General features: G+C 41.7%; 2 protein-coding genes, 1 long non-coding RNA gene and 1 other non-coding gene across 7 annotated transcripts; 2 read left to right on the top strand and 2 right to left on the bottom strand.

Annotated features, from left to right (window-relative positions):
* Positions 1-5,417: 5,417 nt before the first annotated feature.
* Positions 5,418-75,159, bottom strand: Arid4a (AT-rich interaction domain 4A). The gene is made up of 23 exons (XM_032907901.1): positions 75,113-75,159; positions 74,835-74,892; positions 72,429-72,539; positions 69,707-69,772; positions 68,356-68,446; positions 53,755-53,834; positions 53,579-53,673; positions 50,975-51,107; positions 45,307-45,386; positions 44,458-44,534; positions 43,288-43,454; positions 31,498-31,570; positions 30,106-30,200; positions 29,867-29,964; positions 28,634-28,865; positions 24,558-24,811; positions 22,140-22,337; positions 19,370-19,454; positions 18,530-18,671; positions 15,203-16,438; positions 9,278-9,484; positions 8,424-8,570; positions 5,418-7,172 (listed from the first exon to the last, which is right to left on the bottom strand). Exons 1-23 carry the CDS (start codon positions 75,115-75,117, stop codon positions 7,069-7,071), a joined length of 3,834 nt encoding a protein of 1,277 aa, XP_032763792.1. The 5' UTR covers positions 75,118-75,159; the 3' UTR covers positions 5,418-7,068.
* Positions 75,160-75,408: 249 nt separating this feature from the next.
* Positions 75,409-86,956, top strand: LOC116905139. 3 transcript variants are annotated; one of them, XR_004388490.1, is made up of 4 exons: positions 75,412-76,564; positions 77,462-77,509; positions 81,031-81,148; positions 86,153-86,956. It is a non-coding gene; the product is annotated as an uncharacterized LOC116905139 (long non-coding RNA). The 3 variants fall into 3 exon arrangements; XR_004388489.1 differs by lacking the exon at positions 86,153-86,956 and having other exon boundaries at positions 75,409-76,564; positions 81,031-81,687; XR_004388491.1 differs by lacking the exon at positions 86,153-86,956 and having other exon boundaries at positions 75,410-76,475; positions 81,031-81,687.
* Positions 86,957-93,172: 6,216 nt separating this feature from the next.
* Psma3 (proteasome 20S subunit alpha 3) lies at positions 93,173-113,426 on the bottom strand. 2 transcript variants are annotated; one of them, XM_032907899.1, is made up of 11 exons: positions 113,293-113,426; positions 111,888-111,970; positions 107,211-107,334; positions 105,596-105,697; positions 105,449-105,522; positions 103,004-103,076; positions 101,863-101,928; positions 99,599-99,645; positions 97,028-97,095; positions 96,639-96,703; positions 93,173-95,522 (listed from the first exon to the last, which is right to left on the bottom strand). In XM_032907899.1, exons 1-11 carry the CDS (start codon positions 113,311-113,313, stop codon positions 95,478-95,480), a joined length of 768 nt encoding a protein of 255 aa, XP_032763790.1. In that variant the 5' UTR covers positions 113,314-113,426; the 3' UTR covers positions 93,173-95,477. The 2 variants fall into 2 exon arrangements, with proteins under 2 accessions (XP_032763790.1, XP_032763791.1); XM_032907900.1 differs by lacking the exon at positions 113,293-113,426 and having other exon boundaries at positions 107,211-107,329.
* A 4,806-nt stretch (positions 113,427-118,232) lies between these two features.
* Trnak-cuu lies at positions 118,233-118,305 on the top strand. The gene has a single exon. It is a non-coding gene; the product is annotated as a tRNA-Lys (tRNA).
* The last annotated feature ends 3,591 nt before the right edge of the window (positions 118,306-121,896 follow it).

The following is a 121,896-nucleotide window of genomic DNA, read 5'->3' as shown; positions in this document are numbered from 1 at the left end:
CATAGCACCCAGTTTAAATTTGTTTCTGTTTTTAACTTACATGTACGGGTGTTTGCCTGTATGTACATATGTGTGCCATGGACATGCTCAATGCCTGCAGAGGTCAGGAGGGTGTCTGACTCTCTAGAACTGGAGTTACTGACAACTGTGAACCACCATGCGGACACTGGTAAATCCTTGTCCTCTACAAGAGTAACGAACGCACTGAACTACTGAGCTATCTCTTCCAGGCCTTTTCATTTTCAACGGTGTCCATGTAGCTCATGGTGGGTGGCCTGAAAGTCTCCACACTCCTGCCTCCATTCAAAAGTCCTTAAATAATTTTTGCTGTGGATTATTCAACTGTACTCACTGTTAACTACCATTATTGTCACAGCAAGGCACCTTATCTGCTCTGGGCACCAGTTAAGATTGAAAGGCAGCCCCGGCCCTTGGTCTTAGACTAGACGCAGTGAAAGTTACACACTGCTTTCATGAGTACTGGGTGTTCTTCCTATGATAACTTAAGTCTTCCAGGTGCAAAGTTTATTATAAAAAAAAAAAGTGGCTGTAAATACAGGACAATATCATGGTCTGATATATCTGGGACCGTTGGGTGACAACATTTTTCCTGAGGAGACAACACAACACATTTCTTCACCTCGGGTAGAAATCCTTCAACCGACCAAAGTACGGACACCACCAAAATCCAACTTGGTGAACCAATGAGTTTTAATGGAGTTACAAGGAGTAGGGGTGAAGGGTTAAAGGAGCAGGAATGACCCAGAGACATCTGTATCACCAAGGCCCACCTCAGCATGGGTGACAGCTCACAGTGCACGGACTGCAGGCAGCTCAGCAGGTGGGAGCAGCCCTGCCAGGTGACTCAGTTGGTCTGAACTTTCAGGCATGAGGCCTGGTCTCAGAGTCTTCCTTGCAGCTCAGCTTCCTTCCGTCTGTGGGCGTCTCAGCTCTTGTTGATTACGGTGGCACGGAGGGGCCTAGTGAACCTGGTGGTTCCAGACGTTTGCACAGCAAAGCCCTTTACCTTACCCAGCCACTTCCCCAGCCCCTGGGGAATGGCTTCTGACTGAGTGCTGTAGCTAGCTCCAAACGGTGCTTGCGTTAAGGCTGACTGGAAATTCCGCCACCAAAAGCCTGCCTACAGTATACTGTGGTTCTTCACTTTCACTGACCTACAGGGTGAGCCTCTAGTGTGAGAGAGAGGACTGGGGCCAGAGATAATGTTCAAGTGGAAAGGGAACAGTGGCAGAAAAGTGAGGGACAACTACCAAAGAAACGAGATATAAACAGCGCCAATCAAGTCAAAACTATCACAGATCATGAAGAAAATAGTCAAAAAAAAAATTCAGGCAAGTCTCTGTGGTAGACATGGAGATTTATCTCAGATGTAGACACCACTGCTGGTGAGCATAATCCCTATGCAGCTCTGGACCTTTTCAAAGTAAGATTGTATCAGTTCTCCTAATGCTGCAAGCCTTTAATACCCCCAACCGTAAAATTATTTTCATTGTTACATTGTAATTGTAATTTTGTGACTGTCACCACTCAACCAAAGCATGGTTCTCCACTGAGTAACTGATCCTTAAACAGTTCTAAGAAGGTGGCTGATACACAATAAATTGCATATATTTAAAGTATACAACCAGATAAGCTCTGACATCATACACAACCTGAAATGACTACTGAAGCCGAGATCAGTGATAATACCCACCATGCACAGCGTGCCGCCTCCTCCCATCCTGATAGGTAATTTGCGTCTTCCTCTAGTTCAGTGGTCCTCAGCCTGTGGGTAGCATTGGAAAATACAAAATATTTACATTATGATTGGGGTTGGGGATTTAGCTCAGTGGTAGAGCACTTGCCTAGGAAGTGCAAGGTCCTGGGTTCGGTCCCCAGCTCCGAAAAAAAGAACCAAAAAAGAAAAAAAAAAACAAAACAAAACAAAAAAAAATACATTATGATTGATGGCAGTAACAAAATTAATTATGAAGTAACAATGGACATAATTTTGTGGTTGGAGGTCACCAGGATGTGAGGAACTGTACTAAAGGGTTAAAGCATCAGGAAGGTTGGGAAACGCTACTCTAGTTCTCAAGTCATCTGACTACAAGTTTATCGTGTTCATTTACATTCCCAAAGATCTAGGCAGTGATTTTTAATTTGTTTAAATGATTCTTTGTGAATGTCACATCATGCACCTCAAGCTCAGTCTTTTCCTCCATATTTGCCCTTACAACCTCCCCCCTCAAAGGAAAACAAAATATAAAAAATCAAAAGAAAATTTAAAAAATGATAAAAAATAATCTTGCAGTAGAAGCTGCAGTGTGTCCCACGGTGTCCCCTTTTTGCCCGAACAGATTTACTTGAAAGTGTCTATCGCAATGAGCTATTGGTCTGGTACGAGGCCTCTGGCTTCTGCTACACTAGCAGTACAGGATCCTCACTGGGACTCCTCTGGGACATCCTGTTGTAGCCCTGTGTCACAGAGATCCTGCAGCTTCAGATCTGCAGGACTGGCCCCTCTACATGCTCCAGCAGTGCACAGACGGAGTAGATCTGGATCTGGGCCTGGGTGGGAGATGAACTGGTCAGCCTGCCAGCTTCCCCACACCTGGGGTGGGCAGCCTGTGAGGGGGGATCCAGTTCTCCCCAACCCTAGGACATCAACATGGCCCCATGCGGGAGCCAAGACCACAGACTCCAGCCCCATCCACCACCAGCACGCAAGCTCCAGGGCAACTGATCTAGACATATTTGTGTGTGTGTGTGTGTGTGTGTGTGTGTGTGTGTGTGTGTGTGTGTTATACATACATACATACATTCATTTATTATATACATAAAGGTCCTTAAGCTTCACAACAAAGCTTTTCAAAATGAATTTTGTAAGACACAAAGTACAAAATGAGCATAGCTTCATAATTCTGTCAACTATAAATATCAAAATTACAAATACTGTTCTTAATTGTTTTAAAAGATGCATAGTGGTTCTCTGTGGGTAAGATGCTTGTCATCATTGAAAATATTATTAAAATTTGAAGAGAAAAACGGCTAAAGGACAGAGCAGAGGGTATATACTTGGGAGTCCCCAAGCTCAAGAGGATTATTTTGAATTTAAGGCCAGCCTGGAACTACACAGAAGGCCCTGCCTCGGGAGCTAAACGTCAGAACAAACTGTACTGTGCTAAAGCACAAAGCATGTATCTGTTGGGAATTTCTTACCAGCGGGTACTCCATCCGAGCTGTTCAACCCTGAGACACAGGGGATTATGTGTTGTCCTCCTGGAATGGAGTAAACCTTGTTACACAGCCACATGGAAATGACAGGGGAAGGAAGGACAACCAGGGAGAGACTCACAGGGGACATGTTAATTGGCTATTAGGTAATGAAGCAAGACTAGTTTCATCCATGCCACAGAGTTGATATCTCAACACTATCATGTTAAAAAAGAGCCCTCAAGATCTTACATGTCTGGGTAACTGTATAAAAATCAATAATTATTTTACTGTAAATGAGTAAATTTGTTTTCTTCGACTTGACTTAATTAGCAACTTGGACTATTCTGTGTTAGAGGCTGGGCTAGGACTGAGAGGTACACTTATGACCAAGGAACACTGAAGGAAGCAACTCCTTTACATACATACATATGCATATAATTATACACAGTGAGCTGTGAGGGGAAACAGAAGAGACTACAAAGCTATCAGATGTGCAAGAGGGTGATGTTTTGTGGGCTCGAAAGTCAGCAAAAGCTTCCTTGCAAAGTGTTAGGGCAGCCAGCCAGTACATCAGGGACAAGAAGCAAGGTGAGAAGCACGAGGCAAGAGCAGCTCGTGAGAGCCTGACCCAGCTCTCCTCATGCCTCCCCCCCTCTCACCTGCTCACAACACCACGATATCTGCATCACTTTCCCAAGTCCCCAGCCTACCTGCCTCACTGGAACCAGTTTAACCCTCATTTTCTATTCAACGCCTTCCCAGGCTATGCCAGTCTCACTAGTGCTGTGCACAGTAGGCTGTCTTGGCAGCTATGACGTCATATACTTACCTTATCTGTAGACCTAGCATGTAGTGGGATGGGTGGGGTCTGGAGGCCATCCTGGGCTATGTAGTAAGTTCTAGACTAGCTTAGGCTAGAGGGAGACCCCATCTCAAAACCCAAAATTTAGGGGGTTGGGGATTTAGCTCAGTGGTAGAGCGCTTGCCTAGGAAGCGCAAGACCCTGGGTTCGGTTCCCGGCTCCGAAAAAAAAGGAAAAAAAAATAACAAACCCAAAATTTAAAAAAAAAAAAAAGGAAGAAAGGGGGGGAGATATTAAGTGGGCTTAGCCATGTGCATATTTATCATAACAGCATTTGAGAGGTAGGAGCAAGAGAATCAGAAATTCAGAGCTGGCCTCAGCTACAGACATTTTAAAATCAGACTGGCCTCCATGAGATCTTGCCTCAAGAAGCTGAGGAAAAACATTATTTTAATTAGAAGGGGTAATTGTTTCCTGTCTACCCTACTTGGTCTCACATAGTCCATGAAGACGGGAACCTTTTTGTCTTGGTTGCTCATGTGGCTGAGTCTTGGCATCACGATGTAGTGTCTGATACATAGAAGATATTCCATAAATTGCTAAGGAATCAGTTCTGCTAAGAGTTTTTGCATGATGTTATATATAGCACTGAATGTTTGAGAAGTATGTTAAATCACAAGACCTACAAGAAAAAGGACAGAAGCAAATTCATATAGATTTCCAAGACTTAACCCAATTTTATAGATGTCATAATAGTCTTTTAAAATGTGCTCTCTTTCTAGGCGAAAGACTGGAAGTTTGACAAAATGGATAAACAGTAAAAGAACACAAATGAATACCAATACAAAAAGCTATATAATGTTTGAATACCTTGACTCTATAGATAGTACATTCCTTTTTTATATAATATCTTTATACTTTTACTTTCTTAGTCACATGCAATATGTAATCATTTACTCAGAGTTTAGGTAAACTCAAAATAAGCCCAACATTTGAACTGTGATGCTTAATCAATACTCAATTTCACATTTTTTCCTAGCATCTTAATAAAGTGGTACCTAATTTCTACCAGCTAAGAGGGAGAGTATTCAAATTAGTAAGTTATCTCAGATTTACCAAATTGCTACTGAAGAAAATTACTAACATATCTAATGTTGCTTCCTAGTTTTGAGTGACAATTTTCTCATTTTTCTAATTAAGTACTACAAGTATTTTGAAAATTGAAGAATGTACTGAAATGCTTAGTTTTGTAGAATCTGGTTTTCCAACCAAAAGTTACTAGCATTTGGAAAAAAGTCACATAAAAGAAACTCAAGTTGTAAGCCGGTCCCGCCCACTGGGTTCCTTTGTATTTCACATTGCGATACTACTGCTTGGCAAAGAAAAGACAGGAAAGTTTATATTACAAGAGTACTTGTTTGTTTTAATTCTCTGAGAAAATGGAAGAAATCTGAATCACAGGTTCACAATGTGGCAAGATGACGCTGAGAAACATGATATCGGTAATGCTCTGCTGTAGCGTGTGCTGTGCCTCTGTCCGCCCTCAGGGTCTGCAGCCCCCGGGCTACCACATCACAGCATATAAACACAGAAAAGGAGGCTTTAAAACAACCCCTTTAATGTACAAACATGAGTTTAAAAATTGTTTTAAAAAAATCACCTTTTTTACATAATGTATATGCAAAACTGCTTTAAATACATGATTTTGGAAGAATTATTTACAAATGTATCAGTCTGTGGAACAATTCACAGACAAGGCATACATAGCGGCTTTACGTAACTGTTGCATCTCGACTTTGGGAGATATAAATTTATTCGGCAGTACAGCGAACATAAAAACTGTGACAAAGCGTCTTTAGGGCAACCAAAAATGTGATCCTCAAAACGGTTTAAATAAGAGGACTGCCAACGTCTCTAAACCAGGACAGACTTGAGTGACCCACATGCCCACTTTCAGCTGCTCTGTTGGGAAGGCAGAGACAGAACCCCTCCAGCACCCCGGCTGCACACGCAGCCCCTGCAAAAGGGACAGCTGACAACTATTGCCATCCAAAGAGTGAATTAACCTAGAATGTTCTTTTTTTCAATTTTATTAATATTTTAAAAAATACATAAAAATACAACCATCCAATGTCTGAATAAATATATTTAACAAGTTGCAAGATAATACCTTATTTTACACAAAATTTTCAGCTTTAGAAATCTTGTTAAATAACTTCATTGTTGTTATATATTTCATTTTTGTATTTTTTGTAACAAAATAAAAACTCTGAAATTACATAGAAAAAAGACAAAATATTTTTGTCAAGGGATAAGATAGTCCACTGAAAACTTATTCACAATTCCACTGTAAACATTAATAAACATTAAAATATTTGCATAATTGTGTGCTCAAAAGTCCTATAAAAAGTGGAAGACTTATTACAACTGCAGTTTTCAGTCAACTACACTTCCTTTCACAATTTATTTTGTCCCATTTACTCTTTTAAACCTGGGCACACTGCTGAACATATACTCTGGCAGTTCTACATAGCAAGTGCTTCCACAAAAATTGAAATAAAAAAAAATCAACATTAATAATAATTATTATAATAATTATAATAATAAAAGAACAACACAGAATAAACTCCCTACTCAGCAAGTGTTCAATGCAGCTCAGGGAAAGTGCAGCAGTAACTACTCAGCCAGATAATGTTCTCATGTTTACCATGTGCACTTGCTTGTCTATGATTCCTAGAACACTTGAAAGCTTTATTATACAAATTCAATTTTGCTAAGTGCCCTTTTTTCTCTATCACACAAAAAAAAATTAAGGAAAAAAAATACAGAGGAAAAATTATGACCATTGTGGCAGGCTGCCTAACCTTCAATTATTAATAAGCTTATGTTTTGCAACAATGAAAAGAAGGAAGGAGGGTGTAGATCCAGTCCTGGACACTGTACAGGAAGGGGATACTTAGCCAGCTGAGTGCTCTCTGTGGTTGGAGTTCAGGGTTTGGGGACTGACGTCTATGGCAGCAGACTGCTGGGAGGATGAGAACTGTTCATCACCTGCACTCTACAGCAAGTACATTTTGGGGGGGAGACGAGGACGAGGGACTCATTCCAGTGTCGGATGAAGCCGATGACATAGAAGCGCCTGCATGAGACACTGTGGAACCAACACGACCGGGTTAGATCAAGAAATGACTACTCACAGATGCCTAGAACTAGGTGCTAAATTCTAAGGAAGACTGGTTGTTTCTGAGACAGCCTCACATTGCTATGTCGCCAAGGGTGACCTTGCATTCTGATTTTCGTCCCCTACTCCTCGACAAGCACTGGGATTACAGGCATGCCCCACCCCACCAGGCTGCAACTACATTTCTAACATCACTCACTTCAGTCGGGCGAGTCGATGCTGCACAGGGGTAACAAGTTGTCAGCAGGTATTCTGCTGGGCTCACCTGGGTGAGGTCAGCTTTTGGCCAGTTAAGGGAATCAACAGGAAGACCACCAGGCTGGGAGGCAGAGGCCAGTGCAGGAGCCAGGGTGCTAAGCACAGGCCCTGCGTCCCAGCCCCAGCACCACAACCAAAATGAAAAACTAAACAGAGTCAGACGTCACAAACTGTAAGGATTAGAGAGAGATGACGATGACCGGTACTGGAGCAATCACAGTTTGTTCTGCTCCAACAATATGTAAATCCTCCTCCTATTTTTCCTAGTGACTGGAATTATCATCTTGGACACTCTTTCTCCCTACAGTCACACTGAGTGATCATCTCTCCTTGTCGTCATCTGATTACTAATGAGGTCAGGGAACTTATTTCCCTTACTGTTACTTTGGCAGACCTTGGATAGACACCATGTCCAATGTCTGACTGGCTGTGACCTCTGCCTGCTTACGGTATGGCACAGATACTACTTTAAGATTATGTCAAAGTAGACTGGTTAGTGTCACACAAGGCACACATTGTCCAGCAGATGTTAAGATACTGGAGACAAAGTCTGTGTTTAATCCATCTTCCTCCTCCTCCCCTGCGGAGCCCCTGGCATGTGATGCGCACTCATAAATGCTGTTCAGCTGCATGAGAGTTGCCCTGTGGTTGTTTATGAATGATCCACGGTTCCAAATAGTAATGCTCAAGATTCCTAGGCCTGTTCATTTGGTGAACCACAGAATAACAAACATAGGGGCAGCCAGTAAATATTTGTTGAGCAGAGTATATTCTCCTGGAGAACCCGAGATGCTTAGTAAATCACAAATTGTTTCAAGGGTGTCATTCTGGTTAATTCAGCTGTAGGCACACCCACTTCCAGCAACAGGAGAAAACACTAACTCTAAAAGCAACATCTATTACCCATGAACTAAGAAGAGATACACGCTTACAATCAAACGACAGGAATGAATCTTATCTTACCTTCTCGGTCTTTCTTTTTTAATCTTTTCCTCCTTCTGTCGATGGTTGCAACTTCAGACTTCAAAGACATGTAGTATTTTCTGATTTCCTGTAGTTTTTCTTGGAGAAAAGAGATTCTCTCTGTACTGTTCATATTATCTAATTCATCTAAAAGAAAAGATAAAGTTAATCTGAATTTTAAAACACAACAATTTTATGAAAGCAAAGGCAATTCTATCAAAAGTCAAACTTGCAAAGCAACAGAAGCTTCAGTTTATTTTGATCTACATAAGCTCTTTACACAAGATGCAATTACATTAAATGTATGATAAAAATTTCTTTACTCAAGTATTCTATATTAAACATTCATCGTTGATCAAGAAACATAAGAAAACATAAAATAAAGCAATCTGACTGATATGTAATTAGTATTTTTAAGTGTCAGCAAAGAGAAGGCACTTCCATTTCACTGATTTATATAAGTCATACCTCATACAAAGTCTGTGTAGCCCAGGTTACCCTCAAACTTAAGATTCTCCTGCTTACCCTCCTGAGTGCTGGCTTACAGGATGAAACACATACCTAGCCCATGTTTTGTTTCTTTTTTCTTTTTTTTTTTTTGAGCTGAGGACAGAAAGCTAGGCAAGCGCTCTACCACTGAGCTAAATCCCCAACCTCTTGTTTCTTAAGTGAAGATCTTGTCATACCAAGTTATCCAAATTAAAAGAGAACATATACACACAGAGGTTTACATACAAATGATGATTATTGATTTGGAATGGCTACATAATTTGTTAGATTACTAACATTATTTCAAAGGGATATCTTAAGACACTTGACACTGTTTACATTCAGGCTACTTGGCAGACCCTTACTGAGTTGGAAGCTCCACTTGTATGTCCTAGGGGATGAATTTGGATGCTTTTCTCGGTGCTTCTCTTTCTCTCCATCTTTGATATGAGGCGAGATTCTTGCGGGAGAGCGTGGCAGCTTCTGTGGCTTGGGCAGGCTAAGGCGCTTCACCGGTGTGCAGTTACTGGAACTGTCCATGGCAGGAAGGTCCTCGCTGTCACTGCTCTGTCCTGTAATGGTAAGTTTAACCCAACTGTAAACCACATAAGCCTCAAATACCAAAATGCACCAGAGGAAGCCAATTACACTTCTTGGTAACACACAGGTAAACCTAATACATACATACATATATACATACATACAGACACACACACAGACACACACACATACATACATATACACACACATACATACATACATACATACATACATACATACATATATAGATGAAGGATTACAACAAAAAAAGTGGAAATAGAGATCTAAGGAAAAAAAACAAAAATTGCTTTAAAGTGGTATATTACTAAATTGCTACAGTTTTCCCCCATTGTTTGATTTTGACTTTTTAAACTTTTTAAACTTATTCTTATGAGCAACAGGGGCGGTGAGGTGGCTTAGCAGGTAAAGGCACATGCTGCCAGGACTGATGATCTTAGATACAGGTTGAAAGGAAAGAACTGACTCCCATAAGGTGTGCTCTGAGACACACACCACACACACACACACACACCATACACACACACACACCATACACACACACACACACCATACACACACACACACACACACACACACTCTCACATACACATGCATACACACACACACACACACACACACACACACACACACACACACACACACACATAAAACATAATACATACACACATACACACACACACCACACACATACCCTACACACACACATACACACACATACACTCACATGCATACACACACACACACACACACACACACACACACTCACACACACAGGATACACACCCACACAGTGCATATGGACACTCCTTCCAAAATTAAAAGAAAAAAGAATGAGTTATAGTTCACAACGATTAAAGATCTACTATGTACGGGGCTGGGGACTTAGCTCAGTGGTAGAGCGCTTACCTAGGAAGCGCAAGGCCCTGGGTTCGGTCCCCAGCTCCGAAAAAAAGAACCCAAAAAAAAAAAAAAAAAAAAAAAAAAAAAGATCTACTATGTTACTAAATGGAAAATCAGGGTTTTAAAACAAACAATATATCGTAGTTTCATGTGCACTGAAATAAAACATACAAGCAATTCAACCCAAACATCAGCCAACCTGAATATGTATATGAAGCACACAAGTAGACCTTGTTGTAAGCTCGCCCAACATTTTTTTCTTTTCTTCACTAACATTTATTTTTGAAAAATGTCCTAAATATACAGCCCAGATTGGCCTAACATTCAGTATCTAGCTCAGAAGTTCCTGATCCTCCTGCCTCAGTGGTGTGCTATGATTAAAGGTGTATGCTCAACTTCATGTATATATTAACAAGAGAATCATTTTCTCTCTCTCTCTCTCTCTCTCTCTCTCTCTCTCTCTCTCTCTCTCTCTCTCTCTTCCTCTCTTCCTCTCCTGGCTTGACACGATAAAAAAAAAAAAAAAAAAAAAAAAAAAAAGAAGAGAATCATTCGTACCTCTGCCTCTCCCCTCATCAATTTATGATGGTTTTCCCATAAAAGCAAACTGGAATTTTATTTTACCATTTTTTCAAGGCATATACTTTACCCTTACCCTATCTTTACTCTCGAAGGGCAACGATCACACACTCAGTTTCCCAACCTGTTTCCTGTGTCTGACTTTACTATCCTTAAGAAAAAAACTTATTCTTGTGTGTAGGATGTAGAGGAGGGGTCACAGGCACAAGCTGTGGAGGACATGTGGAAATCCTAGCTTTGTATCTGTTCTGGGGACAGAACTCAACTGTCAGGATTGCACTGCAAATGCTTTACCTCTGAGCCACCTCACTGGCCTCTTATTGGGCCTCAATTATAATGGTTACATTTTGATTATTATTTGTCCTCAAAAGGAGAGTTTGCTGTGTAATGTTCTACTCCCAGGTCCCCTGGGATAAAGACCCTATGTCAAATATCCATGTTCTTCAATTGCCAGGGCCTCTGTTTCCAGAGTCTAGTTCTGCCTCACCCTTGGGTACGGGAGGGAGGGGTGAGTTCCCTTTGGGAGGAACCTCTTTCCATCTCTTCAGGGTTAAATTTCTTGAAAAAGAAACGCTACACTGTCACTCTGACCTTTCCTTATGACTGTACCTGAAGTTCATTATGGACTAACTCAGCAACATCTTAATCTCTCTCTGTGTGTGGAGATATGTGTGGATGTGCATATGTGCCAGGCCAGCTCAGACACTATTCCTCAGAAACTATCCACCTCGTTTTCTGAAACTGAATCTCTCACTAGGATCTGGGGCTCACTGATCTGGAACAGCTGACTAGCCAGTGAACCCCACGAACCTGCCTGTCTCACTTCCCAACCTTGGGATTAAAGTTGTGCAAAAACCCACCTGCTATCTTATGTCTTTGGAACAAATGACAGTTTTCATGCTTGCACCACAAGAACTGAACAGGCTAAGCAAAGTCCCCACTTACCCCAAGCAGTGGACAGGCTGAGCCAAGTCTCCAGTTAGCACAAGTACTAGACAGGCTAAGCCACAAGCACTGGGCGCCTACAATTCAATATCCCCCCACATTCTTTTAACACTTTGGTGTTAGTTTGAAGCCTATGTTCCATAGCTAGGTTAACTAAGCCCAGAGACCACACTAATCACACCAAATCCTATTACTTTCACTGACTACATCTCTCACTCCATCCTTTGTCACAGCCTTTAGTAAGACCTATTCTATACGTAAAAGCCATCCATGCCCTTTGTTTAACTTTTAAAAATTAAAAAAAATTATATAGGCCCGTGGGTGGGTGTTAAGTGTGGGATGCATGTGTCATGGCACAGCTGTCCAGGGTGGAGGACGCTGTTCAGGTGTTGTCTCCGGACCCGGTTTGCAGGCAATCTTCCTCCATGTTTGTTATATACTGCAGGAGAGTTGCCAGAGCTTCTGAGAGCTCCTCCTGTCTGTCTCCACTCCCACTGCACGGTAGGAGTGCTGAGATCATGGATGTGCGGCTGTCAGGCAGCTCTTCTCACGGGTTCTAGGGCTTGAACATGGGACACTAGGCCGGTTCAGCTGGTGTAGCTACCTTCTGAGACATCCGTTTAGATGCTTCCATTTTTTTTAATCTTTACACTTTTACTTGAAATAATTTATAAACACATAAAAACTTGCGCAATACCATTAGCTTTTTTCCAACCCACTTGAGGGTTGCTGCCTCCTCACATCCAAATACTCTGGCGTAAGACATATCCTAAAATCAAAACCGTGTTTCAGATTTGTCATCTGCCACCGCACTACTAGCTCTAGTCCTGATTCTACTGGTTTGAAACTACAAACACTTAGTAACTCACACGGTTTCTGACGGTTAAAATCTTGGAGCAGCCTGACTGGAGAGTCTGCCTCAGGAATACTGGGAGAGTGCACTTAAACTTGCAGCCAGGCCTTTGTCTCTGAAGACTTGACTCACTAGCATGGCAACATGGTTTCAGGTTTTTCCTGGCCAATGGCAGAATGCCTATGGCTCCTCACTGCACAGAATTAATCCTCCACCAACACTTAAATAGCCTTACGACATGGCAGTGACTTTCTACCAGGGTGTGAAGGAATCTGCAGGGCCTTTTGTGCTCTTGTCTCCAAAGTCACTGTCTCAGTTACTTTTCCCATTGTTGTGATAAAATAAACAAAAACGCTGATATAGGTAGCGTGAGGAAGAGCGCAGTCCATGCTGGCAGGAGGTCACAGCAGAAGAGCTTAGGGGAGCTGGTCACCGTATGATTGTCAAGAAGCAGAGAGAAATGAAATGCTTGATCTCAGCTCCCTTTTACCTTTTTATACACTCCAGGATCCCAGCCCAGGGAATGGTGCTGCCCAGAGTGGTGCGTCTTCCAACTCCAATTAACCATATCAAAGTAATGCGCTAGAGGCAAGTCCAGAGACTAAATCTAGATAATCTAGATTTAATTATCTAGATTCAATCTAGATAATCTCTCACAGCTGCACCCCATGGACTGTTTCCTGTGGTTCTAGATCTCATCAAGTTGACAGTCAACATCAGCCATTAAAGTCACAAACCGTCACTATGCTTTGTTAGACATAAATCACTGAGTGCATCTCGGTCAAGGGGATGAAAGTTAGGTTTCCGCTTCTTAAAGGGAAAGATCAATGAATTGGTAGACTTTATGTTTAAGTCAGAGTATAGCTTTCAACATCCAAAACTCACACAGATTACAATTTTCAGACTTCCACTGGATGAGCCACAGATCCTTAAGAGCACAGAGACTCAGGTGAGAAGAGTGCATGCACTTAGTGACCCCGCCCCTGGTGTCTCTCTCAATCCAGAACATTTCCTTTTCTCCTGGCATTCATGACCTTGTAGGTCTGAGTGCTAAAGCCTATTACTGTGCAGAATATCCGCCAGGCTGAGTTTGCGGGTGGTCCGAGGGGTGGATTAGATTCACATGACGTTCATGTATCTTTGATGGGGCTAGCTCTGATGTTTTTTTAACTTTTTTTCTTGCTGTATTCTGTCCAGTTGTTCCTGGTTTTAATTTGTTCGGCTGCAGTGTAGCCCAAGCTGGCCTTAAGCTTGCACTCTTCCTGCTTAGGCCTCCCAAATGCTGGCCTTAACACACATGCCACCATGCCCAGCCATGAGAGGATTTGCTTTGACCACGCTAAGGTGGAATCCTCCAGCTTCATAAACTATAAAACTATGCGTGTACCCTTTGTAATTTCTAATCTAGTCACAGACGCTGGCACCCTCTTTTGCTTAGTTCCAAATCTGTAGCTGCGAACCATTCTAACTACTGAAACCTGAAACACAGTTTCTAGTCCATTGAGGTGTCTTTGTTCCTGTATGAACTCCACGGTCCTGGTCCTTTTGTTAGGATAAGAGCTATTTTACTTAATAAACTTGTCAAAAATCAATCAGTCTTATTTCTCCTATTTAATTTTATTCACACGGAAGTTTGCTTTTCCTGTAATTTAATCTATTCATCAGTTTACTGTTTCTTTTGATGAGAATTGACCTTACTTTTTCAGGATGAGCTGGCTCAATGGTTAAGAGCACTGGTTGCTCTTGCAGAAGATCCAGGTTCAAATCCCAGCACCCACATGACAGCTTACAACCATCTGTAACTCTATTTCCAGATTGGATGCTCTCTTCTGAACATTGTGGGTACCAGGCAGGTGTGTGGTACATTAATATACATGTAGTCAAAACATCCACATAAAATGTGAATACATAAAATAAAGATTCCTATAGTGTTTATAAATCAGCTTTTCTGATTAATGGAAAACATTCCCAGAATAAATGCAAGTTTTGCATACTTTTAATACCACAACAAACATTTTCTTTTCTCGAAGATTCTGAAATGCCTTATACTCAATTGCTTTCCATTAAATAAGAATCTTAGCTGTTGCAGTTCTAAGTAACAGGCATCTTAAGATTAAAATGAAGCGAGGGGGATGGTGAGGTTGGGTAGAGCTCTTGCTGTGCAAGTCTGAACCTCTGAGTTTAAGCCCTGGAGACCACATGAACATGGAGGGAGAAGTGACTGCACAGGTTGCGCTGTGACCTCCACATACACTGGCTGGCATGTGCATGCATGTAGACACTAAGAATAATAAAATCAGTTTCAGAACATAATAAACCCCACTCATTTTTGGACTGGCTCAAATGATCAAGGCCCAAGTCTGTGCTGGGCAAGCACCAGCACTGGCAAGCCGGACAAGGTCAGACCAGCACCGGTAGCCAATCGGCAGTGAACAAGCCGGCGAGCACCCACCTGCTCCGTTCTTCTCACTCTTGGCTGCAGCACTCGTCCGCTTTGGGGTTCGCTTTTGCTTTTTTGCCATTAGCCCACTGTTTGCATCGCTTGGCCTTTTCTGACCCTTCTCTCTGCTCTCTCTCTCGTGGACGATCATGCCACAGGCGCCAGAGGTGACGCTGGCTTCAAATCCGTTTGCTGATTCCCTCTCACACAGGCCTTCCTGCGATTCTTCAGCAATGCTGTCAACTTCAATCGTAATGTCACTCTCGCTCTTTATACTTCTGGACTCGTCTTGGCTGAGAGTCAGCGGGGAAGCTACGGAGAAGTTCTGCTGTGCTACGGGAGGTAGGGCAGACGGGACGGAGCCCAGAGAGTTAGACTCAGAGCCTTCTATTACCACGTCCTCAATACTGGGCTTTTCCTTCTCATCCAAGTCATCCAAGTCTACCTCGTGGCAAACCAAGGTTTCAGGCCCGATCAGAGGCATCGAGTCCTCCTCCTCTTTGAGCGGCGTGTGCACAGGCTCCTCAGGGGGACTGTCTGGCTTCACACCCGTCAGCTCCTGGATGCCCTGGTCTGGCTCCGCGATCAGCGATGGCATCCCTTCACCTTCTGTTTCAAAGCGCTGCTCCACGTGCACGCCTTTCACGCCCTCGGCTACGGCGCTGTCGTCAGACCTTTCTTGGGACACGCCAGTTGTCATTTCCACGCCGTTCTCAAGTCTTAGTTTCTTCTCTGGGGAGTGTTGTCCCAGGATTTTCCGTTTTAACTTTTTTTCTTTCTCATATTGGTCGACATCATCTTCAGTAGAAGAAAAGTTTTTACATTCGAGTGAAGAAAACTCCAGGCTATGAGTGTCCCCACGAGCTTCGCTGCCTGCTTCCTCCTGGCTGAAAGGGGAAATCTTGATAAGTTCTAAAGAAAGGTCTTTTGTCTTGTTGCGCCTTCCCTTTCCTTTAGGAGACTTCTCCACCTGTTTCTTAAGTTCTTCTGCTTGTTCCACTTTGTCTCCAAAAATATGCACGATTTGATCGCTGTCTCCCGCCTCCACTGTCAGGGGTTCTGAGGGCTGTGCCTGAGTCCTGTCGTTTTCGTTCGATATATGTACAGTCTTTGGGTTTTCTTCGGCTAGTTTATCATCATGGACATTTTCACTCTTTTCTAATTCTTCTTTAATATCAGGAGAAAGTTCTTCACTTACTGAGCTCTTCTCTAGCTGGTCTTCTGCCTCACTATCAGATGAGCACGAGTCTGTAAGAAACAGTACACGGTACAGGCGGTTATATGAAATACAGTGGAATAAGTAAACTCCTACTAAGTGTAAGCAAGATCCTTTCATGTACTTCCGAATCTCTACAGAGATCTTTTTATATCAAGTAAATCATAGACTTGTGCTAAAATGTGAGGAGAAGGACTGAAATAAAAGTGTGAGGATAAACGATGTGGTGACACACGCCTTTAATTCTCCCACTCAGAAGGCAGAGGCACGGGCAGGTGGATCTCAGCCATCCTGGACTACAGAGTGAGTTCCAGTACAGCCAGAGCTACACAGAGAAACCCTGTCTCAAAAAAACAAACAAAAAATGAAACAAAGACACAAAGCTATTATGTTAAATGACGTGACCTGACTCACTACAAAGATTAACTACTTTGTTTCCTAGAGGAATGTGACATTCTACCTAAAATTAGTCTGGATTAAAATGAGCAATATCAATTCTCCATACTTTAAATGGCTTTAGAACAGGCAAGACACCTGCTGGCAAAACAAAGTATTCACTTTCTGTCAGAGAATTTTTCAACAAAACTATAAATGTAAAATGTAAAAACTATCCATATATTGTCTATGCCCTCCCTCGAGAATTTTAGAAAGGTAAACACTGAAGGTGTTCGTTATTTTTTTTTTTTCTTTTCTTTTTTTTCGGAGCTGGGGACTGAACCCAGGGCCTTGCGCTTGCTAGGCAAGCGCTCTACCACTGAGCTAAATCCCCAACCCTGGTGTTCGTTATTTTAAAGACAGCATGGGTTTCTTAGTGTGTAGGCTGGCTAGTCTAGGCATCCCTGAAACCCAGATATCCCCCTGCCTCTGTCCCTTAAGTATTGGGTTAAAAGTGTGCGCCTCCACTGTACTTGGCAAAGGTTTATGTTTTCTGCTTGTTGGTTCTCTGTCTTTTAGAATTTCTAGTTGATGAACAGGAGCATCTGCATGTATATAGTGTATTATATCTACGCCTGGTGCCCATGGAGGCTAAGAGAGGAGGCAGATACCGTGGAGCTGGAGGTACGAACTTTAGAAAAGCGTGTGGTGTTCAGTACTGAAGCCCAGGCTTCTGCCAGAGCTGCAAGACCCAGCCGTCTTCTCAGTGCCCTGAATGAGTACATCAGAAAGTATACAAGTTTTGTGGTTTTAGTAAAACTGTAATGTAGATTTCCATTTTCTCACATTCAAACATTCTTCAGTTACGCATTTCTGTGACCCTGATGTGGATGGCTGTGTAGGCTAACACTGCACCAGCACATGCCTCCTGAGGATTAGCACACACTTCCAAGAAACCTTGCATCTGTATGCGTCCTGTATGTATGGTAACCTGCCAGCAGGGGGCAGGAGGAGGAAAGACGCCCTTTCATGGCATAGGCACGGTAGCTGATGGTAAACCTTCCTTTAGTATCCAAGGAGAGTAATTTTATAATACGACCACTTAAGATCTCTTAAATTACATAGGAAAAAGATGGGAAGGTGAGGAGGACGATTAAAGCACTCCTCTACCCATTAGCCTGCGCTCTCGTGTTAACAGGCTGTAGGTGCCAAACTTACAAGAGACACTGGTACATCACGTGGTTCGAAGCAGAGCCCAGCACAGTTGGACTCAAGGACTATTTCATTACCCTACAGCACACCAGCTGTATCTAAAACCCTATGACATACAGCATCCTGGGTTAATATCACTCGAGTTTAAACTAAAATATACCACAAAGTAAGTATTAGCTGCCAATTAAATTCTGTAGTTTCAATCACTTAGGTTACAAATCAAGACAACCTACTATGAATCTCACCAAGTGACCATCATGGGCCACACAGTTATATGTTGGTCAAAGATGGTTGCATATAACTGTGGCCCTATTGTATTTAAGCTCTTGTCACCTAGGGACTCTAGCCCCTAAGTTCAGTAAGCACCCTCTATGACATTTGTGCAATGATGAGGCCCTTTTAGAATATGTCCCATTGTTCAGATGCATATGTGTGTGCACACATATATAAGCATCTTATATACATGCAGAACCAGGCCCCTGCTTCACTGGACAGAGGCATGCTGCCTGTCATGCTACCATGGGCACTTCTGGTACCTGATTTTCCTTCACTGTTTGATGTCTTAGATAAACTGTATGGCATGTTTGACGAAAAAGTAGATTTTAAAGGCGGTCTTCCCCGTTTGGACTTCTGCCTCTCTTCATCCCTCTTTTCGTCCTTTTCGCTATCTTCTTTATTCTGGTCAACGACAATAAAATGCATGAGAAAGGCCAAGGCCTTTCAGAAATGAACATTCCATTTTTTTCTAAGAAAATCTATTAGCTCCAGAACAAAAAGGTCAGTTAATTTAAATGCAAAATACTAGAATGTGCTTATAGAAAAATCTAGAACAGTTTTCTAACTTATTCATTTGAATAAAATCACTCCCCCTGGCTCCTCATTGCCTGCAGAGGGAATGAAAGGCATCAGAAACAGACAAAACAGCAGGCAGACCTCTACAGCAGGAAGCGGACAGAAGGCGTGGGCAAGTGTACAGTGGGCCATCAGACAGGGCTGACACTGTGAAGGTGGAGGGAGAGAACAGTGGGTTTCCAGAGTGAAGAGGTCCTCTGTGTGGCTCTAAGGATGGATAATGGCATTACACATCTGCCCAAACATACTCAAGGCACAGAGACCCAGCGATGTCCTACACCTCTGTGTCCACCTTCCCCAGTGTAAACTATGGGCGTTACCACTATAACAAGTGGACCCCTCTTGTGAGGGTAAGGGGCCGGCAGTACATAACCCATGCCCACTTAGGGCAAAGGGCACATCGGTAATTCCTGTACCTTCTTATTTTGCTATGAAGGCAAAACTACTAAAAAACAGAACCTAACAGAAAAGATACAGTGTGAATAATTCCCACACCTACAAGTGTTATGAATATATGGACATACCTTAACTTTCTTCTTTTGTTTTTTCTTTGGTCCACCTTTGTCCAAGGGCCAGATTATCCTGTCAGCTTTTACCCATTCATCATATCTTAAAGAAAAAAAGTTCACCTTTCACAATGATACCCTAGGTGAAATATATTCACACTCACACACACGCACACGCACACGCACATGCACTCCGGCAGTGAGATAAACTCTGTTCCTGCTGGGCAGTGCTGGCACACGCCTTTGACCCCAGCACTGGGAGGCAGAAGCAGGCAGATTTCTGAGTTCAAGCCAGTCTGGTCTACAGAGAGTTTCAGGGCAGGCAGGGCTACAAAGAGAAATTCCAACCCTCAAAATAACAACGAAGAGTAGAAAAGAACTTCGAGGTTCGGTGAGAGGACCAGGTGGGTAAAGTCCCGATTCTAAACTATTTGAACTACTTTGTTTTCAGTTCTCACAATCTGAACTTAGAAGCAGATTTCATTCTAGAATTCATCCTACTGATAATACAAAGATGTCAATTGGCAAATAATCAGCTCCCAACCACTTATCAAGTCCTCTTTTCTTGTCCTCCCCGGAGCTCTCGCATTGATTATTCCTTTTTTTTTTTTTTTCTTTTTTTGGAGCTGGGCTGGGACCGAACCCAGGGCCTTGCGCTTCCTAGGCAAGCGCTCTCTCTACCACTGAGCTAAATCCCCAACCCGCATTGATTATTCCTAATAAAGCTTAATTATGAAATATGTCACCATTAAGACTGAAGTGTAGAGATATTTGTATTAAGTTTAATTTTCTTTATCTACATGTATTTTCTTTAGCCCAAGCTGAAGACTCATTTCTCTTGTACCTTTCTTTTTTTTTTTTTTTTTTTTTTTTTTTTTTCGGAGCTGGGGACCGAACCCAGGCCTTAAGCTTCCTAGGCAAGCGCTCTACCACTGAGCTAAATCCCCAACCCTCTCTTGTACCTTTCTGTAAAACATTTCAACACTTTGAACTTCAACACAATTCTTCCCATTCCTAACAGAGACAAAAAGATTAAACTATCCAGAACTAAATAACCCTTCTTGCATTATACAAGTGCACGACAGTCATAATAGTCAATAACACTGTAAACTCGTTGCCATGGAGAAGTGCAAAGCACATGTCTCAAGTATGTACAGGTTTTAGCTGCCCTGATACCATGACGTTTATAGTACATCTTAAAAGTCATTTTCTCACAGATTACCCAAGATAAATTATTATCTTTGGAACAGAGGTGACTAATAATACCTTATATATCAATATTTTTTTAATCTGAACATTTATTGAGGGCCTACTAATATACCAGGCACTATTATACACACACACACATACACAGACACACACACTATATAATTAAATAATTAAATACAATCTTCTATGTGCAATAAGAAAGATATATACTTGATTTAGGGCTAAAAAGGAAGAAAACATCGTGCTCCTGAATTTCCCGACACTTCAGACCAAACAAAGGACAGTCTATCTGGAGGTCCTCAGCATGGTCCTCCCTGGCCTGGTCTAAGTGATAGGTCAGGCAGGTGTTTACAGCCTCATTGGGGCTCCTCTCACACAGATGTTCCCATTTTAGAAATAGGACTAAATTATCCAGGAATTATGAGGGTTCTTTGAATGCCAGAATATACTAACATACGACAAAGGACTACGAGGTAGAGTCATAAAGGAAAGCCCAAGAGGCACAGCAGGAATGCACGACAGAGGAGATGGCTGCAAACAGACCTGGGTCTGAGGGAAACGGACACACAGGCTGCAGCTGCCCGAGCGGGGAAGTGGTCCCTCTCCCAAATTTATCAGGACTCCAACTCATTTATAAAGAACTCAAACCCCAATACCATTCGCACACACCTAGAACGTCGGAAAGGTGTGCGTGGTACGGCTGCACGTTAGCTCAGAGCAGCCCACAGGATCACACACACCTTCAAAAGGCTGAAGAGAAAGCAGAGCTTAACCCTGAGCCTCAGCGCTGCTCTAAGCTGCTCTGACTCTCACAGCCAGACTGAGTTGTCCTTCCCTTGAACATAAGCAATTTCACAGACAAGTCTGCTCCGTGCTCACGGAGGATCAAAACAGAAAGAAGACAACTCCAACCATGTCTAAACACCGAAAAAACAGAGGACACTGTCCAAGCCACAAAAATGGCAGAATATCCTTTTCCCCTTGCTTCTTTACCAATTAGAGGATTAACTTTGATCTAACCATCTCTCCTTCTAGGTAAGATTTATTAAGAAAGCCAATCCTAGAATTACATCGGCTTCCTGACTGTGTCGGCACAGAACAGACTTTCTTAAACCTCCCACCAACAGAAGCTCAAACCCACGCCCTACCCAGCACAGACTTTAACACTCAGCCAACTGCAAACCGCTGCAGTGCCTGACACTGACTTCTGAGGAAGGAAACGAGGCACGCGCAGCCTAGAGCTGTGTCCTCGCTCCTTCACAGGGCTGCAAGGTTTTCAGAGTCCTGCACATCCCTCTTTCCTCAGATGGGGCCCTGAGCTTTCACAGGCCCCGCCATTGCCCTGACAGTATGCCCATGGCTTCCCCTCGTCTGCTCCCTATAAAAGAGTAATAAACTCAGTTGCTTCGAGGGCAGAGCCTGCTGGTTTCTGGTGGGAAGCACTGAGTTTATAAAGCAGTGCAGAAGTCAAAGACCTTGGATAATTCGAACCAAGGTGAGCCTTGTAAACACACAAGGGCTCCGTGCAACATTGCTCTTTTTTTAACCCCCTAACAGAAGAAAGAGCTTTACTGCTTACCTGACATTCCAACCATAATAATGCACCAGGTACAAAACCTCCCCGTCATCCATCTCGGTGCTTTTGATGCTGGCTTCATAAATCTTCTGAGTTTTTCCTCGTCCATACTTGACCTTCACTTTGGTTCCTGTCAGGCAGGGCTCCGTGTCGTCCTCGTCGTCCTCCCCTTCCGAGTCACACCTGCTTTCAGTTTCTTCCCTGCAGTGAATTACAACATTGATTAATGCTACCAATAGCTCAACGGAGGGCAAAATAGGAACTGAGAAGAGATCCAGCGTGTCGCGTCCTTACAACCTAAGTTTACCTTGGTGACATGTCAGTGCAGGAGGAGGAGGAGGAGAAGGAGAAGACTTCACGGACTATTTACTGAGGAGTTTATTATGTAAAGGTTGCACAAGGGTAAACCTATACTTCTTAAAGGCCAATCAATAATCACAGTTAATGATGATGCAGAGTCAATAAACAAATCACTTGGAAACCAAGAAAGTAAAAGCCATGTGCCCTAGAATGGTCGTTGGGATGCATTCACATGACACCTTATGGGTGAGAGTGCTCTAAAGCTATCTTATAAATCCTTGCAGCTAACTATCGCACGTCTCGTTCAGCGCTACTGTCTCCTCACTTTACAAGGGTTCCTAGCAAGACACTGTTTGGTGGGTTAACGTAAGGAACAAAGGCACCTCCCTTAGTAACCCTCTCTGACTGGATTCTGCTTTACGTGAAGCTACTGCTGAAATTATAGGAGAGCGATGGTAGAGCAGAGCTTTCTAAGCCTGTGTTGGTGCAACTTTTGTTTCGATAATCAAATGCAAAGAGGATTCATATGAAAAGCCCAGCACTATCTGGAACTGTATCCATAAAGTGTATTGTCTCAGCGGCCACTGAGGTGTTCTGCGCAGGCCACAGCCTCAGGAGAGGTCTTAAGGAGCCATGAGGGTCTACAGTACACACGGGCATCTTTCAGTGGGCCCTGGTACATGACTGAAGCTTTCACGGCTAATCTGCTTCGGGAATATTTGCTCTTCAGGGACACTTCTCATAGATGTCTTGAAGAAATCATTGTCAACACTGGAGAAAACCTACGTAGAACAGAAATCTCCATGAGCCTTGACACAGACTGGGACTATATGCTGGCTGTAGTTTGTACACTCAACTTTTATTTAATAAAACAGAATTATTATCCTTTGCTTGGAAGCCTGAATTCTTAGCTCTAAAATATTTGCTGCATTTATGTATCAAGTATGAAGCATGTTAGCTATACTTAGTTATAGACTCATAATTAGAACTTTTAAAGTAGCTGACCTTTGCTTAACACACCGTTTAAATATTTAAAACTGTGCTCATCACTTGCAGCTGCTACTTTTTAAACCCTGTATTCTACTTCGTGACACAACTTGTAAAAACTAGACTAGTGCACATACAACTACGAGAGCTCACTCTGGAGTCCCCGTCAAGCACCGGATGCCTCCGCTGCTCATCAGTGTCTACTTCTCTAACCACTAACTCTCCCAATGGGTTATTGACAAAGAATGTCAGCTCTCGTCTGGACACAGCAGGCCACGTTCTCCAAATGTAACACAAAGATCTCAAACTTCTAGAAAACATACCCCTACGTGAGGAAAAAAAAAAATCATGAAAAAATAACAGGAGAAAAGCGTCTACTTTCAAGTAAGAGTATTATGATGTTTTAAAATTTGATTTTTAGTAACACCTAAACACTAGTCAATTCACGGACCACATGTGCAGGATGGCCCACTGTGGAGCATGGTGAGACCTCACCTTATCTAGCTCATCTGCCTGATCTGGGCTATGTTTAAGTCACTTCACTCCAAGTCTACTACATGGAAAAAAAGATACAGTTTTCACTCAACAGCAAATAAAATGGACATTAAAAAGCTGGATTTGATTGATGAGATGTGGGGCAAGGATGTATTTTCCAAACTAGACTCAGGGATGCATGCCACATTCGCTAATACAGTAACTTGAAAAAGAAAAGTGTCTTAAATCAACTGACACAGAAGCGTCTCTCGTCCTGTGCACCCATGTGCTTGTTAGCTTTCCCACATTGTACCTTTTTTAAAATGGAATTTTTGCTGTCGCTGTTTCCTCTTGTCCACTTCCTCCATTTTCTCCAGCTCCCTTCCCTGCTGTCAACTGCAGGACCTTTCTTTTGACTGGTGGCGCAGCCTTCTTTGAGGCCACTGTTTAGGGCACAAGTGCTATTAAAATGGTGCGACCAGTATATTCTCCAATTCCGAAAGGCGATACACATCATCTTCACAATGTGTCTCACCTTCATCAGACAAGAGGAACGGAAGTCCCAATAAGAAGACAGCCCCTCACACCTGAATCTCTAAACAGGAACAAAGTGCGGCTGGGCCCCTAAGGCGCCTCTGGAGAACAGACAAGACAATGTACCTCTCTTGGCTTTTCTCTTCCTCCTCCTCTGAGTCTCTCTCGGAATCCTCCTGCTGTTTGATCTTCTTCTCTTTGTGCTTTGGTGTGGTTTTCCTCCCAAGAAGCAGCTCAGTTTCCTTCTTCTCCGCTATGTCATAGTCGTCGTCATCAGCATCCTTGTTGTCTATATCATCTCTGATCAATTTGTCTTCAATTTTCTCTTCTTCTAGTTCTTTTTTAATACAATTTGCCTCTCGAACAATTTTCCTTCTCCCCTAGTAGAGGAGATAAAAGCTTTAAGAGAGGGAACGCTACAAGAGAGAAAGATACCTTTGCAGCTTTCAGTGACACCCCACGGCCGTGACTGTGCCGCGTCCTGGCTTGAGATCAGAATCTGAACACTAATTAACTCACAGGACTATTCTCTTCCATTTGCAAGTAAAAGAATAATCAATATAAATCTCTTAATTATGTTCAACGCTACCACAATCCCTGGACACATGATACACATGGAGACTCTTTGCCCCTGTACAGCTCAGTGGAAAAGGAAGGAGCCCCTGCAAAGCTGTCTTCGGCATCTAGCACCCCGATACCCCCACACAGTGCTTACAACATTGTTTTACTCCATTTTGTCTGCAGTGCTGGGGTTTTGCACATGCTTAGCAAGTGTCCTTGTCCAGGGCTCCATCCCTAACCCTATACTTGTTAAGATAAAAGAGTTTAAATGAATCATTTATATGCCAGCGGTAGAATTTCCCACTAATAATGTTAGGCTGGCAAGCTGGCTCAGGGAGAAGGTGTGCACTTGCCAGCAAACCTGATGACCTGAGCTCATGAGCTGGACTCATGGTCATGGAAGGAGGAAGTGACTCCCACAAATCATTCTGACCTTCACATGTGTGTACGTACACAATACACACACACACACACACACACACACACACACACACACACAGAGTAAATGTTTAAAAAAAAGTTCAAGTTACTAATAATAATCTTCATAAACCTACCCCCCAATTTATGACCTCTTTGAAAGTTCTGTGATCTCTAGTCATGTTGTATATTAAAACAAAAGTTAAATATTTTATTACAATAAAAATCAAGTGTCAGGAGCTAAAAAGATGACTAAATGGTTAAGAGCACTGACTACTCTTCCAGAGGTCCTGAGTTCAATTCCCAGCAACCACATGGTGGCTCACAACCATCTGTAATGGGATTCGATGCCCTCTTCTGTGTGTCTGAAGATAGCTACAGTATGTTCATATACATTAAATAAATAAATCTATCTTTTTAAAGAAATCACTATCAGTGTATTTACATGTTCTACTTTAAGGACCTAATGGCATCAGTGTCTAGAATGTGAGAGGTAACGCAGTGGTTGAGAGCTCGCTCGGGATGCTCTTCTACAAGGCCCAAATCTGGTTCCCAGCATGCCTTATCAAGGGGCTCACAACCGCTTGTAAGTCCAGCTCCCGGAGACCTAACATCCTCTTCTGGGTATCCACGCACAACTGAAACATATACATACACATAAAACTAAACTAACTGAGATTTCTTTGAATAAGTACTGAGATCTCTCGTGGGGTTACAGGAGCCACCAGTCCTGCCTCCGGAAGCCTGTACCAAGCATCTTGCTTGTCAGTGTGAAACTGGTAAGCCGTTTCAAGACATCCTAAACGTTCCCTCAGGTCAATCTAAGACTTCCCTCCTCTACCTGGAATTGAAGGGGATTTAAAAGAAAAGGAGGAGGAGCCGAGGAGGTGACTCAGCATCTAGGGGTGCTTGGTGTGCAGAGTCCTGCATCTGCCTTTAAACAACCCACACATGCACCCATAACCAGTGCTGGGGCTTAGGGGAAGGAGCAGGGAAAAACGGCAGGGCCACTGGGAACTGCTGGCCACAGCCTGCCTCTAGGTAGCAAGAGGCCAGGTTTCAAAGGACTAAGGCAGTAAGAGAGAGAGCAAGAGACCTGATATCCTTCCATTTGCAGAGATACACACATGCAACACACACACACACACACACACACACACACACACACACCCACACCCCTAACAGGTCAACAGGGCATGCTAGAGTTTACCCTTATAATTCCAACACTTAGAAAACGGAGCCTGGAAGGTCAAAAGTGCACAGTTATCCATAGGTACATAGTGAGTTGAGTCTAGCCTGGGCTGTTTGAATCCCTCTCTTAAACTAAAATAAACTAAATAACAACACTTTAAAAAGACTTCACTTATTAGATGATAGAACAGTCAGTTTAAAAACAGGATTTCTGGGGGCTGGAGAGATGCCTCAATGTCTTGGTGGTTAAGAGTACTTGAGGCTCTTGCAAAAGACCTGAATTCAATTTTCTGCACCCATAAGACAGTTTAAAACCATCTATAACCCCGGTTGCAGGCGATCTGGTGACCTTTGCTGGCCTCTCCGGGCTCTAGATAAGCATTTGATGCACAGATATACACGTTGGCAATCACTGGTACATGTAATATAAACATAAAGAACTCTAGGCTTTGGAGAGAGCGCATTGACTGCTCTTCCAGAGGTCCTGAGTTCAATTCCCAGCAACCACATGGCAGTTCACAAACCATCTGTAATGGGATCCGATGCCCTCTTCTGGTGTGTCTGAAGACATCCACAGTGTACTTATATATAATAAATAATTTTTTTTTTAATTAAGCAATTCTTTTTTTTAAAAGAGGGAAGGGGTTGGGGATTTAACGCAGGGGGAGAGCGCTTGCCTAGAAAGAAAAAGGCCCTGGGTTCGACCCCCAGCTCCAAAAAAAAAAAAAAAAAAGAAAAAAAAGAAAAAAAAAGAGGGAAAAACCCAACAGGATGTTTGGACAACTTTAAGAAAAGGTATCTTCACCTTTCCCTTCCATTAAACATGGCTTCACCAACTAATAAGATACATTAGGAACTGAGAGCCAGGCGTGGTAAGCCATACCTTTAATCCCCGCACTCGGGAAGCAGAAGCAAACAAATATCTGTGACTTCGAGGACAGAATGGTATAGGACAACTAAAGATACACAATATACCATGTCTCAAAAATTAAAAATTTTTTTAAAAAAAGGAAATTCTGGGGTTGGGGATTTAGCTCAGTGATAGAGCACTTGCCTAGCAAACGCAAGGCCCTGGGTTCGGTCCCCAGCTCCAAAAAAAAGAAAAAGAAAAAAAAAAAGGAAATTCTTTGATAGTGTGGCAACCCATAAAAGGATAAATCACGCTATGCAGCGATCACTGGGCATGGATCAGAATAGTGAACAGCAAACCTTCACAAGACTTTCATCAATGGAGAGGATCACAGGGGACCGGGTGAGTCATGGGAAAATAAAAATCAATGTGAGCACAAATAAAGCCATGCAGTACACACACAGATTTATAGGAAGCACAGTAGTTTGGGAGCACAGGGTTACACAGAGGTAATTCATTCAACTACTTAATGAGCACTTTCTATGTGCTGTGCGTCTTTATTCTAGAAGCCTAGGATCTCATCAATGAGCAAAATCAACACTCATCCTTGCCTTCATGAGATGCAATGTTAGTGCAGAGGGAAGAAAAAAGATCAAATCAATTCAGACTGAGCAAGTACATCCCAGATAAGAGGAGCGAGAAAGGCGGTAGGAAACAATTGTAAACACAGCAACCAGCGCAACCAGTGAGGGCTTCACCGAGGTGACATTTGAGCAAGAAACTGGAAGAAGAAGAAGAAGGAGAAGGAGGAGGAGGAGGAGGAAGGGGAAGAGGAGGAGGAAGAGGAAGAAGAAGAGGAGGAGGAGGACGTGGGACTGAGCCAGACAACCAAGATTCAGGCTGGCCTGAACCATGCTGTTCGCCCACGCTGACCTCACGGCCTCTGCCTTGGGATCCTGAGTGTGTGATTACAAGCGTGAACTATCATGCAGGGAGAGGACGCAGGCAGAGGGAGTCATACGCACTGCCCATAGAGAAAGGCCGCTATAACAACGTCGCTGCAACATTACTAAACACTGGAACATAAACCAGGTTTTCATAACAAATATTTTGTGCATATATGAACATGCCCACAATAAAACGTTTAAACTAATGCTTGAGCAGATAAAATGTAAGAACTCACTCTTGGCGACTTTAGTTCTGTGTCTTCTCTGTCGCTTTCACTGTTTGAGTCAATGTTCTCCTCGGGTTCACTCTTCACATCCATTAAAGGCATTTCCTGGGCCACTTTTAGAGCCTCGTCCATTGATTCTTCAAAGTCTTTTTTTTCCTCTTTTACTTTTGGTTCATGGTGGTGAATAGTTCTAAACTGAATATTTGCGGAACGGCAGTACTCCTCAAAACCATAGAGATATCTAAACACACAATGTTTCATCTTAAGAAATCTTAGTCTTTACACTTAACATGAATACTAGGTAAATATGTAGTAAATTTAAAAGCATTCTTTGTATGTTAGTAAATGCTCTAGAACAGCAGTTCTCAACCTATGGGTCACATCCCTCTGGAGGCCGAACCACCCTTTCATAGGGGTCGTGCATCAGAGATCCTTCATATCAGATATTTAATTATGATTCATAATAGCAGAGAATGACAGTTATGAAGTAGCAAGGAAAATAACTTCATGGTTGGGGGTCATCACAGCACGTGAACTCTATTCAAGGGTCAGAGAGTTAGGAAGGTTGAGAGCCATGGCTTAGAACACGTATGACTAGAAACTACAGAGGATGAGCTGGATCTGCAGATGATGTGCCCTCCTGCATCTCGGACTTGAGGAAATCGGCATCACAAGGGAAGTGGAGCACAGTAGGCTGTAACTCAGGATAGCGTTCACTCCCACATGTCTGCTAGCCCAAACGTTTAACATTTATATGCTGTCCCAAACTTTTAACATTTATGGCCCTCGTTTGCAGTGTTACTGCAATAAACGAGGTCTGTTCCCTGTAAATGATTATGTTGGGGTGGGGAGGTGCTGTTCAAGACAGTGTTTCTCCATGTAGCCCTGTAACTCACTCTGGTAAGCCACGTTGGCCTTAAACTCAGAGATCCTTCTGCCTCTGCTTCTCTGAGTGCTGGGATTAAAGGCCCATGCCATTACTGCCTGGCTTAACTTTTTATTGATTCTTTGTGAATAGGACATCATACATCCCAATCCCAGTCCTCTCCCCATCCCTTCATATCTACCCTTGCAACCTTCCCCCAAAAGAGAAAAAGAATAAAACTAAAACCAAAAACCTACCGAACAAAAAAGATTTTGCCATGGAAGCTATGTTGCGTGAGGTGTCTGACACAATACAACCTTTGGGCTAAACAGCTTTTCCTGCTAATATTTATTCTGTAATAAAGCTGGACTACTTACTTTCTATAAGCAGTTTTTACATTGTAGGAAGCAGCTGAATTCAAAATTGGAATGCCAAGGTCCATATAAATTTGCTTCCATACAGCACCACTGTCAATCTGGAAAATAAAGAGTTTTGTTAGTAACTGCCATTACACTAGCATTCTGTGTTCTTTAAGAAAATGCTATGGCAGTGAAGCATCAGGCACCCAGACTTCTCGATGTGCAAGCACACATTTCTAAAGCAATGGCGTACTTACACTGTCACATCCCCCCTGATGATAGACCAGTCTGAAGAGTTTGAAGAGATTGAGATCTTTATAGCCCAACACAGGTGCTTTGTTGATTGGAGTACCTGTTTTTATGTCAGAAGGAAAAATAAAAGTATGCAGTCCAATGAAAAATACTAATTTGATATAGTAAAGATATTGCCTTTTTTTTTTTTGGTCCACTTTTCCCCCCCATCTTTATTAAATTGGGTATTTCTTATTTACATTTCAAATGTTATTCCCTTTCCCGGTTTCCAGGCCAACATCCCCCTATCCCCACCCTCTCCCCTTCTCTATGGGTGTTCCCCTCCCCATGCTCCCAAGATACTGACTTCTAATTCAACAAATTTCACTCCATGGAGGTATACATTTAAAGGTCCTTAAACCACTTAAGACATAAAGCCTTTCTCCCCTGTGTTCTGTGTGCAGTTTTGTGGGCTCTCTGAAATTTAGGAGTTGCTCACTTCTACAGTCAATCAAGCTGCCTCTATGCCAAGGAAATGGCTAACATTAAATTACAAACTGAGACTGCTGGCTGTGGCCCACTGAGGCGTGAGCAAATGAAGCGCGAAGCCTCCTTCCTTTCTGTGGCTCTGCAAGATTGTTCAAAGCACAGAACGTCTAGAGCCAAGTTACTCACACTTTCTAGGACTAAAACCTGTCAGTGTGATGATTTATAACCGTTCTCTCTCTTCTACTTCTACTGGGAATCCTATCCCACTCAAAAAGAGGCTGATGTCTGTTATCTTCAGCTCAAGAAGATCAAGGATCAAGTGATTTTATTCTCTGTGAATGCTTTACCACTGTGATAAATTACTATGCATCTGAGGTTCTGAGTTCAATTCCCATGTGGCTCACAACCATCTACAATGACCTCTCCTGATGTATCTGAAGATAGTATATGAGTGTACTCATATACATAAAATAAATAAAATACTATGCAGAGTAATGTTATGATTGATCACTTTTTAACTTTTTTTTACTTATTTAGTATTTAGTATTCTACATGTATCTATGCCTGCACACCAGAAGAGTGTATCAGATCCCATTATAGATGGTTTTGATCCTTCATGTGGTTGCTGGGAATTGAACTCAGGACTTATGGAAGAGCAGCCAGTGGTCTTAACCTCTGAGCTCTCTCTCCAGCCCAACTGGTCACTTTTTATCTCTGACTAGTTCAATCTTTCTACAAATACAAGGAAGACCAAGTGTAACTATGTAAATAATTATTTCTATGGATTCTACTTAAAATAGCTTGTTTTTATTCATCTAACTGGCATCAGGAATAACTGATTCATAGGCCTTCATTGGAATATAACACACTCCTAATACAGCAAAATCAATGCACATACCTCAAACGTAAGGCCATTAAAAACAACATACCTCTGTCTTCCATAAACTTATAAAGCTGTTGGAGGAAGTTGTCCCTCTCTTCAGGATCAAGTTCTTCCTCAGGCTGTAAAGGCAAGCACAGTGAACGGAGAGAGATACAGTGTTACCACTGTTGGTGTGAATGCTTGTTGGTCACAAAGAGAGATACAGTGTTATCATTGTTGATGTGAATCCCTGGTATCACATTTTAATGCTTTGGTTTTTTTTTTTTTTTTTTGTTTGTTTTTTTTTTTTTTTTTTTTTTTTTTTTTTTTTTGCTGTTCTGGGATTCAAACTCTAGTGCTCCACCATTGAGTGCATCCCTAGACCTTAGTTCACATCTCATAGCATAGACCTGCTGTAACTGTAGGCCAGTCTCTACCCTTCCGCCTACCTTTCACTGTGGCCCTGCCTTGAGTCCAACCAAAGACTAACATGAGTCAGGAGAAAAAGATTCCAGGATGGAGCAAGAGGACTGTTTTCATTTCATTTGACTTTATTTGGGGAAAAACAAAACTGTCATATGGCCCATTCAAATATATTGGGAGATAAGCATGATAATGACAAAAATATTTTTATATAAAACATTATCACTGAATGAATATAAGCAAAGGCCATAAAGGTTTTTTGTTTAGATGAGACTCTTTTTTTTATTACTCTTAAGTCATTTAAGTAAGTTGTATAAATTGTACTTTGCTGCAGACTTCTCCCCCAACCTGCTTTTCTCTACTGCATTTGCCACTCTAACCCTTTAAAGCATTTATAGACAATATCATGTCACAATGTCAAAAGGATGGATACTTCTTACCTCTGCTTCAAAGTAAGTTTATTAGCAAAGAAAGTTGATACATTAATTAGTTTTGGGGGGGGATACACACATGTACTTCTGTAAAAAGTAAATCTCTAAAACCCACCAATTAAGTGTTCCTGTACTAATTATACAAATCTCGTTGTGTTTTCATATACTATTATTATAGATTAAAATAAACTATCCTCGGGTTGGCAGGATGTCTGAGTGGGTAGGGCACCACCAATATGCTTAACAGCCTGAGTTCAATCTCTGGGTCCCATGTGATGGAAAAAGAGAATTGAGTCCCACAAGTTATCCTTGTATCATCACATACATGCCAATCCACACATGTACATGCACATACATGTTATAAAAATATAGTAACTGTTGGTACATTACCTATAAATACTTATTATTTTTCTGTTTTGGTTTTGAAACAGGGTCACAAGCAGGACAGGCTAACCTCAACTGTGTAGGTGAGGACGACCTTGAACTACTGACCATCCTGCTGTCATGGGCTACGTGCTGAGACTGAAGACATACATCACACCTGACTCAGAGAAATTATTTAAAATTCAGCAGTACTATGGAAAAATTAATAAAACATGAATATTTCTTCCATATAAAGGATCATGTCTTTAGAAGATATCTTTCCTCTGGTTGTAAGAGAATAATTCAAACTTTTGCCTTTTAAGAACCATGTTCAGATGAAAAGCAATATTCAGGCAATAAATATTGATTATTCAGGGCCTAGAAGGCAACCGGCACTTTAAGATCATGTTATCCTTTAAGAAGTTTAATAGCTAATAGTATAGCCAGAATCAATAGACATGCAGTGAATTTAAATACATGATAAAATCAGGAGGCAGGTAGATCTCTGTGAGTTCGAGGCCAACCTGGATTACATAGCAAGTGCTACCACAGCTAGAGCCACATATCTCAATAAAACCAAAAATAAATAAAAGTTGTTCCCCAATGCAAGCAAACAAAAATCAACCCACTAACCGCAAGCGTGACACAAATAAAGTATCAGGCTATGCTAAACTCTTTGAGGCTGAGTGTGTACTCTCACGGGTTAAAACTGACGGTTTATGGCATTAAGTTAATGGATACTAAGGAGCATTTCAGGCTCTGTGAGGAACTATTCCACAGCATTTTAAGTTCAGGTAGTTCTAAGATAATTTACATATACCTACTTTCTTGAAAGGAAATTTCTACCAAAAATAAATAAATAAGCTATAAACAAGGTTTTAAATTTATCTGATGGCTTCTGCACAAGTTAAAATTCTCAAGTTGGATAGGGAATTCCTCACCCTAGTTTCACTAGCTGTGTTACACGCACTAGAACCTGCCTCCCATCAGGCATCCGGAGCTGATGCTGCTGTTTGCCGTCACTGCTGGGCCTTCCCACACCTCTAGCCTCTCAAGGACTTAAGTGTGGGCAAGGGCAAGAAGAAAGGTGGAGGAGGCTCTGAGCTGTGAGACGTCTTCCCTTAGGTAATCAAGAGTAACTAGATATTCAGTAAAGCTGCAGGGCAAGGAAGAGGATCTTAGGGATCTAGAACAGTCATCCAGGAGAAAGAGCACTGCTATCTGTATTCTACGTACTATTACAAGTGTCAGGCTCTATGACATGAGGCACTATGTCTTCAAATTAAGTCCAAGTATTTATTAATAGTTCTACCATCCCTCAGGAGTCATGCAAGCGCACTGTGGATGGGAATGAGAATATATGGCAGCTTCTGGTTTGCTGCTTTGATTCTGCCTAGTGATGTGGACAGACACAAGAGGCCAGTACCATATAATGTCATAAGTGTACAATGCGGGAATTCGAGGTGGCATGACCAGTTCTGCTCGGGAGGGGTTGCCTCTGTAAAATTAAAGAAAGCCTTTCCATGTGACTGACAGGCTCCGAACAGCAAGCAGGAGCAGATGGGATTGACAGAGAAAAAGCCGTGCTCAGGAAAGGGCTTTGTCACAATGTGGTAAAGAGCCACAACTTGGTACCATATAGCTATGATGTTTTGTAAAGAATTAGATTCATGTTTTTAAAGCTTTCAGTCATGAATATAATCATGAATGAAATGAAGGAATAGGAAGAAGAGGATGCCATGCCATCCACGAGAGGGGGTGAGGGTGGGGGGGTGCTGTTCATCTTGCTTTTTTGGTGTTGGAAAGATCAGCCCTGCCCTGACGGAGAGGGAGAGGATGAGAGCAGGAGAGAAGTTCCAGAGAGGTTTCTGCTGCTTGGCTTTTTCTTCCATGCCTATCCATGCTGACAGTACTCTGCAGGGATATGAGTTTGAGACAAGGTTACTTTATGCACAGCTTTAATCTCTGATGAGTAGCATGTAGTTAGATAATCATTGTGTGATGAAAAGACATTTTGCAACTGAGTTGAGAAGATTTTCTCCATATTTCACACTGGCCGGTAAAAAGGAATGCTCCACAATAAAGCCATGACAAGCAGGGGAAGGAGAGGATGCTCAGGCTGTTCTGACGACACGGGGTGACTGGTGAAGCCGCTCATCTTCACCCTCTCCACACACATCTGGAAACAAATGCTCATGCGGAAACAGCATCCAGTGACAAATGGGCTACACGTCATTGGGGAGATACTACAATGTTACTCTTTTGAGACAGGGTCTCCTAGAATCTAGGCCTCCAGTTAGTGGCGCTCCCCCTTGCCAAGTTCCCAGATTACAGGCACGTGCCACAAATGAGGCAACACACACCTCACTTCTGCTGTTAAGTTTCCTAGCTAGGAAGTCTACTTTCCAGAGTGCAAATCTGGAAGGTATCCAAATTGTCAAAACTGGAGGCTGGCCTGAAATCTGTAGCTATCCTCCTGTCTCTGCATCCCCAGTGCTGCGATTACAGATGAGCATCACTACAGCTTAGCTCTCGTTGTATCCATCCTGTGCTACCTAACAGTGAGAAGACAAACCTGACCACGTGCACTCAACAAGGAGCTCCCAGCAGTGTAAGTGGTGGCTGGGAGCTCTGAGACACGTGGATATGAGAAGAGAAGGTGAACAGAGGTCAATTCATGAAAGCCCAGACTTCAAAGGCCAGGATGAAAAGAAATATATAAAATAACAACAAAACCCAGTACCAAAATCAGTGTTCATCTGATATGGGTTGAAAGCGATTGGAGGGTTTAAACAAGAAATCTTTGGCAAGGGAAAACTATCCTAAGTTGGTTGAAGGAAAAAGTATTTAAAACTGCAAGAGAAAGACAGACACAGACAGACAGAGAGAGAACCTAGAGTACGTTGTGTATGAAATGAGGCATTTTGAAGAAAAGAGAAGTTGTGTCACTGTTCTAATTAACTTCAAACAACAATCCAACAACCTGTTTCACAGAGCAATTTCCCAAGATTTTACATAATCCACATTTATTCCTTCTTCACAAACTAGGTGATGAGGGTTTAATATGGGCCATGCACCCCAGTGCTAGCTGCAAGGGTACCCTGGGGAGAAAGGAGGAAAAATGAAATCCCTGGCGCACCTTGTGTTCATTTACAACATAGACAAGAGGAAACAAAGCCTGAAGTGCTTGTGAAACCTGGGCGTTTCTCAGAACAAAAAATTAGAAAAGAGAGAAAGTACTGGATAGTTGACTGAGTGCTGGGGAGTCTGCTTTGAAGGAACTATGGAGTAGTGTGTCTAACTTCCACCCACAGTAACACACACACACACACACACACACACACACACACACACACACACACACACTCTTAAATATACATATTTATGTTGATAAGAGGACAGGCAGTTTGCATTTTAAAGCCAACAAGTCTGTAAAAACCAGCAGAAAATTATTTAGATTAGTCATCTTCATTTGTTTAAACCCTAACAGAAGTATTCATTTTAGTAGTGATAAGAAAAGGTATAGTTTACTGGTGGTAAATGTTCTAATACAACAGATACATCACAGTACCTATGTGGAATAGTTAATAATGACTTCAATTTTAAAAGAAAAATCCTTTAATAATATATTTTTAAATGTATTTATTACTTTTTAAATGTGCATTGATGTTTTGCCTGCATCTATGTCTGCGAGGGTGTCCATCCCCTGGATAAATAAAATAAAATAAATCTTAAAAAATTAAAAAGAAAAGGCTTGGTCCAATAATATGTACCTGTAGTCTCAGCTCCCCAGGAGGCAGAACCAAGAGAAATGAATGAACACAGGAATTCAAGGTCAGCCTAGACAGCACAGCAACACCACATCCCATAAAAGGAGAGGGAGAGAGAAGGGGAGGGAGGGAAGAGTTGAAAAATGACCTTTAATGAACAATCTACAAAGTAAAAAACTATCTACAAAGTTTCAAATACAAAAACAGATAGCTGAGCAGGAAATGGTAGGATACAGTTGCCATTCCAGAGCTTGGGAAGTAAATGTAGGAGGAACTCAAGGTCGTCTTCAGCTGCATAGCAAGTTTGAGGACAGAACGCTTCCGCTCCTCCCTTAGATAAATAAACAGGGACGGTGAGACGGCTTGGTGGGTAATTTGGTGGCGGGTTGCTACCAAGCCTCACATGCAGGAGTTCAAGCCCCAGCACTCACATGGAGAACCTTGTGACATACTCTATGACTACCTGCCTCCTCTACCCAAATAAAAGACATAAGTAACTATAAAACAAAAGAAAAATAAGTTTAAAAAATTAAGTTGGCAATATCTGTGTAAGGCCCTGAAAGCAGTGGATTTCCTGAATAAATAAACCTGGAATAAATGTGACATTAAGTAATGCCCAGTACACTGCTTTGAAAAAGAGATGGTATTACATAACATGCTTTAGAAATGTTTCAAGTAAAAGTTTAAAAAAAAAAAAAAACCACCTCTTTTGTGCCCTAAAATTATTTATTCCCAAAGGGATCACATGTAGCTTCTGGTTTGAAAAAACCTAACTTCAGATCTAGCGCAGAGAACAGACTGGAGGAGGGTGAGGGGGACAAACCAGCAGTTATGTGCTAATGCACTAGTCTAGGTAAAGACAGGGGTTGCCGGGCCCAAGGGTGGCAGAGAATAAATTAAAGAAGTGGGCAAATTAAGGAGCTATTCAAGTAGGTAGAAGACAAAGGTTTGCGTCAGAATGGATTCAGTGGGAAGGACCAAGAAAAGAATCAAGGTGCCTTCTGTGTATCTGGCTTAGGCAACTGGGTGTGGTGTTTTTATTAAAATAAGTTAGGAATGGCTAGGAAGGGAGGAAGGGAGGTACGTGAAGCTGTGGACATACTGAGTTTGAATTCTTATAAACAACAACAACAATAACAAAAATCCCAGACGGCTTTATATAAATGCCTGTAGCTAAGAGACATCGGAGATGGACACAGAGATTCAGGGTCACTCTATCATTTAGTTGGGAAGTAAACCAGAAAACAAATGTAATGTCATGTCATCTGAAAGCTAGGTGTCAGGTGAGAGAAGACACACTGTTGTTTGGCTAAAGGTCTCTGGTGACTGTCTGCAGTTGTTCTGGTGGTGACAAGACACACCACAGTGACAGAATGACAAGTCAGGGACAACGCATGCAGCTCAGCAGCCTGGACAAAAAGAGTAAGCACAGACAGAAAGACAGACAGACAGACAAGTAGAGGAAATTCGAGGGCAGAAGAGGTGGGAACAGAATGGAATGGGTTCCAGGAGGAAGAGAAGGAGCTGATAGGCTAAGACTACTGATCCAGAGCAGAACCCCAGGGACCCGGCTCGCAGAGGCGACACGCTGTCAAGTGTGCCTGGGGAAGGAGAGCAGGCTGTTGGGTCTAACGTCTACTCTCATGCAGTTTATAATCTGTTCCCACCTAAAACGTAGGGGTCTCTTTCAAAAGCTGGAGTGGAGACAAGGTGACATTCAAAGAAGATGATCTGACTGCAAACACTGAATTACCCAGCAATAGTAGGAGAACCAGTTAACTCTGATCCTAACATTTACAGAATGCAATTCCTCAGGGTCACACACATGTAAAGTACTTCCAGGAGCACAAAGGATGTGATTATATTTACCGCAAGATGCTCCTTTACAACCTAACCATCGCATTTAAAAATAATTACATGACTCGTAAATTTCAACAGTCAACTAAACCTAATAACTTATTTTTCCACCTGAAATGGTACATACACTGTAATCATCAAGATATGACAGCACTCTCATCGAGACCATTTATTTACTTGTTTCTTTGTTTATATTTTCCAAGACAGGGGCTCTTTGTGTACCCCTGACTAACTTGAAACTAGATCTGTAGACTAGGCTAGCCTCAAATTCACAGAAATCCTCCTGCCTCTGCCTCCCAGGTGCTCTGATTAAAGGTGTACACTGCCACCAGCTGGTCATCATGAAGTTTTTAACGTCACGAAAACTTCTTACATGACCACAAATATAAAGTGTGATTACATAAAAGATTTTTTTTTAATATATAGCTGTATTAGAGGGCTGGAGAAATGGCACCATGGTTAAGAGCACTGGCTGCTCTTTCACAGGACCTGGATTTGATTCCCAGCATCCATATTGTGGCTCCCAGCCATCTGTAACTCCAGTTCCAGGGGATCTGACACCCTCCTTCTGGCCTCCATAGACACCAGGCATGTAAGTAGTGCAGAGACACTCATACAGCTAGAACGCCTATGCATAATAACTATTTCTAAAATGTAGCTATGTTTATGTGAATAAATGTATAAATCATTTTAGTCTCATGTGAACTTAGTGTTGTTTACATTTTATGCTAAAATGGTGAAAACTTTTCAAATCTCATTAGGACTTCCTAAATAGAGATTTCAGGCCCGGAAAGATGGCTCAGCAGTTAAGAGCACTGACTGCTCTTCCAGGGGTCCTGAGGTCAATTCCCAGCAACCACATGGTGGCTCACAACCATCTGTAAAGAGATCAGATTTCCTCTTATGGTGTGTCTGAAGACAGCTACAGTGAACTCATATTAAAAAAAAAAAAAAAAAAAAAAAGAGGAGGAGTAAGAATAAAGAGATTTTTCTGTTTTAATGTGTATGTATGTTTTTGCCTGCATACACAGGTGCTCCACATGCATGCAGTGCCCGAGGAGACCAGAAGAGGGCACTGGATCCCCTGGAGCTGGAGTTAGAGATGTTTGTAAAGTGCCCTGTGGGTGCCAAGACCAAACCCACCAGACCAAGGTGTTAGCATGACCAGCCCCTGAACCATCTCTCCAGCCCACTGTTAATTTTTTATTTCCTTATTTAATAGTCTCAATTTAAACAAGATGTTGTATTTGTATGTATTTGTATCTATGGGATTCATTAGAGGCTGGTGTGTCAGATCTGCTTAAAGGTTATTTTTATTGGTAATTGAAGTTATTAAAATGAGCTATTTAAAAATGATTTAATTATTACAGCTACACTGTAGCTGTCTTCAGAAGAGGGCATAAGATCTGACTACAGATGGTTGTGAGCCACCATGTGGTTGCTGGGATTTGAACTCAGGACCTCTAGAAGAACAGTCAGTTCTCTTAACCACTTAGCCATCTCTCCAGCCCAAAATTAGCTTTAATATCTATATTACATTTAAAATCTTCAGCTTTTACTGACATTATAGTTTTCCTGAGTTATGAGGCATTTACTGTGGTTCTATACACAAAGTAATCTCGAATAATCATCAGAAAATGGTCATAGATTGACACAGATGGCACTTGATTTAAATGCCAAAAAATTAATATTCATATTTCTAGGAATTAAAAACTCAAGCACTTATGACTTTTACAATAATGGAAAATTATCTTGGGTACTAAATATGGTAATTCCCTACAAAAGTTTCACGATTAGAAAAATGAGTATGTCAATACATTGGACTAAAAAGAGCAGTTCGTATAAAAAAACTCACTAATTTTAATTTTCATTGTTAAACATGAAATCTGATATGCAAAGCCTACTGATAAAGTCATGATGATTTAACCTAAAACTGGTTAATTTCCCCTTGATAACTAATCTTCTAACATCTCACCCTTAGAAAACTCCCCTACATTTACCCAATATAAACCTAAGTCAAGAGAAATACATAATTCCTATCATAATTTATATTCATCTGGACTTTCCAATAAATTTCCAGGCTAAAAAGAATTTAGTAATGTCTTTTCTAATATGAAAATTTCTTAAGAAAGACATTTAAATAAGACCACGAAAATAACCTCTAAGCTTTTTTCAGCCTAATTATCTGTGTGTTGCAATTAACGATACAGACAGGAAGTATTCCTGCCCCATCCTCAAGTCTTCCCAAGCACAGCATGAGGCATCCTGCTTACACTCAGTCTAACGTATCCTCTGAGTAGGAAATAAAATACTAAATAGGAAAGCTACTGCTCCAAGAAAGCCTTAGAATCTCAAACCCGGCTGCTCCAGCTCAAGCCTCAATCCCGAAGCACAGTGTATAAACAGAGGTTCCTGCTCCTTCACACTGCAGAAACACTAACACTTGTATGATTCTGCTGCATATGCTTGCTAGCCTGCACTGGGTGTCGATATACAGTGCTGCTTAATGGCTTACAGAATGTTCCAAAGGATCTTTAGATCCTTGTAAAGCAGCATTCCGTCCTCATAAGCAGCCCAGCATCCCTCCATCTGAGGGAGAGTTATGGTGTGCAATGTAATACAACAGTTAGCCTCACTGGTGTGGGAAAGGCCCATAATGACTAAGCCAGGTAGGCCCTAGCTCCTCAGATTAGTCAGTGCCTATCACACTTAGGTTTCTCCTCTTGCTACGTGTGGTTTAAAGCATCTCTTGGTTGATCGGCATGTTAAATTGTTTTAGAAATTATTCTTCAAGACAAGTTAGAATGATTCAGCAACTAAATCTCAAATCCAAGAGCAAGAAATGCAGCTGATTTTTTTCCTCTGAAACAAAATCCCACTAAAGAAAGCCCACTAAGGTGGCCAGAGAACTACTTTACAACAAGCATGTGTCAATCGCCTATACAGTGTGAAAATGAGCATCTGAAAAATAATTTAGAACAAACTGTATAAGGCATGCCTACAGTGTGTGATTTTTGCTGCTATTTTTTAGGTAGGAATAAAGCAACCATGTTCACTAAATTTTAGCAAGTTCATAATTAACACATTGTAAGACGACGTGATTTTTCTAAGTGTCCTTATCCTTTGATTTTTCTTTGCTATTCCCTGCAAATTTTAGCCTCTGCTCTGTGCACTTTTCCTAGCATTTATCACTAGCAACTTGGATGAAACCTTACAATATTTCAGAATTAATCAGTGGGAGATGAGCACAATTCACTGTCTCAGAGGCACCTCTGCAACTTCTTCCAGAGCTCTTTTTAGCCTTTGTTTAAAATTTCAGGGTATTTTTTGAGGGACAGGGAAAATGCACTCTGGAAGGGACACCAATTAAAAGTATTAGCAAAAATAAAGAGATTAACCTCTTTTCAGCAGTTGGCAATATAAGATCCTAATTAATGTTCAATAAAAATTCCAAAAGCTAAACCACAGATTGCTAGCAGTTCACACCCTGAAAATGTGGCCTATTTACCCGGAAACACACAACCTAAAACTAAATACAGATGAAATTCAGACATCACATCTAATATTCGAATTTTAAATCCCGATCTTTGCAAAATTGTCTCATCACAGTCATTCCAAAAGCTACCTTATGTTGGAGAAAAAATTCCCTTTACCCTCTAATCTTCTAAAAATAGATTCCTACTGTCTTTTACAAGAAACAATTACGTTTGCTTATGAGCTCTACCCTATCACCCATATAATCAACACCTAAAAATTTACTTCATCCCATTTTTAATCAACCAAAACAATAACTAAATATTAAAGGAAAAGTCTTACCTAGGTGCTGCATTTCCTTTCAAATGCAAAACGGTTAGATTCCCCTTCTACTAGTGCAGGGTCTGGACATGTCAGTCTGATTGGCAAATATCTGCTGTCCCTTCTGAGGTCACAGCATCCGCAGGGCTATACAGCACTACGTACATTCTCTTCCACATAAAAATCAGACATTACATGAAAGGAAGAGAAAGACAGCCCATTTCAAAGCAGCTGGCAAACCTCCACTGGCAACCTGCCAAGCCTCTGCTAAACCTTCCTGTCTTTCTGAGCATGCTCACTTAAAACCAACAGCATGTTACTATGGCAACTCTGTAGGCAGCCTGTAAGTATGAACCGCCATTCTGATTTCAGATTGTAAAAAGCCAAATGCTGCAGGGGAAGTCAAAGGAAGGAACCAGCATATATTCTTCCCCCCACACAATTCTAGCCGCGGTCTTCCAAAAGCTCACACGTGTGCATGTAAAACAAACAAAAGCTTCTCACATTTTCAAGGCAGAAATTTTCATGCTCAGATAGGTGTTCGCTTTGAATCAACTCATGTTCTTTGTTTTGCCTCTCAACAACTAAAATTACACTAGAAAATCCATCCCATTTTACGAGACACCAGTGAATACAGACAGACAGCATGCGAGCAACCATGGTAACCCCACGGATGATTTCTATAATCTATGATCATATTGTGCACAACATGGCAACAGTGCAAAGAATAAAAACACAATCTACATTTTTTCCTAAGACTTGTCAAGCTGCCAAGTGTGCTTTTCTTGGGGTATAATTAGGATATTTACCCCCCTAAAAGGTTTCTAAGTTAGGAGAACCAAGACCTGGGTTCAAATCCCCCCACTCCACAGTTTGGCTGTGTCAGCTGAGCATGGCTAACTTCTGAGTCTCGGAGCACCCTGAAAGCAGGCTGCTAACAATTACATCAGCACACTGACCGCTGATAAACATGTGAAAATATCTGATCCCTCCCTCGCCCAAATCAGGGTTGTTGATTAACCCTGAAAAGTACTTTTTAGTAACTTCACGCTGAAAACTGGTCCTGATCTATATCTACACTACAAGCCACACAGCCACAAGTCCTCAACCCAATTAAGCTAAGGAATGTTTCAGACAAAAACAAACAACCGAGAGTGAAAATACAGAGGCTTTATTTTCACTAGAAAACGAACGAACAAACAGCAGAGCGGAACCTACCAGCTCTTCTTCCTCCTTTTTGGCCTCTTTTTCCTTCTCCTCTTCATGCTCCTCGGCTGGGCACTCTTCGTCATCACTGCTGGAAGACTCAAGGATTTCACTGATGTCCATTTTCCAATTATCAGGAACAATTCGAGCTTTTAGGAAGACACTTGCCCTTCGCAGCCCTGAAAGGAAGCGTGGACTTGAGCGGTTGCTACAGCACTGAGTGCACGCCATTCAGAGTCTGGAGGCTCAGCCCGAGTCCAGCCATCATTCACAAAATGATACAGGAAATCAGAGTGTCTCATGAGTCACGTAGGTTTTACTACATATTCTGTAGGAGTTTATGCTTGTTTATTGTCATGAGATAGAGTCACTGTGTCCCTATGTAACCCAATCTAGCCTGGAACTTGTGACCTTAATGCCACCACCTCCTAAGTGACACCAAGCCTGGCAAAGATTAGAAACAACCCTTCAGAAAAAAAAAAGGTTTATTTTATTTTATGTCTGAGCATTCTACCTGTATTTATGTGTATATTAGAGTCCACCAGCATCATTAAATCCCCTAGAACTGATTACAGATGGTTGTGAGCCGCCATGTGGGTGCTGGGAACCAAGCCTTGGACCTCTGCAAGAGTAGTAAGTGCTCTAACCACCGAGCCATCTCTCCAGTCCCTCTACTAGAAATAGGAATTGTCAGCCCAGGCCTGGTAGTGCATGACTTTAATCCCAGCAGTTGGTAGGCAAAGGCAGGTAGATCTCTGTGAGTTCAAGGCCACACAGTGAGGTCCAGAACAACCTGGGCTATGAAGAGAGACAACCCTTCTGCACCCCTCAAAAAGATCAAACATGCAAAGTTAAATTTGTAAAATTTAGAAACCAAACATTTTATGGAGACATAAAAAAAAAAATACTACTAAGTAAGAGTGTCGTTCGGGTGTGTCTAACGTATTATCTATCTGTGAGGTTGATACTCAGAAACCAAGGACAGAGCACCAAGGCTAGGAAAATCAAAAACACTCATTCTGTTAAGTTACTGATTGTGTACTGGGCCACATGCAGCCTGCCAAGCACAGGCTGGATATAGGATTTCAAACATTTAACATGGTAACACACAATAGTCAGTATTTGTTATTTTCCAAAGACAGTCCCATTGTTAAAGAATACACTGACTCTGGGTTCTATTACCTGGCTTGGTGCAGAGCTCAGATTCTGGAAGACTGAGGAGGTCTAGTTCCTTAATGTCCTTTCTTGCTACAGAGTAACTATGAAAAAGAACAAAACAGAGAACTAACTATTCATTAAGTGAAAAACATCATTTAAGCAGTCCACGTTAACCCAGACTTAAGATCCCAAAAAATGAAAATTATTTTGTCAAACAGTGTTTTAATACTCAAAGGCCATAAAAATCCTGATCCTTAGTAAAGCCTTAGAGGCAAAGTTGTATCTTTTAAGTTTCATGTACTCAAGTACTCTTACTTGAGAGCCTCAAATTCACAATGTTTCCAAATATATGATGTTCCTATAGACAATAGTTTCAATCAACAGTCATTCCAATACTTATAGATAACACCTATTTTGTTTAATATTTCCTAATTTTTGCTAATTGGCTAAAATATTTAATTATTATACATTATGGTATATTTTTCATAGAGAATATCTTATTCTTATTATTAATGATTAATTTTACTGTTTTAATAAAAATATAAAATTAAGGGGAAGTTTCTAAAAGTCATTTTTAAAATAAAAAGTGAAAATACTTTACTAATAAAGTCTATTAAGAAGCTTCATAATTCATAATATGAAATAGCACATGGTAAAAATAAGAAAATTTCAATTAAAAAACTATGCATACTTTAATTACAAATAAATGTCTTTCATACTGCTGTCATTTGTTATTTTTACATAAAATTTACCCTACATAGACACAGTGAAGTAATAGCCTCTCAGTTTCATCTTCAGTGAGTCCCTTTATGGTGGGCGGCCAATCACTGTGTCCCATCCCTGTGAATCATTACTGGGTGTTTCATTACTCACAATTTAGAATCAATAAATGATCGAACTAAACACTGATCCTTTTTCACTGTGACGTCATCATTGCAGCTGGGAGACACAACCTGGAATACAAATTCAGAATTTATTGACTCCCCTTGCTCAGAAAATGAACATTTTTTTTTATTTATTACTTTCCCCCGAAGCTCTATGTAATCAAGCCTTTCATCTGTTACAAAAGGACTCAACTACTCAGTCACACCCCTCAACAAAAACGTTTTCATTGTTTTTATTATGTCTATTCATTTACTTGTGTATGGGGCAGGGAGAGTTCAAGTTTGCTGTGCTGCTCATGTAGAGGTCAAAGTACAACTTTTAAGACTTGGTTCTCTCCAGTCACCATGCGGGTCTCCTAGGGTTCCACTTCATGTTGTCAGCATTAGTGGCCGCCACCTTGACCTACTGAGCATCTCACCAGGCCCAAGAATATAATTTTAAAAATAACTTGGGGGCAGAGGGACTGCAGAGAGAGCTCAGCAGCTGAGGAGATGCAGGTGACCCAGGTTCTGTTCCTGGCAACCACATGATGGCTCGCAATTGTCCACAACTTCAGTTCCAGGGAATCTGACACCCTCCTCTGGCCTTCATGAGGGCCAGCCACCCTGTTGGTACACAGACATATATGTAGGCAAAACACCCCACACACAAAGAAATAAAGTGAAGGAATGAAAAAGAATTCTGGGTCTGCTAATGTTTCAAATGGATTATATTTTATAAGAAATATCTCAATTGCTAATAGCTCTCATTACTAATAAGTTATAAAAATTTCATTTCTTAGCATATTGGCTTTCTAGATGTTTAACATACTCATTAGGTAATAAAAATTAATAATAAAATATAAGTTAAAAAATACTATCGTTTTAAAATTTAGAGTTTATTCGACCCTAAGTAAGACATTTTATGACATTTATTAATTTGTGCGGAGGGGCATACATGTATCACAGCATTTATAAAGGTCATATGTTACCACTGTCTCTGTCCTCATGTGAGTCCTGGGGATCAAACTCAGGCCACAGGCTTGTGCTTGGCACAAGCATCTTTACATAGGCAACTATCTTCTGGCCCAAGACTTTATTTTGTATCCGAAACAGTAACATTTATGGATGTATGGTCTGTTCTTTTTCTTTTTTTATTTATTTCAGATATGGACTCCTATAGCCCAAGCTGGCTTCAAATTTACTATACAGCCAAGGATGACTGAACTCCCTACCCTCTTCCCTCTGGCACATCACAGCTCGTTTAATTGTTTCTTTCTTTTGAAACAGGGTCTCACTATGTATCATTAGCTAGCCTGGAAATTACTATGTAGACTAGGCTAGCCTCAAAACCACAGCCCTCTGCCTGCCTCTGCCTCCTAGTGCTGGGCTTAAAGGGGCAGGCCAGGGATCTGGCTTTTTATTATCTTTCCATTGTGTGCGCACGCACATGCACTCACAGAGAGAACAGAGGTGTCAGCCCTGTGGGTGCTGGGACCCTCTGAGCACGGGTGCTCTGTCCTCTGGTCCTCTCTGCAGGAGCATGTGCTCTTTTTTTTTTTTTTTTTTTTTTCGGAGCTGGAGATCGAACCCAGGGCCTTGCGCTTCCTAGGCAAGTGCTCTACCACTGAGCTAAATCCCCAGCCCCGAGCATGTGCTCTTACATCACTGAAGCGGCATCCGGCCCTTCATTTAAAACATACACCTTAGTGTGCATCGACTTTAAAATCTCACTGTTAGAAACTTCATAAGATCTTCATAAGGGCATGGACAATTGTCAATTTGTCATAACAAAGTTTTAATTTAGCCTTTGAAGTAAAATAATTCCTTAACAGTGTCATTAGTGAGTAGTTTTTTGGTAGTGTAGCAGTGCCTTGTATTTAAAAACCTTTTTGGTAGTGTAGCAGTGCCTTGTATTTAAAAACCTCAAGCTGGGTAGAACACTCCTAAAGTTAATACGTAACAAACCTGCGTCTTGGACATTGTAGGCAAAAGTTCTATCTCAGAGACACAGGTGGGCTCCCAACTCTTACTTTTTTGTAATTAAGTTACATTAATCCTTAAATAACAATATATTAACTATCATGTGTAACACTACAGAGTCAGATTTTCAAAAAAAAATTTTTTTTAGTGGATTTTGGGGTTTTATTGTCTTTGTTTTTTTGTTTAGTTGTGCTGTTGTTTTGAGATAAGGGCTCTCTGTTTAGACCAGGCTGGCCTGAATGAGAGATCTGCTGGCCTCTGCTTCCGAAGATAAAGTTGTGCAACACTGCACTGGACTGGGTTTTTAAATATTATTGATTACTGTTTGATCTTGGGCAGGGCTCATGCAGCCCAGCATGCCCAGAGCTTGGTATGCAACCAAGGATGACTCTGAACTTCCGCTACTCTCCTCAAGTGTTAGGTCAGAGTCGTGGCCACAGTTTGACATCAGAAAGAAATGCAGGTCTTGTGAGTACAGGTGCTAGTAATTAGTAGAGTAGTTGTGCTCAACCTCGAGTCAACGATGGGCCAGAGGGGCGAATCTAAGACATAAGAGAAAGAACACGACAGGAGGATGATGCAGTGGTCCACCGGGCACAGGACAGTACCAAAGGCGGGAGAGTTGGCTCCAGCTGGCCAGAAGAGGTGGCAGCAAGGTCTTGAGATGTAAATAAATATAAACCTAAGCCTTGTCACATCACCTGGCAGCCACTCTGATGGCGTCCATATTGATTTCTGTAAACAAACGGTCTTACAAGCATTCCCAACACGCAGCACAAACGCCATCTTCTCCAGGACTATCTGCAGAATTAGCTCCTAATTCGCAGGTGACCCTGTGAAGGCCCTTCTGCTTCAGGGGTCAGTGACATTGGCAGTTGCATCCTATTCTTCCCCTCTTCTCCTCCCCGTCAGTCAAGAGGATTCTCTATGAGATAAACAGTCCGAAGCGGTCTTCTTCCTCTCATAGAAGATCCTCTAGTGCTCATCCATTCTCACTCTTCCTGTGTATACAAAGACTGCCATTTCTAAAGCGCTACACATCTAAGTGCATCCTTTCCTTCTATTACTTCCTTATTTTAGTTTATGGGCCAGCGCTAAAAAATTACTACAACTTTTTTTCTGGGGGAGGAGCAGGTTTGAGACAGGGATTCTCTGTGTAGCCTTGCCTGGCTATCCTGGAACTTGCTCTGTAGACCAGGCTGGCCTCAAACTCAGAAATCTGTCTCTGCCTCCTGAGTGCTGGGATTAAAGGTGTGCATTACTACATTGGGTTTAAAAATTGAGTCTATAACTTCCAATGTAGCCTGTTTTATATGTAGAGCGCATGTTCTTGAAAGTCACAATGAGAAGTCCAACACCTGCCTGTCTTCTAAAGAAGGCAGAGCCGAGGCAAACCAAGTTCCCTGTTGTCCTCAGGTAATACTCATTAACTCAGGGTGGGGCAAGGCACACAGACTGAAGCCGTTAACTTAGGGCGCAGTAAGGAAAGTAGCACAGGGAAGAGTGCCTGGCTAGCATGCCCGGGCCTCCGGGTGCAGACACACACACCTCTATTCCGAGGGTCGTGAGGGGAAGGCAGGAGGGCCAGAAGTTCAAGGCCATCCTAAGCTGTTTGGCAAATATGAGGCCAGCCTGAAATATGTGAAACCCTGTCTCAAAAATAAGAAGGTTGGGGCTGGAGAGATGGCTCAGCGGTTAAGAGCACTGACTGCTCTTCCAGAGGTCCTGAGTTCAATCCCCAGCAACCACATGGTGGCTCACAACCATCTGTAATGGGATCTGATAACCGTCTTCTGGCACACAGACATTCCTGCAGACAGAGCACTCAAAAAAAAAAAAAAAAAAAAATCTTTAAAAAAATAAAGTTGGGAGTTTATGGTGAAGAAGTGTTAGATATTCATTAAAAGAATGTGAAATTAATTGATTAAGCAGACTCAGTAAAACTAGATTTAATTAACTGAAAGATTAAGGTTTTGTGTGTGGAATATGTGTGTGGTGCTTGCACACGAACGAGTAGGTGCACATGAACATGTGGATGCATGTGCTCATGTGGATGCTTGTGAACACACGGATGGATGCATGTGCTCATGTGGATGCTTGTGAACACAGATGCATGTGCTCATGTGGATGCTTGTCAACATATGGATGTATGTGAGCATGTGGACGCTTGTGAACACACGGATGCATGTGCTCATGTGGATGCTTGTGAACACACGGATGGATGCATGTGTTCATGTGGATGCTTGTGAACACACGGATGCATGTGCTCATGTGGATGCTTGTGAACACAGATGCATGTGCTCATGTGGATGCTTGTCAACATATGGATGTATGTGAGCATGTGGACGCTTGTGAACACACGGATGCATGTGTTCATGTGGACACTTGTGAACACACGGATGCATGTGCTCATGTGGATGCTTGAACACACGGATGCATGTGCTCATGTGGATGCTTGTCAACATGTGGATGCATGTGAGCATGTGGACACTTGTGAACACACGGATGCATGTGCTCATGTGGACGTGAACTTGTGAACACACGGATGCATGTGCTCATGTGGACGCTTGTGAACACACGGATGCATGTGAGCATGTGGATGCACACGCTCATGCACATGGGGAGCAGACAATGTCTTCTGCCATTCTCCAGACCCTGCACTGCCCTGAGACAGGGTCTCTCACTTAACTCAAACTTGCCTCTTCGGCTAGGCTGGCTGGACAGATGCTTTCGAATCTGCAAGTCTCTGTGCTCACTCCCAGGCCATGCCTGGTTCTTTCCATAGGCACTGAGCACTCAAGCCCTGTGTCAAGTTCTCCAGCTTGCAGGGCAAGTGCTCTTACCAGTGCGCGCCCTCAGGAGTGTCTTGTTTTGTTTCTGAGACCAAATTAGTCTCCACCTCCTGGGCGGAAGCACACTTCCTGTTTTGGACTCTGAGAGGCTGAAACTTCAGCCCTGCAGCACCACATCAGACTATATTGTGGGGATTACTGTGAGATAATCAATCAGGATTAAATGATCCTCCTAAAAACTTAGTTCTAGATAATTAGTCTGGATGTAATAAAGAAAGAACTAAGGGACCCGATGTGGCGGCTCACACCTTGATCCGACAACTGAAGAGACTGAAGCAGGAGCGTGTTATGAATCTGAGGCAGCCTGGACTACACAGTAAGTTAGTTCCTGGCCAGCCTGGACCACAGAGAGACAACAGAACAACAATAAGAAGGACTGAAGAATGGACCTCCAAGAACTGAAGGCGTAAGATGGTGACAGGGCAGAGGGAAAAGCACATCCGAGGGGAAAACCTGAAAGATGTCAACAAATGATAACAGAACGGAGAACCAAACACAATGGCCAGTGTGAGCGACCTGCCTTGATTTTTAAACTACCATAAAATCGTCACTAAATTTATAATACTTCAAAAATATTTTAAATAAATATTTAAAAATCCATTTTCAAGGTTGGAGAGATGGCTCAGTGGTTAAGAGCACCAACTGCTCTTCCAGAGGTCCTGAGTTCAATTTCCAGCAACCACATGGTGGCTCACAACTATCTGTAATGGGATCTGATGCCCTCTTCTGGTGTGTCTGAGGACAGCTGCAGTGTACTCATATAGATAATAAATAAATAAACCTTCAAAAGAAACTCCATTCTCAACAAATAGCAGAGCTGACTAATTTTGCAATGAAACTTACCAAAGCAGGATAGCATTCGGTGCTCTCTGCTGTGGATGACACACTTACAACTCTTCCTAGAAACTCATCATTGAGACGCCTCTTGTCTTCCTCTTCCTCTCCACTGCTTTCTTCTTCTTTTTCTTCTTCAGTGCTAAGAGTCAGAGAACATGGCCATTATCCTAACAATCCATAGTGTACCACACCTGGGCACATCGAGGTGCTTGCCATGGCTTCTACCCATTCTACTGGCTCCCAGAGCTGCTGCTCCATTCTCACTGGGGCTGAGGAGATGGACAGTCTCCTCCCTCAAACAAGTAATTGAACCACCTCAGTAAGTAACACTTGCGTTTGCTTCACTGGGTCAGTGAATACCTGGGCTTCAGTTCCTGTGCCAGGACAGAGAAGCCTAACTGTATCACCAAGTGCACTTTTTAAAACATACCACCTTTCTGTTCTTTAATGCCGTGGGAAAATGATGCAAGTTTAATTTTCTAGTAGGGTATAAAAATAGCCCAGAAAAAGCATATGTGGGTTTAATCAGATATCTTCTCTGGGATAACTATTTACTTTTAAGTGTCCACAACAAGCATTAATTATAAGTCTATCCTTTTTAAACAAAAATGAATATGTATTCTTTTAAAATCCTGATGAATAGTAGCTGAGTAATCTGACATGCTCTTGAAGCATCCTGAGTACCCTGATATCTGCCATTCACTGTGCTATGCAGGGCTGCTAACTATCAAATGATCTGGAGGCACTTGGACCCTTTTCTTCTTGCGTGTTTTCCTTCTCCTCTCACAGACCCGTTACCTAGAAACCACCATGTCTTTCTTTACTTTCTGCACTGATGACATTGCCTTGTCCTTACTGCTCTCGCCTCTGATTGCTTGGTAGAGTGCCCTGCACTGAACTATCAGCTTACTCAACTTACTAAAAGTTGTAAGTATTAAAGACTACAATACTATGTTATGAATACAATACCATTAATGACTTATTAGATAAATATGCTAAGCACTTGCTATACACAGGAACACATAAACACTAATCCAAACTGGCAAGACATTATCAATCCCACTGTCCTCAGTTATAAACTAGTGAGTGAGTGAGAGAGAGAGAGAGAGAGAGAGAGAGAGAGAGAGAGAGAGCATGTACATGTGCCAAAGTACATACATATAGGTCAAAGGACAGCTTGCATGACTTGGTGCTCTTCTTCCATCATATAAGGAATCAAACTTAAATAGTCAGGCTTGGTAACAGGGCTGTTCCCTGTAAATCATCTTACTAGCCCAGGAAGATTTTATTATAGCTATGACAACCAAATTTAAGTAAAAAATAAAGGTGGAGTGAAAAGTTACAAAGCCATCGTTTTGCTCTAACAGTCCTGACATACGAAAGGAGCCACAGCGAGTAATTCAAAAAGGAGGACAACGTTTGAGAAAGAGTGGTTTATCCAGATGCAGAAGGCTCCACACACACTGTTTCTCTGTCAGGGAAAGTCTATGCTCAGGAACTAAGCACTCACCAAAGCACTGTCAGCAATTATGGGGCAAACAGATGCTGTGTACCTAGTGGTGTGCTCATACTAAGAAGAACATACACCACTTACCATTTAATTGTATAACCTTAAATCTATAAAAATGAAAAACCCCTGAAAAAAATCTGCATCTGCCTGTACTCTGTCCGTATCACCAAAGCTAACAAGTGTTTATAGATTAAAGGGAATTCACGAACCACATCAGGGAGTGCAGCACAAGCCCATGACCTTGGTTTGGAGGCAGCTAGGACGACAGCTGGACTCTGAAAGCTGGCAGGCTCAAGTAACAAGATGCCACAACGTACAGTGTGAACCAGGTAGACCAGGCTGGCCCAGGACTATGGACCACGAGGCCAAACGGTCAGGGGTTTGCCTGTGGGTTACATGTGAAACTGAATGTTCTGATTATAATAGTAGTGTTTTACATAAGTGCCAAGAGCTGTGATGCTGTTTCCTTCCACACGGCTCAGTAAAATTATAAAGCTGAAAAATAATTGTCTATACAAAAAGATGGAAAGACAAGGCAAATAGGCCAGAAAGATTAACACTGTTAATCTAGACAAAAGATACATGGAAACCGTTTGTATTATTATTTTTAAAATTATTTGTAAACCAGGCAGTGGTGGCACACACCTTTAATCCCAGCATTCAGGAGGCAGAGGCAGGCAAACCTCTGCGCTCAAGGCTACCCTGGTCTACAGAGTCAGTTCTACTAGGGCTATAGAGAGAAACCCTATCTCAAAACAACAACAACAACAACAACAACAACAACAACAACAAAAAACAAAACTAAAACAAACCAAAAAAAAATTGTTTTTAAATAAAAAGATAAAAATAAAAAACTACCAGTAATTATTTAATAAAGGAAAATCTTACCAACTAAAGATTCTGTCAAGGCAAATTGAAATAGTATTTTGGAAGTGGAATTTTCACGAGGTCTGTATGGAGTAATTAAGAACAAAGTCTGCTGAGGGAAGAATGTGCACCTTGCGCTCTGGGAATGTTACCCAGCAGGACAGTCATTCTAGGAAAGTCAACTGTGAAAGGCTCTAACACCATCCATGTATTAACCACATATGAGAACTCACATGGGCAGTGAGGACCTCCTCCCTCTGTTTGTCTTCTTTGCAATGACTGGCGTTCCAAAATGCTCCGGGTTTGTTAAAGGAAGCTGATCGAGCGTCTGCAGAAGAGACAATGAACTCAATTCACACTTCACTTCCCTATCATTTGCTGCAGTTCATATCAGTCCCAGCCAGCCTACCTCGCTCTCGGCAAAATGTCTCTCCCCTTTCAGGCAAAGTGAGGTCCGCCTCAGAGTTCTCTCATCACCGTCATCAAACACTGCAAGAAGCAAGAGATGTCTGAGAATCTACGCACATCATTAAAAAACAATGTGAACAATGTTATTACTGCTAGTCCAGAGCTTGTGGTGGTTTGAATGGATACATTGCCTCACGTGTTTGAAAGCCCACAAGGAGTAGCACTATTAGGTTTGGTTTTGTTGGAGTGGGTGTGGCCTTGTTAGACAAAGTGTCACTGTGTGAGGCAGGGCTTTAGGGTTTTACAGCTCAAGCTCCACCCAGTGTGAAACATATCCAGCCTCCTCCTGGCTACCTTCAAATCAAGGCATAGAACTCTCGGCTCCTCCAGCATCCTGTCCCCCTGCACGCTACTATGCTTCCCACCATGATGAAAATGGATTAATCCTCTGAAATTGTTAAGTCAGTCCCAATTAAATGTTTTCCTTTATAAGAGCTGCCTTGGTCACGGTGTCTCTTCACAGCAGTAAACCCTAACAAGACGGAAGTTGGAACTGGGAATGAAATATTATTGTGATAGGCCTGGCCACGCTTTAGTTAGGAGGAATGTGGATTGTGGAACCTTGGATTAGGAAAGCAGCGGAATGTTTTAAGTCGGGCTTAATGGAAGCCCAGTAGGAAATGAGAGACAACGGTGCTTAGGGTGATTTGAACTTGGGTGCTGGCTCAAAGATTTTCAGAGGAGAAGAATCTTAGTATGTTGCCTAAAGATTGTTTTTGTGATATTTTGGTGAAAAATGTGGCTGCTTTTTCCTCTTGCTCAGATAGTCTGCCTGAGGCTAAGGTGAGATTTAGATTAATTGCTTTGGCAAAGGACGTCTCAAAACAGCCTAGCAGATTCTGTCCTGTGGTTCACTCGTGAAGAGCATTTTGGCTGAAGGTAGAAAGCTGAGAAAGAATATAAAATGTATGGTTCAAGGGTTAAAGGGGCACCATGAAGGAGAATGGAGCTAAATCCTGTGTTAAAGGAGATAAACACCTTAAAGATATCAAATGGAATTAGGAGAGTGGTAACCTCAGGGCAAGATCCCCCCCAGAAAAGCTTCTATCTTGTGAAAAGGAATTAAAAGCTTAGGTCCAGGTGTGGCGGTTCCCAGCACTCAGGAAACAGGCATGCAGGTCTCTGAGGTCAAAGACAGCCCTGTCTACACAGCAAGGTCCAGAACAGCCAGGCTTAGGCTCAAAGAAACCATGGCAAACAAAAGCTAGTGAAGATGTTACTGAACAAGGGGGACCATGTTCCAGCCCCAGCAAACAGCAGAATCTGCCAGCTTCGACCACTTTGTTCTAGCTTTAGATCAAGGATGGACTTTCCCTGAGACTAAGGAAAGGCACTGAGGCCATGAATTTCAGGGATGTCCCTGAATGGAGGCTCAGAGAGACCATTGTGTGAGGCAGCCAAGGTTGTACCTTTGGCTAGCGGCGCAACTTGGTAATGTGTAAGAGTCACCCAGGTGGTACTGGTTTTGAAGGTATGAAGGAGTCATGGAGAACAGCTGAGACTTGGCGCTGTGAGAGGGCAGGAAGGGTCACTGGTAAAGGTTCAGTCTCATTGACAGTTGAATGCCCAGGATTGAAGGGGTCATGCAAATAACTTGAGGTTTGTCGCAATGAAGAGAGTCTATTGGTGAAAGGACAGCCCTGTTGTAGCAGAAGACCTGATCATTTTGGACATGCCAGTACCACAGAATGACCACCAAGAACAGCAGCAGCAGCAGCAGCAGCAGCAGCAGCAGCAGCAGCAGCAGCAGCAGAAGGCGAATTCCACAACCTGTGAAGGTGAAGCCTAGATTGCCTTGGAGACCCCAAAAGGTTGGAGATGGGAGAGCCATGGGGTATCTGTCAAGGAAAGCTGCTAACAGGGAGTGCAACCAACCTAAGTGAAAGAAGTGTGTTGCAGTCAACAAAGATGAAGAGTTGGAGATCTCCAGTGCTGGGACATCAGATACTCAGCTGCAGAGTTTGGGGTTTCCCCAGATGGCTTTCAGTCTTGCTTCGGTCTCACCTTTCCTTACTGTGCTCCCTCCCCTGTGTTTTAGAATGGTAATACATACCCTGTGTTACGATATGTTGGAAGTATGTGGTCTGCTTTTTGATTTGGGGATTATAGGGGATTATAGTTAAGAGATTACATGAATCTCAGAGGAGACTTTGAACTTTGGACTTAAACACTGTTGAGATTGTGATAGACTATGTGGACTTTTGAAGTTGGGCTAAATGCATTTTGCATTATTTTATGGCTATTAGCCTATGGGGCCAGGGATGGCCCCCACAGAGGGGCACTATTAGGAGGTGTGGTCTTGTTGGAGTGGGTGTGGCCTTGATAGATTAAGAGTCACTGTGGAGGCGGGGCTTTAGGATTTTATATGCTCAAGCTACATCCTGCCTCCTGGCTGCCTTCAGACAAGACTTGAACTCTCAGCTCCTCCAGCACCATGTCTACCTGCACACTGCCATGCTTCCCACCATGATGATAACTGGACTAAATCCCACTGTAAGACAGCCCCAATTAAATGCTTGCAGTTTTAAGAGTTGCCTCGGTCACGGTGTCTCTTGACAGCAACGAAACCCAAACTAAGACAGAGCTTAACAACTCATTATTTCTTACTATGCTCAAACCCCTCTAAAATGAATAAGTCACAGTTGTCATTTTAAGATGTCAAACAAGCGTAGGTTAAACGGCTGCCCCTGAAGTCAACTGCTTAAGTATCCCCACTTGTTTTCAGTGTCTGCACTGCAGAATAATCTAGACAGTGACTTAGTCAAAGCACAAATACAAAATCGCCATGATCCTTGACTCAATAAAATCAGGTCTCTAAAAACCAAAGTGTTATGTACTCTTCTGCATGGTTATTGATTAAGTAACTACAGTTTTCCCAAATGTCTGATTATTTCCTGTTTCAGGTTTCTTGAGATAGGGTCTCTCTACTTCGCCCTGGTTGTCCTACAACTCACAATGTAGACTAGGCTAGCCTCAAACTTACAGCCACCCTCCCTGCTCTTATTCTGTGTGTGATTTCTGATAATGATGATAGATTATGTTATTTCCACTGATTTGCCCAATGACTTCTTACACTGGAAGCAATGGCTACCCAATTCTAATATTTCCATAATGCAAGTTTTTTCTTTAGGAAAGGACACAAGTAATTAAAAAGGAAAAGCAAAAAAAAAGAAAGAAAGAAAGAAAGAAATATCAAAAATATTTTAAACATTTTGTTATTTATTTATTCAGTGTGTGATAGTATAAGTGTGTGCGCACGGGTTTTTTCTTTTATTAGAAAAGGACACAAGTAATTAAAAAGGAAAAGCAAAAAAAAAAAGAATTAACAAAAAGATTTTAAACATTTTGCTATTTATTTATTCAGTGTGTGAGAGTGTGAGTGTGTATGCACATGAGAGTGTGAGTGTGTGCGCATGGACGCGTGCCCTCGCCATGGCGTGCATGTGGGGGGTCAGGAGATGATGATGTGAGTGAATTAGTTCTCTCCTTTCACAGGTGGGTTCCCAAAACCAAATTCAGGCTGTCAGGCTCGGCAGCAAGCACCTTTACCTGCTCAGCTGCTGAGATGTGGTGAAACTGCCTGGGCCGTGAGCATCCACTGGCTGGGGCTGGGCAAGTAAAGCACAATTCCAGGCTGGTCTAGGCTACACAGCAAGACTCTTAATCAACAACCACATCTAAAATAACATCAGAAACACCTAGAAACTTCTTGGAAGTGTATGTATCATGCCATTAAAAACAATCAGTAACTATGCATACATTTCAAAAAAATCCAAGTAAGGAATTTAATAATTTATCCCTAATATTCAAAACCCTAACTACAGTATTTGATGATTTTAAATGTTGAAATTTTCAAAATGTATTGGTTCTAAGTACCTATCACTTGACATTTAGTTGTCCAGAATTATACAAAAATAAAATACAAAGATAAAATCCTTGCTTCAGATAGTAAATGCATATTCATTCCAAAGTATTCATGCATGTTACAAGCAACCATATTTCTAGGAAAGGACATATAACTTACAAAGGTTACCATCATCCTAGCAAAGGGGAGGCTAAGGCAGGAGACTGAACAACATGTCTCAAAGTAAATAAACTTAAATCTGAATAAATAAATATTAAATATAAAATAAAAATGAATAAAACATCAAAACAAATTAAAAAGCACGGGTCATTACAATGGCTGAAGTGGTAAAAGGCACTTGTTGAGTAAGTTTGACAACCTAACAGAGATGCCCAGACTCCACAGTGGGGTATTACTAAGTCACGTAACTAGTCCACCTAACCCTTTTCCTAAGGAGTACACAAGGTGTGAGGTGTGTGGTCTCAACCTGTGATCCTGGTCCTCTAACACTCAGGATGCTGAGACAAAAGGATCACCAGGAGATTCAAGGCAGCCTGGGCTACACAGTGAAATTCTCATATCAAATACATACATACACACACACACCCTAGACCCCAAACCACCCTTTCAAATCAGAGTCCTGGTTTTCATACTAGACAGAATAAATTGGTATAACGTCTTAGAATTGGAATCCTGACTTCTATCCAGGTGTGATGGAGCATGCCTTTGATCCTTGTACTTGGGTGGCACAGACAGGTAGATCTGAGTTACGGCCAGCCCAGTCTATATAGCGAGTTCCAGGACAGACAAGACTACATAGAAAAACCTTGTATTGAAAAAAAAATCAAAAATAAATACATACATACATACATACATAAAAAACATAAAATACATAAATAAGAAAGAAAAGAAAACCCCAACTCTTTTTTAATCTTCTTTTGGATTTTTGAGACAGTGTATTTACTGTAGCCCTGGCTGTCCTGGAACATGCTATGTAGACCGGAGGGGGGTGTTTTGGGGGGAGACGCCTCAACCTCATAACGATACACCTGCCTCTGCTTCCTGCGAGCTAGATTTAAAAGCATGGGCCTCTGACATTATTTTTTAATGGGTGCTGCTAGCAACTATTTTGCCTTGCCTTCAAATCACACACTTACACTTAACAAATAAGACTCAAGAAGTTTCTGCAAGGGCTGGAGAGATGGCTCAGTGGTTAAGATTACTGGCTGTTCTTCCAAAGGCCCCAAGTTTAGTTCCCAGCAACCACATGGTGGCTCACAACCATCTGTAATGGGATCTGATGCCTTCTTCTGGTGTGTCTGAAGACAGCAACAGTGTACTCACATACATAAAATAAATCAATCTTTTTTTTTTAAAAAAAAAAGTTTTTGCAAAAAGCAATCTATAGGTTCGATATTTGCCTACTTCTGCCAGTTCTTCCTCGGAGATGAAATGTATTTTCTAGTGAATATATTTTACATGCAGGGGACAAGTTAAGAAAAGAAGAAGTGGGGCTGGAGAGATGGCTCAGCGGCTAAGAGCACTGACTGCTCTTCCAGAGGTCCTGAGTTCAATTCCCAGCAACCACATGGTGGTTCTCAGCCATCTGTAATGGGATCCGATGCCCTCTTCCGGTGTGACTGAAGACAGCTACAGTGTAGTCATGTATAATAAATAAATCTTTTAAAAAAAGAAAAAGAAAAGAAGCTCCTGCCATATGTTCAGAGGAAAGCAGCCATGCTGGGTCCTGTCCGTGACACAGAAATGAATGGATAAACAATGTCTGCAAACAGCTTGGTGGCCAAGGGCTGTGACCCCAGTGCTCAGGAGGCTGAGGCAGGGAAATCATGAGTTCCAAGCCATCCAAGGCTGAATGCTGGGAGACGAAGGGAGGGTAGAGATGAGGGAGGGATGCTAACAAATCCCTGTGACATCCATAGGATTCCGACACCGATTCTGTGCACCACTGTCCACACCGAAGTATAATATTGAGCTCAGTGGTACTGCTTCTATAGCGGTACAAGTCCCTGAGGAGTTCCATCCCCAGTGTGTGTTGTGTGAGGGGGTATGAGTGATGGTGATGTACACAGCACTATCAAGCACAACAAACAAACGGCTATTCTTTGAAAAATTCAAATTCCTGACCTCACAAACCAAACTTAATATAATTCTTCATGTATTTGTGGCCCTATACAAGATACTTCAAAGAATAAAATCAAGCCAGTCATGATGATGCAAACCTCTAATCCCAGCACTCAGGAGGCAGAGGCAAACAGATTTCCATGAAGTTAAAGCCAGCTTGGTCTACTTAAGACATTTCAGGACAACCAAAGTTGACAGTGAAGCCCTGTCTCAAAACACACACAGGCACAAAGTTTTCCTTAAGGCCACTAATGACAATGGACATTTGAATGGTAGTATGAGGAGAAAAAGTAAAAGTCTAATACTAATATGGGAGCCAGGGAGAGCTGCTCTTACAGAGGATCCAGGTTCAGTTCCCCGAAGCCACATCGTGGCTCCCAACCATCTGTAGCTCCGGGTCCAGGAGACTCACCACCTTCTGACTACTGTGAGCACCAGGTATGGACATGGTCAGTGGAAACCCATGTTCTGATGAAGACATTTCAGTAACATTGCCCTTGATTCTTGATGGATAATCGCTTTAAAATAAAGTTGTACTTTTGATGAGAAAAACTCATTTTGTTTTAACATCCATTATGAAGGGTTGAAAATACTGTTATAAAAACAAAGGGATTTCTCATTGTTAATTTAAAAAAACATTTATTTTTACGTGTTTGGTGTTTTGTGTGCATGTATGACTGCACACCACGGTTATGCTTGGTCCCATGGAAGCCACCACATGGGTGCTGGGACTCAAACTCCTATTTTTGGGAGGAGCAGTCAGTGCTTTTAACACTGAGGCATCTGTCCAGCCCCAAAAAGGATTTCTTAAGAGGAACTGTGGTGCGAACAGCTGCCTCGTCATCTTACATAGCAATCTTCTAGTGAACAGAGAGAATCAGGTCAAGGATCTAATTCATGAGGCAGAGGCAGGCTGAGCTGCGTGAGTATGAGACCAGTTTGCTCTACACAGTAAGTTCTAAGCCAGTCAGGCCTACATTAATGAGACCCTGTCATAAAAAAGATTTTAATTCACACTTTACAAGTGTATATACTTGAGTACTTTCTACACTTGTGAAGCCCTTTATACACTTGTTAGTATATGTTACAATTTTCCTGACAGCCACAGAGAGCACAACATAATGTCAGAACTAATCCTGACATCTCCGCTATGAAAAACAGCTCGAGCCATCAGAGTGACGTGAAAGCCAGGTGTGGGGTAATCCCAGCACCTGGGAAGCTGAGGCAGGAGACTGCCCTGGCTTCCAGGCCAGCTCAGGCTATAAAGGAAGAATGTCTCAAAACAACAAATGGAGTTTGCTGGTCTCTGTCAGGACCTTCTCAGACTTACAGTATATCTAGTCAGAGTACAAAGATTTAATCACGTGGTCAAAAACATCGCAAGATGTATAGATGTTTGTATTGATAGCTCATTAAACATTTCAGCACGGCCCAAAATGATTCAATCTGATATTGTATGGAAACAAACACAAAAGCCTGTTTACAGAAAAACAGCAAAGCAACTCATGGCAACATTAATTATTCTAAGGAGACAAAATAATGCAAACAAATGTATACACCCTAACCCAATCCTCTAGAATTCAAGGGGCCAGGCAATCCAGGGGATATAATATAATATGCTACTAAGTATAGAAGACCTGTCTGCCTGTTACCCTAAAACTGACTGACGCCATGGGGTGATCAGTGCCTAAAGTAAGCCAACTCCCCAAAGATAGTTTACTTGACTGTTCCTAAACCTCAACCACATCCTAGCCTACAAAACTGCTTCTGCATGGCAGAAATCAGTCTTCTTCTTACAAATAAATATGGAAGCAGACGGTTCGTGACCTCCGATTATTTAAAAGGGTTAAAGACACAGTTAGGAGGAGGGAAATGAGTATAAAATGTATGTGCAGCACCCTCGGTGGCAGCCACTGCACATTCGGCTACTGTGCCCAGGCTGGCTGCAGGGAAGATGAAGTGAAAATTCAGAAAAATAAAATTATCGGTATATATGTACACAGCAGTTATGAGGAACAAAATATTTCACATAATGAAGTAAACTTTAAATATGCATATTTTACATATAACCAATCACCCTTTAAACATTACTTTGGCAGTTGGTGGTGTCAGTGCTTGCCTTTAATCCCAGCACATGGGAGGCAGAAGCAAGCAGATCTCTGAGTTCAAGGCTAGCCTGGTCTACAGAGTAAGTTCCAGGACAACTACAGCTACCTGACTCAAACAAATAAACAAATAACTTACTTTTATTTAGTTAGCTGACAAATCAAAATATAAAAGTTTATGGTATATTACATGATGTTTGCAATACCTGTGAACAAGTTAGCACATGTATTACCTTTCTTGTGTATGTGGGTATGTGTGTGTATATGTGTGTGGTGAGAACATTTAAAGTCTATCTCCGGGCAGTTATTAACTGGCCAAAACCCTTTCACTGTACTCTTGCCTTACGTGCCAGGACACGGCACCTCACCACATCCCATTCGACTTACTCCTCCTGACTGAAATCTCTCTAAGCCCTCAGCCCTGCCTTCCCTGTGTCCTTTCACCCCACCCTCTGTGAGCTGGAGCTCTGCAGACTCTAAGTACAAATGACATGGTACAGTGTTTGATTTTCTGTGTGGAGTTTGTTTCTTTTAGCGCAACACTGCCAGGTCCATCTATACAGCTTCAAGTAGAAGGATTTCCGGCTTCACTGAGACTGAGCTGTGCTCCATGGCGACAGGCCACACTCTATCTAGTCACCCTGATGGAGGCTTAGGTGAGTTCCATATCACCATTCAGACAAACAAAGTCACAGTGAACACAGAAATGCACAAAGTTCTCTGAGGCACTGCTCTCATAGTTCTGCAGACATAAATCCAGAAGTACCAATGGTACATCCATTGCGGGATGTGGAGACTGTCTGTCTATTCTGTGATCGAATGTCGATGGTAGCGCGTGCCTATAATCCCAAGCACTCAGAAGGCTGAGGCAGCAGGACTGTGAGTTTGAGCCTGCCTGGGTTACCATAGATAGACCCAGTCTGGAAAAACAGTTCACATTTTAGTCTTATGAGGAGCCTCCACACTGTTTGCCATACTGGTTCTCCTAATTTATATTCTTACAGAGAGCAAACAAAGGTTCCCTTTGCCCCACATTTTTATCCAGACATCTTATGTTTATGATAACAGCTAATCTGACAAGTATGAGAATGATGATACCTCATAATGGTTTAACTTCCTTAATGATCAAAACGCAGTCACACAGCAAGCAGCAGCAATGGGAGTCTGTCTGGAGAGAGGCATGGTTAGGTGATTTGGTCACTGTGAGATCACCACAGTCCTAGATGGTACTGCTCAGCACACGCCTAGGTGACACCACATGTGTCACTGCCCTTAGGTTATATGCCAAGTATACTACTGTCTTGAAAAGGTAGGTCTCAATGACATAATTATGAAGTATCTAAACACCGAAGCACAGAGCAGGAACAACAACTAACACAGGACAAAGTATAAAATGGGAGGGTGGAGATGGCTGAGTGTCTAAGAGCTCTGGCTACTCTGCCAAAGGACCTGGGCTTGAGTCCCAGTACCCACATGAGCTCCAATCCCAGGGGAACTGACACCCTTTCCTGACCTCCTCACCTCAAGCACATGTGGTACACAGACATGCAGGTAAAATAACCATAAACACAGTATTTAAACGGTAACTGTACAGGCTACTCACTGTGAAGGAAGCAGACAGAACTAAAGTTACTTTAGCTGAGTCAGGTAGAGAAGAGTGACTCTGAAGGGCTGGGATATCAGATGAACAATAAACAAGTCACAGACCGGGAGCTGGAGTGATGGCCAGCAGGTAAGAGCACTAGCTATTCTTGTAGAGGACCCAGGGGTTCAATTCCCAATATCCACGGAGTGGCTCGCAATCATCTATAACTCTCATTTCCAGGGGATCTAATATTCTTTCCTGTTGTTATGGACACCTACATGCACATGATGTATATAAATTCATAAACACTCACATAGAAATTAAAAATGATTTAAAAAGTGCTTTCAGGGGTTGGGGATTTAGCCCAGGGGTAAAGCACTTGCCTAGCAAGCTCAAGGCCCTGGGCCGGTCCCCAGCCCCAAAAAAAAGGAAAAAAAAAAAAAAAAGTGCTTTCAGTCATTAATCAAAATGTCATCATTTAGAGCAGTGGTTCTCAAGCCTAATACTGTGACCCTTTAATCCAGTTCCTCATGTTATGATGACCTCCAACCATAAAATGATTTTTGTTGCTACTTCATAACTCATTTTGCTATTGTTATGGGTTGTAATGTAAATATCTGTTTTCCTGGGGTCCGTGGGGGTCACGACCCACAGGTTGAGAACTGTGACTTAAGGCTTGCTTGCGTTGGCTGCGGTTTCCCCTTGAGACTGTCTACTGAGGGGCTGGCTTCAGCTTTCCAGTCCAGTAACAAGTCTAGGTTCAGCCAGTACCACTTCAGCCTCTCACAGGGACCTGACGACTGACGGAGAAATCGCCGCAGGCAGATCTAAGTTTAAAGCTGATAATTTTTCTGTTGTTCTCCTATGTCTATGAGATAAAGGTCTGGTTCCATTCTTCACGGAATATCTAGTTTTCTCAAAACATTTGTAGAAGACATTGTTCATGCTCATGGCAACTTTTGCAAATGTGAATACCCCACCAGTACATGGGTTTATTTCTGAGCTCTCTGCTCTTTTCTATTGGTCCTACATGTCGGTACTCACAAGAGATTCACTCTCCAGACTACTGTAATTCAGCAGAACAGGTAGGTCGAGGCTGCTTAGGGGTCTAAAGCACCAGTTAACATGAGCAGGAATACTGGGATCAACACAGTAGGAAAGAATTGAATCCCCACAGACATCCTGTGACTTTCACGAGAGCACTGTGGCATGCACATGCCCCCATGGCTGGCTAGCACTACAAAGCTTGCTCTCCAGAATGGCGTTAAACTTACCCTTTAAAATGGCGTTTAACTTATCTTAACTCTTGGACCTGATTAAAAAAACTTTCAGCGGGGTTGGGATTTAGCTCAGTGGTAGGCGCTTGCCTAGGGAAGCATAAGGCCCTGGGTTCGGTCCCCAGCTCCGAAAAAAAAAACAAAAAAAAAAAAAAAACTTTCAGCACAACAGCCAGACACAAAAATCAACACAGAACTCGTTAGCTTTTCTATATACCAATAATGAACTTGCTGAGGAAAAGAACTTGAAAAAGCTGATTAAAACAACATGCAATACCAAGGAGTAAAGCTCAGCAAAGAACTGGAGGGCCTCTACAGGTAAGAAGATCTCTTATACTCAAAGATTGGCAGAACGTAGTAAACATACATATATTGTTGAAAGAAACAGTAGAGTCAATGCAATCCCCATGAAAATTACAGTAACAGTTTTCACTGAACGCTAAAAAAGAATTCCCCCCAGATACAAAATATTTTGGAAAAAAGGACATCTTCAATAAAGATAGTCATAAAAACTTCCTATCCCTACATCAAAGAATAAAACTAGACCCTCATGTCTCACCGTACACAAAAATCAATTCAATATAAGCCTGGGAAATTGGACACTGCTAAAGGAAGACAGAGACAAAACACTTCAAGACACAGGCACAGGATTCCAACAGCACAGGAAATAATCCCAAGAACACTGGGACGGTCTATATCAAACCAAGTTTCTGCACAGTCAAGGAAACTATGACCAGTGAAGAAAGCCTGGAAATCAAAGAAAATCTTTGTCAGCTATATGCCAGACAGGGAATTAATACCCAGAATATATAAAGAACTACAGATATCAAACAAAAACAAGACAAACTAAACCATCCACTCAATAAATGAGCTAATGAACTGAGTGGAATGTTCTGAAATGAAAACTGCAAACTGCCAAGAAATACTTGGAAAAGGATTCACTATCTTCAGCCATCAGGGAATGTGAATTAAAACTGCTTTGGGACTCCATTTCTCCCAGTCAGAGGCTGTCATCAAAAACAAATTGTAACAAATTCTGGTAAGCACACAGAGCAAGAAGAACCTTTAGACACTGGGGCATGAAGAGAAGAAAGTACACTAGCTCAGCTGCGAGGGAAGTCAGGGCGGAGGTTACTCAGACAACTGAAGAGAACTAACTAACTACCCCGTGACCTGCTGGATCATTCTTGAACCTTAAGCCAGCATACCAGACACACACTTGGCACACCATCGTCACTGCTGACTATTCATTACAGCGAGGAAATTAGACGGCCTAGATGTACAAAACTGTGGTACACAGATGCTAAAATTTCATACAGTCATTAAGAAAATAGATATCATGGCACTCAGAATAGATGCAGTTTAAAGGCATCATGATAAGGGAAATAAACCATGCTCAGGAAACACAAAAAGTTTTTTTCTTATATATGAGACCTAGACTTTAAGTGTGTTTGTGTATGCGTGCACATGAGATAAAACTATAAAGAGAATCATGAGAGGGAAGGAGCTTAGGGGAAGGCAGAAGGAGAAGGTCACAGATATGTATGACACAAAAGCAGAAGAAAATTAGCTGAGGGAAGGAAGAGAGTCTCACACCTCAGCTTCCCAGGTATGGGGGTTCTATAATGAGCCACCATGTCAGCTGAGTAGTATTTCTGATGATCTCCCCAAGAAACAAACGGGCAAATGAAAGCCCGAGGTTGCTGCTCCTGGGGATGCTGAGACGTGAGGACTGTTGAGTTGGAAGCCAGCCTGTTCTGCACAGGGAGGCTCTGGACTTAAACACCCACTGAGCTGAGCTATGTACAGTTCAGTATTAGAAAGGGCTGTGCTATTAGAGGGGGGAAAAACTCTTTCATATAAGAACAACAGCAGAGAGCTAATACTGGGAATCAAACCCCAGGCCTCAATAAGCAACTGCTCTACCACCAAGCCACATCCAGCTCAAAGATACGAATCCCTCCTAGAATCTTCTAATCTACAGCATACGTTTCAGAAATTTAAATGAAGAAAACTTCAGGAAAAAAAAAATTGGTAAGTGTTCTCTGAAATGTTCTCATGCACACACGCACATACACACACTCACACGTATACACACACACACACACGCACATACGCGCACATACACACACTCACATGTACACACACACACACATGCACATACATGCACATGCACACACGCACACACACTCATACACGCACTCACACAGTAACTTTATGGCCTGTGAGAGACCACACATCTCATTTTCTCCTTTGCCGACTTTTCCATCCGTGATTATTATACTCCTTGTCCTCTGATCAGCCTTGTTCGGTCCACATCCCTTACTTACAGTAAGGTGGTATTATGAGTGTACTTAAGTAAATACTGACTTTCAAAACCTTAAACACTGGCAGAGCAGCCTCACTTATGTATATAAGTGCAAAACTCAATTGTTTCCTTTCTGCTGGGTTTTTATGGTCTAGAGATCAAGGCCATGTGGACAAGTGCTCTATCACTCAACTGCAACTGCTATCGGAAGGATTTTTAGTTTTTCTCCCAAGTAAGTGTTTCTTTTTGCATGGTCTGCCTTCCTTCCTTCCTTCCTCCCCCCACACTCCCTCTCTCTTTTGGTAATATTTGGTATTATTCATTTTTATGATTTTTAATTATGAGGTACATGTGCATGTGAGTACAGGCTCCTACGGAGACCACAGGCTCTGAAACCTGCTGCAGCTTGAGTTACAGGCAGTTGTGACCTGCCCAACAAGGGAACTGGGAACTGAACTCAGGAAAAGCAATATGTCATCTGTGCGGTCCTGTCATGTTTAGTGTGAGTGCACACATGCTGCAGCCATATGGAGAGGTGCCAGCATTCTGAAGGGTTAGTTCTCTGCTCGCACTCCATTAGCTCTGGTGTCCACCCCAGTTCAGTTACCAGGCTTGCAGGGACCACTTCTGTCCACTGAGCCACCTCCCTGGCCCACACGGGTTGTTTCTGGGATCGCAGGAATGGACCATCAGACTCATGCTTGTTCTGAAACTCACTCTGTAGACCAGGCTGGCTTTCAACTCAGAAGGATCCACCCGCCTCTGCCTCTGAATACTGGGAATAAAGGTATTTACACTACTCCCGGCCAGCCTAAGTTTACACACAGAACAAGAATGAATTCATATTGACAATACATACATTGTTCGTGAATGGTCCTGACAGAATCCACTATACACACACCAAACGCGAAGCTGCCAGTACCTAGGCTTGATCTCCTTGGCAGAACGTGTCCCATCTTTACATTCTGCTCTAACATCTACGTTATCCTTAGTGCAACAAGTGGCGGAGACACCTGTGCGACTCTCACTGCAGTTAGAGAAATAACAGGATACCACCGTCTTATGAAAAAAGAAAAGAAGCAAAACGTCCAAGTGCACTAGAGCAGTACTCTGAATGACAGTACAGTATTCTAAGTGACACCTGCTTTTCCCCCCCTGAACAGCACTACAGTTTAGCGAGCTCCATCCAGTAAGTTCACAGGGTAGAATGCATGTCTCTGTGTATGTATAAGGTAAAGGTGTACACGCCTCCGGCCAACCGTGTGTAAAGTTACTACTTACCCACAGTATACCAACTAGCATCTGTCAACTTGCTGATGATAGCTTCCTGGATAGAGCCATCAGATGTCCTTGTTTCCACAATAGCGCCAACCTAAAACGTAAAACCCGACTTTTCTTACCAGGTTTAAAGTTACAGACCAAACCACTTTCACCAACTACATGATCCAAGTAAGAAATTTTTGGTAAATATACAAACTAGAATACGGCAGAAATATTAGTTAGGATGCTCAGATCTTCATTATGTAATAGGAGCCCCAAAGTTCTTTGGCTTAAGGGAGCAGTTACTTGTATTTTATAAATTAAAAAGATAATCTGCAGAGTCCAGGACTCCAATATAACTAAATATCTTACTTCAGAGTTTGCTCACCATACTGCACTACCTCCAGTAGTCTTAAATGGAACAAGTATCAAATCATAATACAACAAAAATACTTAGTTTTCTTTCATCATAATATTGAGTACAGGATTCAACACTTGTATTTAAGGAACCTTTCACGTAAAGGTTCAGCTGGAGAGAGGAACAGACCAGCTAAGCTTCAATCAGCTTCCAAACCTTTGTATATCAGATATTAACCAAAGTGGTACTTCACCAAAACAAAGACTTAACTATATAAATAGAAATGAATAGAAAATATAATATAATATTGCTATTTGTCAAATTGAATAATGAAACAAATATAGTTTGATAAATCAGAAGAACAGAAAAGTTTATGATATTTGGCATGTCACAGGCACCACCTTAACTATTACAACAATTAAAAAAAAAAAAAAAGAAGTAATATATTCAAACTGGGCATGGCAGCATAGCCCCACAGGTAGAGCTTTGCGAGTTCAAGTCCAGCCTGGTCTGTATAGTGAGCACCAAGCTAACCAGGGCTACGTGGTGAGACTCTGCCTCAAAACAAACAAGCAAGCAAGCACGCTCAATATATATGTGTATTTATGCACGTATACAGTCCATAAACTCAACACAAAAGACAGGAGAAAGCACACCACCCTAACACATATGAGGCTACTCTGTCATCCAAGCAGTGCTATACCTGCAATCCCAGCACTCAGGAGGCAGAGGTCTGTGCTACAGTGTTAGAATAGCCTAGGCTAAGAGACCATCTAAAACACCAAGTCAAAACAAAACAAAACAAAACAAATTAAATCAATAACTAATCCAGCTATGATTGATGTTCTTAAAGGATACAATCATCTCAACATCATAATTTACACTAATGTACATCTGTATTTTGTTTTCTGATTTACATGCCTATAAAAACTCAAGTGTATGTATGAAGTTTGACAAGTTATGGCATTTGCCTGTGGTTCACTATTTTTGGTTCCGAACTGGCCATATACATACTCTTAAAGGGCCCTTTACTTGGTCATCTTGCACCAACTGTGTTGTGTTATCCTGCTTCAGAAGTACCTGGAAAACAAGAGGATCCAAAAGTTACTTTTGAAACAATGTATCTCTAATAACCCTGCAGGTGCCTCCTTAATACCCTGTGGTTACCTCTGCAGTAACAGTTATTACACTGTCTTATATTTATGTTCATTCTTTCTCATTAACTGTGAGCTCCTGGAGGGCTGGAGCCCTTTTGCTGTTCCCCTTAGAGTTAGCAGTGTCAGAGCATATTACAGCCATTTAATAACTGCTTGCCAAGTGAACACAGTCTAGATTTATAAGCCAATGATACTGTATAAATGTAAAACGGCTTCTCGTAAATTTTATCAAGTCATAAAGGTTTTGATTATCACAAAATATTCTTTTTTTTTTTTCTTTTTTTGGAACCCAGGTCCCTGCGTCAAGCGCTCTACCACTGAGCTAAATCCCCAGCCCCAAAATATTCTTTTAAACCTTCGAATTGTATCGCCTACTTAAAAACAGAGCTCTTGTGGCCCTTAGGCCTTATGAGGCTAGGCCTGGTGGCACGTAACTTTAATCCCAGCTCTCGGGAGGCAGAAAGCCTGGTGGATCTCAATGAATTTAAGGTCAACCTGGTCTACACAGAGAGTTCCAGGATAGCCAAAGTTACATAGAGAAATCTTGTTTCAAAAAAAAAGTCTTAGGATATAATTAGAAGCAATTCAGTTACAACAAAGTATGCCTCTCCAGTGCTCTTGCTCCTTACAGTCTACCATACATACAGGGAAACATCACAGCAGAGTAAGCAAATTCAGGGTAATGGTAGTGTATGAGATGTCCTAAAACAATTATCGTATTATTTTAAATAAACAACTGAGAGTCACAATAATACTAGTATACATATATTTTAAAGGTTAAAACTTTCAACAACTCTCAAATATTCAATGGTCTGCATTTCTAGTTTACAAAGTTCAAAGGCTATATGAAATGAAGAAAAATAAAAATGTCAAATGTCATCCTAAGAAGCAAGTGTCACTAGTAGACTCATACCTGGGTCTAATGGCTACTTGAGTCACCGTCTCTGAGACCAACGCTTTCCAAACCTTGATCGCATTTGAAAAGTTAGGCTTGTTAAATTAGTCCCAGAGGTTTTCATTCAGAATTTTCTGAGATATAGTCCTGAGAATCTTCACTTTGAGTAAGTTCCTAAGTGGGGCTAATGCTCCTGGTCTGGAAGGGCCAACCTGCACATCAGTGCTCCAGCTCTCTTGTCTGTTCACTCATTCATTCACATTCGACAAACTGCGTGCCTGACCACTAGACGTGAAGCACTCCTGAACATGTCAGGAATAGAAACAGAAACTCTGAGCTGTCCTCTCCTTTTCACAGTATTTAACTCTGGTAAGAAAATAGATATGTAGCTGAATAGGGCATATTACAAACTGCAGAAATATGATTATAATAATACCAACAATAATACTATGACAGGCACAACAAAATGTGGAAACCTGTAGAAAGGATTTTCATGAGTCATACTTTATGGATCTACAATGTTAAGAATATTTATATACATGAAGATTTTCTTGTACCTACATTAGCAGAGAATGCGGAACAGCAAACAGGGGCTAGCGATGTGGCTCACATGGTGAAGGGAATCTGACATGAATGAGCTGAATCCTATCCTATCACCAGTGCTGTCAAAGCCAGCATGTTGTCTCAGCCTATCCTAGTGCTCTGGGGTGGGGGCTAGAGGATCAAGTACCAACTCATTCTCAGATGCTTAGTGAGGCTGAGACCGTCTTGGGCTACATGAGACCCTCTCATCTCAATATTAATAACAACAACAACAACAACAATAATAAAAGATCTACAGGAAAACAACGTGTAAACAGATTTCTCAAGAGCTGTGGCATTTATCCACCCACCCTTTTCTGTATATCCTAATTCTACAGGAATGTATTAAACTTCAACTTTGTTATCCTGGTCTTAAAAATCAATGTCTTGATTGATGATATCTATAATCCCAACACTCAGGAGGCAAAGGCAGGATGGTCACCGAAAATTGTCTGAAAAAACTGGGCACGCACACGCCTCAACTCCATGAATAATTTTTTTTTCTTTTTTTTCTTTTTTCTTTTTTTCGGAGCTGGGGACCGAACCCAGGGCCTTGCACTTGCTAGGCAAGCGCTCTACCACTGAGCTAAACCCCCAACCCCGAATAATTTTTAATGTTATCTTAAAAACATAATTTTACTTCTTTGTTCTTCCTAATCACTGAAACTGCCATTATCTGATTAAGAAAGGGAGACACCAAATTATAGCCTAATCACACTTCCACAAACAGGAACGATCCACAAACAGGAACGATCCAAATAACACAAGCACCACACCTTAGCATCCTGAACGAAGCCTTCTAGAGTCATTTCTCAGCTTGAGTTCTTTATTTTTCAGTTCTTAATATACTCTCTTTAAGTTTAGTATGTAATAATACTTGCTCCTGGCACTGACTCAAGAGAAAGATAATGTTCAACCTTTCCCTCTGGGCTGACATGGACCGAAATCTCCTCAATGCATTTAACCTACTGCACGGCAGGAATGACTCTTGTTACTACTCAGCCTGCTGTCACTCGAAGAACACCAAATAACCCTGTTTCTTTTCTCAGAGACAAACAACCAAACAAGCCTGGGTTGTCTTACAAAGCCTGGGAGTATTTACCTTGACTTTGACCAGCCTTTTCACCGTCTTGATCTTTGCCTCACAGAAGGCCCCTCGGTACTTGGCACTGACGTCCGTTCCCACTGTCAGGTAGGCAGGCTCATCTGCCGCCTGAGGAAAGAACAGAGACTCCAAACATCACTACTTTACCCGACCTCTAACAGCACCAAAAGGAACTACATCTAAAGTCACTGGGACATAAAAATTATTTGCTAAATAACAGTGATAATTTGGAAAATACTCCTAAAGCAAACACCTTATTAACACTATTTCATTTTATGCACTCATTTCCTGATGCCATAAAAGTTGTAACTGGAAACTACTAGTAGGGAAAAAAAATTTTTTTTTAAGTACAACATGTTTTAAAAATTCTACAGTTTAATATATAAGAGCTAGAGAGAGAAATAAACAGAACAAATGTATTTATATTGAATGTCTCATAAATTTTTATTAGTTTTGGGCCTCCAGGTAATTCTATTTTCTAGGTTAAAAAGAAATACTGCTACAAAGTTAATACTAACAATATATAATTAAACGTTTAGTGAGACAAATTATGAAGGCAACATCTTCTTTTGTTTGCTTTGGACTTTTGGGACAAGGTGCAGGCTGTCTCTTCCTCCTAAATCCTGGGATTACAGGCCAGGGCCACCAAGCCTGGCTAAGGCATTATCTTTTGATACAATGTATCTCTACACACAAGAAACTAAGCAACCTCTTTCCAAAATTTCTGGCTGAAGGTTGCATTTGAAAGGTTTAAATCAACTGATGAAAACTGATAAAAACTGCAGGCAATTCTACTTCAGGACATTAACCTTCTCGGTATACTTAAAATATTTTTTAATCAAGAAATGTCCACTTAGATGGGCATGGTGGGAGGTAGAGGCAGAGTTAACAGCATCTCTTAAATTCTAGGCCAGCCTGGTCTACAGAGTGAGTCTAGGACAATCAGGGCTCTGTTACACAGAGAAACCCTGGGGGAAAAAAAAAGAAAAGAAAAAAAAAATACCCACTTACAGGAAATAGTCATGATCAGAATTATACATTGAAATATGTAAGAAACTTCCATTTATAAATCATTTTAATCTCGAGTAACAGACAACTGCTATTTCAGTCTGTGATGTTACCTATTTCAAAAGCTGTATGTATTCATAAAATCAATACAACATCATGCGTACAAAGATATCAATGTATACTTTAGTTAAATATTTTTAAGTAGCAAACATTTTTTTCATTTTCCTAAGTAATATTAAAGGAAGTGGTATCACTCCAAAATAAAAAAAAGTAAATAAAAAAAAGAGGAAGTTTGAGAGTCTCAGAAAATAATATACTTAAAGTCAGGCGTGGTACAGCTGCCCATCCTCCCAGCACTTAGAGGCAGGAGAACCTCATAGTAGTTCCAAGCTGACCTTGAACTACATCGTGAGTTCCAGGCCAACCTGGGCTAACATATACTGTTTCAAATAAGAGAAACAAAAACTATATTCTCTATTTTACACACATACATATGTACATGCACACCCCACTCAGTAAGTACAACACAACACTGATCATGCACTTTTAAATGTCAGTCTACTTAAAAAGAATAAAAAATGAAGATAGGGTTGGGATTTAGCTCAGTGGTAGGCGCTTGCCTAGCAAGCTCAAGGCCCTGGGTTTGGTCCCCAGCTCGAAAAAAAAAAAAAAAAAAAGAAAAAATGAGGATGAATACTTTTGGTCAGTACCTAACCAGAAACAAACAAGGACCACAGTATCCTAAGGAATTGTGAAGAATGTTAGGAAAACTTCCTTTCCCTTTAAGCAGGCAGCCAATGATGTTTGTAAGACTAGGAAGCTTCAAAAAATACACATAGAATCCATGTTTTAAGCTATATATTATAAAGACTGAACTAATCAATCTAAATACTGTCATCACCTTAGTTTACTTTTTTCCAAGAAGAAATATACAGAACTATCTCCCTTAATCAAGCTACATATCATTTCGTTTAGAAAATGGCACTGGTAGTGGAAAGGGGGAAGTATATATGTTTTTAAAGAAAGCAAAAGCAAAGCAAAACAAAACAAAAACCTTGCAAAAAGACCAAAGCAGGACAAAAGCTTTACTTCTTGAAAGGTGTTTTTTACACTGAAGTGTTTGAAAATCGAAAGGCTATACCGACCTTTCCAAAGTGCTAACTGCTAGAGAGTGTTGAACTGCCTGCACTTACACACACACACACACACACACACACACACACACACACACACACACACACACACCCCTCACCGACCGATTCACATGTCATTTTCCTGAAGTACTTCTTAGAAGAGAAATCAATTTTAAGTAACAAAACGCTGCCATTTCACAACTGCAGCCTCCGGACTGGCAGTGTCCAGGGCACACGGCTGCGAAGAGTTGGCTCCACTTACCTTCATCTTGACTGGTGACCTGTGGGGTTCCAGCTTCCTCGAGTTCTTTTCCCGGGCGCTAGAGCCAAGGCAGGGAAAAGAGAGGCAGAGGATCAGTCCAAGGCGGGGTGAGACCCGGAAAGAAAGTAAACAAATGCAGGCGGGGAGGGGCCGAGCTCCCCGGCCCCCGGGACAGACCCCTGTCGGGCAGCCAAAGCCTGGCGGGCAGTGAGCCCCTCGCGCGCCAAAGGGCAGCGCGTCCCGCCCCTGCCCGGCCGGCCCGTCCACCGCGCCCCCACCTCATCGGCCACTCGCAGCCCCTGAGCCCCGGCCTCCCGGGTCCGCGCCCCGCCGGGCCCCGACTCTAGCGCGCGCCCGCCTCCGCCGCTCGGCCCCCTTGGCCCGCCCCGGCCCGGCCCGCGGCGGCGGCAACGGAGTGTCACGGCGCCATTGCTCTCCTGCCTCCGCTCTGCACCATGTCAGGAAGGAGAAGCGCTCCTTCACCCGGGGGGCAGGGGCGGCGGCCTGCGGCGGCGGCCGGCGCGGGGGGACCCGGCGGGGGAGGCGCGGGGCGGGGAGGCGGCAGGACAGGGTGTGGGAGGGGAGCGAGCCGCACCGCCGCAGCGGCCGTCTCCTCCCGCGCCCGCCTCAACTTTTTGTACAGCCCGGAGAGGCGCGGGCACCCCGATCCCCGCGGTCCAGAAGCGGGTCCTCACCAAAGACGCACAGCAGAGTTGGGGGCCGGTTCTCCCGGCAGCCCGCTCCTCCCGAGCAAACTTAGCGGCGCGGCCAGCCCCACAGCCATTTTCCCGGAGAGGCGGCGGAGGCGGTCGTGCCCGCAGTTGCCGCCACGGCTCCAGGACCCGATCGCTGCCCGACTCCCCGGGCACAGCCCGCCCTGCATCCCCCTCTTCGCCTGCGGAGCTCCCAACTGCACCGGGACCCCATCGCCGCAGCAGCTGCTCCCGCCGCTTTGCCCATTCAGCGGCCCCCGCTGCCCACCTACCTACTGCGGGTGCAGAGCGCTGTCAGCTCTCCAGTCTGCCGCCCCACTGATCGCCGTGGGTCCCCGTCCGGGCAGCACGGCTCCCGGCCGCAGCGGCAGTTCCTGCGCCGGGTTCCCCCACTCGCCCCGATTTACTGCCACAATCCACCAAATAACAAGCTGTTGAGCAGACTCGCTTCTACACGAACTCCTATTGGCTGTTCATGACGCCGAATAGCTTCGGATTGGAGCTCGCTGTCTGCCTTTCTCATTGGATGTAGCTGTGAAACTTCCATGATTGGTGCGGAAAACAGCAGGTAGGACATCTTCCACTTCTGATTGGCTGGATCTGAAGACGCACGTTATTGGAGGATGGAGGACTGAGTAAGGGAGCCCAAAAATTTGATTGGAGGAGCCGACTCCGGATGTGCTTGACTGAACACTGATTGGAGAACAGAGGGGTCAGGAAGAGCAGTTCCGCACGAGGATTGGGCGGTGGCGTGTCCCATGGAAACGGAATCCAGAACTGCAGCCAGGGTTTTGCACGGGGGCGGAGCCGGGTCTTCCCCAGGCGCCTGCGCCTAAGCGGTTTCCCGGCGCCATTTTGTCCCGGCAGCAGCAGCCCGCAGCTCTATCCCATTTTCTGTGTCTAGAGGGAAGGAAGCGGACTCTATCTGGTAGGTTTATTTCAGTGTGGCACCGGCTTACCCTTCTCTCCAGGACAACGCCTAGCGAAGGGTGGAGGAGTCCCGGAGTTGTCCGAAAGGTCTGTTGGAGGTTCCAGGTGTCGGGTGGCCTCCGGGGTGGCGCAGCTCTGGGAGCACCGGAAGCGAGGGCGGCCATGGGAGCCTCTGTCGGGCGGCAGAGCGTGGCTGGGGGGCGTGGAGGAAGGGGGCGAGGTCGGGGGCGCACGTGTAGTTTACTAAGGCGGCCCTTGCGCCCTTTGACTCGGGATGGCGAAATTGTACTGACACCTATCCTCCCGCAATAGCTTTGTCTCCCTTCGACACGCATTTCAGAAGCTGCCTTGAGGTCACCAGGGGCCCAAGGTGGCAGCCTCCTTCGTGAAGACGGAGGAGGTGTGGTTTCTGGAAACGTCTTGCGTGGGGGAGAAGAGGTATTTCCTCCCAACAGTGAAGCCATGAGGCAACGTGGAAGCTCTGGCTTTCGGAATGCGGAGGAATGTACTTGCCAGGACAGACGCTGCTGTCACTATGACCTTAGACAAGCGCCCCTTGTCACTGCATGATGAGGCATATGCTATACTATATTTTTCAAAGAAAATAGTAATGGTTCTGGAAAGAACGAAAAGTTGTTAGAAGATAGGATTCTGTGGACCAGATGGACATGACTTCAGTCGTCAGCACATTATCATGTTAAATGACACAAAACTTAACAATTGGATAACAGCTCATGCAATAAATTAAGATGTGAAATGTTAACCTCACCAAATTTGCCCAACTGAGTAGGTCTTAAAGACTAAAGCCATATCAACTATTTTGTTGGGTTTTTTTTTTTTTCCCAAAATTTATTAAGATTGTGAAGTGTATTTTGATAGTTTAGTCTTATCTGTTTTAAGTCTAACTGCTTAGTTTTGGTGATGTACAACACTAGAAAAGCATTGAGTAAACAATCGATTGAGGATTTTTGTTTGTTTTTCTAGAGTTGTGAAGACAACAGACACCTCCATGACAACCCAAAGTATCACAGGGTGAGTCCTCATGTCTGTTGTAGTCTTGTGAATTGGGGCAGCGGGGTACTGAGATTTTCTGTAGACTACAGACACTAGGCTATGTGACTGGTCATTGGAAGGTATTTTGTTAGGTCAAGCTTTCAAATGAGTTAGTTTAATCAAATTCCTCATGTTTTGCCTGAGAGAAATCCGCAGATAAAACCACCCTTATCATTTTTAAGCTCACCCATTCAGGCGTTCTCCTTTCTGGACTTTGGGTTTTTGAGACAGAATTTTGGTAGTCTGGATCTTGTCATGACTTTGAAGTAGCCAGGTAGCCAAGGATGACCCGAACTGCTCCCCCTGCCTCACTCCACACTACACCATGCCCAGCTTTTATTCTTAGACTTTTTAACATTCAGTACTTTAAGTCAGAATCTGAACGTTTTCTTGAGCTTTGACTCCAACTCTGATTTAAAAGTCTCTTGAGAAAGGTCTGATTAGAGGGCATTTAGGCAGGAAGAATTTTGGCTTTCTGTTGTCGTTTTGTTTCTTAAAAAAATTATATGTATACTGCTGAACCTCCCTGGTGGTAATTGCCCACACATAATTCCACTATCAAGTTTTAGATATACAAATTTATGCCAGTGTGCATTTGAAAATTAATGAAAAATAAAAGTCTTTTACACTCTCTCACCAAAGTATAATAAAGCTTATTTTGTATTCATGGGATTCAGAATTTTTTTTAATGATGTTCCTTTTAAAGATATAGATGTGTTCGTTTTGTTACTTTTTTTCCCTAAGAATAACATTGCGGCCCTCAGAAGTAGTTTCTCTGTAAAGCACACTTGGTGGATATCTGTGATAGATGAGTCATGGTTTAAGCTTTGGTTTGCTGCAGTTGAATCAGGCCTTTGGGCAGCATGACAGGCAGGTGACCCCCAGTGAACTACTCTTTCAGCCCCATGTATCTTAAGTCTAAAGAGCTTTCCTGTTTGTTTTTCTTTGATAGCCACCATAAGCCACTTGAATTTGACAAAATTCTGTGCCTAAAAACTAAGTGGCTAAAATCTCAAGGCTTCTTGGTTTTATCTGACGGTTCTGGCTCGTCTTGGTGTAGATTTTCAGAGTCTACTCCACAGGCATGCCCGCCCTGTGTTCATATGTATTTGTTCCTGTTGCTGATGCAGATAGACTTACTCTTTCCTCCCTGCTTAGCCCATGCTTCACTCTGTTCCCTAGGCTGGCCCAGAACTCGGCTCTTCAAGTCTCCTACCTCAGCTTCCCATCTAGTGAGGTCTACAGGTCTCATCCCTACTGCGTGCGTGCACCTGGCAATTGTCATAAATTTTAAGCTACTCATACAGTAAATTTCACAGTTTCTCAAAAGATTTTGTTTTTTATTTTGGAGTAGTTGAGGCATTACTACATTGAAACATTTTGCTACACAGAAAATGACTTTTAAAGTTACTAAAAAACAAGTTATTTCCTTAGAGTCTTCCTTAAAACCTCCCAAACTTCTCCCATGAGTAGATCCCTTCAGGACTTTGGTAGCCTTATAGGACAATTTATATAACTTGTCACCCTACTCCTTGACAATCATTTGTCTCTTCTCTAGTTTGAGACTGTGTTTGCAGAAGGCAACTATTTTGAATCACTCTTAATCATTTTGTATCTAGTATGTGTATAAACAGGAATTGCATGTATATATGTATACAAAATAAGTAAAATAGTAAGATAATGTACTATATCTAATATCAGTTCTTTTCTGAAAATGTTTGAACATCTTGGTCTTCAGATTCTTAATAGTACAATTTAACTGATTTCTGATTGTTAATAATATATAGATTTAAAACTAAGAAAGTGGCTTGCTGAACTGCTATGAGAGGCCTTAGTTCAACTCCCCACTAAGCATATACAAAGCTGGTTCAAGGTGTGCCTGTAGCTCTGTTTCTCAGTGAACAGAGGCAGAAGGATGCCTGGGGCTCCGTGGCCAATGTAGCCTGCCAGTGAGCTTATAGTTTTAGTAAGAAAACCTGTTTCAAAAGTAGAGAGTGATACAGGAAGACACCTGACATCATCAGTCTCTTGGTCTCCGTGCCATATGTGCTCACACGAGCTCACTGTCCACACAATATGAATCTGAAAAAAAGCTATTACTAGATCTGCTGAGCCTGGTAATGCAAACCTGTCACCGTGGAGGAATACAGATTTACAGAGGCCACCTGAACCCCGAATAGTTTGGTTTTATTTGAGCTAATTACAGTGGGTTCAGTAATAATCACACTTTACTGTATCTTCTCTAAGAAAGATCAGAAGAAAGGAAGTGTCTTTGTCCTTGTCCCTCACATTGACAGGAAACAGGCTCAGATAAGGACAGGACTGAGATGTGGAATGCTAGGTTATAAGTGGTAGACCAGAAATTAGAGGATCTTTTAAATCAGTTATTTGGCCTTCTTATTTGGCCTTCTGCTCATTCTCCCACAGGAATTCTTATGTCTGTAGAGAGAAGTTAATATCTTAAAATAGATATTTTTAGCACATAATCAGTAAAAAAAAATTTAAAACCTATTTAGAAAAGATTTCTGAATTGATTGTAAAGGGAAGAATAAGACTGTCAGTAACAGACTCAGCAGAGTTTATATTGCCTTATACTAATGCTGAAATTATCTCATGAGTAATCAGTGAAGATTGACAAAGAGCTTGTTGTAATTTTTTTGAAGAAATGAATAACAAATATCTCAAAAGCAAGCAGCTTCAGTTTATAAAACACAGTTGGATTCTTCTGAGTACAATAAGAGGAACACCAGTTTCTAAAGCTCCTACTTTTTATCTGGATGCCAATGAGTTAGGAATGGTGGATTATAGTCAAGAGATACAAGTTAAGTAATTCAAGGCCCATATAATTCAGTTCAAATATCAAAACTATATATGTGTTACTCTCATGGTTCCATTAGATTTTCCAGAGTCACTTAATGCAGTCACTGACTGTTGATATGAAGAGTTGTTGACACATAAACTGCTGAGCTTACTCCAGATGGTTCAGAATTAACTTTGTTTTTATACAACTGAAGTATGTACGTCATACATTTGATACCTTTTCAGGATTTTAATGGGCTTCTGCCTTAAGTTCTGAAAAGGCTGTTTTTGTAATTACACATTTATTAGAAGTGATGGCTATCTTAAGGATACCTTTATAGAGTAAAACAGATGTTTCATCTTATGTATCCAATAAAATGTAGCATAAAACATGTTACAGGCATACCTTTACATTTCTATAGGTCAGGCAGTTGGGAAAGATCTAACTGTACTTTAAATGAGATGCTTACAAAATAGAAGGGGAATATGAGATTACTCAGACATAGATTAATAATGCTTTATTATTTTTCATTTTTTTTTTAATGTCAATGGGACAGGTAGCACAGCTGCTGAAAACCACAAGATTTTAGATACGACTGTTGAATAAAATCAGCCTATGTACTTTAAGGCTATGTTAAAGCTCAGAATGGAAGTCGGGAAATGTGCTGCATTGCATAAATGACTATACTTTATTTCTACAGGAAATGAAAAGCTGTGGATTCTTTCAAAGTTAATTAAGATTGGGTTTGACAATGGAAGACCTCCAGAAAATCTTGGCTGCTGATGTGGAAAAAGAGACCCAGAAGAACAACCAAACAGGTGACTCGAATGCTGGTCCCCCTGTGTGGGAGCAGCTTGGGAGACTGGCTGAGACATGAAGGTCCCTGTAGTAGCCATCGAATGTTGTTGGCTGTCATCGAGTCCTCATGACTTGCTACATGTCATCCTTACATTAGCATGAATGGGGATATAAAACCCATTGCAGTTTGATTATGCAGTCCAGACAGACTTAAAAGACTGACAGGTAAACTTTTACTTGTTCAAGCACAGAGCAGAGGACCATCTTTAGCTGATTTGTGCATACTGCACATTCCGTACATGAGTTACTGCAGAAATGTCCCTACAGTGTTACCAGAGCTGGGGCAGGAGGTAAGGGTGGAATTTCTGAGCAGGCAAAGACAAATACTTAAACAGAAGGAAGCAGGAGGAGGGCGGAGCTGGAAGCAGTGAGAGCCACGTGCGGACTTGAGATAGTGGAGAAGTCAGGAGAAGTTAGCTAACTGAGAGACAGACTGTCCTAAAAAAAGACCAACAGCTTTAATTTTCTACAAAAATTTAAATTATCAAAATTTAATAATTGGAAATATTTTGAAAGGGTAGTTCATAGATTCCATTGAGAATAATTAGCTGACCTGTTTGGTATTTTTTATTGAAAAAAAAAATAAGATTTTTTTTTTTTTAATGCTTGTTTTCCCCTTTTAAAACATTATTTCGGACGAGTGGGCATGTGCCATAGCTGAGTGGAGCTGAAGGAAAGCTGTGGAAGGGTTGGTTCTCCGTCTACCACGTAGGTCTCATGCTCAGTCTCAAGTCATCAGCCTAACGGGGTACCCTTCCCTACAGTCATCTCATTCCTAGACTTTTTTTTTTTTTTTTTTTTTTAGCACATTTATGTGATCATGTTTTCTGGATTGTTTGGACTTTTTTTGAGATAGGGTTTCACTTTTCTGGGCTCAATTTTTTAATAACTTTTTACAATTTTTTTTTTTTTTAATCACAGAGTACTGAATGTGTATGTATGCGCACTCCTGTGCTTGTGTGTTTGATCCTTTAATTCTTAAAAGCCTAGTGTAAGAAGTCTGTTTTGATGAGTGTTCAGGGGCAAAATAAGTAATTTTTTATAAATAAGTGTATGTTCTGCATCTTTAAGGTAAAACATGGCTCAAAATTAAAAGAAGTCTTTGTCTTTCAGACATTGACTAATAACATTGACTTTTGTCGTGGGAAAAAAACCAAGGTGCTTCAGTTCTAGAAGACCTAGGATTTGTTACATGTACTGAAAACTTTGGTTCTCGTATGTAATTTTATGTCATCCTTAAGCAGATGAGATTCAGGATTTGTTAAGAAGTAGAATTGATTGCTGGGTCGAATGTAGCTGCTTCCCAGATGATTTGAGGTTTGTTTGTATGTTTGTTTTGAAGGGATTATGTAATTGTAATCAAACTTTTATTTTGGGCACCAGGGATATAGGTCTGTCTTGATTGTAAGAGTGCTTTACCTGACATATACAAAGCTCTAGGTTCAAAAACCAGAACCAGTTTTGTTGTTACTATTTAGAGCATACTCTGTGGTGTATGTGTGGCTATCGATATGATTTTTTCTTTTCCCTGTAAGATTTTGTTGTTGGTTTTAGGACCACATGAATGATGGTTTTCATTCACAAGTAGCTCAAACTAGAAGGACAGCATATTTCAGGATCTGGATTAAAGAAGGTGGATTATTTAATGACAGTCCTGCAAAGATGTATGCCTAGGGAGCTGAGTGCGAGTAAGATTCATAACACGATTGAGCATGGAAAGTTAATCTAAATGCCTTAATGGACTTGGATAATCGGGGTTTTGGGGGGTTTTTTTTTGGTTTTTTTTTTTTTTGGTTTTGTGTTTTGAGACAGACATGTAATCCTGACTGTCTTGGAATCCCTCTGTGGATTAGCCCAGAGATCCTCCTGCCCCTGCCTGTCCAGTGCTGAGATTTAAGGCAAGGACCATCATAAAAGGAACATAGACTGGCAGAACAGAGAGCTTGTTGTAGCTGGTTCTTAATGCATGTGAGTGTATACACCAGGTCCTCAATTGTGTTTTCAGTGCCATGTAACAAGTCAAAGAAAAAACGCAAAAGTAGATATATGTTGGTGAAGGCTTTTAAGAATAATAATGATCTTAAAAGCCATTCAAGTTCAGTGGAAGACTGAGAGTGATTGAGCAAGGCTGTTTCAGAGAGGAGACTTGTTGGGAACGGATGCCTAGCAAAAGGTGGGATCAGAAGAGTTGAGAGAGAGCCTGTGTTATCAGAGCTGCTGGAACCAGCCACACACAGGCATCCTATGGAGCCCTCGCCCTCTGCAGATTTTTAGATGGCTTTGAGTCTGAGGTATGAACATAAATTAAAGGTATTTTTACTTTTGTCGTTGACTTTTGTTTTGAGATAAGGTTTCACTACTTAATATTCTTGGCTGGCTTGGAACTCACTACTGTCAACCAGGCTAGCCTCAAATTGACAGAAATCTACCTGCTTCTGCTCATAAATGCTGGGGTCAAGAACATTGGCCATCATACACATCTTAAGATATTTTTATTTGGCTTATTTTCTCAGCTTTATAAGTTATACACATTTTCTTAACCCTTCATTAGCCTTTTTATGTCTGGGTTTTTTGTTCAGTTTTGAGACAGGATCTCTTTATGTAGCTAGGCCTGGCATGTGGCCTTCGTCCCTCTGTGGCCCTAGTGCTAGTATCATCCACTGTACCTGGATTTTTTATTATTTTTTCCTTTTTTTGTTTGTTTGTTTGTTTTGTTTTTGTTAATTCTTCTACTGATCCCCACTTCTATTTTGATGTATTCTATTGTCTGCGCCATGTCAAGGGTTTTTCCTCTCCCATGCAATGAGTTTACTTGGGTTTGCATGTGGGCACACTTCCAGTGACTATTCATTTCCTCTATCAGACATTAACCATCTAAGTATTGTTAGAATGAAGCCCATAAGACCCTGGCCCTTCCTAACAGGAAGTTGACAGACCCTATCTTATTCACATCTTGAGTAGAGGATGTCATAACTACTGTGGAGTTTAAGGGTGCAACAACAGGTCAGTGTTTTATGTCTTGGCTTCCTCTGGTTCTTAAATTCTTTCTGCCTCTTCTGCCGTATACCTGAGCCTTGAAGTGGGTTATATAAATGTCCATTGAACTGGGCACTCAACAGTCACATATTCTCAGCACTTGGCTTAGCAAGCCTTCCCAAAGACCTTGGAGGAAGAGCGAGGACCAACCACCATGTGGTTAGTCTCTGCCAAAATGCTTTCCTGTGACCTTGCTACATTACCCAAGCAGCTCTTGCTTCCTCTACATTCTAGCACTTTTAGAATCCCACCCTATACTGTTAAAATAACCAGTGAAATTATATGTTGCCATGTATGGGAAATAAACAAAAATCATAAAAGGCTGTAAACAGTTCAGTCAAGTCTGTGCTACCACAAATAAAAGCTGTTTTCTTGAAGTAGTATTGGTGTCCCGTCTCTTTGTTCAGAATCTCATAGGTCTTGATTTCACTTTCCCTTTCACCAGGCTGAGACCTGGTGCCCATCCCACCTTGCAAGGGTAGAGACCCCTGAGGCACAGCAGAACTTTGTAAGTACCAGAAACCAGAAGAAAGAGGAGCCTAATCATCTCCTGGAACCCTAAGACTTGCCCAAGTAATCTAATATAAGTTGAAGCTGCACCGTGTCTCAGGTAGAATGGTGGGCTGGAAATGTGCGAGTGTGTCTGGATGAAGTGGTCACTTGACCACACAGGCCAAAGCAATAGTCAGATCAGCTCCAGTTCATAGTGAACCATAGTTCCGTATTGGGGATCCAAAACAAGGATTTCTTAATTATTTTATGTGTGTGAGCACACCGTTGCTGTCTTCAGACAGAAAAGAGCATTAGATTCCATTACAGATGGCTGTGAGCCACCATGTGGTTGCTAGGAATTGAACTCAGGACCTCTGGAAGAGCAGTCAGTGCTCTTAACCACTGAGCCATCTTTCTAGCCCAGTCTGGGATTTATTTAATCCATCCATCCATCCATCCTTCCTTCCTTATCTATTTCCTAATAATTCCATTTGTTTACATCTCAAATGATATCCCCTTTCCCACTTACCCCTCCAAAAACCCCCATCATACATCTGCTCTCTCTCCTCTCCCCTCAGTCTGGGACTTCTTAACCACTAAGACAAAGAACCTGAAATATCCCCAAGAGGGGAGCAGCTAATAATGAATGAAGCAAAAAAGTTCATCCTTTTTCCCCCCTCTGCCCTCTGTGTATGTGAGTTTTGTGTTTCAGTGAAGTGTTAGTAGCTGTCATAGGGACTCTTGGGATGGAAATCGTGGCCCGAGTCTGGACAATTGTCTGGACAAACCACACCAGGCCAACACGGTTCCACTTGGAGAGATTATTGGGGTGGCAGAGATGGGGGGGGGGGTTAAGAGAGGGAGAAGAGAGAGAAAGAAAAGAGGAAGCGGGCAGGGGAGCTGAACCAAAGGTATGCTGGGAATGTGGGAATGTATGGCTATTGCCATGGCAACAGATGCGCAGTTGACATCACTGCTGGAGGAGAAAGCAGTTCCTGATACCAACATACTTCCCTTTTTCTTATAAAAAGGAGGAGGAAAAGGGGAGGGGGAAGCTGATGGTGAAAGGGGGATAGGGACACTGTCTCTTAGGCTACTTCCTGCTGTCTTGATTTTGGGGTATAGCTGACGTTCACCATCAGGGTCCATTTTAGTTCGTATTAGGCTCCTCCATGGACAAGCTGGTAATCCTGTAACAGGAACTGATTAATAGTTTGGGTAGAAATTTTCTGTATCTGACATTGAAGGAGTGTAGAGACAAGATTAATGAGGCAGGGAGTGAATAGTAACACCAGGAAGATGACTAGAAAAGGTGTTATGAAAGAGAGTATCCACTTCCATATAGGGTTTTGAAAATCCAGGAATTGGAGATCTTGTGTTCTTTGAAATTCTGCATGTCTGATTGAAACTTCTGATTTTATTTCTCACTATCCCAGACTAGTTGACGTAGAAACAGCATTCTTCTTGGAGGAACAGGCAAAGACCCCTTCTTTAGCTGTCAAGAAATCCAGCCCCCATCGGTTCTGAAGCACTACAGCTGCCAAAGAATCGATTTGTTTCTGGATAGTAAGCATGGTTTCAGACATTTTTTTAAAAACCGTTGTCAGGCTTGTAAATGAGCTTATCATAATGGGTCATGGAAGTCGTTATCCCTGCAAGCCCAGTGCCAGCGCCTATGGCTATTCCTGCAGTGATCAAGAGTGGCAGGACCTGAACTGCCCTCTTATGCTGGGCAGCTATCATATCTACAGCTGGGATTAGCAGGGGCTCGGTTCCCTGGATTACTCCTAGTTCAGGGGAAAGGATCACCAACATGCAAACTCCTGACCAGGTAGGTGATGATATACTGAGTGCCACAGAAGATTGACATGTTTTGGACTGCAGAGAATTGTGGCAGAGAAGAGGTATCGAGGGTTGTGGTTCTATTGCAGTCTAGGGAGCCTGGTATTCCTACAGAACGTGTCCCAATGTCTTAAAACAGTTTGCCACACGAAAAAGGGATAGAGAAAAGGTATGGGGTCATGTGACATCAGTTAGGGCAGCTGACAAAAGGCGAGGTGAAGTTATTGGAGAGGCTGTAAGTGGAAGCTATGAGTTAGTTCCCCGGGGTACACATGACCAGCAGCCTTTAAAGTGACCAGGTCAGGTGACATTAAGGAGTTAGTCCGCTGAGGTCAGAGTCTGACGCAAAAGGGGAGATGACAAGTTAGTGCTATTTATGAGGGGGGATGTCAAAGAGATAAGGAGGAGTGTTTAATTACTTCCTAGATCCATTCCCTTACATTGACTGTTGGCTAGACATATGTAGTTCTTTCCTACCTACAATGCTTGCACATCTGAGGCCATACAGACCCCTGAAGGGTACTAGAGTCTCTTACTAGAAACCACTCCAGAGCCGCCTCCTTTAACTTCATATATTCAGGTTTGAAAGCACCAGGAGTCCAACCAGAGTACTGCTCTGCAAAGACTACCATGGTACTTAGCCACTGTTGTGGGGAAACTCTCAAGAGCCTTTAAAGAGCTCCTACAGGCCCTTATTAAAGTGCCTCGCTTGCACTCCCAAACACAGCATAGATGTTTGCTTTGTATGGACACTGATGCCATAGATATAGACGCTAGAAATTGATTTTCAGGACATCCCTTCAAGCAGTTGTACTGTTAGTGGCAGAGACTGGCAAACCTGACCATGTGCTAGGATTTAACCATCTGGCCTAACAGGAATGACTTCAATGGAGGGAAGGGTCACGGTTGGCTAACCAATGCCAGGATAGTCAGGTATCAGGGAAGACTTTCATTTGGAGGTGCTACAAAACTTAAACTTCTCAACTTTGCTGCCCATTGGGTCAAACCAAGCATATCATGACTGCATTGAGGACATAAATGAGCTGTTTTTCAGCTGGTCTTAAACGGACCAGCCTCTTAAAAACTCCTATGTAGAATAGTCCACTGATGGCAGTTACTGTCAAGGAAGGTGAACCCTTTGCTGGTTCTGCCAGTGACAATTCTGTCATTGTGGCCAAATGTGCCCAAGGGGACTTGAGCACAAAAGGCAGAATTGAGACTTCCTACTGGCTGCTAAGCACCAACATCTGCTGGAGCAACAACATGCGTATAGAATCTACGCCCTAATCTCACTCTGTGTACGTAGGACCCTATATATGTAAGGGCTCGATTAGTTTTGGAAGAAAAAGACAATATGGCAGGGAAATCCTGGAACATGTAGAGGCTATACCGGTCCCGAAAAGAGGCCATTGTGCACTGTTGGGAGTACCAGAAGAGAGGGTACTGCAGTTTCCCCTCATACAACAGGCGGGGCAAAACCTGGTAGCTTTCAGCTCTACCTGCAGCACTGTTCCCAGCCCCAACTACCTGAGACTGAAAACGGAAGCTATCTCACTGCGAAGGTGAGTTCAAGGATGAGTATAGCAACCCCTGAAGCTGCCACTCCTGCTGTGAATAATTCTGTCATGTCACCTCTGTGCCTGTGTTGTGTCAGCACTTAACATTCCTCCACTCTTTGTATTGCCCGATCAGTATGGACAAGGTGAAACCGGTACCCAGAATAACCTGCAGCAGACCTAAAGGCCTTCTCAAATACAGAATGTTAGTGGTGGATTTCACACCACTCTCTCCAGTCTGAGACTACTACAGATACCTCTTAGGCTTTGTGTACATTGTCTCAGGCTGGGTGGAAGGTTTTCTTGATCACATGGGAAAGGCTTATGAGGTGGTCTTACTTCTCTTAAAGGAGATCATTCCTCAACTTGGAATTTCTATCACTACAGGATCAGATGTGTTTGTGGCCAAGATAGCGTGACCGATGGCTAAAGGGCTAAATATCACCTGGATATTAAATAGGGCATAAGGCCCTCAGAGCTCTGGGCTGGGGGAGCATAAGAATCAGACACTGAAGTTATTAGACTTACCGCTACCAAACAATTCTTTACTTAGATTATAGGTACCCTCCTCCCATTGTTAGCATGGGGGATATTAGGATAATATCACTTTAAGATAACACATGAAGGTACTTGACTTAGTCCTAGCCATTATACATCATGGATGCTGGAGAATTGCACCCCCTTGAACCCTATAATGAACTAGGGAACTCCAGTCTGCCCACTAGAATTTGCCTCCTAAAGGTTTCAGTGATATGAAAGAATTCTCTCACTTAGTAGGAACAATGGTTTAACATTCCATTTGGAAGTTTAACATGCTTGGGTCAAAACAAATTTTTTTTCTGTTTTGTATTTTGTTTTTATTGAGACACAGGGTTTCTCTGTTTAGCCTTGGCTGTCCTGGAACTCACTCTGTAGATCAGGCTGGCCTTGCCAAGCTCTCCCTGCTTCTGCCTCTCAGGTGATGGGATAAAAAGCATGCACCGCCACCACCTAGCCCTGGGTCAGAAATTTTATACTGTAATTATTCAAGAGAACCAGTGGTGAAGGTCCCCAGATTGTCCCAAGCCAAACCCCCTACTCATTAATGTCTCTTATCTCAGGTAGGCTTGGGACAGTGTAGTTAACAACAATGGAATGCCAAGTTCCCAAGATTACACTGGATATGCTAGAGGACAGCTTATGCGGTGCCTTGTGTGCTGGGTTCCATCCACACCCAGTCATTCTTCTCCTGTAGAGAGTTGAACAGTAAGCAAGGCAGGCACATGAGGACTGGAAGATAGGAAGCAACATACTTCCTCATAGGGAATCGGAAAGATAATTAATGGCCCCAGAACATATCATTCATTTTTGTGGTCCAGCCAAATGAATGAATGGAGGGGATCTTGGGACTACTGTTCCTCCATTTACATGTTAAATTATATCATCAGATTACAGGAAGTCCTTGAGATTAAAGCCAATGAAATGACAAGGGTTCTTGCTACGCTAGCCAGACAACAAACTGAAATGCAGTGCCATTTTCCTAAATTCATTGGCTTTAGACTATTTGCTTCTTCTGAAGAGGTTGTTCATGGAAAATTCAATCTCAGTAACTATTGCTTAGAAATGGATGCTGAAGGAGAAGTTATTAAAGAGATGACATCAAATGGGAACCTTGCTCATCCCACATAGACTTGGAATGCCTGAAGCCCAGAAAGCTTGTTTAGAGAATGGTCTTCAACTTCGGGGCAATTCAAGTCCTTCCTAAGTCACAGGCTCTTAATACTAGGAGTTTGTGGGAGAATACACTTGAAATCCTTCGCTGCAGAAATGGACATAGAAGTGCCGAGGTTCGCTGGCCAGCCATTCTAGCCTAATTGGTGAGCTCCAGGCCAATGTAAAACCCTCACCCATGATTTAAAAACAAACACACACCATGGTGTTTAAGTCACCTAAAAATGAAACCACTTGAGGAATTAAGTCATATTAAGAACGTTCAGGGATAGAACACTTGAGACTATTCACACACTGGGAACTTTTATTAGATTGTTTCTTGTTTTTTAAAAGATGCTATAACTATTGAAGGGGTTTTTTGCTAATAGATGGTATTTTGCACATCTCCACTATTGCTAGCAGTAAATTGTAAGAAAAACTTGGTGAAGACTGAACGGGTATCTGTTTTTGTTTTCGCCATTAACTGGATATATAGGCCATGTGTCTCAATAAGTTACTGAGTCACTCTCTGTGCTAGTTAATTTTTAATGTCAATTTGATACAAGCAAGAGTCACCTCAAAAGAAAAAAACCTCAACCAAAAAATTGCCTTTTACATGGCGAAACCCAAACAAAATCACTTTAAAGGGTTTCTCAGTGTAACCTTGGGCTATTCTGGTTCTCACTGAGATCCCCTGTCCCTGCCTCACAAGTGCTGGTACAGCACCACCACCTAGTTAGGCCATTTTAATTGTTATAGCTTAAATTTGAGATATAAATTGCCTACTTATGGACTTTCTCTCTCAAACCAAGTGAGAATTCTGCTTTTCAGAAATGTTGTGTTTCTCTTCTTTTTTTTTTCAGAGCTGGGGACCAAACCCAGGGCCTTGCGCTTGCTAGGCAAGTGCTCTACCACTGAGCTAAATCCCCAACCTCATGTTCCTTTTTTTTTATGAAATTATAAGGTGCTTCCAGTATCTATATACTTTTGATGGCTCTGGTATTGTATTGGTCAGAGGAGGCAGGGAAGGGAATTTTTATGTAATGAAAAACCATCTCCTGTTTCTTACTTCATGTGTCATGATATTGAAACCAATTTGCTGGTTTCCTCCCAGGCTTGAAGTTCTGTATTTTATCATATAGTCAGAACACACTAGGCTGTTCACAGTAAATTCTCTGACCACAAATTTTGCTTCTCTTTCTTGCTGTGTACTTCCTGTTTTGTCAAATTTCCATTTAGGGAAAAAAATGGGTTTTTAGCGTAAGCATGTTTGAGCTTCACATTTAAAACTTCTCCTGAAATTCACTTGGAAGTCATCCAGTTATCTGAGGGAGGGAGGAGGGAAGCACCTTATTTCTCTAATATAGCCAGTTTTTCCAGAAAGCTTCATTCGGCTTTGTGTCATGAGACTACTAGTAAACTTTTTGTTGTCAGTGTTCAGTATGCAACTTGCCAGCCTTTTAGGCTTTCCATGTCAAACATGTTTTGAGTTTGTGAATGAATTATGAATGTTCCTTGTGAAGAATCTGTGTTGCTTCTAGATCTGTGTAGACTTCCATAAACTTGTAAGAACTGCATTCAGCCACATTTATTCCACTTACAGTAGGTACAAGTTACAGTTCATAGGGTCATTAGAGTACAAATGGGCTTCATTTCCAATCTGTGATATATTCTGAATGTGAGTCACAGTGATTGTGAAGTTCATTTGCAACTGAAATAGTGAGTTGCAAACCAATTATTTGTCACTTTTTATCCTTGTGACACCTAGCAAGCTACTTACTAACAGTCAGTCAGCCAGCAGAACCTATGTTTGCTGCAAACCAAATCCTACTTGCCTGCTCTTGGGAGGCTTGCAGCACTGCTCTCCTACAGTGGTGGGACCAAGAAGTAACCTGGTCGGCTTTAAGTCAAACCTTTTTCTTCTTGGCCCATCAATAAAATAAGAAAAATACTTTTTATTCCGTGACCATTATTGAACAATAATGTAATTTCCTCCATATTGTTCCCTGACCTCTTGTCCACCATTGTGTTTGAAATGTTCCCCTAACACTTTGTGGTGCCCTCTCTGGAGCACATAAAGTATTTGAACAACTTTTGGTATTAATTTTTTACTAGATACTTCTCCCTCCCTTTTTTCTATGTAATCTTGAGAAATCTCTTTCCTTCCCCCCCTTCCTTCCCCCCACAGCATTGTTCTCTTCTTGTGAGCATTTCTGTCCACCTTAGTGTTTAGCTTCAAGGCTATATTAAAATAATTTCATTAAACCCAAACTAACCAAACAGATTAGTAATTCTGAAATATTAGTATAAAAAAAAACTATTATTAAGTATTTATTCAAAATACAGATTGCCAAGGCCCATTTTCCAGCTGGTGAACTCCAGTCTGTAGACACTTCTAAAGTTGGTGGTCTTAGAACTAGTTTGGAAAATATACATTCCTCCCATCTCAACTTTGGTTTTGTAATCTTGTATATATGTTAGTCACACAGGCAGGGGTGTTTTCCCCATCCCATAAGTACTTTTTTTTTTTTAAGATTTATTTATCTTATGTGAGTACATTGTAGCTGTCTTCAGACACACCAGAAGAGGGCATCAGATCCTGTTAGATGGTTGTGAGCTGCCACGTGGTTGCTGGGAATTGAACTCAGGACCTGAGGAAGAGCAGTCAGTGCTCTAACCGTTGAGCCATCTCTGCAGTCTACTTTGTTTCAACATCATCTCAGAAGTATTTTTGCCACTCACTACTGGCATTCTTTGTTTATTCTGAATTCACTCATTGGAATTCTCATCCAACAAGTGTACAGGAACTTCCTGGACTCCCTTTCATGTTTGTTGGAGTGTATTTTTGTCCTCCAGTTTTCAAAGCACCTATTTGTAGCTCACTGTATACTAAGTATACACAATGTAGGCTTGTGATAGCCCTTGTTAGTGGTTGTAAAATGTTTCTGCTTTTCTCACTTTTTTCAAGAAAAAGATCTTGAAAATTTTAACTTAGTTGCAGTGGTATACATTGTAGAGGTCCTAATAACCCGTCAAAATTACTGCTTTTTACTGATGATCAAAACCTTCCGCCTATCCTAAATTAAAAAAAAAAATGTTATTGTAACTGTATGAGTGCTTTACCCACACATATGTCTACATCCTGCTACCCAAAAAAGCCAGAAGAGGGGGCTGGACCCTTGGAGCTGGGTTTACAGGCAACTGTGAGCCCCTGAGGGGTGCTGGGAACTGAGCTCTAGTCTTCTGCAGAAGCAGCAAGCACTGGAGACCGTTAAGCCACCTCTTTAATTCCCAGTGTCTACTTTGTAAGAAAAATGTTCTATATGAACCAAAAAGACATACATAGTAATTTACCCTTCAAGGAGTGAGATGATCAAAAAAGAACATTTTAATGTTCAAATATACAAAGCACAATAAATACAGTTACCTATTGTGTAACACAGTTCAAGCTGAATAGACAGTGGATATAAATAGACGGTAAAACATCTTGGGTTATGAGAATGAATGCCTTTTGCCCTGTAACTCTTGAAAAGTAGTCAGATTATAGGGAGCAAGATAGCAATAGCAGTTTCATCACTATGGGGCTTTTCAGAGTATTTTATAAAGGGTAAGAATCAGTTTCTATTTTCTGTCTTTAATCTTGCATGCTTTTGACAGTTGTTAGGCAACTGAAGTTGAATTAGACGTGTATTTTTGTTTTTTTGAAAGTTTCTTTTGTGTAGTTCTGCCTGTCTTGGAACTAACTCTATAGGCCAGGGTGTCCTAGAACTCACAGATATACCTACAAGAAGCTTCTTGTTAAGTAAGAGTCTCCAGATTTGCCTGAAACTCACTCACTCCTTATCCCAAGTTGACCTCTAAATTCTCCTATCTTACCTTCTAGAGAACTAGAATTACAATGTATGTGGTACCATGCCTTGTCTGATTTAAAACAACTCATGTTCTGGGTGGTGGAACTGCACATGGTTAGTTACAAACATAATTTATGATAAAAATATTAAACACTTGAAGGGCCTTTAGTGGGGAGGAACTTTGGTGGTTTTGAGATCTTATGGTGGCTCTGTGGGGAATACATAGGACTGTCTTCCTCTTAGAAACAGCCTAAGTATGAGGAATACAATATGGATACAGCGATGTTCCAGAATGTAAAATATAGGTCAGCTCTAGATTACATTTCAACAGATGAATACAACAAACAGAAAGTTACACATTCAAGACGTTTTCATTTGGAGTTTCTTCTGGTATCTTATCTGTATTGTAGTATGTGTTTACTTTATGTTTAAAAAATATACATAGTTTTAATTTTGCCACTTGTCTTACAAAGGAAATTGTTTCAGAGATACTGACAATCTAAATTTGATTTTCTTTTTTTTAGGTCATTTTAACAACAGAAACAGGGCCAGGTGTGGTGGAGGCAGAGGCAAGGTGATCTCGAGAGTTCAAAGCCAGCCTGGCCTATGTAATAAGTTCCAGGACAGGCAGGGCTTATGTAGGAAGACAACTCTGCCTCAAATAAACCAAAAGTAACAGAAACAAACCAAAAGAACTCTTTCTTATCAGATAAGTACTATAAACATTTTATTACATGAAATATTTAAGCCCGGTTTGAAACTTTTAAGTTTTTGTTTCAGGTGCCAATATCAAGATAATTTCCAGTCATAAGATATTTATGCAGTCTGAAAATAAATGTTGTCTGTATTGATGTCAAATTAGAATATGTCACATTTTCCACAAAAGGCAGGTTAGTCCTCAATAGTGGTTACAGGATATCCCTACATTAAACAAAACATTAAAAAAAAAAAAAAAAAACATTATACAAGAACCACAGTAGAATATGATCATTCTAGTCAAAGAGGGCTGGAGAGATGGCTCAGTGGTTAAGAGGACGTGTTGCTCTTACACAGGACCCAAGTTCAGTTTCGAACATACATGATTCACAGTCCTCCATAACTTTAGTTCTAGATTAAAGCATTCTTTTGACCTCCATGAGCACCAGGCATGGCACTGTAATATACATAAACATGCAAAAAATAAAAATAAATGTAAAATTATTCTTTTAATTCTAGTTAAAACAAAATGGAATTGTAAATTGACTTGTGGGCTCAATCTTTCAGCCTTAGTCTGGGCACTACATTTGTTTTTGTTTTTAAATACTAGCCTTGAACTCAAGAGATCCACCTGCCTCTGCCTCCAGAGTACTAGGATTAAAGACATATACTACCACACCAGAATAGCACCAAGAATTTATATGTATATACACACATATGTGTCTGTATAACATACATATTTGTATATATTTGTTATATGTGTAAATATATATATCATTTATTTTTATTTTATATTCATTGGTGTTTTGCCTGCAAGTACTCTGTGTCTAGGTGTCAGAGACCTGGAGCTGGAGTTACAAAGGTGTGAGCTGCCATGTGGGTGCTGGGAATTGAACCTATGTCCCCTGGAAGAGCAGCTCTTAACTGCTGAGCCATCTCTCCAGGCCCAGTTCCTAGAATTTCTAATCAAACATGAATCTACATTTTAATATAACGCAGATATCCTCAATTACCCAACAATGTTTATAAGACAAAATTTAATGAAAATTGGTCAGTGGGTATATATAATCCATGGTGCTAGCCATATGCAACTGTCACAGAAATGGACACCAGAGGATGGTGAAATGTTACATATTGTCGTCATCTGATTCATCTTCTTCCTTCAAAGATTCCTGTTAAAAGAAAGAAGTGTTTTAAGTTTTTCATCTTGGTACATCTTATGGAACCTGCATTTTAAACATCTGTAATTACAAATTATTTATACCTGAAAAATACCACACTTAAAGATAACCCACAGTCTATCTTTCTTGTCCTATGGATAAAAGCATTAAATGTCCTGGAGAGAAAAACCTGGAATTTTCTTCTCTCCTCCCCCCCCCCCCCCTTTCTCTTTTTGGTTTTTAGAGACAGGGTTTCTGTGTTGCCCTATCTGACCTAGAACTTGCTTTGTAGACCAGGCTGGCCTTGAACTGAGAGCTGTTCCTGCCTCTGCCTCCCTATTGCTGTAAACACAAGTGTGCACCGCCATGCCCAGCAACCCTGAGATTTTCAAGCAGACAACTCCTTTTTAAAAAAAGACAAAACAGGGGTTGGGGATTTAGCTCAGTGGTAGAGCACTTGCCTAGCAAGCGCAAGGCCCTGGGTTCGGTCCCCAGCTCCAGGAAAAAAAAAAAAAAAGACAAAGCATGAACACCACCAACAAAAAAAGTTTAGAGCTATGACAAATCTATCCCTGTAGGATGATGTCATAGGTGAGGCAGGTACAGGATAGGAGGCCTGTCATTGGAGGAGAAGGAATGATGGGCGGGAGAGAAGTTTGAAGGAAGAGGAGGAAACTAGGAGGAGAAGGAAAGACGAAGAGAGGGGAGAAGCCACGGCAGGTGATGTTAAGATTCTGCTCTGTGTATTTACAGGTTGTTATTAATGTTCCTAAGAGATGGATGGTACCGGGCTTTGTATGTTTAAGTGGACAATTATATCTTACCTATTGGATCTAAGATTACTGTGTTGTATGTTCTTTTATGTGAGGGTTTGAGTGTAAGAAAGTGTGCAGCTGGGATGTGTTTCCGCCAAGATATCTAGCAGATATCTGGGCACCGCGGTACAGAGCTAGCGGGGTAAAAGACACCGTACACCGTTACTCTTTATTATTTTTACATTTTTACAACAACATATCCCCACTAGCGATAACCTAAAAACGGTTTATCCTTAGTTCACACAAACATCACGCAAACTGCCTTATGGCTCACAGCATGACAGTTTAGAAGAAGGTTATGTTGCTAGCTTACCTTGGCATATTTCTCTGCTTCCTCTCTTACGTCTTTGGGAACAATTTCATGTCTTCCTTTAGTTACTATAAAATCAAACCACGTATTAAAAATGAGGGTTTAGATTTATAAGGATTATGATTTAAAAAACTGTGAACTCTCCATCATCTAAAACTAGATAGGGTTCATTTCTTGTTGTTTCCTCCCTCCCCCCTACCCAAATAATCATTGCTCACAAGGTGAGTTTACTTGAAAACAACAGTAAATTTGACTTAAGTCTGGACAAGGAGACACCATGTAGCTATTTCAATGAGAACTCCTCACAAGATCAGTCAGTTATTGCACAGAATTTTCACTAACTTGTCTTCAAGTGCAATGAATTCTAGAATAAATGTACAAACGTAACTTACATTCACCAACCCAGCTGAGCTCTAGTTCAAAAGCTTTATCCTTAACTTCATCATGTACTATGTAAATTCTACAACAGAAAAAAAGAAATTAACACAAAATTGGTCAAGTCCAAACACAAGTTCTATAAACAGTACAAAGTAGACATTGTGTGTCTGGTGTTATTTATAAAATGATATACTCTCCAGTCTAGTTCAACATTAGGAAAGACAAATTAGGAGCTAGAGAGATTTCTCAGTTTTAAGATCATTTGGGTTTGGTTCTCAGCATACACAGTATTGACTTAGAACCACCTCTAACCCATTCCCCCAATCCAAAACCCTCTCCAGTCTCTTCAGGTACCACAAACAGACATGGTACATGCAAGCAAAAATATTTATACACAGAAAATAAAAGGTTTTTTTTCTCAAAATGGCAAATTACACAGGAAAAACCTACAAATACTGATATCCCTCTATTTTTCAAGTTATGCTTATTTTGATAATGTTTTAGAGCTTCAAATAAAAGACACCAGAAAGAAAACAGATTTCATGAACTGTGCCTTTTCAAGACACCCATTTTTTCTATTCGTAAACAAATATTTCAGAAACTAACTAATAATTTAAACCATCTATCCAGATAGCTTAAATGCCACTCAAATTGGTTCTTATGGTGCCATACGTTACAAACAAGAAGGCCCATAACCAGCTGCAGCAACAGTGAACAACTGAGTTTCCGCTGGCAGCCATGGCTCATGCCTACAACCCCAGGAAGTTAGGGTAGGAAGAGCCTGAATTCAAGGCTGTCCTCAAAATGACAAAACTCCGTGTGATGGGAAAAAGCTTTCCATCTCCTTCCTTTTAGAGGCTCTGCTAAAGCCTCGCCATATAATACAGGAGAGCACCTCAGTTACAGGATGAAAGATGGTTCTCTGAAGAAGAACAAGCACCACCAATCACACAAGGGTATGAAAGGTGCCAGAGGGCTGACCTCCAACAGGATCTTCAAAGACTGCTTCAGCAACAGACCATGGGTGGTTCCACACTCAAAACTATTTTAAGGAACTACTTTCATTTTCCAATGTAAGATGGCTCTTAACTGATTTAAAAAAGAAAGAATGCTTCAGAAGGGAAGGTAGAGGAGGAGAGATGAGCTTGGCAAGAGAGGAAATAGTAAGAGATTATAAGCACCATCTATTATTATGATAGAACCCAGATTTTTCCTTGTTTGTATACAAATGCAAAACCTGAAAAATACTATTGCACAAAGAACCAACTCAGTCTTTTCATGTAGTTTACCTGAAAAGGCAGCTAGAAAGTGAGTACTCTACATAATATTTTAACAGCAAGTGTCTGCATTCTTTGATCTAAATTTAATTTTTTTGGTTTTTTTGAGACAAGGCTTTCTCTGTGTAGTCCTGACTGCCCTGGAAATTGCTCTGTAGACCAGACTGGCCTCCAACTCACAGACTCCTGCTTCTGCCTCCTGGGTGCTGTGACTGGCCTGCATTACTACTCCTCACAAATTAATAATAATTCTTTCTGAATTATTACTCAGCAGGTCTTCTGACTCCACTGCTTACCATTTCACAACATGTTAACAAATAAATAAATGTGACGATGAGCCAGAAAAAGACTAAAAAACTAGTCAGCTTCATAAATCACACACAGAAATAGCTATAAACCTACAAGATAAAATTACTGAAGCTAAGTGTATGGCTTGATGTCAGAACAGAGTGTGTATGAGGCCCATGTTCAATTCTAACAACACATACGTAGTGTTTAAGCAGTTGTATAAGAAACTTTTTTTAGGGGGCTGGAGAGATGGCTCATTGGTTAAGAGCACTGACTGCTCTTCCAGAGGTCTTGAGTTCAATTCCCAGCAACCGCATGGTGGCTCACAACCATCTGTAATACCCTATTCTGGTGTGTCTGAAGACAGCTACAGTGTACTCATATCCATTAAATAATATATAAAAAAAAAAAAGAAAAACTTTTTTTAGATTTACTTTTATGTGTATGAATGCTGTGTGTGTGTGTGTGTATGTGTGTGTGTGTGTGTGTGTGTGTGTGTGTGTGTGTGTGTGTGTGTATACGTGTGCGCGCACGCACAGGTGCATGCTTGTTGACCTTGAAGGTCAGAAGAGGACCATGTCTCCTGCAAGAACAGGCACTCTTAACCACTGAGCCATTTCTCCAATCCTGTAAGCATTCAAAAGTAATTTCTAAAAGTCTACTATGTTCTCTTCCTATCTTTGAGAAGACGTTAAATTTCCCATCATGGGAGCATATGCTTTTAATCCCAGCAGAGGTAGAAACAGGTGGGTGGATCTTCTTTTGGTTTCTAGGGCTATACTGTGAAACTTCTGTTTCTAAATAAAAATAAAGATGTAACTTGAATATATTCAGGCTAAAGGTATAGCTCAGTGGTAGTGTATACATATGCTTAACCTGTTCAAAGCCTTGCGTTCCCAGTACACACATCCCATACACACAAAAAGTGTTCACACATAATAGCCTCTTAACATTTTATATAGAGATTAGGTCATGTAAGGTTTTTCTTGTGGATGGCAGATAAAATCTCAAACAACTTACATTTTTGCAACTTCTTTAACTACATCACGGCAGGTCATTTCCTTCATCTATAAGAAAGCATACTAATTAATTTTGTATCATGTATAAAGACTGAGAGTGGTCAAACACAGCAAGTTCCAGAACTGCCAAGGATACATGTAGACACTGTCTTAAAAAAAAGAAAGAAGAAATTTATCAAGTTTCTATTTGATTAACTATTTTCATAAGTTGGTATTTAATCACCAGTGTTCTTTTTCTTTAGAATTGACAACAACTCACTTCAATTAATTATACAGGTAGTGATGCACTGACAGGTGTATGCTATGAACTGAAACCAGGTCCACTGCAAGAACAGTGAGTGTCCTTAACCACTGATCCATCTCTGCAGTTCCAGGGACACCTTTTAAGTTAACAACAATTAAAAGCTGTAGAGGTGGCTGAGCGGGTAATGGCAAATGCCACAAAACCTGACAACCTGAGCCTGAGTCCCAGGACCCATATGCTGAGCCATCTTCTATCCTCTACTCACAAGCCATTGTATGCATGTACCCACAAAATTAGATCACACACACATACACACATAAAATAAGTAACAAAATCTGAGAGTCTCACTATGTATCCCCTGGCTTGCCTCAAATTTAAAAAGAAGGCCACCTGCTTCTGACTCCAATGTGCTGGAATTAAAGGCATGCCCAGATAAAACAATATTTTTAAACGTTAAAATTAGGCAAATTATTAAAGGAATATTTTATATATTAAAGGAATTATATTTTCTTTTATTTCATGGAAGATAAAAGTACAAAGCAAAAGTAGGAAAAAGGAAAAAAAGCAAGATGCCAAAGGCAGGTGAGAGGCTCAATGAACAGTGGCATACACCACGATCCCTGGTACTTCCAGGAGCACACCATAAAAATAAAAAAGATGTTACAATAGAAACCATTAATTATTCCATCAACAAACAATTAGAAGTCAGGAGAAAACCCCGCTTAAGTGCCCAGCCATCACATGAAGTAGCTGGCTAGTGTGATGGCGCAGCTGGGCTTCAGCACTGGGGAGGTGGAGGTCAAGGGCAGACTTGGAGCTTTAATGACAGGTTTAAAACAGTGTTTGAGGAAATCTGGTTTTTACGTTTCAGACACTAAAGTGAGGAAAGATTATACTCAGTGATTTGAGTTGTGAAATGAGAAATTTAATTATGTTGTTTTTCAAAGAGGTTCATTAATGTTTTGCTTGTTTTCTGTTTAGGACAAGTACCCATGTCAGGTAGCTAATGGCCACTGCCTGTAATTTCAGCTCAGGATGGGGGCTGGGGGGTGGGGTAACATGTTCCTCTGGCCTCTGTGGGCAACTGCATTCACAAGTGTACATTCCCATTCATATAATTACAAGTAAGACTTTTCAAAGTTCACATAACAAAAGCAGACAATAGTTAATTATTTGGAAAAACCAGGTTTTAAATAAAATATTTTAATTATTAATAGCTGAACATCTGGTTCATGGATAGTAGAAAGTGGGTAGTTTAAATCTGAAATAGGATCTCACTGTATAGTCCAGATTGGCTTCTAAACGTGCAGCAATCCTGCTGCCTTAGCCTTCTGAATCCCAGAATTACAAGGGTGGACCATCAACCCACATTTAAAGTAGGTAGTTTTAAATTTCACACTTTCTCTAGGCACAAAGTAAGGGAAAACACTTGAGCAGACATTTAATTTTTTAAGATTAAAAGCTGTGTCCAAAGACAAGATGCAGAAGAAAAACAAAAACAAAAACAAACAAACAAACAAACAAAAAAACCCTAAAATCTTTATTGCAGTTGATCTAGAATAGACTTCAAAATTTTTTGTAGCAGTATAGATAAAAAGTCGTTTGGGGAGTGGAAAGATGGCTCAAAGGTTAACTGTACTTGACATTCTTGCAGAGGACCAGCTTCAGTTTGAAGCATTTACAAAATGACTCACAGCCATCACTAACTATTTTGCCAGGGAACCTGATACTTCCTTCTGGCCTCTTTGGATATTAGACACACATGCAGTATACAGACATACACACAGGCAAACCGGTCATACACACAAAACAGATCTTTAAAAGTTGTCAAGTACTTTTTTCTTCCTTGAGGCTTTACAGAAGCATCAAAATCATACATGGACACATGATACAAGTCATAGGTAATGTGCTGTCATGTTTCCTATTTAACCAATTAGTTTCACAAACATCAGTGCATTATACCGCACTAAGAGATTTGTAAATCCCACTTCTAGCAAAACCCAGCATTCAATATACTTTACCTGAAGCTTCTCTATTTCTGTCTTTGCAGCTTGCCTGGCTTTGCCAATGGCACAGCCCCAGTAACCCTATTTAAAAAGGAAATGAAGAAAAAAGTCAATTACTATATATTTCCTGACATTAAAAGAGTTATGTTTAGTTTCTGATTTGCTGGTTGTGGTGTACTTGAGACACAGAGGCAGGTAAATCTCTGATTTGGAGGCCAGCCAAGACTACATGGTGAGAACCTTGTCTCAAAAACAAACAAGCCCCCAGCAAGTTAAAAAATAGCCAGGTAAGTCACATGAACATAAGGAGTTTGACATAGCACACCTAATTCTAGAAGAATGTAGGTTGTGGTTGGAGAAGTGGCTCAATGGTCAGGAGCACTTGTTGCTCTTACAGAAGACCCAAATTTAAGTCCTAGCACCTACATGACTGTTTATGAACATCCATAATTCCAGGGGATCCAATGTCATCTTCTAACCTTCACAGGCACCAAGCACACCCAATCCACACATATATGCAGGCAAACACGTACACACAAACACAAAATGCATAAATCCAACTTAAAAAATTAGGTTTTGCCCCCACTGCCATGCTAGATTTCCAACTGACGGCCTTGTAAATCCCAGGAACTACCCCACCCCTGAGCATATTTTGCCATATATCCATATTAAGATATAATACAATGATGAGACAATCACACACACATCAAAACACTGTTTACTAGGTAGTTCTTATAGAGTATACTAAAAGTCAGTTATGAGTTTTCTCTGCTTCATAACATGTTTATTATGAAAAATTGCTTTCCTTAAATAAGTTAGGGTCTTATTTATTCTTAAAATGCTGCGGATTGAAGCCAAGGCCTCACACACTGTAGGCAGGCGTCTAACCATCAGACTCTCCCCAGGAGCTTCTTCTACTCTGAGACCAGGTCTTCAGTAAGTTGGCAAGATCTTTTTGTGATAGCCAAGGCTTGCCTTGAATTTGTAATCCTCTTGCCTCCTCCTCTCTTCAACCCAGAAACTGGGACTACTGGTCTATCATTATGCCTAGCTTTAACAGAATTTAAATAAAATTCTGTTATATAATCCAAGTGTGATAAATGACAATACCATTTAATTATAAAAAAAATTAAATAACTTTAAAAAATGTACTCACATATGAAACACCTGATGGATCGATCATATAGAGCTGTGCACCATCATTCACACTGTAAGACCCCAACATGAAACTGCATAAAAAGAGTTTAAAACAGTTCTCAATACCATTTGTATAGAAGATCACTGTGATGAAACTGAAATTAGATTTTCTCAGATAAATTGCTAACATAACTTGTTTTTTATAATACAGCTACAATAAAACCACTAAACTATTATTAAACTACAGCATTCAAAATCCACATCACTGGTTTGCTTATCAGCCTTTCTTATGAAACTTTATTCTGCACTGTCAGAAATGTAGCACAAGAATTACAGACAAGTAATGAGAAAACAACTAAAAGGTCTGAGGAGGAAAGTCACTGCACAATAAACAGCCAAGGGCACAATTTCTGCCTAAAAGCATCCTACATCTGATTCCCCAGTGTTCCTCTGTTCCTCTTGTCATTTTTCTACAATGGTCAGAAATGGCTCAATATCTCTGTATGCTCAACAAATTAAAATCAGGTTGTTAAATGGTCGTGAATTACCAGTTCTCTGTACCTACACTGCTTTTACTTTAGAGAACTGTGCCTTATTTTACCTATCGCATCCTGTGGATCATCTTAGGAGCCGACAATCCCAATCAGTACCCTCTTTTCCCTTCCTAACTGAGGTAATTCCTCCTTCAGGATGTGCGTGTGAGGGGGTGGGAGGGAGAGAGGGAGGGGAGGGAGGAGGGAGGGAGGGAGGGGAGGGAGGAGGAGACAGAGAGAGACAGAGAGAGAGACAGAGAGAGAGAGAGACTATCATTTAAAAGCCCCACACATGTCCTTTTGGAGTTGTTACACTCCGGCCTTTGCATATCTGTGCGATCATCTCTGTCTACACACCTTTCTACTACCTCTGCACTCCCTAAGTGCCCATACCTCACACCAGCACAGAAGATATTCTTCACCACCCCCAATACTTCATGCATCTTTCCCTATCACCTTTCCAGAAACAGACCACACCTTAATTGCTGTCCCACCACATTCAGTACTAATGCCAGAATCCTGTCATTTCATCTCTAAGGTTTGTTTAATCAGTGTGACATCTGTGTCCCACCATTAAGAACTGGTTCACAGTATATTCTCAAAAAACCCATTATTCATAGAAAAGAGCTGATGAACATGGAAAGGCAATATAGGAAGTCAAAAGAGAGGGGTTCCAAGTGCCATTAGAGTGAAACCTTTAACTAATTTAACAAATGCCCCACTGGCTCTAACACTGCTAATGATTGAAAACTCAGGTTTTCAATAGATCTGTCATTTCTGTATTTAAAGATAGCTGATAAGCAACTTAGAACTACAGCTATATAAAGATACTTGGCTATGATAAAGCATGGCCAACTAAGTTTTGTTTACTCTACTTGGTGTCAGTCTCTTGGATCCCAGGTTGGCCTTAACCTATGTAGCTAAGAATACCCTCTGATCTTCCCACTAATACCTCCTGAACAAGGTTACAGACACAGCATTCCTAGCTTATAAGCTGTTAGGAAGCGTTCTACTGAGTTACAGCTCCAACCAATAATGTCTTCGTTTCAAACATCATCATAACAGTTCTCCCAAAGACTCTTATAACATGTTATAACACCGATGATACTTCTTGCTATAACTGAATCCCCTCTTTTTAACACTTCATTTTAACAATAGACATTTTCAAAGATGTCTAAACAGCTGTACCTCCTGTCAAGAATCAGGGACTTAACTACAGAGAATTTATTATAATCAGATTAAAATCACGATTACAAGTTTCTTCCTGACCTTAAGACTTCTATAATTCCTTTCACTATTCCAACAGTTTTTATGTTTTGTTTTTTGAGACTGTGTCTCTAGATTGCCCAGGTTTGAACTTATTATGTAGCCCAAGATGGCCTTGAATTTGTGCCAGTCCTCTTTACCTCAGTCTCCTAAGGATTGAGATCACGAGCATGTAACATCAGACCCAGCTTTTATGTATATTTTTAATGGTTGCCTACTACTTCTTGGTGAGAATTTATATTTCAATATGTCCAAGAGGCCAGTCGGGGGAACCTGAGAGATGTCTCAGGTAGTAGAGAGTTGTCATATAAGCACGACGACCTGAGTTTGGGGTGCTGGCATCCACATTAAAGCTGAGTGTAGGGGCTGGAGAGGTGGCTCAGCGGTTAAGAGCACTGACTGCTCTTCCAGAGGTCATGAGTTCAATTCCCAGCAACCACATGGTGGCTCACAACCATCTGTAATGAGATCTGGTGCCCTCTTCTGGCCTGCAGTCACATATGCAGGCAGAATGCTGTACATAAAATAAATAAATAAATCTTTAAAAAAAAAAAAAAGCTGAGTGTACCCCAGCACTGGGACAGACATTTTTAATAAAAGGTTAATTCGTGTAGAAAAACAACTGCTGTATAAATATGACTTAAAGGTTTCACAAAATTTCATACCTGCAGCCAAAAGGTCTAACAGCACTGTAGAGTGTATACGCGTGTACATACATGGCCACTCTGTCTGCAAGATGCTGGGAAGAAAAGACTTCATCAGTACATTTCCATTACTGTTCAAAAGGTTCATCAACATATTTGTCAACTTACTTTTAGAGGAATGTTATAGCCAAAGTTAGACCTAAAGTTGGACGCTTCTTCTCTTGCTATGTCTGCCAAGGAACGAGCATCTGCCAACAAACCTGCCACTGCCTGGAGAGAGAGAGAGAGAGAGAGAGAGAGAGGACCACATTAACACAGGCCTACAACACTGGAGAGAGGGAGGACCACGTTAACACAGGCCTACAACACTGGAGAGAGAAAGAGAGAGAGAGGACCACGTTAACACAGGCCTACAACACTGGAGAGAGAGAGAGAGAGGACCACTTTAACACAGGCCTACAACAAGCCCGTTACAAACCAAAGGCAAATAGTCTATTATTAGCTTATCTAATAGTTTAACATTTTGATTACAGTTTTTAAAAGGCATTTTGATAACAAGTATAGAAAGAAGGAATTAGGCCTTAACTGTCCCACCATCTTGCTAATTCCTGTGTAATTAGTTGAGCCTTGAGGCAGGGATCCTCCTGTCTCAACCTCTGGAGTAACTAGCATGGGGGCCTGAGCTACCAGGCCCAGCCAACTCCCCAGTATGAAGAATGCCAACAGCTTGGGCTTTATATAAGAAAAAGGATAAATCTGAGCATCTAGAATAGGATTAAAACATTTCCCCCCTGCAGGTGCCTATTGTAAAGGACTACATAACCGCCTTCTACCAGTTTTCCTTTGACAAGTCTCATCAGAACACCACAAGCACAAGCAATAAATCTGTGCAGACAGAAAATGATTGGGACAATCCTTATGAAGGAAAAGAAAACCTTAAGGCTTACTGGCTACTCTCAATTCTTTTTGTGTATAGCACTGCATCTCTCTTAGAAATAAAGCTACTACTGAATGTTACTGTGTAACACATCTGGAATAACACTAAAAGGAAGTTTGAATCCAAATTTTCCTTTAGTAGCTAAGCATCTGTTAGCTCATCTGTAAAAGTGGAATGGTCAGGATTAAATGATCTAAATTATGTGAAGAGCCCACACCATGACACCTCGAACACAAGCTGCTTTCTTCCCATCAGATAGCAGTGAAGATTAGCGCAGTATGTTTTCATCTTGGCTGTTCCTACGGAATAAAGCATCATCTACACGTGGTCCCTTCAGGGCATGCCCGGTGTGTATTTATGGTCTGGCTTACACTTGAGCTTAGAGAGCAGCTTCAGAACTTAGAGGAGATGCCTAAGAAACTCCATGTTCCCTCGTCCGTTTACTTTACATCATTTCTTCTCCCTAGACTTTACAATAAAGTGCTCTGAGAACACGAGTGACAACGCCATGATGGATGCAAAAAGCTTGACATCCTTCACCTCCCAAGCACTTATCATCCCCCAATCATCTACGCTGTTAAGATCTTATTTCTGCATCCTCTGCATCCCTCACTCTCTCATCTTTAAAACAACTTGGTTTTCTTGTCACCAGTAACATTATGAAATTGTTTTAGACATTGAGTTGATCAAAACAATAATAAATGTATTATTATTGTGGCTGCTCAATCATATATTACTGCCTTAATAGTAAGAAATGAATGAACTCTTAAAACAGACTTTAATATTTTGGTTATCTCAAAAGAAATTGAAGAAAACAAAGATGAACATTTTAAAGTGTGATCTTACCATTCCAACATGTCGATCAACATTGAAAAGACGTTTATTGGAGCCTTCTTCATAAAGTTTAGAAAGGACTAGTTTTTCTACCCCAAACACAACACCGTCTTTACATCTGATCCCAATAGCTGTACTGAAACAAGAAAAAAAATTTTTTTAGCTGAAATAGAAGAAACTTAGTAAGAATTAAAAAAGAAAAACAAGCAAAGATCAAAGGGTTGACTACAGTTCAGATAATAGAGTGATGGCCCAGGTTGAAGAACACAGTAGATTCAGTCCCTAGCACCATAAAACAAAAAGGTGTGAACATACTGATAATCCCGGCCTGGGAGGTGAGGCAAGAGCATCAAAATTCAAGGTCAAAGGAGTACCTGAGAGGTTAGAAGCAACCTAGACTATATGGGACTCACTCTCAAAGCTAATTTAGGACTGAGGATGACAGCCTAATTGGGAGTGTTTTCCCAGCACTACACAGAAATTAGGCATAGTGGTACACATCTATAACCCAGCACTAGAGGCAAGAGGATTAGAAATTCAAGGTCATCCTCTGCTACATTGTAAGTTGAAGGACAAGCTAAGATACAGGGACCTTATCTTAGTAATAAACAAGATATAATACTTAAAGCATATAAGGTATTTTAAACATGTTTTGTTGTTGTTGTTAAACTTGGCATCACATTTTTAATTTATTTATATTCTATGTGTGCCTGCATGTGTGTGTTCTCAAAGTCATATTCAAAGAGGACAGAGGACACACCAAGGGAGTTACTTTTTTCCTTTCATCATGTGGACCTTAGGGATCAAATTCAGGTCACCAGGATGGTGACAGGTGCCCCAAAGAAGGAGCCATCTTATTGGCCCATTTTAAAATATTTAAAAATTAGAGGGAAGGTGTGGTGGCTCCCTGCCTCAAACAACAGCAACAAAGAGTCAGTCGTACTATGTAGCCCTTGGCTGGAACTCACAACAACCTGCCCTCTTCCTCTCTCAAGTGCTGGGATTAAAGGTGTCTTCCACACCAAGCCCAACAAAAGAGCCGGCTGTGATGGTGCTCCCACTTATTCCGTCATTCCCAGCACTCTGGAGGCAGAAGCAGGAGGATGTTTATGAATCTGAAGCCAACCAGGAACAGGGAGTTCCAGGACAGCCAGGGCTGTTACATAGAGAAACCTTGTCTCAGAAACAAAAATGAACAAAGGAACAAAAGGGTGCATAACACACACAAGAAAAGATACAGCTACATACAAGCTAATCTAAGTCCTCGTCTTTATTTTGTTCACCTATTTCTCCTGCAATAACTATGTACTACTAGTTAATACACAAATCAATAAAATCTATGTTGTTACAACTCAGCTCCACCTCAAGTAAAAGGGACAAACCATACGACACTATCTCCAGACTAAGGTGTTTCTTACTTTATCCCTCTGTTGCTGGTAAAGAGAGGCGCTAGAAATCAAACCAGACTTTGCATATGTTAGGCAGCTGCTCTAAAACTCAGCTACACCCCTGGTCCTCTTCCTGATTTTCATTTCATTAACTTGTTACTAATGTTAATTAATATGCAACTGTTACCACTTTTATAAAACTTACCATTTTCCTTTGAGTGCTAGGAATTGGACTCTGCCTCCTGCACAGTTAGCAAGCACCACTAAGGTACGTCTCTAGCCCTATAGGGACTTGTCTTGCTTGTCTTTGTTGTGTCTCTGTTGTAGGGATCAGACCTGGGGCTTGAGCTTGCTAGGCAAGCATATTACCAAGAAGCTACATTTGGGGTTGGGGATTTAGCTCAGTGGTAGGCGCTTGCCTAGGAAGGCAAGGCCCTGTTGGGTCCCCAGCTCCAAAAAAAAAAAAAAAAAAAAAGCTACATTTGGAGCCCTTTCCAAGTTCTTCTTTTTGTTTTGTTGTTTTTTCCAGAAAGGTTTCTCTGTGTAGCCCTGGTTGTGCTAGAACTGACTCTGTAAACTGGGCTGGCCTAGAACTCAAAGAGATAGATCCTCCTGCCTCTGCCTCCTGACTGCGAGATTAAAGGTGTGTGCCACCATGGCTGGCTCTTCTGAGTATTTTTTAGCTTCAGCTGGCTGAACCTGAATATGTAAAACTTATGTATAAAGCGAGCTATTTACAACTTTAAGTCATTTTAATAAATGTTATTAGTAATGTTTATTAGTAATAATATTAAATAGTAAATAGGTGAGCAGTTTATCATTAGGTATTTGTTGTTAAGACCAATAAATTCTGTCAACTTGTTCTTTTTTTTTTTGAGGAAAACTTTCTTTTTTCTTAGTGTGGTGCTGAGGATGGAACATAAGACCCACACATGCTATACAGTACTGCTAGGCAGTACTGTCCAAGCAAACTACATTACACTGGCTAATTTATACAATAACTTTGCAAACAGTATTAGTACATTTATTTTAATAAATAAAGAACCTGCCAGCTCCTGTCTGCCTAAGTGTCTGGTTAGGAAAACCCCTCAAAAATATACAGGGAACCAAGGCTGGGGAAAGGCAGAACTATTATTTTAAGAGAAGCAATGTAAACCTGTTTATTATAAACTAATATTTAATTTTTCAGCTTTTATTTCTAATATGTTAAGTAATGGCATAAACTATAGCCTGCACTAATAAACATTTTTTGAGATTCCCCAATAATTTTTAAAAATATAAGATACCCAATTCTGGGCCTAATGACAAATCTGTAACTCCAGAATTCAGAAGGTTGAAGCCAGAGGACCAGAAGTTTTAAGGTCTAGGCTATACAGAAGTCCTATGTCAGTTTGAGCAAGATACTGAGTATGCAAAATAAAGTAAAGGTATAAAAGTCGTGGGGCTGGGGTTGGGGATTTGGCTCAGTGGTAGAGTGCTTGCCTAGCAAGCGCAAGGCCCTGGGTTCTGTCCCCAGCTCGGGGAAAAAAAAAAAAATAAGGAAAAAAAAAAGTCGTGGGGCTAGTAAGGTGACTGAGTGGATAGCCATGAGAACCTATCTTTGATCCCGTAATAGGGGAAAAAAACAATACACAAATTGTCCTCTGATCTCTGCTCACACACGCACATACACAGAAAATAAATAAATCTTAGGCCTAACAACTTAGCCCTTATATAATAAGAACTTTCATAGCTGGACTCTTTTTTTCTTTTTCTTTTTTTCGGAGCTGGGGACCGAATCCAGGGCCTTGCGCTTGCTAGGCAAGCGCTCTACCACTGAGCTAAATCCCCAGCCCCCATAGCTGGATTCTTTAAAGAGACTAAAAAGAAAAAACTAAAGTACCCCGTTGTCTTTTCATATAACTATCTAAGAGCATATTTCCTTTTTTTTTTTTTAAATTATGTAAAGGCACCTGTGTGGGTATGTGGAAGACTGCAGGAGTCTGTGGAGGGCAGAGGTCAGACTCCCCTGAGCTGCCAACGGGTCCTCTGCAAGAACAATACACAGCCAACTGCTGAGCCACCTCTCCACTCCTATGAGAACATTTTCCGAAAACAGAATCACAGCACATGTATTTCTAGTACAGTGCTTTTAGGCATCTACTTGAATACTGATACTTATTTTGCTATTTCTTAAACTTCACAGGTATTTGTAATGGCAAAGCACTTTCCTGTCATACACCCAATACAAGAAAAATATTAATCACCTTTTGATATAAACACAATCTTAAAATTATCAGCTTAAATGTTTCCTGTTAGAACACCACATCCAGTTCATGGAGTGCTACATAGAGGTCAAACCCAGAACTTTGTGTGCACTTCACAACACTACTGACTGAGCTACATTCTTAACATTTCTTTCTTTTTCCCAAACACTTCTTTAAAAGACTTTTGGTTTTCTTTTTTAAAGATTTATTTTATTTATATGAATACACTGTAGCTGTCTTCAGACACACCAGAAGAGGGATGGTTGTGAGCCACCATGTGGTTGCTGGGAATTGAACTCAGGACCTCTGGAAGAGCAGGTCGGTGCTCTTAACCATTGAGCCATCTCTCCAGCCCTTGTTTTGTTTTTTGAGACAGGATTTCTTTGTGTAGCCCTGGCTAACCTGGAACTCACTCTGTAGAACAGGCAGGCCATCAACTCAGAGAGATCCGAATGCTTCTGCCTCCACATGCCAGGACTAAAGATGTGCAACACCACTTGGCAAAGGATTTTTACTGAAGTATGTGGACATCTTAGTGTACGTGCATATGTGTGGTGGGTAATGTACAGAAGAGGAATTGGAACACTCATATCTGGAATCACGGGCAACTGCTGGAAGCTCAGTTTGTTGGTGGTACTGGGAACCACACCACAGTCCTCATGGCTGTGCAGCAAACACTCTTAACCACCGGGCCATCTCTCCAGTCCCAGTCCTGATTTACATAAGGACTCTACCACTGAGCTAAATCACCAACCCCCAAAACTGTTTTGTTTTTTTTTTAAATAAAATAATCTAACCGGACAGCTCACTGGGTAAAAGTGTAGAATGCAGTCTGATTACCTGTTTGAACCCTGGAACACAAAAGTAGACGGAAGACCCACTCAAGGAAGAGCTCTGAAGAGGAAGCTCTGAAGAAGACTGTGTGGGGTTGAGATTACTTCAGGGTATGATACGTTTATGCTAAAGCAACATAACAAAGCCTGATTACCAAAACATACAAAATTAAAGATAATGCCTGGTTAAACACTCACTCCAAATAAAACAGTGCTTCTTACCTACTGTTTTCCACAGCCTTCATAGCATATTCAACTTGGAAAACTCTTCCATCAGGAGAGAATGTAGAGGCTGACAGGTCATACTAAAAACAAAGAGAACAAGAGTTAAGTTTACACGAAAGTCTCTGCCATCAACAGTTGAACAATTTTTCTTTCTAACTAGCTCAAACACCAGGACTGTGTCATATCCTATCAGAAACTACTTTGAAAAGAAAAAAATTATATTCCAGCAGTTGCTCAAGGAAAACTATAACCTTAGATGGTTCAGTCATTAAGAGCACCTGTTTCTATTGCAGAGAACCTGGGTTGGTTTCCCTAAACTCACAGGGTGGTTTAGAACCACCTATAACTCCAGTTCCAGGGGATCCAATGCCCTTTTCTGACCTCCAAGGATACGTATAAGGTGAACAGTGTGTGTGTGTGTGTGTGTGTGTGTGTGTGTGTGTGTGTGTGTGTGTGTGTGTGTTTTTGTTTTGAAGACAGGGTCTCTTTACATAGTCCTGGTTGTCCTAGAACTCACTAAGTAGACCAGATTGGCCCCCAATTCAGAGATCCTATCTCTACCTCCCAAGTGCTGGGATTAAAGGGGTGCACCATATTCAGCAAGCATCAAAATATTGGGAGAAACAAGGATAACCAAGAAACGCATTGTTCACTGCCTCTATTTCAAGTAATCAAAATGCTAAGTAGTTCTATAGGGAGACAAAGGAAAGATGGAGTAAATCACTGCACACACCGGGTATATTTAGCCCTAACAATTTAAAGTCCAACTCGCAAATCCTCCTTAAAAATGCTCCTTAAAAATCTGAGGCACTTAGGTTCACAGATAACCCTTTAAATGCTTACAGATTCGCCTAAAATAGCTTGTTCACGAAAAGCAGAACAAAGGAGAAAGGCAACTCATGAGATCGAGCCTTTCTTCTAGGTTGTGTATCGACGTGTTTCCAGGGACTGTCCACTAACTAACTAGGTTCTGTCAGGGAAGCCCGAGCAGGCCTGTGAGTCAGCAACACCGCAACACCGCAGCACCGCAGCACCGCAGCACCGCAGCACCTGCACCTGCGGGCGGTGGCCGCAAGACGCGCTCGTGGCTCCGGCTGAGGCACCGCGAACAGCAGGGGCTCGCAGGGGCCTCTCGAGGATCGAGCCGGGGCGCTTACACTAGGGCAGGCCCGCAACTTTCCACTTTCAGTTTCCTTAAGCAGGAGATAAAAGTGACTCAGCACCCCAGGCAGTGGATGCACGGGGGCGGTAAAGACCAGCTCGAACCGCAGGAGCCGGAGTCACCCAGACAGAGGCAGTGGGGTTCCCAGGACTCGGGCAGCGCCGGGGTCCAGCGGCCTTCTGAGCCACAGCCTTACTGCCCTCAACACGGAGCTGGAAAAGACGGCGCAGAGAGACTCACCCCAGTGCCAATGGAGCTCATGGTGCCGACCCGGCAGGCCACAGAACGCTTCCAGGCCTCAAGCGCCGCTCCTAAGCCTCACACTGCTCAGGCCAGTAACAGGCTCGCCTATTGGCTGCGCTCTCCACCAATAGCCTTTGCTCTTGTGGCTTGTTCCGCGGGCGGAGAAGAGGACTGTGGGAAAGGAGGGCGTGAACTGGAGGCGCGCGTGCGCAGAAGCCACAGAGGCCGTTCCTTGGATAAGTTGGTACTATGTCAACTGAAACTGTTATTGGAAGTGCTAAGGTCAGAGCCTGGTTCCTAATAGTCCTAACGAGCTGGGCTTGGGCACCTGTCCTCCGTAGCCCACACAGGCAAGAATTCTTAAAAGTCCGGGAAGGAAAAAGCCACCTTAGGAAAAGGAACAAAAAGGGCCAGTGACCCCCGTTCCCTCACCAAGTTCCCCAACAGAGTCCTAACATAACGTTTGAGTTTAAATAGAAGCAACTGTAAGTAGTTTTGGTCAAGCTGTGATACCTTTCCATCACGGTTTCAACTTTAGCCTCTCCCGCAAGGTGGTATGACAAGATGGGTGAACTGTGAAAACTGTGTGTTTTGTTTCTGGCTGGAACCAGGCAGGCTTCAACCTTTCTTTCACCCAGCACGTAATTCCTGGAGAAGTTCCAGTTTCTTGGAGTCTTATCAAAGAGAGGAGCACAAGTGTTTCTTTAGAATATCTTCATTCCTACCAGGAAGATTTCAAAACTTAATACTAGGAAAGGCTAAGCTGACTTGGGGATCTCCAGTTGCTAGGTCACAGTAGCAACTACAAGGTCAATATCTTAATATCTTAAGAATTAAGCGGGGGAGGGCAACAGATAAATCAGAGAAGTGGGCGTGGAACCTGACCTGGTGACTGGATTTTAAATCCAATTGTAAATAAAATGGTAGAAGCATTTTTATTTCTAAAATAATCTGGACACTTTTATGTAACTAGAAAACATTCTCCAGCATGGTGATGCAGGTCAATAATCCCGATACTCAGAAGCCTGGGACAGGACGGTCTTCAGTTCAAGGCCAGTTTGGAATAGAAGAGCCCTTTCTAAAAACAAACATCATCAACAAAAACACATTTTAAAAACCCATTGTCAATTAGCTTTATTTGGTTTTGTTATTTTGTTGAAACAGTCTCAAGTATCTTAGGCTAGCCAAGGATGACATTGAACTCCTAATACTTCGGTTTCCACCAACCAAGAGGCTGGAATTACAGCCCTGGTTCATCACTCTAAGCCTAGGTAATGTCTTTCATAAGAAAAGAAGAGAAAGGCCCACAGTACACATTGCGTCCTGTTGTGATTCAGTCTCTAAGTGTAGTCTTATTATCTTTACACATATGAGGGGAGGGAGTGTGCACACGAGAGCAGGTGCCCCCAGAGACCAGAGGATGACTTAGGATCTCCTGGAGCTGGAGTGACCAGTGGTTGTGAGTTTCTTTGCTCTCAATCATAGCCACCTCACCAACCTCAGCATTTACAATCTGTATTCTTAGGAGATGTCGATGCTGGGATTGGACAAATGTCTCAGCCATTAAAAGCATGTCCTGCTCCTCTGGAGGACCTGAGTGGTTCACTGCATCCAGATCAGGCAGCTCACAGCCACCTGTCAGTTCTGTTCCATGAGAATTAGGCACTCACACATGTGCGCGCACACACACACTATATTAAAAGTAAAAATCTTGAGGAGTACAGCTGGGCTGGCACACCTTTAATTTCAGCACTCTGAGGCAGAGACAGGTCCATTTCTTGAGTTCTAAGACAGCCTGGTCTACTGAACAAGTCTAGGACAGCCAGTGCTGCACAGAGCTACCCTATCTCAAAAACTGAAATGAGCAAACAAACAATATTCAATAATTTAGGTTTTTCTGGTTTCCTGCCAAGTGCTTCACTTCCAGCAGGAACACTTCTACCAACAGTGGTTTGCACTCCTTCATGCCAGAGTGCTAGAGCAGGCAGTGTATGATGTTGACAGTCTGGTAATTGTGATAATGTCTCTAAGGTACCTCTAATGTTTCTGGGCTTTCCTTTTTAATTGTAACTAGCAAATATCTGATGAGAAGATAAATTGGGAGTAGGTAAATATCTTGTTCTTTATCTTTCACTCATTAATTTTGGTGTCGGATGATTGCTATTTGAATATATTCCTATGCTCGTAGCTGCTAACCATAGACTTTCCGATTCCATCACTTCATCCACCTTATTCGTTTTCTACTGTGGAGCTATTAGAACTTTCTAGTTGACATGGTTTGCTTTGAATTTTTAAATCATCTCTTGTTTCTCCATGATAGAGAAGTGGGTGAACGCAGGTATACCTACTGGAAAGCTCTTGTAACTTTGTAGACATCAGTAATGAATGATTTGGACCAGAATAATAGCAAAGGACATGAAAATGTGTGGAAGGATTTCAAATATGTAGAGTTTACTGGATAACTGGATGCAGAAGGTAAGGGGACAGCACAAATTCCGTTGTTCCTCCTGCTAATAAAACATTGTGAATAGTGATTAGACTTTATCCTTTAACAAATGGTTAAGTAAAAGATTTGAATTTACTTGGAGACAACACTTCTCTAATTCTGACTAAAGCATTCTAGTAGCATTTTAGTGCTGTGGCATATGTCTGCGATCTCAAATTTGGGAGGCTGAGACAGGAAAATTTCTTGAATTTCAGGCCAGCCTAGATAATTCAATTTTGTCTTAAAAAACAAACAAAAACAAAAATAAATGAGTCCGGCCAGTAGTGGCACACACCTTTAATCCCAGTACTCTAGAGGCAGAGGCAGGCAGATCTCTGTGCATTCTAGCCCATCCTTGACTACAAATCCAGTTCAGGACAGTCCAGGGCTGTTAAACAGAATAACCCTGTTTTGAAAAACAATAATAAAAAAAGAAATCAATAGAAATAAAGCATTCTAGTTGTAATTCTTTCGTGAGGGATTCTAATTTAGAACAGTTTTGGCTAAAGGCCGTCTTTACAGGAGGGCTCACCTTGAAGATGAACTATAAGTAAGTTCTACAAGTTTTAAGTATCTAGCTGGATGTCTACATAATTTACTGCTGGAACTTGAGTGCCTCGTGCATCAGCTACATCAATCACTGATAATGTGGTGTCTCTTCCCACTGAGCAGCCTCCTTGGAAGGCTGGCTATTGCTTTACCTTGTGTCTTAAAGGCTCTGAACTGAAAGCTTAGGTCCTTGAGCATTTGCCTGATTCCTTACAAGACTTAAATGGGTTTGTTTGTTTTTAAAAAGTTATATTAAATGACTTCTAGAAGTTGTACTTGTGAAATTCGAAGACGCTACACTTCTTAATTGTAGGGTGATAAACTTTCAGGGCTGAGCAACCAACAGTGCTTTGCAAATAGTAGACATTAGTATGATTTTTGGGGACCGAACCCAGGGCCTTGCGGTTGCTAGGCAAGCGCTCTACCACTGAGCTAAATCCCCAATCCCCATTAGTATGATTTTAACAAATCACATCAATGATGGTTTTACAATACTCAATAACTAACACTTATCAAAATAGGTAGTTATAGTTTACATATATCCAATTACCATTAAAGTAGTTATTCCTGTAATTTTTCTTTTGAAACAGGATCTCAATGTGCAGCCCTGGCTGGCCTGAAATTTACTCTGCAGACCCAGCTGGCTTTGACCTCTCAGAGATCTGCCTCCCTCTTCCTCAGCAGCACAGGGGTAAGAGGCACACATCAGTGTCACCACGCCCTGATGCTTTAAATGTTTTGTTCATTGTTTGTTTTGAGAAAAGATCTAGCAGTTCTTCTGCCCCTGTCTCCTAAATGTTAGAATTACAGGCCTCAGCTACCTCACCCCACCTATAAATAAATTAATTTGTAAAAGATAAAGTGTACCTCCAGGTTCTATCTACCTTATTCGACATAATCATTAATAAACCAGTTTGAATTGTGGAGGTTAGTATTTATGATATTGGAAGCTTACCATTTTTAAATACTTAGATCCTAGGTTTCCTTTGGGTTTTTCTGTGTAGGCTTAGCTGGTGGAACTGTAAACCAGGCTGGCCTCGAACGGAGAGGTCCTCTGTCTTCAATGGCATGCGCCAATACCGCCGGATTCTAGGATTACTGTACAGAGCCAAAACTATTGGTTTGGACAGATGGCCCAGCAATTAAACCCAATTTCTCACACCTGCTTGGGTCTCAAAGTCATCAGTAACTATAGATTCGTGAGTTCCGATGCCCTCTCCTGGTACGCAGACGTAAATGCAGACAAAATACCTATATACATAAAATACGTCTTTGGAAAGAATCTAAAACCTTTCAAGACACATCTTATTTTTAAAAATCATCTCAGGGGACTTGTCTTGTGTGTTTATATGTTTTATGGAGAGTGTAGTAGGGATTCTTTGCCAATCCCAGGTTTATGATATCTTAAAAAAAAAAAAAAAAAAAACCCTATTTGGGCATTCCTTAATTTAGGTTTGCCCGTTTTTGTTTGTCAATTAGGCTTTAACTTGCAGTTCCGAAAAATAGGATTAATAGCCATCCACAAACAGATACGGAAATCTGCAAACTCCCTTATCTAGATAAATTCACCTGTAGCTCAAAATATATATGGATCCACAGGTTAATATTCCATCGTCTTGGCTTTTCATAATGAGAATTAGGAACGTATTCTCATTTATTCTTAGAATTTAACAACTCTGTCTTCCTCTTTTGTTTTGTTTTGTTGTTTGAGGGCCTTTTCCCCCTTTATTTTACAATTCTTTTCTGTGAAGATTTGCATTTTTTACTTTCAAATTCAGAAAATATAATACTGTCGGTTTATTGGTTTATACTTACTTTACAGAAACAGAAAATAATGAAAAACTGGGAAGCAACTGTTGCTGAATACTCTCAAAAGGCTTAAAATCGAGGCCAGCTTTCATCCGCCCGGCTAGCTCAGTCGGTAGAGCATGGGACTCTTAATCCCAGGGTCGTGGGTTCGAGCCCCACGTTGGGCGTTGTATTTTTGCATGCTTATATTTTATTTATGTTTTTAAAACTTCAACTCTCAAATGTTTGCCAGTTCCGTTATAACATTCTTAACTAATACGGATTCTTCCGCAAATGAAATTTAAGTGCTTCCTTAATCGTCTCTGCAAGAAACACGGTTCTTAAATGCGCTTGCGCACTCCAAAGCCCAGGCCTACGCCCACGGCTCGGGTTTAAACCAGGAACAAGACTATTTTTTTAGTGCTAGCGTCCATAGTTGCTCGTAGGGGGCAGTTGTTCTTTGTTTCTTTTGTTTTTTGGTTTTTTTTTCTTCTCTTAATAAAAATGTGATTCCTGATTTCGGCTGTTTTTCTAAATCACAAGAGTTCGGATGTCAAACAGGCGTAGGTGAGGGAAGACACGGAAAGGACTCATTTCCTCATTTGCTGAGGTTCCTCCGCTCACTTCCGCCTCCCTCCTGTCAGGACTTCTTCGGGGGGCCGGAGGGAGAGCCCCGAGCGTCGTCTTTCCCGCGGTCGGGTGTGTGCCGCCAGCACGCATCAGTTCTCGGGATGTGGAGCCGTCAGCGCTGCCTCTGAGACTCACTCGCCAGGGAACGGATGGATGTGCGAGGGAAGAAGCAGAAGCAGCTCCTTCCCTTCCGCTTTAGCTTCTGAGAACCGGGGCACCGACCGTCGCGAGAGGCTCCTGGGCGGCCAGGTCCCTCAGTGCCCGGCTCCTTCCTCCAGGCCGGACAGCCTCCCTCGCCTGCTGAGCGCCAGCCTGCTCTCCCTCCCTAAACCGATCGGATTTCCTGCCGGTTCCCTTCAGCGTGCCAAGATTCTGCTGTTTGTCTCAAAGAAACGGAAAACATCTCCCCACCCCACCCCCACCTTTCCTCTCTCTGAGACCTGTCTACGTGGTCCTGGAACTTAGATCAGCCTGGCCTGGAACGTACAGAGGTGCACGCCTGGTTCTCTGGTCTCTTAAGCTCGGGGTGTGCACACCCTGTAATCCTAGCACTAGAGAGTCTGAGTGAGGCAGAAGGGTAGCTTGCTGTGAGTTGGAAGCCAGCCTGGGCTTAGACTCAAAAAGAAAAAAGAAGGGTAGGGTGGGGAGGGGGTATATAATATAATCTGTGACGTTGAGCCATCTTATTTCTATGATGGGCAGCTGAAAGGAAAAACAAAGCTACAACTGATAAATGGGCTTTTGGCAAGAGAGGGCTATTTGGTGTTAGGGGTTGAACAGCCACTAACTTGCTCTTTGAGAATGGGGCAGGCTAGAGCGATCTGGTGTGTCTGAAGACAGCAACAGATATAAATAAACGAGAGAGAGAGAGAGAGAGAGAGAGAGAGAGAGAGAGAGAGAGAGAGAGAGAGAGAGAGAGAGAGAGAGAGATTAACCAAAAATTCTGGGACTTGGATCTCTCACCACTTTCCTGGGGTTGGGTCTACTTTTTGCATTTTCAAAACTTTTTTGTTTTTGTTTTTTTTTTTTTTTTTTTTTTTTTTTTTTTTTTTTTGGAGCTGGGGACTTGGACCCAGGGCCTTTTCCCAGGTAAGCGGTTGGGCTAAATCCCCAACCCCTTTTTTTTTTTTTTTTTTTTTTTGTTTTGGTTCTTTTTTTTTTTTTTGGAAAGATTTATTTATTTCCAGATCAGTTTCTTTCCATTACAGAGACCATGTGGTTTGGGGAATTGAACTCAGGACCTCTGGAAGAGCAGACAATGCTCTTAACCGCTGAGCCATCTCTCCAGCCTCTTGCCAGACTTTTGTCGTGCTCTGGCGCCCTACCTGTCAGCCAAAAGGCTATCATCTCCATTTTACTAAACCTAATAGTAATTACCATGCCTGATGCATTGGCCTATTAGAACTGTATTACAAATTTGATCACTTCGTCGTCTAGTCTTCAGATACCATCCCCCTTTTAAAACGTCTCATACATTCCATCTCAACCTGAGTTTCCTCTCCTTACACTCCTCCCACCCACCCTGAGCATCAATCACCTCCCTCCACTTCTTCCATCACCCTCTCACCTCCATGTACCCCAGATCCAACCCTTATTTCCCTTCAGAAAAGAGGAGGCCTCCCTCCCAACGGTATCACCCGAAGACACCATAACAAGGTACAATAAGACTATGCACAAACCCTCATTTAAGGCTGGCAAGGCAATTCAGTAGGAGGAAACAGGTCCCAAGAACAGGTGGAAGAGCAGAGACACCCAGAGAACCTAAGTCAGACCCATGCAGGCTCTGTAACTGTTGCTTCAGTCTTAATAGTCCTGCTTAGTTGATTCTGTGGGCCATGTTCTTTCTCTTGGTGCTCTTGAACCCTCTGGCTTCCTCTGTGGGGTTCCCAGAGCTCCACTTGATGCTTGGCTGTCGGTGTTTCTGCTCCATCAGTTGCTGGTTGAAGTCTCTCTGGTGATTGGACACCCACTTGAGTTCTTTTCTTCTTCCTACTTCCTAACTTGGGAATGCTCCATGGAGGAGTTCACTTTCCCTCTTGCTAAATTTGCACAGCCCACCCCTATGAATTCTAGTTAATGTAGGCCCTCCTCCCAGTGAACTATACTCGTCTAGGACGTAGTTGCTCAGAGCATGTAGGTTAAGTCCTGTGGAAGAAACTCTTCTTTATATAGCCTTGTTGGGGCTGCTAGGTACAGTACTCATCTTAAAAGGAGGCACTATTTCTGACCAGAGTTTTAAAAGAAACAGCTCCCTGGCCTTCAGATAGACACATATCTGTCCGTGGTGGGCTCAAGTTTCAAATGCTAGCTTTCTGCTTAGGATTCCTCACTTTTTTATTGATACTTCAGTTCTCTTTCTTAAATATGAAAAAAATTGCGACAGGGTCTCGTTGTTACCCTGGCTGACCTGGAATTCCATATGTAGATGAGGTTCTGAACTCAACAGACATTCCTCTACCTCTGAGCTCCTGGGATAAGACATACTGCACCACGGTTTTTGAGATAAGGTTTCTTTTATGCCTCGGTGTCCCAAGTGCCTGGATTACAGCATTTAATGTCAAACCCGAATAGCCAGATATCTAGTTAGATAACCTCAAACTCACTATGCAGCTCAGGCTGGCATCAATGATGCTGTGATCTTCTTCTCATAGCTTCCCTATTGCTGGAATTATACATGTACCTCTCTGCCCACTGAAACTTACTTGTGATCTGTCAAAAAACTTGTTTCTCTGGAAGTTTGTTCTCCTGTTCTTTGTGGTAATGCTATGTGGACCATAACATGATGCCGTCTTACTGACTACATTTACAATTCTGCTTCCAAATAAAGCCACATTCACAGATACTAAATGTGAATTAAGACTTCAACTTGTCTTTTTTTTTTTTTTTTTTTTTCTTTTTTTCGGAGCTGGGGACCGAACCCAAGGGTCTTGCACTTGCTAGGCAAGCGCTCTACCACTGAGCTAAATCCCCAACCCCTAACTTGTCTTTTTTTTGTGACGCAATTCAATCTGTGAGTAGTACACCCTTAGCCTGTTTCTTGGGAATTGCCACTTTATAGGTAGTTATATAAGGCTGCAGAGCAATCAGATTTTGTTTTAAATGAACATTTTTATTTTTTAAAGCAATCCAAATACAAAATAAAATCAGTA

Source organism: Rattus rattus, chromosome 7, assembly GCF_011064425.1.
Source record: "Rattus rattus isolate New Zealand chromosome 7, Rrattus_CSIRO_v1, whole genome shotgun sequence".
NCBI classification, from domain to species: domain Eukaryota; kingdom Metazoa; phylum Chordata; class Mammalia; order Rodentia; family Muridae; genus Rattus; species Rattus rattus.
The sequence above is the reverse complement of the archived record's forward strand: the minus strand, read 5'-3'. Positions and strand labels throughout refer to the sequence as shown.

Excerpts from the sequence above, each read along its gene's own strand:
- Arid4a (XM_032907901.1), bottom strand. Across the intron at positions 68,447-69,706 it reads AAGTAAAGGGCCCTTTAAGA|GTTGGCGCTATTGTGGAAAC; the intron begins GTATGTATATGG and ends TTTACGTTTTAG. Across the intron at positions 19,455-22,139 it reads TATTATGGTTGGAATGTCAG|ATATGATGAATGGGTAAAAG; the intron begins GTAAGCAGTAAA and ends TTTTTCTTTAAG.
- Psma3 (XM_032907899.1), bottom strand. The coding sequence starts at position 113,313 with ATGAGCTCCATTGGCACTGGG. Across the intron at positions 103,077-105,448 it reads GTTAGACCTTTTGGCTGCAG|TTTCATGTTGGGGTCTTACA; the intron begins GTATGAAATTTT and ends CTTTTTATGCAG. Across the intron at positions 96,704-97,027 it reads GCTCAGCTGGGTTGGTGAAT|TAACTAAAGGAAGACATGAA; the intron begins GTAAGTTACGTT and ends TTGATTTTATAG.